We start from the raw sequence: 144,179 nt of genomic DNA, 5'->3' as shown, positions 1-144,179 counted from the left end.
ACATACATATACATACATGCATGGAGGAGGTAATAATTAAAAATACATTACATTAATAATAATAAAAATTAAATTAGTCATTAAAATACCCCGAAATAATAATACAATTTAAAAAAGGACTGTCAGGAGGAAAAGGATAAACTACGGTTGAGCCAGGCCAGACAGTTGAAAGAGGTGGGTCTTGAGCTTTACACGGAAGGAGCGGAGATCGGAAGTAATCCTGATATCAAGGGGGAGGTCATTCCACAGGGCTGGGCCCATCACAGAGAAGGCCCTGCTCCTGGGTGTCGCCCCCCGACACTGTTTAGCGGACGGCACCCGGAGAAGTCCCTCCCTGTGTGAGCGGATTGGTCGTAGGGATGTATGGGGCAGGATGCGATCCCGCAAGTAACTAGGTCCTGTGCCATGGAGCGCTTTAAAGATCATAATCAGAACCTTGAAACACACCCGGTAGACCACAGGAAGCCAGTGCAGCTCGCGCAGGAGAGGTGTTACATGGGAGTACCTAGTCCTCCCCATAATCACCCGCGCGGCCGCATTCTGGACCAACTGTAGTCTCCGTGTGCATCTCAAGGGAAGCCCCATGTAGAGAGCATTGCAGTAGTCCAGGCGAGACGTCACCAGCGCATGGGTGACTGTGCGCAAGGCATCCAGGTCCAATAAGGGGCGCAATTGGCACACCAGGCGAACCTGGTGGAACGCCCCCCTTGCCACGGCTGTTACATGGTCGTCCATGGACAGCCGGGCATCTAGGAGGACGCCCAAATTGTGCGCCCGTTCCATGGGGGCCAGTTGCTCGCCCCCGATGGCCAGAGATGGAAGCAACTGGTTGAACCGGGGGGCCGGAAGCCACAGCCACTCCGTCTTGGAGGGGTTGAGTTTGAGTCGGTTGTCATCCATCCAGATCCGTACGGCTTCCAAGCACCGGGACATCATTTCAACAGCCTCGTTGGGGTGGTTCAGGGTGGAGATGTATAGCTGCGTATCATCAGCATACAGATGATATCCCACCCCAAAGCCACGGATGATCTCGCCCAGCGGTTCCATGTATGTGTTGAACAGGAGTGGCGAGAGAACCGACCCCTGCGGCACCCCACAAGTGAGGGATCTCAGGGTCGATCTCTGCTCCCCTGCCAACACATGTTGCGTCCGGCCGGAGAGGTAGGAGCCGAACCACCGTAAAACGGTGCCCCTGACTCCCAACCCCCCCAGTCGGCGCAACAGGATACCATGGTCGATGGTATCGAAAGCCGCCGAGAGATCTAATAGGACCAGGATAGAGGAACAACCCCTATCTCTGGCCCTCCAGAGATCATCAACCAACGTGACCAAGGCCGTCTCCGTGCTGTACCTGGGCCGGAAGCCGGACTGGTGCGGGTCTAAATAATCATCTTCCTCCAGGTGACGTGGAAACTGTTGGGCTACCACACTCTCTACAACCTTCGCTAAAAAGGGAAGGTTGGAGACCGGACGATAATTAGCTAGCTCCGTTGGGTCCAGGGAAGGCTTCTTGAGTAGGGGTCTCACAACCGCCTCTTTCAAGGTGGCCGGCAGAGACCCCTTGCCCAACGAAGCGTTCACTAGGCCCAGGAGCCAGTCGCGTGTAACCTCCCAGGATGCCAGTACAAGCCAGGAGGGACACGGGTCCAATAAACACGTGGTAGGTCGCAGACGTCCACGTAACCTGTCCAAATCCTCGATGACAACCGAATCAAACTCCTCCCAGAATGGTCTCTCAAGACTCGCCTCGGGCGTCTCCACTGGACCACTGAAAGGGACCCATCCCATCCGGATTTGAGCGACTTTGTCCTGCAGATATTTCCCAAATTCCTCTGCTCTGCCCAATAGAGGGGCTTCCCGCGGCCTCTGAAACAGGAGGGAGCGGGTCACCCGGAACAGGGCAGCAGGGCAGTTATCTGCGGATGCAATGAGAGCGGCACAATGTTGACGTTTGGCCGCTCTTAATGCCACAAGGTACGTCCTTAAGTAGGTTCGTGCCTGTGCTCGGTCAAATTCGGAACGGGAGGATCTCCAACGACTCTCTAGGCGTCTCTTGTGGTGTTTCATCACCCTTAGCTCCTCGGTAAACCAGGGAGCCAGGGTGGTTCGTTGCCGCAGGAGAGGACGCAAAGGCGCCACTTGGTCTAGGGCCCCGGCAGTCGCACTATTCCATGCGGCTACCAGGTCCTCCACCCGAGGGCGGGTCAGGTCCACAGGAGGTGGCCCAAGCTTCGTCTGGAACTTATCTGGTTCCATCAGGTGCTTGGGGCGGAACCATCTAATGCCTTCCGGTTCCGCCTCCCCGCAGCGGGGGGTAGCACCAGGGAAGTCAAGTCGGAGAAGTGAGTGATCTGACCATGACAGGGGAGTGATAGTTAAATCCCCTATTCCCAGATCACTCGTCCACTGGCCAGAGACAAAAACAAGGTCCAACGTGTGGCCCCCTTCGTGGGTAGGGCCCTGAATTAATTGGGTCAGGTCCATGGCTGTCATGGAAGCCATGAACTCCCGAACCCCCTCAGACGCTTCTCCCATCGACGGCAGGTTGAAATCCCCCATCACTAAAAGTTTGGGGGTCTCAACCGCCACCGATGCGATCAGCTCCAGGAGTTCAGGCAGGGCCGCTGATGTATAGCGAGGAGCCAGGTATACTATCAGCAGGCCCAACTGCCTCCCTGGGCCCCATCTCACGACAAGGGACTCACACCCGGATGTCTGCGGCACAGTGAACTCTCTCGGCTCTAAGTCTTCCCGGATAATCACTGCTACCCCACCGCCCCTTCCCTGGGCCCGAGGCTGGTGAAATGCTCGATAACCTGGTGGGCACATTTCCACGAGGGGGAGACCTCCCTCGTGACCCAACCAGGTCTCAGTTATTCCTGCGAGGTCCGGCTCCCCCTCCAGAATTAGATCGCTGATGAGGGGGGCCTTATTAACAACGGACCTCGCATTGCATAACAACAGTCTCAGGCCCTGGGTCTGTAGATCCTGACCACCTAGTATGCGGGGGTTGGTACAAGTGACCGGGTATAACCAGCACCCCCGGTCTCCCAACCGACTACGAGTTCTTAATCTGTCCTCGCACCTGCCCCTCCCCACGACCGTTGATATCTGAGGGCCCTGTAATGGAATGCTGTCTTCCGTCTCCTCCCCCACTCCGCTCCCTCCTCTTTCGACCACACCTAATCGCCTGGCTCTACCATCACTCCTGACCTGGTCCATGCCCCCCCATCCCTGGAACCCCTTACAATTTTTAAAAAACAATTAGTTAAAAAACCCCTCAAAGAACGCTTCCTCCACCTCTCTGGGTTAATCAACCTGTCCTCGAGGTGGGCCCTTGAAAGGGCTGGAGGCCATAACTGCAAGAGGGGGGACTCTCGCAGCCGCAGTAGGTCTAGCCTCGAGTATAACATGTTAGAACAGGGCTAAAACACATCAAGTGGGAGCTGTCGATGTTAGTATGGGTTAGTGAAACCACAGTTTCCCACTAGGGGATAAATCCACATCCTAGATGGAACGGATGGAATAGTCCTAGCTGAGGGGATAGGCAGATGGATATAGTCCACATCTTGATGGAAATGATGGGCTGATGGAATAATAAGATAAGATAGGAAAAGATAGCCAACTGGTAAATAGAGAGGACTGGGAGGTAATGGGCGGTAGGGGCAGGTAGCCCAGGTAAATGAGTGGTAAATGTGTGTGGGGGGGTTGTGATAGGCATGGCAGGGGTATAAAGTCAAACCTTCTGCCTAGGTCGCTGATGATCCTGCGGCCGCTGATGTTCCTATGGCCTGCAGCCTCTCTGTGGCCCTCCTGCTGATCTTTTCAATTCCCTCCGGCGCCTCGGGCCTTGCTCTCCTTCCCTTCCTCCTTCCGATGCCTCGGGCCTCGCTCGGGCCTCTCTCTCCTTCCCGCGGCCCCCCCGCTTGTCTGGGCTCACAGCTGATCGCTGTTCGAGCCGCTCGGTTCTTATGAGTCGCCGCCATCCTGTCATGAAACTTCCCGTCCTTCCAGTGCAGACCAACTCCGTCTTCCAGCCCCCCTCCATTCAGGGCCTTCACCGCCTCGCCGCTCCATACCGCTCCGTTCAAAAAACGCCAGTCACCACGCCAGCCAGCCAGCGCACTATCCACCTTCTGCCCGGCTGCCAGACCGATCTAACGGGCCAGCCTGGGTCCCGGGCGAAAGCCAGTGTGGTCAGCAACAAAAATCCCAACCCTCGAGCTGGAAATGAGGGTCGGCAGCATCCCTGCCCGTCAGAAAGCCCATCGCAATAAGCGGAGCTCAGAGGCAGACCTCCATTCCTCCGGAAGCTCCTCCTCCTCATATATATGTATTTGGTTAGGGATTAGACTCCCAGTTGATCATTGACCCTTTGATTGACAATTAATGTCAAAGAATTTTGCAGAATAGTAATTATTAAGTACAGAACATACTAAATACACAATATGCCACTGAGATTGTATTTATGAAAGAATAGAAGAAAAATAATTCCTAGGGGATTTACTTACTTCAACACCATGGATTTACAGAATTCTATTTTTTTAGAAACAGAATTCTACTGAGATTTGAATGCAAGGTGCCAGAGCAATTAAGATGCCAACTTAATGCCTATCATTTTCTAAGAAAGCAGTAAATTTACTCAATGAGCAAGTAGGCAACATCTATTTGGCATAAGTCACAGATCTTCAGGATTTCCTATGTTCCTACCTGACCTTTAAAAACTAGGCATTTTCTGTGTTAATACATTTGTGTAAGGTTGAACAAAAGATTGGTTTTCTTTATTCTTTTTTCTATACAGTTCTAAACGCTGTTTTTATAGACAATATATTGTAGGGTAACCATGGCTTATGCTTCTTTATTAGAGTTAAATCCCATTTTTAAAATGGTGGAAGAAACAAAGCCATCAAAAAAACTAAAATGCTTAAGACCCATGTAATATTGAGATGTTTCTATGCCTTTTTCACAAAAGCTTTTTATAAGTATTATGAGTTTTCCTATGCCTATAAGGCCACTTTGGCAACTGTCAATGGACACACAGTAAAACTGAACAGTGCTTTTATTAATTAAATAGAGGGGGAAACTTACATTCTCCTAAGTGCTGGTATTTTTGAGCCATAGCAACAGCTGTACTTACCTAAACCATAATTCCAAAAGGATTAGGAAAGGGATTATTATTATTTTGGCCTTTAAGTAGATAGCAAGTTTCCAAATTTGCTTTTTCAAAAAGGAACCAGCAGATGAAAAGAAGAACACATAGTGACTAAATTAATTCATTAAATGCTTCCTATAGTACACTAATCAAAACTATCAAAATGTACTTTATATAAACTCATGCATGATGTTATTGACTCAACAGTACCAATATAGGATATTGTGTATTTTGTAACAATTCCTTCTCTTTCTCATTCTTTACAGTCTGATCAAAGTGAATAATATCAAAAGCTGGACAAATTATTTTGGTAATGAATCAAATTTTTCATAGGTAACTTTTCATATCTGTGGAAGTAAAAAAAACAAGAGGAGCCTCATCATCATTAACAACATGCTTCTTTTCCATGGCTTATCATACCATCTGCTTCAGATAGTTATCACATTCTGCCAAATAACAGGACCAGTCCTGTGACTCATGCAGCTTCTCCCAGGTTTTAAAACATAGCAAGGGTTGTAGATTGTTATGCACTGTTGAAAATAGATACTTTAGCAAATACTCTGCTAAATCCGTTTGGTTTTCCTCAGCAATGGAACAGTTATTACAACTAATATTTTCAATAAATCTTCCTTGTGTGTAAGCTATTTTCTTGAGAAGAAATTAAGTGGTTATTTTTCCACACAAATATTCAACATGAGTTGAAAAACAATGCAGCAGAAAGAAGTAATTATTGAAGGAATGAGAGGTAACCTTAAGTAGGTTAGAAAGCTACCATGATCTCAGTAGCTGGTTATCTTGGCTACCTACAAGCTCACCGAATTAGCAGAACCAGATGTGGGGAAAGAGGAAAGGTTATGTACAGACATGCGCATTATAGCCATGAACTCAAGTAGCCGGTTATCTTTGTGCCCATTATCTCCCTGAGCAGACACAGGCCGTATCAGGGAGTTATGTGAGATTCAAGCTTGGCTGGTGGAGCCTTCTGGATTCACAAGGGAAAAATGAGGGAGTAAACCAAAAACAATGCTGTTGCTACCCCTGCTTTGCTTTGTTTGTTAAAACTGTATAAAAGCCAAATAAAGTCTGTGAAAGGCAGACAGACATTTTTGACACCACTGCTTGACAGATTTCTGAAAACCTACATCTGGTGCCGAAACCCGGGAACCAAAGACACCCTTCGGGGGAGCAACAGCCAACATACTTACCTCTCATCTGGAACAGATCCCAAAGCGCGCTTCGTCTTACAAGATCTCTCAGAGGTAAGTATGGGTTGCAATTTGTCTCACCAGCAGCAAAAACATGTTCAAGAACTTAAATTCTTGTTACAGAAGTTAGGTGTTACCACACCTGAGGCAGAAATAAGGAAGCTAGTTGATGAGATAGGGAAACATTGTTTTTGGTATCCCGAACGGGGAACACTTTGTTTATGTGACTGGGAAAAAATAGGGCAAACTTTACATCTTGAACCCAGAGCCCCAGTAGAGATCTTACAACTATGATTTCAGTGCCGTCATGCAGTGGAAAAATTTGGCTCTAAAGTTTTGGCAGAATAACAATTGACTACCAAGCCTTCACCTGATTATGATCAAGTAAAAATTCTTCCCCCAAAATCATCTTTCATTGGTCTTTCAGCTTCTCACAGAGGGATTAATTCTTCTGCTTCTCCACGGTTAGAGGAACAATTAGCAAAAGAGGGGGGAAAGAAAGAAGATATGTTTTCTGTCTGTCCACCTAAATTGATTCCACAAGATCATGAAGTAATTGGCTTAAAGGATTGTTTTTCTTCTATCCTTCTTTGCCCCGCTTTTCAGGAAAAGTTTGACTGTACTGCTGGTCAGGAAAAGTCAATTTTCTCTGTGCCTGCTGCTTCCCTCCCCCCACCTTCCCCTCTTCAGGAAGCGTCTGTGCTGATTTATGGCAAGCCTCAGCAGTCCTTCTATAATATCAGGCAAAAGGCTACTGAACCGTATCCTGATTTTGTTAACAGATTGCAGGATGCTTTAAAACAACAAATACATAATTCTGAGGCTCAGATTGAGTTGTTAATGTTTTAGCAAAGGAGAATGCTACTTCCAAATGCCGGAGGGCAATTATTGGTCTTGGGAATGATCCTGATTTAGTAGATATAATTAAAGCATGTCAAGATATAGGAACATCTTGTGGAAGTAATTTGGAATGTCAAAATCCAAGGAGGGTTATGTCTGCAACCTCCCACAGCCTTTTCCATCAAGGGTCGAAGCTAAAAGCAAAATGTCCAAAGTTATTTCATTGGTTGATTTATCCATTTACTTAGTCCTTTTTTAATTCAGATTTATGTTGCAGAATTGAATCCTTTTCGTAAGCATTATCCATTGGCTTTGGTAAATCATTATATGGATGATATTTTAATTGGAGCCCCAAAGATACAACCTAATTGGCTTTCAGAAATAAAAATGATTTAAGTGTTTATGAATTGCAGATTGCTCCAGAAAAAGTATAACTTCATGAAATGTTACAATCTTTTTTGCTCCAGTTTTTCTTTGTTTAAATGTACACAAAAGTATTTTGCTAATTAATTTATGGCAGTTGTTGGGGACCTTTACTTGGGTTCGTCCGTAATTTTTTCTGCTGGTATATATATACTTAAAGTTCTTTATTTGATTTATTGACCAAAGGAAAACAGTCAGGTGATTTTATTGCAATGTTTTTTCTTTTTCGCAGCCCTTGCCACAGTTGAAAAGATTAATGAGATTTTGAGCATTCTGTTTGTGAATCGTATAAATTGTTAGTTAGCTCTGATGAAAGAAAGGTCCTTCTGGGTTCGGCTCCAAGTGGGGAAAAAGACACTGGAGACATGGAGGCTGCTTGGAAAGATGGTTTTAATGGTGGACAGGACCACATGGCTTGAGTCCTGAACAGAAAAGGTGATCACATGCTTCAATGTTGGTGGAGAAGAAGAGAAGGCTGATGGAGGGGCTTGCTAGGCTTTTTATAATCTGTTCAGTCCCACCTCTCCGTTTCCTGTTCCTGTGTAAGAAATGTATTCTGAGTGGTTGTCAGACTCACATGGGCCCATGCAGGGGCAACTCCCTAGGCTGAGTCCAGGTTTGGTTGAATTCTCAGATGCCATGTGGTCAGTTGAGTAAAAGGCAATATTATCCTCCCCTGTCATGGTCAGATCACTCATGTCTCCGGCTCGACTTCCCTACCGCTACCCCCCACTGCGAGGAGGCGGAACCAGCCTGTCCAAGCTGGTACCGCCCCAAGCACCTGATGGAACCGGATAGGTTCCAGACGGAGCTTGGGCCACTACCTGTAGCCCTGACCCGCGCTCGGTCGGAGGACTTAGTGGCCGCCTGGAATATGGCGGCGGCTGGGGCCTTGGACTGGGTTGCGCCTTTGCGACCTCTCCTGCGGCAGCGATCCACCCGAGCTCCTTGGTATACCGAGGAGCTGAGGGTGATGAAGCGCCATAGGAGACGTCTAGAGAGCAGGTGGAGATCCTCACGCTCCGAGTCTGATCGAACACAGGTAAGAGCCTATTTACGGACCTACCTTGTGGCATTGAGAGCGGCCAAACGTAGACATTGTGCCGCTCTTATTGCGTCCGCGGATAACCGCCCTGCCGCCCTGTTTTGGGTGACCCGCTCTCTCCTGTCACAGGAGACGCAGGGGGCACCCTTGCAGGGTAGAGCAGAGGAGTTTGGGGAATATCTGCAGGACAAAGTCGCTCAGATCCGGAGCGGATGGGCCCCCTCCAGTGGGCCGGACGAGCCATCAGCAGTGAGTCTTGTGAGACCATTCTGGGAGGAGTTTGACTCTGTTGCGCCCGAGGATTTGGACAGGTTGCGTGGACGGCTGCGACCCACCACATGTTCAATGGACCCGTGTCCCTCCTGGCTGGTACTGGCATCCTGGGAGGTGACACGAGGCTGGCTTCTGGGCCTGGTGAACGCCTCATTGGGTGAGGGATCCTTACCAACTGCCTTGAAAGAGGCGGTGGTGAGGCCCTTACTCAAGAGGCCTTCACTGGACCCAATGGAGCTGGCTAATTATCGTCCAGTCTCCAACCTTCCCTTTTTAGCGAAGGTTGTTGAGAATGTGGTGGCACAGGAATTTCCACAACACCTTGACGAATCCGAATATCTAGACCCACGCCAGTCCGGCTTCCGACCCGGGCACAGCACAGAGACAGCCTTGGTCGCGCTGGTTGATGATCTCTGGAGGGACAGAGATAGAGGTTGTTCCTCTATCCTGGTCCTATTAGACCTCTCAGCGGCTTTTGATACCATCGACCATGGTATCCTATTGCGCCGGCTGGAGCGGATGGGAGTCGGAGGCACCGTTTTACGGTGGTTCAGCTCCTACCTCTCCGACCGGTCGCAATGTGTGTTGACAGGGGGGCAGAGGTCGACCCTGGGGCCACTCACTTGCGGGGTGCCGCAGGGGTCAGTCCTGTCGCCCCTCCTGTTCAACGCATATGTGAAGCCACTGGGGGAGATCATCTGTGGTTTTGGGGTTGAATACCATCTGTATGCTGATGACACTCAGCTGTACGTTTCAACCCCAAACCACCCCAGCGAGGCTGTCGAAGTGATGTCCCGGTGTTTGGAAGCTGTCGGGGTCTGGATGGGGGACAACAGACTCAAACTCAACCCCTCCAAGACTGAGTGGCTGTGGCTACCGGCACCTCGGTTCAGTCAGCTGACTCCAATGCTGGCCATAGGGGCGAACAACTGCCCCCTGTGGAACGGGCGCGCAATTTGGGTGTCCTCCTAGATGCCCGGCTGTCAATGGACGACCATGTGGCAGCCGTGGCAAGGGGGGCGTTCCACCAGGTTCGCCTGGTGCACCAATTGCGCCCCCTTCTGGACCGGGATGCCCTACGCATGGTCACTCATGCACTGGTGACGTCTCGCCTGAACTACTGTAATGCTCTCTACATGGGGCTTCCCCTGGGACGCGCCCGAAGACTGCAGCTAGTCCAGAACGCAGCCGTGTGGACAGTCATGGGGAGTACCAGGTATTCCCACGTAACACCGCTCCTGCGCGAGCTGCACTGGCTACCTGTGGTCTTTTGGGTGCGTTTCAAGGTTTTGACCACCATCTTTAAAGCGCTCCATGGCATAGGGCCTAGCTACCTGCGGGATCGCATCCTCCCACACACATCCCTGCGGCCAATTCGCTCTCACAGGGAGGGGCTTCTCCTGGTGCCGTCCACTAGGCAATGCCAACGGGCGACACCAAGGAGTAGGGCCTTCTCTGTGATGGGCCCAACCCTCTGGAATGACCTCCCCCCCGACATTAGAACCACCACTGACTTCCGCTCCTTCCGACAGAAATTGAAGACACACCTGTTCCGACTGGCTGGCCTGGCATAATTTTAACGTCTACCTCCTGGCATACATATTTCTTACTGGTTTTTTAGGGGGATTGCTCTTTTAAACTTAATTTTATAGGTATTGGGGTTTTAAATGCTGTACATTTTAAATTATTTACTTAGCAGTACAGTTCTGTATATCTTTTTATCCTCCTCTTATTTATGTATTTATCCACTTAATATTTTAATTGTTTAAATTTTATAGTCAATTATGATGTATTTTGAGACTTCCGGTTCCGGCGGCTACGGCGACAGGCAAGCCTTTGCCTGCTCCCGCTCTCCCGGTGGGCTTCCCCCGCTTCTGGGGGGGCACAGGACGCCCCGGAGAGGTGTCCTGCCGAGGGAACGGCTCGCGGAGGGTCCTGGCGTCGGCGGCGGCTGGCGGGGGCTTCTCCGCTTCGTTCTAGGCACCGGGGAGCAGTCTCGGAGGGCGCCCGTGTGCGCGCGCCCCGCCCCATGCCGATCGGAGAACGTGCTATTGAACGAAGCAGCGGCAATGTGGTGAGAGGCTTCCCTTCTCCATTCCTTCTATCTTGAATTTATGGACTTTTCAGCATCCTTTTAAAAAAAAAAGTTAAACTTTCGGACTTTTGCTAGAGGTGCGGCTAGAGGGAGGGGGATTTCCCCCCCTCCCTTGGACAAGCGGCTTGAGAAGATTTTGCTTTCGCCCTCAGGGGAAGGAGGAGGGGGGAGAGCCAACTAATGATGCCTCACCCTCATAAAAGTGACTTTCATTGGACTTAGCTCCAGAATCTATGGGTGAACTGAGAACTTTCTGAACTTTTAAAACTTTATTATGCCTCTGAGCCCAAAGCTGGCAGGGCAAGATGGCACACTTCCGTTGTCTTCATGAACTGTGAAACCTGACTCCACCTTTAAAATTCAGGCTTCCGGTCTTTGTCTCCGAGTCACCCAGAGGAATCTCTTGTGGATTGTTTTTTTTCTGAACTCTTTGGGGAAAAAATTTTCATCTATTGCTAGACTGACTAAAGAAATCCCCATCTGTTTGGATCCTCTGCCTTCTGGATTCGCCTGCCTGCTCTACTTCTCCAGCTGCCCAGTCTCTATTTTGACTGATTTCCTTGCTTTAAAAACCATGTCTCCAAAAAGACCACCTCCTGGAAAGCCTGGATTTGCTACTTCTGCCCCAACATCTGCAACGTCTAGCCCAGCTACACAGTCAAAGATAACAGAACTGATGCAACCCAAGACTACAGAGATAGACTTTCAACAAATGCTTCAACAAATTCTACAGGGCCAGGAGGAAATTAAGAAACAGTTAAGGGAAATGAAAGATGAAATTAAACAGAACCAAGCCCAAATCTTTAAGAACTCACAGAGACTGGACCTTGTGGAGGGTGGGGTGGCGGAGGCGAGGGGGGGGTAGAGGCTTTACAGAAGGGGAACAAAGAACTTGACATCCAACAAATGAAAATAGAGTTTGAGAGAATGTCCTTTTATCTTAGATTTCAAAATGTAATAGAAGCAGATGGGGAAAACATAAGGGACATTATGACTAATATTTTAGCTGAATACATACATAAAGATAAACAGCAGATGGAATGGGAGATAGACCTAGCTTATAGAGTGAATTCAGCATATGCCAGAACACATAATGTACCCAGGGAGGTTCACATTAAATTCCTTAGGAAAACCACAAGAGATGAAATTCTGGGTGTGCAAAGGGGGCAAACATTGACATACTGTGACAGGGAGATAACCATTCTAAAGCAGATTCCCAAAAAAATTAGGGAAAAAAGGAAAAATTATTCGCAATTGGCGAATAAATTATACCAGAAGGGGGTGTGGTTTAGATGGTTGATGCCTGAAGGTATGCTGATATTCTGGGAGGAGACAAGAATCAGAATTAATACACCCATAGAGGCACAGGCCTTTATGGAAAAAAATAAAGCCAACCTAGAAAAAACAGAAGATACCACAACGGTCATGCAGGACACGGGAGGGGCCGGAGCTCTGCCAACGGGGGGTGAAGGGGCAACACCAAGAAAGCTCAGATCACAAAAATAAATAAGAAAATCACAATGTTACAAACAGACCGAAAGTAAAAATGAATTTATAACTAGACTATATATTATAATTATATAAATTGATTGAAAATTACTCTTTCTAGAATTAAGATGCTGACTTTTTATGATTATGTATTAAGATTTGATATTTTGATGTAATCTAGGAGTTTGGAGGGAGGGGGCGTCTGCCGCATTTGCAACTGCCAAAATTTGTAATTCCACTTACCCTTTTCCACATAAATGTTTTTAAAAAAACCAATAAAACTTTTTGAAAAAAAAAAAAAATTATGATGTATTTTGATATGGACTGTACACCGCCCCGAGTCCCTTTCGGGAGAGGGGGCGGTCTATAAGCGCTAAGAAATAAATAATAATAATAATAATCCTGCCTTAATCCCATTACTCTGGAGCTGAAGGGGAGAATTCTTTATTATGTAAAGTGGACTAGCTTGGCCCTCTTAATGGCCCATTGACAAAGTGGGGATGGGCAGGAAGCTGCAGGAATTTACTTTGTGTTTAAAATGTGTTTCTCCCTTTTTTCACATCCAGGGAAATATAATATTCTGCCTTATCAATATTTCCTAGGATATTTCATTTTTCTGGGAGAGGGCTGGGTGATAACTTCCTACAGCTCTTTTGATGTTTTTTAAACTGCCTACAAGAACGTTATCTGTATTAAAAGACAAAAAGATCCCTTTTAAAATGTTTTTTCTAGGCCGCTGCTGAATCCATGGCCTTGGGACGTAGAAATTGGACTGATTTAATTAATATTATTTTTCCTATTCCAAAATCTGATTTTCAATTTTATTTTCAGAATAATTTATTTCTTCAGTGTGCTTTAACTGACTACGTAGGCTGTATTTCATATAATTTGCCTAAAGATCTTTGGCTTGCGTGTTTAATGACTTTTCTTTTCCTATTCGTCTATTGCTTTCGTTTCTCTGCTTTCGCAAGACTGTTTTTTCAGATGGAGGGTGAACGAGAGGAGTGATTGCTTATAAGGACTCTCATGAAAGTTTCCTACCCTGCAATACAGTTGTTCCTGCAACATTTAAAATTGTTTGTTGCTATTTTAGCTTTTCACATCTTTTCTCAACAAGCTTTTAAACTACATTTCTGACTTTCATTATGTGTGTCAATTTATTTTTAATCTTCTAGGTGTTTACATCACATCCACGATGGATTCTAATCTTATGGCTTTGTTTTTAACTTTGCAGCAACTATTATAAGACTGAAAGTATTATATTTTGTTTCTCACATACACAGTCATTTGTTTTTTCCAGAACCTTTTTCTTAAAGCAACAGGTATGCAGCTCAGATGCAGCTGTTCATGTTTTAACTATGTTTTTTTCAGATTCATTTTTTTTTGGAAATTTTTTTATTGGTTTTTACAAATGTTTTAAGGAAAAGGGGTAAATAGGTATAAAATTTTTTGACAGCTACATCATGCGGAAGGTATTAATCCCCCCCCAAAATCTTACAACTTTTACAAAGAAAAAAAGGAAAACATCAACATTTGAATAAACATTGGCAGCTTTTGATTTTACATTAAATCATCAGGATATTCAATCATTTTTTGTATCACTTCCAACAATTACATTATAACAACAATTGCAATAATGTTTCAGCTCATTTTTGTGACCTGAGTCTTCTCAGTGTTGCATCCTCCCCCCTGTCTGCTGGCAGAGCCTCAGCCCCTCCTTCCTTCATATCTTGTTTCATTTTTTGATTACTTTTTTTTTCATCAGAATGTCAGAGGGCTGGCACAAACTTGCCAGATTCCACTTGACCAGGCCAAGCAGATTGTTTCATCTTGTCCCCAATGTTCTGGGGTACCCGCTCTGGGAACATGGAAGTTAATCCCCATGGTTTGGCCTCTAATCAACTATGGCAAATGGATGTCATCTATGTTCCCTCTCTGGCTCCCTAGAAGTAAATTCATTTATCTATTTTTATTTTTGGGTCATGTTTCAATGAGGAGTACAAGCTAATCATGTTATTTTTCATCCTTTTTCATCCTTTACTGCCTTGGGTAAATCCTTTTCTTAAAAAACCGATAATGGCCTATTTTTCATTGGCCTTTTTGCAATTTTGTACAAATTGGAACATTGTTCTAATTCATGGGCTTCTTTATAATTCCACAGGTCAAGGCATTGTGGAATATGCTAATTGGTCCTTTAAGGACAGTCTTCACAAACAGATAAAAGAGGAGGGATCTCAGGTACCTAACAATTTGGGGTACCCCAATTTGGCTAATTTGGTGTGGGTAACATAACAGGTTAAAAAGGTTTGCTTGCCTCCCCATCTAGGGGGACGAGGATATACTGTGCTTGCTTCTACAGGTTCTTGTTTGTTTGTTTTGTTTTGTTTTATTGGTTTTTTATGCCGCCCTTCTCCCAAAGGACTCAGGGTGGCGTACAGCATTAAAAAACACATATTACAAAAGTTAAATGGAAATTAGAAACAATCCAAAAAACAAACCCAATTAATATAACACTAACATTTTAAAAATTAGATAAAATTAACAGGCCAGGATGGCTTGCTGGAAAAGCCAACTTTTTAGGGTGCGTCGGAAGGACCGTGCGTCGGGGATTATGTGAAGCTCCAGGGGCAGCACATTCCAGAGGGAAGGCGCTCCCACAGAGAAGGCTCTCCCCCTGGGGGTCGCTAGCCGACACTGTCTGGCCGACGGCACCCTAACGACGCCAACTCTGTGAGATCGCACTGGACGGTGGGAGGCTACTGGTGGCAGTTGGTGGTCTTGCAGATACCCTGGGCCTAAGCCATGGAGTGCTTTAAAGGTCATAATTAGTACCTTGAATCGCACCTGGAAAACAACCGGCAAGCAGTGCAGGCCGCCAAAAAGGGGTGTAACATGGGAGCACCTAGGTACCCTCATGATAACCCGCGCGGCCACATTCTGGACCAGCTGAAGCCTCTGGGTGCTCTTCAAGGGCATCCCCATGTAGAGAGCATTTCAGTAGTCCAGGCAAGAAAGGACGAGGGCATGAGTGACTGTGCACAGAGCATCCCGATCCAGGAAGGGGCGCAACTGATGTACCAGGCGAACCTGGGAAAAGGCCCCCCTGGTCACGGCCATCAGGTGTTCTTCTAAACTAAGCTGCATGACCAGGAGGACTCCCAGATTGCAGGCCCTCTCTGAGGGGGCTACAATTTCTCCCCCTATCATCAAAGATGGAACAAGATGCACAAATTGGGATGAAGGAAACCACAGCCACTCAGTCTTGGAGAGATTGAGCTTGAGCCTATTCCTCCCCATCCAGATCTGCACAGCCTCCAGGCATTGGGACATTACATCGAGGGCATTGTTTGGGTGGTTTGGGGTAGAGATGAAAAGTTGCGTATCATCAGCATATTGATGATACCATACCCCAAAACCACGGATGATCTCGTCTAGAGGTTTCATATATATGTTGAACAGGAGAGATGAGAGAACCGACCTCTGGGGCACCCCACAAGTGATGGCCTCGGGGTCGATCCCTGCCCTCCAGTCAACACGAACTGCGACCGATCCGACAGGTAGGAGGAGAATCACCATAAAATGGTGCCCCTCCCACTCCCAACCCCCCGAGTCATCGCAGTAGGATACCATGGTCGATGGTATCGAAAGCCGACAAGAGGTCTAATAGGACCAGGACAGAGGAGCAGCCCCTGTCCCGGGCCCGCCAGAGATCATCGACCAACGTGACCAATGCCGTCTCCATGCTGTACCCGGGCCTGAAACCCGACTGAAACGGATCCAGGTAGACAGCTTCATGCAGGTACTGGGGAAGCTGACATACTACCACACTCTCGACAACCTTTGCTACAAAGCAAAGGTTGGAGACCGGACGATAGTTGGCTAAAGAAGCTGGGTCCAGGGAAGGATTCTTAAGGAAGGACCTCACCACCGCCTCTTTCAAGGTGGTGGGAAAGAACCCCTCTCTCAATGAAGCGTTGGTGATCGCCTGGAGCCAGCCTCATATCACCTCCCGGGAAGCTGAAACTAACCAAGAGGGACACGGGTCCAGCACACAAGTGGCAGCACTGAGTCTCCCCATAATCCTGTCCATGCCTTCGAGGGTCACAGCGTCAAACCCATCCCAGATTGTCTCCTCAAGATTCATCCCCATCGGCTCGCCTGAATCTACCCAGTCAGAGTCCAAGCCTCTCTGGATCTGAGCGATTTTATCCTGCAGATACTGAACAAATTCTTCAGCCCTACCCTGCAAGGGGTCTTCCCCAGTTCCTTGGTTAAGTAAGGAATGGCTCATCCTAAACAGGGTGGCTGGGCAGTTATCTGCGGACGCGATAAGAGTGGGAAAATGTTGCCGTTTTGCCACTTCCATCGCCACTAAGTAGGATTTAATATGAATTCTTACTAGTGTTCGATCAGATTCGGACCGGCTGGCCCTCCAGCCACTCTCTAGGGGTCTTTTCCAGCGTTTCATCTCCCGGAGCTCCTCGGTAAACTAGGGAGCCACCCGGGATCAGGTCAGAGGCCGCAAAGGCACAACGCGATCCAAGGCCCCAGCGGCCGCCCTATCCCAGGCTTCCACTAGGGCTTCGGTCGAGTTGTGAGCAAGGGATTCAGGAAAAGTCCCAAGCTTCATCAGGAACCTTTCAGGGTCCATCAGGCGCCTGAGGCGGAACCATCTAGTTAGTTCTGCCTCCCTGCGGCGAGGGGTAGCAGTATGGAAGTCAAGCCTGATGAGGAAATGATCAGACCATGACAAGGGTTGAATAGAAATATCCCCTAAATCTAGATCATTCATCCACTGCCCAGAGACAAAAATCAGGTCGAGCGTGTGTCCCCTATTATGGGTGGGGCCTTGAATTAACTGAGTTAGGTCCATAGACATCATGGAAGCCATGAACTCCTGAGCTGACTCGGATGTCTCGCCAATGGAAGGCAGATTGAAATCCCCCAGGATCATAAGCCTGGGGAAATCAACCGTCAATCCAGCTAACACATCCAACAGCTCCGACAGGGCTGATGAAACATAGCAGGGAGACAGGTATGTAACAAAAAGACCCACCTGAACTCCAAGGCCCCATTTCACAAAAAGGGACTCACACCAGCCTATCTGAGGCACAGTGACCTCCTGAGTCCAAGACTTTCCCTAATAACCCCCGCCGCCACCACCACCACCCGCCCCTGCCCTGGGCTCCCGGCTGGAAGCCTGGTGGGCATAGTTCACTAAGGGGAACACCCCCCTCATGGCCCAACCAGGTCTCCGTAATGCACGCCAGGTCCGCTCTACCCTCTTGTATGAGGTCGTAAATGAGGGGAGCCTTATGCACCATGGACCTGGCGTTAAACGATACCAGACGGAGACCAGGGTCCTGTAATCCCGAGCACCCGGGGGCGCAACAAGGGTGATGAGGGTCAGAATGCGCGATCGCTCTTAAACAGCGAATCCGCGTCCCCCAAACATAATTTGGCCCTTGGCCCCCACCATATCTGCCTCTCCCACAAACAGTAGAGATGTTGAACCCCCCCAATGGAATGACTTAATGTCTCCCCCGGAATCCCAGCCCTTCCCAGCACTCCCGACCCGCGCCCATTGTGGATTCTTTTGGATTCCAGTACATTGTGTTCGTCCAGCTAAGAATATTGTGGTACCAGTTCCCAAATCCAGTTTTAGAGATGACCAAGGTGGCTTTACAGATGGCACAGTGGCCAATACGATCTTGTTGGACCAGCTGTCCAGGGATGTGAAAAATCTGACCAAAGCGCAAGCAGTGCTGCAACAACAACACGTGGAACAAATGCTCGAGAACTTATGCGCTGCCATTTTTGCCAATTCCTTAGTCATCATTTGTTTATGTTTACTTGTTAATTGCTTCCCTTTATCGATAGCTGCTGTCATCTCACCCAAAAACTCATTTGAACAATGACTGAAGTAAAAATCTATGGGTGCAGCTAACATTGCACACACTGATATATCTTGCTTATCTGAATTGTATATGGAACATTTGCTTTCTATGTGTTTGGATCCTGTTTGAATCCTGTCTGCAGTAATTCAACACTTCACTGGTTTGATGAAAACTTTAACTATAAGAGTACATCTAGTTAGGGATTGATTGCCTATGATCTGCCCCCTGATGCAATTGCTTTGTATACACTGATAGTAGTAGTTCCTGAGAATACAATGTGTGCAAAAGAAGTTAATTGTACATCTTCAAGTAAAAAAACCTCACTGTTTTTGTATTAGTTCACCTGTTTTAAATGGTACAGCTTTGAGGAAATTTCCTTTCACTTTGCTTATGTTTGGCTCCCGCAAGGATGGTTTTTACATATGGTCAAGAAACTTTTACATTCCTGCTAACATTAGTGAAGCACAATGTTGCTTTAGCTAGTTAATTCCTGTGTTGCTTTCCAAACAGCAACTTCAGACAGCACTTGTGACTCTGAGATAGCTTTGCTTAATAAAGTAGAATATGTAGCATTTGCTATATTCATAGTGGGTGTGCCAGCGCTTGTTGCTTGTGCTTATTTTAATATTAATGCGGTTGTGTGTAATTTGGTAAAAACAATCAATGCTACTTCTCTAGCTATTTCAGCTATTAGCCATGAGCTACAAGCTTTGCGTAAAGCTATTTTTCAAAATTGTGCTGCTATCGATTATTAGCTTCTTCGCCAGCATATGGGTTCTGAAAGTTTTGATGGAATGTGTTGTTTTAATCTTTTAGATCAGTGGTTCCCAAAGTGGGCGGTACCCCCTCTGGGTGGTGGTGGGATGGCTTAGGGGTGCGATAAGAGGCAAGGGGTGTGGCAGGGGTGCGGTAAGAGGCAAGGGGGAAGCAGGGGGGTGCTAAGAGGCAAGGGGGGCAGCAGAGGAGTGCTGAAGGTAGCCTCCTCTAGCAAGCCATTCAGAACCAGTTCGCTCACTCACCCCCGCCCATCCGGAAGCTGCTCGATCACTCGCTCCCCCCGCCTGTCCGCACTATGCTAGCCCTGCCTACCGCTCACTGATTGGCTGGCTCACCAATCGCCCCGTCTGCCTCTAAGAGCCCTATCTAAACCAAGTTACCTTTTTTTCTGCTTGGCTTTTTATAGATAGGGCTCTTGGAGGCAGAAGGGACAATTGGTGAGCCAGCCAATCAGTGAGCGGTGGGCAGGGCTAGCATAGTGCAGATGGGCTGGGGGAGCGAGTGATCAAAGGGAGGCCACTTTGTCTCCCTTCACTCCCACTTTTTCTTGATGAGGTTGCTGCTGCTGCCGGGCGCTGCCGGACGGAGGTAGCCAGAGTGACGGGGAAGCCCGGGTGGGCGGACGAGCAAGCAAGGAACTGCCTGATCCTCCATCGCTCCGTCTGCACCCGGCAGCTGCAGCGACCTCATCAAGACAAATTGGAGGCAAAGGGGCCTCGGTGCCCTGCCTGATCCTCCTTCGCTCGCTCGCTATTTTGCCTGCATGGAATGCCTCAGCAGAAGCCCTTTGCTGACGGCCAGACCTCCCCTCCCCTTCCTGGGGCGACAGCCCATCCATGCTCACCATCCCAGTAGCACTGCAGCCGCTCGGCCTGTGAAGAGAGGGAGTGAGTGAGAGTGAATGTTGGGGGAGAGCAGCAGAAGGGGTAGGGGCTCCACATTCCCCCCACTGGAGCCTTCCTAGAGGAGGCGGGGCTGCGGAATGTGGCGTGGGGGTGCTGTCTGGAGTAGGACTAGATGACCTCTGGGGGTACCTCTGACTCTGGAGAGCAGAAGCAAGCAAACACACACACACACACACACACACACACACACACACACAGAGCAAAAGTGTCTGGTTTTGAATATAATCCTCCCTAGTGCTTGGGGAAAAAATAAGAGGAACATTTGGATATACATTTTGAATTAACTTGGGAAGAAAATGGCTAAAATCACTTTTAGCTGTGTTCTGCATTAAGGATTCATGCAGTAGCATTTCTTGTTGAATTAACAGAGTAATATTTACAACAGCCAGCTAAGATAGTTTTATCTGTCTTATAATGTGCGTGGGTAGAGGATTTAGGCATAAGTGCAATGTTTTCCTGTGATTATATAATAAATTCACAGCTTATACATTTGAATTAGATGTTTTTCAGTTCATGTTTAACCTATACTTGATATACTTGTATTCAATACATAAGGTGTTAATTATGTCAATGGAAGAGACAGGAAACTGCATTAGTGATATATATGTCAATGCGCTGATTTGTACTAAAAATGTTTAGCTTAAAGAAGTTATAAGGAATCACAAATATGAGTGTGGAAAATGTAATGTAGTTATGGATGACCCTTTGTATGAGTTGTATTGGGCAAAATAAAATATAATAATAATAATAATAATAATAATAATAATAATAATAATAATAATAATAATAATAATAATAATAATGATTCCCCAAAGAGGTAAAAGGCTACATTTTGCTAGAGTTATTCTTTGCTTCCAAACTGTTGAGGAAGGGGATTGGACTCCATTGTCTATATTTCCCTTTCCATCCCCATGGTTCTTTAGTGAAAATTATAACCCAAGAACATATAGATCTGTTAAAATGTTCCCATTCTCAATTTCCATATTGGGAATCCCTAGGTACCATGCAATAATCTCATCAAATAATTCAAGCAAATGTTGGTGACATTGAGCTGAAGCCAAAGTTCAAGAAATCGTACCAAGAGTTTTGGTTACAGAAAGAAATTTCTGATCGCTATCCTACACTATGGACAGTGGTTAAGAAGCTCCTTGTTGCATTTCCAACATCATATTTGGTGAAACGTGGCTTCAGTGTGGTCATCTAACTTCTCTCCAAACAAAGAAAATGACTCCAGATTACTGAATGCAGTGATTTAAGACTCCTGCTAAGTGTCTTAAAACCAGACATTGGGAAACTGGTATCACTTCATCAAGCCCATCCATCACATTAAGAATTTACTGAACAGTGAAGTAGTTACTAAATTTTACTAAGTTTACTAAGTTACTAAGGTTCTTGATAAATGACTATCAGACTTTGAAAACCTGGTATCACTGGATACCAGGTTCAACAATTTTGTTGAATTAAAATTAACTACAAAGGTTTTTAAATTGGATTTTGAATAAATATGCAATTAATTGTTACAGTTTTGAATTTTACTGTTACTATCTTTCTTCTGTCATGCAAACCGCCCAATCACATGATTCCCCCAGCCACGCCCACCAAGCCATGCCCACAGAACCGGTCATAAAAAAATTTGAATTCCACCACTGGATGGGGGGCACTGAGGATCAGTTTGTAGCACAAAGGGGGCAGTGGACTGAAAAAGTTTGGGAACCACTGTTTTAGATGAATCCAGAACTATCCAGCATCAGCTCAATACTTTACATAATTTGGCCTCTGATTTGAAAATTGATACCTTAGGAACTTGGTGGGAAGGTTTTTGGGCTTGGTTACCCACAGGTCTGTTGGGAAATGTTCTAAGTTATTTAGTCATCATTTGTGCTATTTTGATTGGTGGGTGCTGTTTTATTCAGTGTCTTCCCTCCCTTTGCAAAACATATGTATTACAGCTTTTTGCCCTAAACCCTCTCCTGCATTGACTCAGGGTCAAGTATATATGCCCTGTATAAACAATTGCACGGATGTTCCTTTTTTGATTATGTTTCTTTTACTAGCCCCTCCTACGATGCCTTGTCAAACAAAACAAAAAAGCATGAGATGAAGGAATGAGTAAGGAATAAATAAAGACATGCGTAGAAAGCTACCATGATCTCAGTAGCTGGTTATCTTGGCTACCTACAAGCTCATCTAATTAGCAGAACCAGATGTGGGAAAAGAGGAAAGGTTATGTACAGACATGTGCACTACAGCCATGAACTCAAGTAGCCGGTTATCTTTGTGCCCATCATCTCCCTGAGCAGAGACAGGCCGTATCAGGGAGTTATGTGAGATTCAACCTTGGCTGGTGGAGCCTTCTGGATTCACAAGGGAAAAATGAGGGAGTAAACCAAAAACAATGCTGTTGCTACCCCTGCTTGGCTTTGCTTGTTAAAACTGTATAAAAGCCAAATAAAGTCTGCGAAAGGCAGACAGACATTTTTGACACCACTGCTTGACGGATTTCTGAAAACCTACAAATTATCACTAACAGTGGTACTTCTTTATAAACAATAACACAAACATTTGCTTAGAGACCATTGAGCTCATAATTAATCTTCTCTCTTTTTCACATCTGCTGTTCAGGGAGAGATATTTAATCAACAAGTTCTCCAGATAGTTATTTATTTATTGATTGCTTCTCATTTCATTTGATAAAGAATGAACAAATAAATGAATTATTTTTTAAAATACTATTTTCTCTACAGAAAACAAAGGAAATATTTATGTTGATTTAAAAAGTGTTTAGGTGAGATTCAGATTTTCCCCCTAAGTATATGACTTAATGAAATGTTATATACAAAAATCATTTATTCATATAACATAGAAATTAAAAATAGTGCATAGGATGCTTAATCTGCAAGATGCATGAATGCACATCAATCTTTATTTATTAGCCCTTGGGCCTCATCAAAGTACTAAGTTCCAGAGACAAAAACTACAGTTTAAAATGAGATTGAAATAAACCATAATTTAAAATGCAAATGGAATAAAATACAATTTAAAATATAAACAGAATAGTGTGCAATAATTTAAATTACAAATTAAACATGCTTAAAATTATATTACGTCACCCTATGTCTACCCTGTCAAGTGGTCTTTCCTACAATCTACCGCGTTCTGCTGCACCAACTTTGTCCTTGTTTCCATAAACTTTACAGTAAATGTGGCAATCCATTTCACCAACTGCAAATTAGTATCTAACAAACAATTGCAAAAAGCACGGAGTACTGGTATAAAAGATCCTACCCAACTGGTGTTCCCTCAAATCTGAGTACAGGGGGCAATCAAAAATTATGTGGGATATTGTTTCGACTTTCCCTGTCCCACATAAACAAACTCTTTCACTTGCGGGAATCCCCTTATACCTGCCCCAAAGGATGTTTTGTTTGAAGTTGGTCCAATCTCGATTCTGCTTCCGGTTGTTGAGAGCGACAGACTTGTTTGTCCGCCCTGCGCTCTCTTGGTGGGCTCCCCTCGGCTGGGGGGGCACAGGGTGCCTTGAAGGGGCGCCCTGCCTTATGGGCTGCTCGCTGGGGGTCCCCTGGATCGGCGGCGGCCGCAAGGGGGCTCCTGGCATTGCCCCAGGAGCCGAGAAGCGAAAGGGGGTGCGCGACTGAGCTTTCATGCTCCAGCGTGCTTTCGTGTCGAGGCAGCTGGATGATCTTGACAATTTGAAGGCTACAGCTGCAGTGCGGTGAGATGGGAATCCTCCCCGATTCTCCCTTTGATATTGAAATGAAAGATTGACAGCTTTCTAAAAGACTTTCAATCCCCTCCTGGGAAGTGTGATTGGAGGGAGGGGGACTCCCCCCCCTCAGAAAAGCGGCTTTGGACTTATCTCCTCTCTCAGAGGAGGGAGAGAGAGTTTCAAAAGGAATCACACTCGTTATAAGCAAGCAAATGAATGTTTTATTGCAATTGTGAAAGAAAAGTGAATGATCTGACTTCTTTAAAAACTTTGAAAACTTTTGGCTTGTTGCTTTCTGATCCCCGGTGTTGGCGAAGCAAGATGGCACACTTCCGTTGTCTTTATGCTCTTTGAAATTTGACTCCGCCTATGAAAATTGCTGGCATTTTACTTTTGCCTCCGTGACTCTCAGAAATATATCTTGCTACATAGTATCTTGGACTTGAATAACTGATTTATTTGACTGGATTTGAATTATAGAAAAGGTCTCTATTCCTGTCTGGACTGCCTGCCTCATGGTCTCTCTTGGTTGTGCCCTTCCACAGTCGCCATCTCGTTGTATGGACATAGACACCTCTGAGTTCTTTTTTTTTTTTTATAATGGCTCCGAAGAGACCACCACCTGGGAAACCAGGCTTTGCTGGTTCTGCTCCAACATCTTCAACATCCAGTCCAATCGGACAACAGTCATTAACATCGCTTCTACAACCTAAAGCCCCTGAGGAGGAATCAACCCATCAGCTGCTTCAAAAGATCTTAAAGGGGCAGGATGAACTGAATAGCCAATTGAGAGAAATGAATGAACAGCTCAGAGAGAATCAAAACCAAACAGCACAAAACAGAGACTGGAAGTTCTGGAGGAGGGGACGGCTGAGATGAGGGTGGAGGTGAGGGGGGGTCCAGAGAGGAAATTTAGAAATTGAGAACCACATGATAAAAATGGAATTTGAAAGGATGCCTTTTTTCCTTAGATTTCAAAACGTAATTGAGACTGACAATGAAGACTTGAGGGAGATCATGACAAAAATGTTAGCTGAATATATTAAAAAAGACAAACAGCAGTTAGGATGGGATATTGACCTGGTTTATAGAGTTAATTCAGCTTATGCTAGAACACACAATGTTCCAAGAGAGGTTCACATCAAATTTCTTAGAAAGGCTACAAGAGATGAGATTCTGGGGGCACAAAGGGGGCAAACGTTAAAATACAAGGACAGAGAGATAGCCATCCTGAAACAAATCCCGAAGAAAGCAAGAGATAAAAGAAAAAAATATGCACTATTAGCAAAAAAATTATTTGATAAAGGATTCTGGTTCCGGTGGCTTCTGCCAGAAGGTATGCTGATATTCTGGGAGGGCAGTAGAGTTAGAATTAATACAACTATAGAGGCGGAGGCCTTCATGGAAAAAAACAAAGCCCTCCTAGATAAAGCGGATGACACCACACAAGATATGGGAGGTGCCGAGGCTTTGCTGGCAAGAGGGGGGGGGGAGGAGGCAACAATGAGAAAACTCAGATCACAGAAGTTAGAAAAATAGTGCAATTGCTGATATAAGGAATCTTTTTGTTTGACACAAAATAAATGATTGAAACTATTGAAAGATACAATGTAAAATAAGCTGTCAAAATCTAGTTAAGCAATAACATCTTGTTTACCATTATGTAAAAGTTATGAGAATTGGGGGGAACACCATTTCCTGCATGATGTAGCTGTCAAAATTTGTAACCATACCCATCACCCTTTTCCTTAAAATTTTGTAAAACTAATAAAAAAATTTTTTTTCAAAAAAAAAAAGTTGGTCCAATCTCAATTTGGAAAAAAAATCTCCTTATGACAGGAGATAAAGGCGAAGTTAAATATTTTTCTATTTTAAAAATGTGTTTATTTACTGATAGCCAGGGGCAAACTTTTGCTGCTGTCACTTGTGCAATGTCTGATTGTGCACTTATGTCCATAAATCTCTGTGCAATCCAAGATCTGATCTGCCTAAGATCGTACTGCTGCCAGTTTAAAGAATTACTAAAGCTTGATACCTGCTTCAAAATTCTTGATAACCAATTATTTTTATTACTTGAGCTATAGCACTCCATTAGTGCTATCTTTACTAACCTCCCTTCCTCCATCTCGATTATTCTTAGCCAGAAATAAACAGTCTTCAACATGGCCCTTGTGCCAATTGCATGTATTCCCAATTCTGCCCTCACTACGCATGCTGGGGTTTCAGGGGACACAGCCAAGATTCTCCTCAATAACTTATTTTGAGTGACTTCCAACCCAGGCAACTTAACTAACCCCCGTATTTCTGCCCCATAGGTAAATGTTGTGGCCCAGTGTTGGAGCTGCCACCAGACTCTGACAGCGAGGGTCCCTATGAGTCGGCTCTGGAGGATGTGGAGGACCCTGGATAGGGTTCCGACTCCGAACAGGGATCAGAGAGGCTGGTTGGCCACTAGGAGGTGCCTGAGGCATGGAGCAGTGGTGAAAGCCAAAGGGAGTGTATTCCTGACATCATGCCTTGGAGCAGTGGGGAGGAGACAAGGGAGTGGTTTCTGGATGCCCTGCAACGGAGAGCTGATAGATGTAGAGAACAGCTACGCATTTACAAGAGATGATTGGATTCAGGTGATCGTAATCAGGCTCAAGGCTATTTAAGGAAGGACTTTCTGAAAGTTGTTTTGCAGGAATCAACTTATCATTAGAATTGGAGACACTCTCAAATCTGTATCATACCTTGGCAGGCTGGATTGCTGCCCAGGTGTTATCTGGACTTCGGCAGGCTGGATTGCTGCCAAGGTTTAAGCTGTATGCAAATAAAACATCTTGCAGAGATCTTGTTTCGGAGTGCTTTGGTATACGAGAAGGGGGGTCAGAACAGGTAAGTATTAGTTCAATTTTCACCTGAAAGACCTTTAACACTGGGGTTAATGAAGATGGAGTTTTCTCTAAGATAAGTTTATTTAATTGGACCATTTGAGCCAGAGCCTTCTGAGCTCCGGCTTTTACATGTTTATTCCATTTACCATTTGTCTAGAATACTATCCCTAAGTAGGTAAATGACTGAACTTGTTCTATTCTTCTGCCATTTAAAATCCATCTCCTCATCTTTTGTTGCCTGCTAAATTTCATTACCTTTGATTTCTCTACCTTAATTATCAAGCGATTCTTGGATTGGATTGGATTTATTCGATTTATATGCCGCCCTTCTCCCAAGGACTCAGGGCGGCATACAGCATTAAAAAACACATAGTAAAAAAGTTAAAAGGAAATTAGAAACAGTCCAAAAAACAAACACAATTTATATAACACTCATATTTTAAAAATTAAATAAAATTAACAGGCCAGGCCGGCTTGCTGGAAAAGCCAACTTTTTAGGGTGCGTCGGAAGGACCGGAGGTCAGGGATTATGCGAAGCTCCGCGGGCAGCTCATTCCAGAGGGAAGGCGCTCCCACAGAGAAGGCTCTCCCCCTGGGGGTCACCAGCCGACACTGTCTGGCCGATGGTACCCTGAGGACGCCAACTCTGTGGGATCATACTGGACGGTGGGAGGCTATTGGTGGCAATAGGTGGTCTCGCAGGTACCCTGGGCCTAAGCCATGGAGCGCTTTAAAGGTCATAATTAATATCTTGAATCGCACCCGGAAGATAACCGGTAACCAGTGCAGGCCGCCTAAAAGGGGTGTAACATGGGACCACCTAGGTACCTCCATGATAACCCGCGCGGCCGCATTCTGGACCAGCTGAAGCCTCCGGGTGCTCTTCAAGGGCAGCCCCATGTAGGGAGCGTTACAGTAGTCCAGGCGAGAAAGGACGAGGGCATGAGTGACTGTGCACAGAGCATCCCGATCCAGGAAGGGGTGCAACTGACATACCAGGCGAACCTGGTAAAAGGCCCCCCTGGTCACGGCCGTCAGATGTTCTTCTAAACTAAGCCGCGTATCCAGGACTCCCAGATTGCGAGCCTTCTCTGAGGGGGCTAAAATTTCTCCCATCATCAAAGATGGAACAAGATGCACAAATCGGGATGACGGAAACCACAGCCACTAAGTCTTGGAGGGATTGAGCTTGAGCCTGTTCCTCCCCATCCAGATCCGCACAGCCTCCAGGCATCGTGACATCATGTTGAGGGCATCGTTTGGGTGGTTTGGAGTAGAGATGAAAAGTTGGGTATCATCAGCATATTGATGATACCATACCCCAAAACCATGGATGATCTCGCGCAGCAGTTTCATATATATGTTGAACAGTAGGGGTGAGAGAACCGACCCCTGGGGCACCCCACAAGTGACACGCCTGGGGGTCGATCTCTGCCCTCCAGTCAACACAAACTGTGCCCGATTCGATAGGTAGGAGGAGAACCACCGTAAAACGGTGCCCCCCACTCCCAACCCCCCGAGTCGTCGCAGTAGGATACCATGGTTGATGGTATCAAAAGCTACCAAGAGGTCTAATAGGACTAGGACAGAGGAGCAGCCCCTGTCCCAGGCCCGCCAGAGATCATCGACCAACATGACCAATGCCGTCTCCGTGCTGTACCCGGGCCTGAAACCCGACTGAAACGGATCCAGGTAGACAGCTTCATCCAGGTACTGGGGAAGCTGACGTGCTACCACACTCTCGACAGCCTTCGCTACAAAGCGATGGTTGGAGACCGGATGGTAGTTGGCTAAAGAAGCTGGGTCCAGGGAAGGATTCTTAAGGAGGGGCCTTACCACCGCCTCCTTCAAGGCGGTGGGAAAGAACCCCTCTCTCAATGAAGCGTTGGTAATCGCCTGGAGCCAGCCTCGTGTCACCTCCCGGGAAGCCGAAACTAACCACGAGGGACACGGGTCCAGCACACAAGTGGCAGCACTGAGTCTCCCCATAATCCTGTCCATGCCCTCGGGGGTCACAGGGTCAAACTCATCCCAGATTGTCTCCTCAAGATTCATCACCGTCGGCTCGCCCAAATCAGAGTCCAAGCCTGTCCGGATCTGAGCGATTTTATCCTGCAGATACTGAACAAATTCTTCAGCCCTACCCTGCAAGGGGTCTTCCCCAGTTCCTTGGTTAAGTAAGGAGTGGGTCACCCTAAACAGGGCGGCTGGGCGGTTATCTGCGGACGCGATAAGAGCGGGAAAATGTGGCACACATTTGCACAGATGGCACAGTGACCTCCTGAGGTCTGAGACTTTCCCTAATAACCACCGCCACCACCCCCGCCCCTGCCCTGGGCTCTTGGCTGGTGAAACGCCCGGAAGCCTGGTGGGCATAGTTCGCTAAGGGGAACACCCCCCCCCCATGGCCCTCATGGCCTCATGGCCCCCCTCATGGCCCATGTCTCCATAATGCATGCCAGGTCCGCTCTACCCTCTTGTATGAGGTTGTAAATGAGGGGAGCCTTATGTACCATAGACCTGGTGTTAAGCGACACCAGCCGGAGACCAGGGTCCTGTAATCCCGGGCACCCGGGGGTGCGAGAAGGGCAATGAGGGTCGGAACGGGCGATCGCTCTTAAACAGCAAACCCGCGTCCTCCGAACATCATTTGGCCCTCGGCCCCCACCATATCTGCCTCTCCCACAAACAGTAGAGATGGTGAACCCCCCCAAAGGAATGGCTTAATTTCTCCCCCGGAATCCCAACCCTTCCTAGCGCTCCCAACCCGCGCCCATTAGTTAGCGCTGGCCTGTGCCCTGGCAGACTCCCCCCCCAAGCCTGTCTGAGCCATCCAAATCAACCCACCCCTCCCCCCCTTAAAATTTGGTTTAAAAGCCCCTGTAAAAAATCCTTAAGAAGCCTCTTCTTCGCATGCCACCTCTCGGGATCCCAAGATCCGTCATTAAGGAAGCGTCTTGATAGGCCAGAAGGCCATCCCCGGGAAAGGGGGAGTTCCCGGAGGGAATAAAGTTCTGTCGCAGTATAGCATAGAGGAGAGTGTGGCATCAACCAAACGGGATGACATCATGGGGAGATGGAATGAGGAGATGACATGTCCACCGGGGGGGGGGGGGCAGCTGGCAGTGTTCAAGGGGGTAGCAGGAAGGTTATGTCCATCATAAAAATTGTCGGTGTTGGGGACAATATGTAAGGGTAACGGCCAGCTGTCCAAAATCGCAGCAGATGCTAGCTTGCGAGGTAGTAAAGCGGCCAGTGATGGTGGCAATGAGGACAGCGGCGGCATCGGCAGCTGCTCCAACTCCAACAGCTAAGCTCCGCCCACGCCAGCCGCACTCACATTCATCGCCAGGGCCGCATTCCGTTGACCCAGTCTATAATATCACAGGAGGGGGGGCAAATGGCACAGTACGGTGGCCCAGGCAACGGCAGTAATACCAGGGGGGGCACAATGAAGGACCCCCCACTCCAGCCATGCCCACACCTACGTTCCCTCTAAGGTGCGCGGCTGCGCGGCCGCACAGGTGGCAAGAAAACACCGCGCAGCAGTTTTCAACTGCCGGGCAGTGATTTCTATTGCCACAGGCTCCGGAAGCTGGGGAGGTCCTTTGCAGGCAGCTAGAACGGGCCACCTGCAAAGGACTTCCCCAGACTTGCTTTGAGGAGCACGGGGCGACTGAGACTAGTTGTGAAGCCACAAAGCCCCCACCGCCACCGGAAGAACTGCTGCCACCTCCTCCTCCTCCTCTAACAGGCAGCACTGCCAGATTTGCCGCCCGGCGCTGCGGCTGAGATGAAGCCGCCAAAGCTCCAGCCGGCATCTCCGCGGGTGGCAGCGGCGCCTCCCCTCTGCTCGGAGCACCTGAGCTCAGCGCTGGGTTACCGCTGCCCCCTCCTCCTCCGCCGCCGTGCTTTTGAAGAGCCATGAGGCTGCGGGAGACAGTAGGAAGGCGGGGGGGGAGCAGGGGGGAAAAAGCCTCATGGCTCCTCAAAAGCACAGAGGAGGAGGAGCGGGCACGGGTAACCCAGCGCTGAGCTCAGGAGCAAATCTGGTGGTGCTGTTGGAGGCGAGGGAGGTAGCAGCTCGTCGGCATCTTCAGTAGCAGCCCTGCCCACAATGAAGAAAGCAAAGATGGAGCAGATCCACGCAGATGACGTCGCTGCAACATGACTGGAGGAGGAATTCTGGGAGTTGAAGTTCACAAGTCTTAAAGCTGTCAGGTTTGAAGACCTCTGCGTTTTTTTTCTAGGGGTGGAAGGGTCTTGTAACTTGACAGCTTTAAGACTTCCATGCTTCAAATGCCAGAGTTCCTGAGCCAACAGGACTGGAGGAGGAATTCTGGGAGTTGAAGTCCACAAGTCTTAAAGGTGTCAGATTTGAAGACCCCTGGGGTTTTTTTCCTTAAAGGATTAGGGGTGCAAGGATCTTGTAACTTGACAGGTTTAAGACTTGCACACTTCAATGCCAGAGTTCCTGAGCCAACATGACTGGAGGAGGAATTCTGGGAGTTGAAGTCCACAAGTCTTAAAGCTGTCAGGTTTGAAGACCCCTGGGTTTTTTTTCCTAAAGGGTTAGGGGTGCAAGAGTCTTGTAACTTGACAGCTTTAAGAGTTGCATGCTTCAAATGCCAGAGTTTCTGAGCCAACATTTTGGTTGCTAAGCAGGAGCATTGTTAAGTGATACTGATATTATATAACACTTTTAATTAAGCCGGTACCTTGAAGAAACATAACTTTGAGTTTCAAATCATACTGATTTCGTTGTTGTCTTAGGTGACATCTGTGAAAAAAATTCAGGTGCTCAGGCATGAAAATGTGCCGCTCAAACACTATACTTTTCTGCTCACATCGAAAAAAAATTAGAGGGAACATTGGCCCACGCCAGCTCCCGAAGCCATCTTCCGCTGGCATTAGTATCCATGCCAGCTGCCTCAGCCACTCCCCGCTGATCTAATTTATCATGTTCACAAGCAAGGGGGGGGGGAGCAACCGGGATAACACCACGGCGTGGGGAGTGGCAGCTGTAGAGACCTGACCGGGTGTCCCGCTGCCACCGCTGACCATACCCACGCCGGCTGCAGAGACCCCAGGCCGGGCGTCCCGCCGAGCGTCCCGCCGCAGCTGCTGACCACACCCACGCCGGCAGCCGACCGACACTCTCCATTGTCCTTTCACCGCCCCATTTCATTCACGATGTTCCAGCTATAAGGCAGGACATCGCAGCTCAAGGGTATCCCCCGAGGTCCCAGGAAGTATAATCTAATCCTGACCTTCCTGGATGGCATTTAAATTTTTTTAAATTCTGGGGTATTTTAATTGGTTTTAATTATCAGTTAGTTTATGGTTACTGTACAGACTGTGTGCTTAAGTTGTTTTGTCTGGGGTTTTGTGTTTTGCTTTGTTGTCTATTATATATTTATTGTCTGTACACCGCCCCGAGTCCCTTCGGGGAGAGGGGGCGGTTTATAAATTTACTAAACTGAAACTGAAGTTCTCATAGCTGGACCTGGAACCAACGATGGAATAGGGTACCCCTGCAAGCCCCAAGAAGGACAATCATCTCCCCGAAGCTCTCCTCAAACGCGACAGGACACCATCTTGGGCATGCATAGTTTTACTTGTTCTTTATGCAATAAGCTGCCAATGTCCTGATTGACCTTCGTAGCCCCACCTGTGAGGCCGACATCAAAATTATATCATCAGCATATAACAAGCAATTTACTGTCTTGTTCCTATGCCCATGAAGTGATATGTCTTCCAAACATTTTGGCAAGACGTTCAAGTATAAATTGAAAAGTGTTGGAGCTAAAGTGCAACATTGTCTTACACCCTTATTTATTGGGATTGCATTTGTTACCGATCCTGTCCTGCTCACTCGAACTCTAACCTGGGTTTCCATGTATAACAATCTAATTAAATATAGCAATTTCTTTTCTATTCCCATGGCCTCTAATTTATCCCATAATATTTGTCTATTAATTGTATCGAAGGCAGCCTTAGGTCTATAAATGCCACATACATCTCGACTTGCTCAGGTAGTGGGTGAGCACTAGTGGTGGGTTGCAGGTGGTATGCCCCGTATGGGTCGGACCTGCTCGGAGCACCGGATAGCGTTCCGATACAGTGCTCCAGAGTGGCTCACCTGCCCACCCGAGCTCCTTACCTGTCTTTTAAGGCTTCCATGCTTCCATGCATGGCACGTACAGCGCCTGAGTGACACTCAGTGAAGCAGCTGAAGCGTCACGGAGACTCCCGGAGGCACTAAGATGCAAGCGTGCGCTGTGCATGTTTGCTGCGCGTGTCGATGTGGACGCCACCGGGCCCGTTCCAACTGTACTGGTTGGAACAGGATCTGGAACCCACCACTGGTGAGCATGTGCACACACGCTCCATTTGCATGAGCAATGGGTGCACATTCTCACCGCGCATGCAAATGGAGCAGTATGTGCACACTTGACGGTCGCTCACATAGAACCATTCCCTCTTCCGCCTGCACTGGTCTGTAAAGTCAGAAAGGTTGAGGAACTTTGATTTAGGGGACACATGTAGCCATGTTCTTCTGCCAACCAAGCAATTCAAAAGCATGTAAATGTGAGTAGATAAATAGGTACTACTTTGGTGGGAATGTAATAGCATTCTATGTGCCTCGGCATATAGTCATGCTGGCCACATGACCATGGAAGTGTTTTCAGACAACACTGGCTCCCTTGAAACAGAGATGGGGACTGCTCCCTAGAGTCAACCACAACTGGGGAAACTTTTATCATTACCTTTATAGCCATGTTAGAGCACCTAAATAAACTAAAGGGAAGATGGAGACAAACTTTCCATAACCACAGAAATTAAAACTAGAATTGGGTTGATAGTACTTAGATTTTATTTAACTACTGTATACGGAAAAACATCTTACAATAATTGTAAAATAGTCAAACAGCCAAACTGTAGTTATGCATTCTTGATCTCTGGAAGTTTTAAAGAAGATGGACAGCCATCTGTTATGGACAATTTAAATGGTTTCATTGAACATTAAAGAGGTCTGGATTAGTTACTTCTTGCTTCAAATTCTACAGTTTAATGATTTAATGAAATTTAGCCTGCAAAATCTACATATCAGTCTCTACTTAAATTATATTCAAAGATAATTTCTCATTAGATATACTTATATAAATATTTTTCTTTGAATACCTGTATAAATATATATACTCCAATACCTAATGTTTACTTGGAAGCTGAAGTGTCAGTCCTGAAGCCATTTTGGGAGCATCTTCAGGGCTGCCAAAGCCAGGCCTATTGAAGCTGTGGGAACATGAGGGGGGAGATGGAGATAGTTGGGGGGATGTGTAGCCAAAATAACGTTCTTTCCCATGGGAGCAAGGATGCTCTACCAGGTGTTGGAGGGGTGTGGACAAGAGCCAACTGGAGCTGGGACTGCAACCTGATTGGGTCATATGATGGACTTGTGACCTGGGGGCAAGAACTTGGGGTTTTGATTTGGGTGGAGAAAACTCTGGGTTCTTCAGTCGGGTTTTCACCAGCTGTGCCAATATGTCATTCCTAATAAATTCATACTTTGAGGAAACTCTAGGCCTCAGAGTTTTGATTGCTTTGGGTCTGTTATTTGGAATCATGACACATTTGTAATATTTTCTTTCATAGGCAGAATCCACCTAATGTCTGACCTGCCCCAGTCTGATACCTTAAGGAAGAAAAACCCTCAACTCCATTTCATTGAAGTGAAAAGTACATTTACTAAGAGATGCTGGTTGTAGTAAATTCAACCAGAATCTGAGTTTCCCCTGCATCGATACAAAACTATTTCCTTCATTCTCATCCCTCCACCATGACCAGTCCAAACCCAGCAAATGTGATGCCACTGAGATGTTTTGGGAATCCTGAGGTGTTTGGGCTGGTAAATTTCCACACTCAGGGCAAACAGCCATAAAGATACCTGTCATGAACTGGTTCCATGTTGCTCTACTTTTCCTCAGCTGCCATTCCCCCTCCCAAATTCCCACACAGCATGCATAAAGTTTGACCATTTGTCCCCTCATGCCTCCCGCACAGTCCTTTGGTGGCAGGTGCCATGGTTTCAGTATAGATCAGTATGTCATCTAGATAAGCCAACACCACCTTGTATAAGTGCTCATGCAGCAGCTCATTTATCAGCTGCATGAATTCAGAAGGATCCCCTTGCAGTCCAAAACTCTGAACAGGATTGGAGCAGCCACCCTGGGTCAGGCTGACTGGATGAACCCCCATTTTAACTTTTTGTCTACAAATGGCTGTAACTCCTGCAGTTCCCTAGGAGTCATTGAATATAGCTTGGGCTTAGGCAGTTTGGCTCCCAGCATGATTTCTATAGAGCAGTCAGTTGGCTGGTGGGGTGGAAGCTCATCTTGAAGGCTAGAAATAATCAGCAAGAGTGTTATTGAAATGATGAAAGAAGGCCCAAGATTTAAACTAGAGGATTCCATACAGCTGTTAGACTCAGAACTTCTTCATATGTGCAGCTTATAATTCTCTGCAGTAATTCCAGATGTCTACCATTTCTTTGATTGATTGGGAATGTGGACTATTGCAAGAGCAACAAAGATGATTAGGGGACTGGAGACCAAAGCATATGAAGAACGGTTGCAGGAACTGGGTATGTCTAGCTTAAGAGAAAGAAGGACTAGGGGAAACATGATAGCAGTGTTCCAATATCTCAGGGGTTGCCACAAAGAAGAGGGAGTCAAACTATTCTCCAAGGCAACTGAGGGTAGAACAAGAAGCAATGGATGGAAACTAATCAAGGAGAGAAGCAACTTAGAACCGAGGAGAAATTTCCTGACAGTTAGAACAATTAATCAGTGGAACAGCTTGCCTCCAGAAGTTGTGAATGCCCCAACACTGGAAGTCATTAAGAAGATGTTGGATAGCCATTTGTCTGAAATGGTACAGCGTTTCCTGCCTAGGCAGGGGGTTGGACTAGAAGACCTCCAAGGTCCCTTCCAACTCTGCTATTGTATTGTATCTGCTGTGACAGCTAGCCCAGTGACACAGAGAACATTGGATAACATGGCATTCCAAGAGAAAATTAATACTATGCAACAAGCGTTTAAAAAGATGATACAAGTGTTACATGAAGACTTGAAAGAAAAGATAGGCAATCTGGGCGAGAGAATGGGGAAAGTGGAAGAGGAGCTAAAAGATGTTAAAGGGATGATGGAAAAAAGTGAACAAAGAATACAAAAGGTGGAAGAAAAGGCAGAGTCAACAGAGAAAAGAGTGGAATAGTTAGATTTTAGAATAAAGGCAACAGGTAGAAATAAGGAAACACAGGAAAAAACAATTATTGCATTAGAAATGGATAGAGCAGATTATTATCTTAGATTTCAAAATATAGAAGAGAAAGGGGAAAACTTAGCTGAGATAATGGCAGAGTGGTTAGCGGAAGCAATGGAAGAACCTAGAGAAAAGATTTTAAGTGAGATTGATGAAATATTTAGAGTACACACCAGATATGCAATGAGAAATAATTTACCCAGGGAGGTACATGTAAGATTTACCAAGAAAGCAATAAGAACAGAGATTCTGCAAGAGATTCTTCAAGAGAATAAGAAATAATCCAATAAAATACAAAGGGAGAGAAAGAATTTGAATAAAGAGTATCAATTCTTGACAAAATGCCTGATTAAAAAAGGAGTGGACTTTGGATGGTTAATACCGGAAGGAATATTGGTGAACTGGCAGGAACAAAGACATAGACTGGATTCAGTAGAGAAAGCGCAATTGCTCTATGACCAATACTTGGGATTGCAAGAGGAGGAGAGCTCGAGGGAGGTAAGAGAGATTAGAAATCAAGAGGAATCTATGGAAGATAAACAAACAAGAGAAACGCTAAAAGAACAAGAGGAAACAGCAATAATAGATTGGGCAAGAGCAAAGGAGGCTAAAGATCAAAGAGATCCAAGAATGACCAGGTCAGCAAAACCTATTAAATAAACCATGGAAGAAGAAATAAAAGTCATATCGATAAATATAAATGGATTAAATTCGGCAATAAAAAGAAAAAGAACATTTTCTATATTGGACAAACTAAAAATAGACAAAATATGTCTATAAGAAGTGCACATTCGAAAACAACACAAAAAATTGTTGGAACATTCAAAATTGGGAGAATTACATACTGCGTTGTCACACAATAGTAAAAGAGGCTTAGCATTATATATCAAAAACACAATAGAATCTAAACAAATTTTTGCTGCTGATGAAGGAAGGATCTGAATGGTGGAAGTAATATTGAACAATAAACAAATCCTTTTGGTGGCAATATATGCACCAAATAACAAGCAGGAAAACTTTTATTAACACAGCCCTTTTGTCCTGGAGGCTGAGGTAAATCTTGAGGCCACACTTCCGTACCTCCTCTGACCTCCCAGATTAACCGAGGGTTGTAGCAGAGAACCTGGAAAGGAAGGGACAGATAACACACACACATCCTTCCTGCCTGGTCCCTGACTGACCGCTGAAGTAACTCAGGCCCCTAGCACAGGGCACCCTAACGGGGGGGAGGTGACTACGCCCACGCAGTGGTGGGTTTCTGCCGGTTCGCACCGGATCGGGCGAACCGGTTGGTCAATGAACCCGGAAGTAAGTTCCTGCTCTGTCACTCGCTCGCTCGCCCCCGCCCGTCCAGAAGCCGCTCCATTGCTCAGTCCCCCCGCCCATCTGCACTATCCTAGCCCCGCCCACCGCTCACTGATTGGCTACCTCACCAATTGCCTTGCCCGCCTCTAAGAACCCTATCTAAACTCGCTTACCTTTTTTCTTCTTTGGCGCTCTATTGCTGCCTACCGACTCTGAGAAGGTAAGTAAGCTGCAACTAAGCATGGGGGGGGGGCCCCTGCAATGTAAGCGAGTCCGGTGACCTTTTGCGGCCTTGCAAGGATCCCGGACTCGCTTATAGCGCAGGGCTGCAAGGCCGCCAGAAAGCGCGGGGGTGGGGGAGGCGGCGGGAGCTTATGCAGCGCAGCCGGCCCAAGTTCGGGGACCTTTCAAGGCCTTGGCGTTTTTTGCATCGGGGCGTGCTGCAAGAGAGAGGGAGTAAAGACCTTTTCCGGATTATTGGTGTTGGAGGTGCGGGCCCGTGCTCACTAAAGCAAGTCCGGGGAAGTCCTTTGCGCCAGTTGGAAAAGGTCTTCACTCCCCCCCCCCATTGCAGCATGCCCCGATGCAAAAAATGGTGAGATCGGTGCACTTGGGGCTGCTGCTGTGATGTCCAGGGAGGCTAAACCAAGCCGCACGCCTCTCCCAGCCACTTTCATAGCTTCCCGGAGTGCCAAGAACCTTCGTGCTCTTCTCCGCGCTCTCCTTGGCTCCTTGCGACGGCAATAAATGTCCAGAAGCGGTGGGGGCCGGCTACCCTAGCCCCAAAAGCCAATTCTGGACATCTATTGCAGTTGTGAGGAGCCGAGGAGAGCGCGGAGAAGAGCGCAAAGGTTAGAGTTACTGAGCAACGTGTGTGTGTGTGTGTGTGAGGCTGGAGTTACGCCCTCCTGCCCCTTCCCTCCTGGGGGTCGAAGTACCTCAAAGGGACAGGCAGGCTGCCACAGCTCCACTGAGAAGACATTTCCGAGAAGAGAAACTTCTCCGGTTGCGCCCGAGCTGGTGGAGCGCCGGCAACTGCTGGCCCGTCGCCAGGGAGTCAGTGAGGTGAACTGCGTGGTTGCTCAGATCACATGGGCACAGCCCGACCGGAAAAGTTTCTCTTCTCAGAAATGTCTTCTCAGTGAAGCTCCTGAAAGGGACAGGCAGGCTGCTACAGCACCACTGAGAAGACATTTCTGAGAAGAGAAACTTCTCCGGTCGGGCTGTGCCCGTGTAATTCGAGCAACCACGCGGTTCACCTGTCTCCCTGGTGACGGGCCGGCGCTTGCCGGCGCTCCACCAGCTCAGTGGAGCTGTGGCAGCCTGCCTATCCCTTTGAGGTACTTTGACCCCCAGGAGGGAGGGGGGCATAACTCCAGCCTCACACACAGTCACAAGTTGCCCACTAACCCTAACCTAGGTAACATCATCAGTGCTAGAAGGGAAGGGGGGGGGAGGAGGAGAAGGGACAAAAAGGAGAAAGGGAGAAAGGTGAGGTGGGAGATAGTGGGATCCTTGCTGCTTTCTGAGCTTGGTGGTTTTCTTACAGACATTTCATTACCAAACTAGGTAACATCATTAGTGCTAGAAGGGAGTGGGGTGGGGGGAAGGAGGAGAAGGGACAAAAAGGAGAAAGGGAGAAAGGTGAGGTGGGGGATAGTGGGATCCTTGCTGCTTTCTGAGCTTGGTGGTTTTCTTACAGATATTTCATTACCATCATCAGTGCTAGAAGGGAGTGGGGTTGTGGGGAAAGGAGGAGGAGGAGAAGTCGAAGGACAAAAAGGAAAAAGATAAGGAGGGAGAGGACTGTGGGGTCCTTTGGTGTTCTCTGAACTTGGTGGTTTTCTTGCCGGTATTACCGAAACCAGGTATTATCATCATCATCAATGCTAGAAAAAGTGGGATATATTGAGAGGAGGAAGAGGAGTGGGTGGTGGGTGGGAGGGAGACGACAGCGGGGTCCTTGGTGTTCCCTGAACTTGGTGGTTTTTAATTATTTTTAGGGAATTTTTATTTATTTATTGTTTATAGAATGTTTATTACAAGAAATGTTATTCCTTTTTGCAAATATTTTATTTGTGATGCAATATGTTGCTTTTAAGTGTACAGGTTGGTGCATGGTTGATGTGTCTCAAGGTGGCTGCTTTTCTATGGGCAGGCCAGGTTGGTGCAAGGCAGCTTTGCTAGATTTTGTGTGTTTCTGTGTGATACCTGGTTGTTTAGGTAATTGTGAGGTGGTTGCTGGTTCTGTGAGCTTCCTGGCACTGTCCTTTATAATTTCCCACAATGCCTTGATGGTTTTTATTCCAGTGGCTTTGTCTTTCCTGTTCTTAGGGTTAGGGAAAAAAACTGGTTTCTGCGGTCTTTTGGGGGGGAATTGTTATTTTTTGGTGTTTTCCTGGCACTGTCATAGTTTGTGTGTGTGGGCGTGCAATGCCCCGCAGTTATCTACACATTAATAATGATCAAGTACTAATAATATTTCCTTATACATTTTAGTGACCTTTCCTTTCATAATTGGTGTTTTCTTTTATACTTTTAGATTTCTAATTGCTGTTTCTGTTAGTTAGCAATTGGTAAAACAAATTCCACGTGAAAAAGTATTTGAAGCCTTCTTGATTTTAATTGTCAATTTATTCATTCTTGCACATTCTAATATTTATTCATTTTCATATCTTTGTTTTTTCCACTGTTGTGTAAACACAATTCCAACAGCTGTTAACATGTGTAAAATTAAATATGTATTTATTCCCTTTGAAATACAAGTAGTAAGTAGTAAGTTACTTACCTTCTGTAAGCAGCTCTTTTATTGTTTTGTGTACTTATTTTAATCTTATTTAAGTAGTAAGTGCACAAAATAATAAATTTCCTTTTTTATATCTTCTTTTTGTAGATCATCCATTGGGGCAAAAAATTCAGTGACATCGTCTTGGCCACTCCCATCCGGTCACATGACTGCAAAGCCATCCCACCCGGTCACATGGCCGGCAAGCTACTCACACCCGGTCACATGGCCTTCAAGCCACTCCTACCCGGTCACATGGCCGGCAAGCCATTCCCACCCGGTCACATGGCTGGCAAGCCACTCCCACAAAAGAGGCCACACCCACAGAGTAGGTTCCAAAAAATTTTGAAACCCACCACTGCGCCCACGCCATCTTCGAGACATGCAATTCAGGTAAGACCAACTGACAGTCTCCGAAGAGGGGCGTGGGAGGAGTCACGAATGGGACATACCAAAGCTAGATGTCCATGGGAGGGATCCTGGGCCTGAGCCCCACGAGAGTGTAGGACTCCCTTAAGAACCCTCTCCTGAAGGCCGCCTAGGCTAAGCATCTAGCCGGTAGTGCCTGATGAAAAGCGAGGGGGAGGAACAGGTGGCAGCCCTGCAAATCTCCTCGATAGGAGCCTGGGTGGCCCAGGCTGCTGAGATGGCAGCACGTCTGGTGGAGTGCGCGGTGATGCCCTCAGGAACCTGGAGTCCTCGTGCCTCGTAAGCCTTGGAGATGGCAAATCTGATTCACCTGCTGATGGAGGCTGGGGAGACCTTGGCTCCCCGGGTGGACGTCTGAAAGGAGACGAAGAGGGCCTCTGAGCACCTGAAGGGTGCCGTGCGCTTCAGGTAGATGCACAAGGCTCTTCTGACATCTAGGTGATGCCAAGATCTCTCTCTATCCCTGGAAGGCTGCAGACAGAAGTCCGCCAGAACTATGTCTAGATTTCTGTGGAAGGGAAAGTTGACTTTGGGCATGAACGCGGGGTCCAGTCTGAGGACGACCCGGTTATCTAGAAATGAGCAGAGGTCCCTTCTGCTGGAGAGAGCGTTAAGCTCTGATACTCTCCTGGCCGACGTGATGGCAACCAGGAAGACTACCTTGAGGGTCAGGAATTGGAGGGAAACCTCTCTCAAGGACTCGAAGGGCGCCTCGTTCAGTGCCTGGAGGACCGTGGGTAGGTCTCAGGTCAGGAATCGATGGACCATAGGGGGCTTCAGCTTCGCCGCCCCCTTGAGGAAACGCTTTAGGACAGGGTGTTGGGATAAAGGCGGGGCGTCCCCCCCCCCCAGGACCGTGGAAAGGGCAGAGACCTGTCTCCTCAGAGTGCTTGGGGCAGACCCTTTTCTAGACCTTCCTGCAGAAAGTCCAGAACCTGGGGTACGGATGCCGCGGCTTGGACGATGTATCTCACTCGGCACCAATCCGCGAAGGCGACCCAGGAGGCATTGTAAATGCAAGTTGTAGACTGTCTCCTGGACAGGTCCTAATGACCTTCACGGAGAATTGGGCCCCTCTTAATTGCTCCCGCTCAATCGCCAGACTGTCACATGGAGCCACTCTGGGTCTGGATGCTCCAGAGACCCCTGGAGCAGGGTCACCTCCCCTTGCGGGATCCTCTAATGGGGGGCTGAGGACAGATCCACCAGGTCTGCTAGCCAGGGGTGGCATGATCAGAAGGGGGCCACTAGGACCATCTCTGCTCTCTCTGTCACTAACCAGGACCCCAGGAATGAGGGGAAGGGGGGGAAGGCGTAGAGGAGACCGGGCAGCCAACCGTAGCGAAGTGCATCCGTGTCCATGGCGCCTCTGGATGGGAACCTCGATATGAAGCTTGGCAGCTGGGCATTCGCTGGAGTTGTGAAGAGGTCCACTGTTGGATGGCCGAACCTCTTGCAGATCTGTTGGAAGACAGTGGGATGGAGTTGCCACTCTCCGTTGTCGACTGTCTCCCTGCTGAGCCAGTCCGCCTGTTGGTTCTCTATCCGTAGATGTGAGATATGTTCTGATCGATCGGATGTTCCTTTCCGCCCAGTTCCCCAGCCGGAGGGGCTCGTTGCGTAGGGCCTTGGAATGGGTGCCTCCCTGCTTGTTCACGTGGGCCTTGGCTGCCACGTTGTCAGTCAAGACCAGGACGTGATGGTCCGTCACTGCAGTCTTGAAATGGTGCAGAGCTAGGTGGATGGCTCTGAGTTCCAGCCAGTTGATGTTGTTGTGCAGGTCTGTTGGAGTCCAGCGGCCCTGAGCTATCTGGGATTCCAGGTATGCTCCCCAGCCGAACAGGCTTGCGTCTGTTGTGAGGACCACCCTCACTGGCTCCCTGAATAGTGATCCCTTTTCCAGAGCTGGAGTCATCCACCAACAGAGTGAGAGGTGCACCTGGGGTGTCACAAGTACCTTGAAGTTAGCGTCGCTCGTCCTGGCTCTCTGGTACGGAAGCAGGAACCACTGGAGTTCTCTGGCATGAAGGAGAGCCCAGGGCACGATCCTTATGCAAGAGATGAACTTCCCGAGCAGCCTGGAAAGAAGAACTACAGGAACAGAGCGTGACTTACGGATCTCCTGCACCAGCTGAACAATGCTGTCCCTATGTTCCCAGGAGAGGGAGACCTCTCCAGACACCAAATCTATGATGGCCCCTAAGTACTGGAGCCTGGTAGAGGGGACTAGGTGGCTTTTCTCGAGGTTGATTGAGAACCCCAGGGACCTTAAGGTGTCGATGGTAAGTCCCAGGTCCTGTTCAGCCCCCGCTGGGGACCTGGCTAAGACAAGAATATCGTCAAGGTAACAATGAAGCCAGACCAGGAAGGAGCGAGGATGACCCACGGCCGCAGCCAGAACCTTGGTAAAGGTCCTGGGAGCTGAAGCCAGCCCAAAGGGAAGGGCCCTACACTGGAAGTGGATGCCCTCATGGGAAAACTTGAGGAACCTTCGATGCTCAGGGGCGATCCTGATGTGTAGGTAGGCCTCTGTGAGAGGCCAGGAAGTCCCCCTGTCGGATACACTCTAGGATGGATTTAAGAGAGGCCATCTTAAACCTACGGTAGACCACCCTGGAGTTGAGTAGCTTGAAATCCAAAATGGCTCTCCACCCCCGAGCTCTTGGGAACCAGGAACAGGTTAGAATAAAACCCAGAACCCTTCTCCCCCTCTGGAAACCTTTCTACTGCCCTGATGTCCATCAGGTGCTTGATGGCCTTGCCCAGTAGGGCCCACTTGGCTGGGTCTGAAGAGGAGGTGAAGGTTCGGAATCTATTTGGGGGTTGCGAGTGGAACTCCAGCTGAAGCCCGAGCCTAACAGTCTGGAGGACTTACTCGTCCGAGGTGACGCGATCCCAGGCATCCACGAATAAGGAGAGGTGGCCGCCGATGGGGTGATCCAGGGCCGGATCACTTGAACCTGCGGAATGGACGGCCGGCCCTCCTCGAAAGGGCTGCTTGCCCAGCTGCTGGCCTCTGAATCTGTCCCTGGGGAACTATCTATCCCCATGTCTGGGGAACCTGGAAGCCGTGTACCTCTGATTCTGGAAGTCCGAGTCCAGTGGGCGATAGGACGCTCTCCTGGGGTAAGGGGCCTGTCGGTGCTCTGGTCGCCTGGTTGTGGCCGGGAAGACCTTATGTTTATTCCTGTCTTCCACAAGAATGGGATCCAACGAAGAACCGAACAGCTTGTCCCCGGTATAGTCTGCTCCAGCCAGGGGCCAGTTCGCGTGGGATTCTGCCTGCCAATGACGCAGCCACAGCAGGTGCCCAGATGCTATAGAGGAGGATAAAGCTCTTGAGGCATACTTTACCATATCCAACGTGGCGTCCGCCGAAACTGGGTGGCTGCTAGCACCTTGGAGATGTCCTGCAACAGCAGCACCTCTGTGGCCGGGGTCCTGTCTCTTAGCTGCTCTAGCCATAGGACTGTGGACCTGTTAAAAAAGGAGGCGGTCGCCTCCGCCCTAATAGCCCAGGTTATAGCCTGAAAGGACTTATGCATTACCATCTCCGCTCTCTTGTCCTTTGCTTTGAGACAGTTAAAGATGTCTCCAGTCACCATCGCGGAAGATGAAGCCAAGCTAGCGAGTGTCTACTGGAGGTACCTGCAGAGCTTGGGCGAAGGTAGCGTTGAGATTATAAAATCTACGTTCGTTACCCCCTGGGTTAGGGAAGGAACCCGGCTTAACCCACTGAGATTTAAGGATCTCTAAAAGCATGTCTGGAGTAGGGATCTCTTTCTTCTCCACCTGGGGCCTGTGGAACGGCCCCTTCTTGTTCCCCCTGCTTGTGCCAGGGGTGGTAGCCGATGGACTGGGCTCTGGGGGAGTGTCCAGGTCTGCGGTGGCTCTGGCTTTACGAAGGAGCTAAACAAGGAGGGAGGGAACAGCCCGGTAATCTTGGGCGCCTCAGGGGCCTGGGCGTCCTCATCCTCCGAAAACCCCATCTCCTTCAACTTCCCTTCCTCTAGCTCCGAGGCCTCGCTGGCAGTGGTAGGGGAGGGTGACCTGGATTCTCTGGGGGCAGAAGATCTGGCTCGATCCTGGTGACTCCTGGGATGATCGCGGGACGACCTACTTCAGGAGCCCTGGGACTGGTGTTTCATACCAGAAGCTATCCCTTGAGCTATGGCCCTGGCTAAAACCTGCTGGAAGCTTGCAGGCAGCTCTGGGAGGGAAGGGTGTAGCTCTGGGGGTTGTAAATCCTCCCTTGGGTCAGGAGATTGAGGGGCCAATTGGCGTCTGGCGGAGCTGGGTGCCCTGCGCCCAAAGGGGTCTCTCCGCATCTCCGATGAATGGGCAGGCAAGAGGGGGGGGCGATAGGGAGTTAAGCCCTCTGCCTGAATCCTTGGGAGAACCTGGGGATCCAGGCCTGGCCTCCTCCAGCGCAGGGAGTTTGCGGGGGGAACGGGATCTGGAGGGAGAAGGGCTAATGGTGGCCCTGAATCTTCTCCTAGAGGCCCTGGTTACCAGCACCTCCTTACTAGAGGTTTCCTTTTTAGCGGGCCTGGGGTGCCCTTTCTTGGCAGAGGACCTCCCTCTGGTGACTGGGGGGACTCCCTTGGAAGTCCCCTCGCCCGGATCCAAATCCCCTGGAGATCTAGGCCTGGCACCCCTGCTCCTCGTTGCCTCCGCCATCTTACTCACGGTTACGCTGTCCACCACCTCCTCCTTCCTGCCAGCTTCGGTTTTGGTGCGCTCTGCCTCTTTAAGGCTCCGCGCTTCCGCTCCCAGCCGCCGATCCGCGGCTCAAATGCTGGCCCACCGCCGAACTCTGGGCCCTCCCCTGAGAGCCGGCAGAGTTTTAGGCCCTTGAAGCCTCTTCCGGCTTCGGCAATGGCTTTTGAGCGCTCCCCGCGTCTGTAGGAGGCACGCCAACCATGCGCTCACTCACGTGCTCTAAGATGGTGACGAAGATGGTGACGAAGGAAGATGACGACCGCCGACCTGCAGCCCGATCTCTCCTCTTCGCCTCAGAACGCTGCAGCGATCTTCGGCCTCTCCTTTCAGCGCTGGGTCCTCGGCTGACTGCGCGAGGCTCACGGCGAGGTGAGTCCCCCCCCGCTTACGGGACCATCCGGCCGCCCGGGGACTGCACTAGTAAAGCGGCAAGGCTTTCTAGCCAGCAGCAGTAGAGCATGGTTGAGGAGGGGTGATTCAATCCAAGAGAATTTTGAGAAGGAAAAACAAAAAAACCTAGAAAAAAACTTAGAAACAAACCTAGAAACAAACCTAAGTCTACAAAGTGAGGGAGAGTCAGGAAAAACATTCCTTCTGGGCCGGAGACTGAGGTTAATCTGGGAGGTCAGAGGAGGTACGGAGGTGTGGCCTCAAGATTTACCTCAGCCTCCAGGGCAAAGGGGCTGTGTTAATACCCATTTGTGACTCCTCCCACGCCCCTCTTCGGAGACTAATAAAAGTTTGAGTATGAGACTATATGTATGATTGGTGATTTCAATGCAATAACAGATGCAGATCTGGACTATAAAACCACAAAGAAAAATAAGAAACCTAGGAAAACCCTTCCAAAAGGTGTTTTTTTTTTACAATGGTTGAGGAATTAAGCCTTCAAGATGCTTGGAGAGGAAGATATTTGAAGGAAAACAGATACACATTTTACTCAGATAGACATATGTCATGGTCCAGAATAGATATGTGGATGGCAACAGATATATTAGCAAATATCCAAGATATAAACATCGAAGCAAATATAAGGGCTGACCATAACCCAATTACAATGGTTTGGAAGAGACAGAAGACCAAGATGGACATTAAATCAAACAATATTTAATGAAAAAGAGTTTCAACAACATATGGAAACAGAATTGACCTTTTTCTTCTTGGCTATTTTACCAGAGAAATATAGTAAAGAGAATGTATACTTGATTATTTATGTAATAACTGCAACTAGAATTGTATTTGCATAAAACTGGAAGACGGAAAAAATCCCTTCAAAGGGAGAGGTAATCAAAAAAATATTAGACTGTGTGAAAATGAATAGATTAACATTGGCAATTAAGGGGAAGGAAGAATTGGAGTATTACAATATTTGGGGGAGTTTTTATCACTGGATAGAAAATAAATATAGACAAAAAGAGATATAAAAGTAAACAAACTGGGAAGAGAAGTAGATTTATAGGGGAGAAGCTGAATTGAAATGTAAAGGAAATGTAAAGGAAAGTGGAGAGATAAAATTATATTACAAATGATAGTAAATGTTAAATATGATGACACAAAACTGTACTCAGATGATATACTGTTTGATTAATGATGTATGATTTGTTTAAATAAAAAAAATGTATTAAAAAAAGAAAAGGTGGTGAAGGGGGCAGAAAGGGCGAGGCCATGGTGGGTGAGACCGTGGTGGAGTGAGCCATGGTGTGAGTGGCCAGTTCAACATCATTCATGTTGCGATGTTGTGAGACGCCTGTGGCAGCCTAGGCGGGTCTGGGGGCGGGGGACACAATGACTTTCCTTCCTTTCTTCCTTTCCCCTTTTCTTCTTTTTTCTCCCTCTTCCGTCTCCTTTCTTTCTTCTTACTTCCCCTCTTTCCTTTTTTCCTTCCTTGCTCTCTTCTCCTCTTTCCTTCTTTTTCTTTCTCTTTCCCTTTCTCCTTTCCTGTTGCTTCTTGGATGCTCAAATGTAAAAGGGAAAACATTTCTATTGCCTCCTTGCCTTGTGATCAAATGCCACTTCTGCTAGTAGTTTGTAGCCACTTAAAAGACTGAAAACAAACCAGGCTGTTTATCCCATGCTTGCATTTAGTGGGGGCATCCACAGACAACACTACAGCAAAACTATCAAAATGGTGGTTGTGATAGTTTGATCAAACCTCCTCTGCTTTTTATGTGCAACTGTTTTAGCGTTTATGAACAGAGATGAGTTAGTTGCTTTTCTATAAATACATAATCCTTAAAAGGGCTCTCCTGTAGGAACCCTGTATGATCTAATTCAGAGGTCCCCAACCTTTTTGGCACCAGACTGGTTTCATGGAAGACAATTTTTCCATGGATTGGTGTGTGTGTGAGAGGTGGGGGGGAGGGAGGGAGAGAGAGAGACACACACACACACACACAGAGACAGAGAGAGCAGAGAGAGAGAGAGAGAGACAGACTGAGACAAGTGGGAAGTTTGGGAAAGATGCACAGACAGAAGTGGTAAATTAAATAGTGGGTGGGCTACACATGGAATAAAATAAGTGTGGGATTGTGACATAAGGCCTGCCAACAGGTGATTTCAAAATAAACACAGAGAAGACTTCACTAGAAAGGGCTTTCTTTTGCTTCAAGGGAAAATCAGAATAAAGACATGGATAAGCCTTCACAGGAAAAGTCTTTTCTCTTCTGCTCTGGAAAAAAAATAGAAGACACAGAGAAATCTTGAGTGGAAGAGGCTCTTTGCTTCTGCTCAAGAAGAAACACCCAAAGACCCGGAGAAGCAGAAAGAGGGTGAATAACCACCACCTGCACTTTTCAATGGTTCAGCAGTGTTTCCTTTCCAGATTAGACCTGTGACTTTCTACTTGAAAGAAAGTGGGAGGGAAGATGGGGAAGAAGAGACAATTCTAAGCCTACCAAGTCTGTTTACATTGTCTATTTTGCTTCGATAAAGAAGAGTAGTGCAGCTACTGTGCTCTGCAATTCTTTGAAGTGATATTACGAAAAGCTACTGTGCTCAAGTCTTTTATTGAAGCAAAATGATCCTTCAAATATATGTACAGTACCATAGTTAAACATTTTCCAGAAATCAAATGTAGAATTTCTAGTTAGGTTTACTGATCTTGTTCAGCTAAATTTCCTATTTGCTCATAAAAATTCTATGCTGCCTCTCCTGCTTTCAGTTAATAAATCACAATTTCATTTTCTCTTTCTGAAATCTTTAGGAAGTGAGTTTTTTAAAGGTCAAAGCTGACAGAATGCGGGGAAATACATATTATTTTGTGGCCATAGCAATGTTTCTCTGGCTTAACATTATGTTCTTTGGCAGGCATAATAGGGATATGAATCTATTCCAATACAGTGGGCATAATTCAAAAATAGGATCACACTATTAAAGAATATGTTACGTTAACTCCTACCAAGAAGGTTTTACAACTACAATCAAACCAGAATATTTTAGTCACTTCCCTAGCTATTCAACTCTTTAGGAACTTCAGGATAATTGAGCCTGATTAAGAAAAATAGATGGTTCCTATGCTCATTTGCAAATATATTACTATTCTCAAGTTTAATTAATTCACATCAGTAAGCCTCATACATTTCAATTTATTTTATAGGTTCAGAATCAGGTGGTGAAGTAAAATATAAAATACAATTTTAGAAAAATACATGCTGAAAATGGGAAACACTGAGCTAAAAAACATACAAAACTATCTGCTAGAAGAGCTGAGTCTCATCTGTCAATCCTATACTTCTGTAATGGAATTCAAAAGTTTATATGGTGCTTTGCCCCAGTAAATTCTAGGCAACAGTTGTGGAATTTGGAAGCATGAACAGACAGGCAAGGTAAAACCAAAAACAATTAATCACATAATCTTAGACAAAAAAAATAGTTCTTAGTTAAAAGAATGTCTTAAAGAAAAATTATACAGAAAAAAGACAGTATCTTACATGCTTCCTGTTTCTGGAACCTGTCTTCTCTTCAGAGGAACCACAAATTATTTTCTTCTGAATTGGATGACATGATTACCTTCTTAGGATCTTGTTACTGAGGTTGTTCTTTGAAGATTTTTATATTTTTGTTATATATAACACATACGCATACAGTATATATTATTCTAATAAAGTACTTTTATTGCTTACATTTTATTATCAACTCTCAGAAAAAATATGGTAGACAGTGTCATTTTTTTTAGCATATCTAGCTTGAATTTTGCTGGGAAATAGAAATTAATTGGATAGTTGACTAATGAGAAAATAGAAAATATGCAGTTACTTTGAAAATGAAAGTCTAAGGCAGGGTTTCTCAACCTGGACAATTTTTAAGATTTGTAGATTTCCAGAATTAGCCAGTCAACTAAGGCATAAATAAAAAGATTTTAAACAAACAGGGATCCCTATAGAGGGTCCATTAAATAATGTTTCTGATTATACAAAGCGTTTTATTGAAGAGTAACCGATAACTTAGCATTGCCTGGGTATTTATTTATAGGGGGGAAATGTCCGGACCAGGGGTAAAATGCTACTGGTTCGGGCCTGTTTGCCCGAACCGTTAGTAAAAAATACTATTGGTTCGGGTGAACTGGTAGTTCCAATCAGCTGTGAGAAAATCAGCTGTGCCGCACTATTTATATTAGCTAGAAAGTAGGAAATCCTGCTTTCTAGAGAATCTAAATTGTGCAGCACAGCTGTTCCCCCCCTCGCTGTTCTACTTACCTTTGCAGACTCAGAAAAGGCTCCTTAATGCCTGCAGTGTGCATGCGCATTAAGTGCGCGTTTGGTGCACATGCATGCCTGAAGCCAACCAGTAGCAAAGCGAACAACTACAGAGCATTTCACCCCTGGTCTGGACCAAACATAATTTCTAATGTTGGATTTTCCCCCTTACCAGAGGGAGCCCCCTTGTGGAGTACCGTGAAGCCATTACAATGGCAACTCCACTGCATTGTACAGTAGAAGTGAATACTGCAGTACGGCACAGGATATATATATCCTGTATATATATATATACATACACACTTGTGTTACAACCCCTGGTATGCCCAAATATGGGAGGAAGCTCACTACTCCCTCTTTCTGTCCTTCGGCTCATTACAGAAGACCATGCATGCAGAAAACCATATTTTTATTTTTAATGTTGCCTTTTTTTAATATTTGTGTTGTATGGTCTTCTGTAATGAGCCGAAGGACAGAAAGAGGGAGCAGTGAGCTTCCTCCCATATTTGGGCATACCAGGGGTTGTAACACAAGTACATACCTATTTCCCTGGCTCAACTGATAAGGAGGAGAGCCTGTGGCTTAGTGGCTAAGACTCCTGCCTAATATATAATACAGCTCAGGTTCAAATCCCAGTAAGGGTATGGCTAGCTGATGAGAGCTAATTAGCTTGAAATAGATCTATACTAGTCTCCCTTTATTTATTTATCAGTACAAATACAACACAAATACATACATACATACATACATACATACATACATGTGTGTGTGTGTTGTATTTGTGCTGATAAATAAATAAAGGGAGACTAGTATAGATCTATTTCAAGCTATTTAGCTCTCATCAGCTAGCCATACCCTTACTTGGGAATCGAACCAGGGCTAATTGCCACTAAGCCACAGGCTCTCTTCCTTATCAGCTAGGCCAGGGAAATAGGTATGTATTTGTGTTACAACCCCTGGTATGCCCAAATATGGGGATGTGTGTGTGTGTGTGTGTGTGTGTGTGTGTGTGTGTTCGTAGATTTTCACGGGTGTAGGTATGCTGGTTTTGTTGTATTCAGGTCTTTTCCCGTGTAAGATTGAGATTGTCTTGGCAATGTTTCAGCAATATCTCACTTGCCATCTTCAGGCTGTTGCTGGGGGGGGGGGGCGGTTAGGCTTCTGTCGTTTTTCTAGTCTTATATCTTATGTGACCTAACATTCCTACACAACTGCCGAGACAAAAGCCTGATCCCCACATGCTTCCAACTAAAATTCCATTCACAAACCTCAGCCACCGAAAAGATCCTGAAAAGAACTGAATTAGCCCTAATCAGAAACGAACTCCACAGGAAAAGATTCCTACTAGACCAAACCAACCGGGACTTGCTCACTCTTCACCTCAAACTCAGCAACAAAATCCACCCAGCACTATGGGACAAATCCAAACAACTAGCCCTCTGGAGAGCAGAAACAGAAACCTCCTATAAGACAGAGAAACACTCCAACAAACTCTACAGACTAGAAAAACGACAGAAGCCTAACCCCCCCCCCCCACAGCAACTCATGAAACAAACAGTACACAACATATCAGACAGAACCCTCACCACAGCTGAAACCAATGTCCTTTCCAGAGGATTCAACTTTGCAGTCGCCCCTAAATGCATCCCCACTGAAGACATCATATGCGGAGTTGAAGCTACACTCATCAAAATCAACCCAGATGAAGCCAATAAAATCAGACTTGCAGTCAGCAACGTCCTTTGCTCCAGTAATCCACCCAGAAGCAACTTACAGCAACAAGAAGAAATAGCACTCACCAACCTGAGAAAAGACAACAACATAATCATTCTCCCAGCAGACAAAGGAAATGCCACAGTGGTGATGAACACATCTGTCTACCAAGCCAAACTATCCAACCTACTCCAAGACCCTGCTTACAAACCTATAAACGCAGACCACACCACCAACCTGGAAAAAAACCACCAAATCCAAAATAAAAGCCTCTGCCATCAGTGAAGAGATCCAGCAAAGAATCATCCCCAGAGAGAAATCTTCCAGATGCCCCAAGCTCTATGGCCTCCCCAAGATACACAAAGAAGGAATACCACTCAGACCCATAGTCAGCTCCATAGGCTCACCTCTACAGAATCTTGCCAAATTCCTCGCCAAACAACTCCAACCCTACGCAGAATCCATCACCTCACACGTACAAAACTCACTCCACTTCATAGAAACAATAAAGAAACAAAACCTACAACCCAGCGACCTACTCGTGAGTTTCGATGTCATATCCCTCTTCACCCAAGTGCCTATAAAAGAAGCCTTGACAGCTATCCAGAACAAACACAACCCCCCTAAACACATCCTGGACCTGACCAACCACTGCCTAACCAACACATACTTCATCCATAATGGACAAAGATACAAACAGATAGAAGGAGCACCCATGGGATCACCCCTCTCACCCGGCATTGCAAACTTATACATGGAACATTTTGAAACCAACGCCTTAGACAAATCTGAACACAAGCCCAAACTCTGGCTTAGATATGTTGATGACACTTTCGTGATTTGGCCACACGGGAAAGAAAAACTGGACAACTTCCTCACACATCTCAACAGCCTACACCCCAAAATACAATTCACCAAGGAAATAGAAGCAAACAACCAACTTCCCTTTCTGGATGTCCTAATCTACAAAAAACCCAATGGCTCCCTAGGACATACCATCTACCAGAAAAAAAACACACACCAACCGCTACTTAAATGCACAATCCCATCACCACCCTGCACAGATCAACTCTGTAGCCAAGACCCTCATCTCCAGAACCAAACGCCTAGCCGACAAAGACCACCTGAAAACTGAATTACACAAACTCACAAATGTATTAATCTCCAACGGATTCCAAAGAAAAACAATCACCAACCTAATCCAAAAGGAGACTCCCCCCAAAAACCAAGACACAGAACAGGACAATGGCATCGCCCTCCTCCCTTACATCAAAGGCACCACAGATAAAATCAACAAAATTCTCCACAAGCACAATATCAAGACAGCCTTCACCACTGACCAAAAAATAGCCAACATCTTAAGAAACCCCAAAGACAAAATCCAGCTAGAAAACCAAGGAGTCTACGAAATACCATGCAAAATCTGCCCGGCAACATATATAGGACAAACAAACAGGAGAATAAATGCACGCATCACAGAACACAAGAACACAGTAAGAAAAAAAGAAAAAACTTCCTCCCTTTTCCAGCACCTTAAAGCTACAGGACATGAAATCAATTTTGAAGGAGCCAGGTTAATCTCCAAAACAGAACACCTCAACAAGAGAATAATTATGGAAGCAATCGAAATAGAGAAACACCCCCACAACATGAATAAACGTGATGATACCTCCCGCCTACCAAACATCTGGAAACCAGCCCTAGTCAACAAACGAACACCACCCACCACCCAGGCCGTTACAATACAAAACAACAATGCACACACAGCCAGCACCAATCAGCACCAATCTACCAATCATGATACAACCACACAACCAATCATTCCACTTACTGAAACAAAGCTAGCACCCCATCCCCTCCCACCAAGATTTACAGAAAGACGGCAGCTCCATTCGCATTTTAAGCCTAAGACAACAGCCTGAAGATGGCAAGTGAGATCTTGTGAGATCTTGCTGAAACGTTGCCATATGTATTTGTGTTACAACCCCTGGTATGCCCAAATATGGGAGGAAGCTCACTACTCCCTCTTTCTGTCCTTCGGCTCATTACAGAAAACCATTTTTAATTTTGCCTTTTTAATGTTGCCTTTTTATATTTGTGTTGTATTTGTGCTGATAAATAAATAAAGGGAGACTAGTATAGATCCATTTCAAGCTATTTAGCTATTTATATATATATATAAACAAACAAACAAACATAGGTATTATATGGTATAATTGTATGTTGTTACAAATTGCTTAATTTCCTGAGTATTGTGATAGGAATGAATGAATGAATGAATGAATGAATGAATGAATGAATGAATGGTAATTGAAATTTTTAAAAGTAAGCTCTATAAAAATTTCCGTGTTATTTTTCTTATGTTACAGGTAGCAGCAGCAGCAACTTTCTGTAAAGTTAACACTGAGTAACATCAGAACATGTAGAAAGTCTAAGCCGTCATTTTACTGTATCTAAAACAATTGATTTAGAAAATTCTGAGTTTCCTAAACTATTTAATTAAACATCATTCTGCCTATCCCACAACCTGAGAACAAAACTCCTGTAATTTTTTTAAAAAAGGATTTTGTGCACTTGAATCATTCCTATAAGGAATATGAATATTTCAGGAATGGATATACACATAGATGTTATTAATAATCATAAGTACTAACTCCCCAAACATCAGCTGGTTCTGGGAAGTAATGCTTTCTTGTGCATGTATGGAGAGGGAAGGGATTTTTCCTGGTGCCTTTAAAGATGTGCTGGTATGCATTTAAAGAAAACTTCCATGAATGCAGCCCTTTTAAGGAATACTGTTGAGAAATAGTGTGGTTTCAGTGGAGAGCATTGGCTGCTTTTTATTTTTAGTCTTGCGTGACTTGGCCCAGGTCCTTCTAGGACTTTTCTAGCTAAACTCATTCTATCCCGCACATTCATCCAGCTGGAGAGGTCATCTCAACCGAATATAAGAAAGGTTGACTATATCATCCATCCATATCCAGTCAAATTCTTACAATCTAGACAACTGTCCAAAAAATGGGGCTGAAATACATTGGACTTTTCCACATAAAAAGGATTATTAATCCAGTGACTATAGAACTTGAGCCAGTTACCCAGTGACTATAGAATTTTGCCAAAAACGCTCAGACGCTTACACCCAGTATTTCATTGCAGCCTACTGAAACCAGAGGTTACATCTTCCCTATGTCCTGAGTCACACACAACCACCTCTCGGCCCCATTATGATTGAGGGAGAGCAACACTTTGAAGTCAAATACATTTTGGACTCCCATACGCATCGGGGAGGGGAATCCAGTACTTGGTAACCTGGAAAGCCTTCCCACTCTCAGAGATTGAATGGGTTGATATTATTAAACATATGAAAGCTTCCAGAGTGCTTTAAAAATTCCATGAACAGTACCCAGATAAACCTTACTGAATATCTGCTAATTAGAAAATTTCTGTTTCCCTCCTTGCCCCTTTTTTCTTTACAGGACCAATGTCTCTGACAAGGGGGGCAGAATGTCAGGTCTGCCAGATTCAGCTTGGCATGTCACAGGCATCCTGTCATCAAAGACTAGAAGGAAGGCGGGAAGATAGATGGGCAATAATGCTGTGGTGTACCTGAAGGGAAATAGGGATGGGGGAATGACAAGTGATAAAAATCAGGCAAGCTTGGAACCAGTTTGTATGCAAAGCCAGGCACCCTGAGAAAAAATGTGGATTATCCCAAAACATCTCAGCATTCTCAAAACTCTTTGGCAAGTTCCGGTTGGCTGAAGATGAACTGGGGATGAGGGGAAACCTTTCTTATCTTTTGTGTGGGAAACCCAGATCTAACCTGACTTTATTGCAATCAACATTTTTTTAGTAAAAGAACCTTTCGCTTCAACCAAATGGAGTCTTCCTTTCCTAAGGGATCAGATTGGAACAGGTCTGACAGGGAGACTGTGAGTTTTAATCATGCCTTAGCATGAAAAACAGCTGGATGACTTTGGGTCAGTCACTCTCTTTCATGCCAACTTACTCCCCAGGGTTGTTGTTGTAGAGAAAGGGCTGTTGTTGTGTAGGAACAGGATTGTTGTTGTGAAGGAGGAAGAAGGAATATTAGGTATGTTCGATATGTTTGATATCTTGAGGTATACAAAGATGGGATAAATAATGAAGAAATATGCCTGAAAGGATTATTCAATGGGTCACAAGTTGGTTTACTATATAGACATCACATTTAGCTATAGCGTTTAAAAAGTAATTCCCTCTATTGTAACTCATCCTATCATGGCACTCAGAAGTAAAATCTTATTCCTTGTTTAAAGAATATACACCTAAAGCATTACAATCAAGTATAGATAGTGATTCTGTCTCCAAAGAAGAAGCTGACATAGTCAAAATCATAATTAGTGAAATTTTAACAGCAAGCAAATGTTCTTAAAAGATATCAAGACTAAATAATAAAAATAAGAGAAACATTACATGTCAGTTTTTTAAAAGTGATTTTTCACTTGTCTAAGCTTGAAATTCTGCCAAGAAATACTGGAAGTATTGCAAATAATAAAAAAAGATTGAAATAAGGTAACATTTGTGAATTTATTTATACGAATAAAAATATATAATTTTTAACACACAACTAATAATGGAATTTGATAAATATTGTAGCAACTATCAATCTTGTTTCTACAGAATGTTCAAAATGAAAAAAATAAATAAGATTCAAGCAAAACATGGTGAATCAACTCATAACAAAAAAGCTGAATGAACTTGAAATTCTCTGACATAATCATCTATATGGAACTGTCCTTCCAAAGCAGTATATAATCTGCAGTATTTATATAGAGATATAAAAAGTATTTAAATTAAATGCTGTATTTTATCTTGAGTTGTTTAATAGGAGAATCTTCCAAATGAGATTGTTCCAAATGATCAAATAAACAACGTACAGCTATAATGAAAGAGAAATTCGGTATTACATTATGTTTAAATTAAAAATAGATTTAACATTTAGTAAATGATATCGTCCTTCAATTTATATATTTTTAAAGACAATATATAAGTTGCAAAGAGTCTGAATTAAGAGTCATATTAAACTTGGAATGAACTGTAATATTTCCATAAACTTGACGTTATGAACAATACAATCCACTTTTATACAGATATAATTGTACAAAAAAGAGGCAGAAGATGGCTTGGCCATTCTTCGTTTTTGGTTCTTTGGGTCTTTATTATCTTCCAATTTAAACAGAAAGAAAAGATACTCAAAGAATCTAGAGAAGAATTTCACAGACCCAACAAATCTTTTTATAGTTTGTTCTGAAAAAAATACTTTCAAATATTTTCAGGAACAGAAAGGTTTCTGTGGAAAAATATTATAATACAGGTTTTTAATATATCTGGAATAGTGACATACTGGCCATATTTATACTAATCTCTAAACTATAAAGCCAGTTGATTTTAATAATGACCCAGTAATGTGTTTTACTTACTTTTTTTCTCTGACTCTGACATAAACATAACTGCCATATCAAATCTTTTGGATTCTGATAATTTGTGCAGAATTTCAAGGATAAGTAAAGGCTCTTCTTTCCTTGTAAGATAAGACATTAATTCATACCTTTCATTATTTTTATTCATGGCATTAAAAAAAGCACAACATTGATTAATATGAAAAATGCATATATGAAAATAATACATAGAGCTGCATACTCTAAAAGTAGCTATATATCAAATATATAATCGTTGCTAAACTGAAAATAAAGCCACGCCCTGAAAACCAAATGAACCTTCTGTACTTTTCTGTTAGCTGATGGATTTCCCAAATTGCAATTGTTTAAATGACAGAATGTCCTGATTTTGCCTTCAAACCGCAAATATGGCATTCTGTTGTATTTGTAACTACTATCTGGTTCAAGTAGTCACTAAACAACACTAAATAAATTAAAATTTCCTCTTAAAAAGTAACCACCCCTCTCCCAAAGATACTGGTAAAAGTTCAAGAAGAATTATTTTCTTGGTTTAAATTTTTGGCATCATGTATTAAAAAGAGATTTAGGTTTGGCTGGTCTTGGTAAATTATTATTAATCAAGGTCATAGGGTGTATCTGCTGAATTTTCCAATATTTCCAATATGCACAGAGAATTTGATGAAAGACCTTTACAACATCTTTCAAGAGGTAGTCACTGATCCCTTCCAGAACAATATTTGGGTAGAATTTTGTGCTTTCTATAAATTCAGAATATTCTAAAACGTAGCACAAAAATATTGAAATGAGTTGCTGCTTCTTCCTTAGCTATAAGTCTGGGAAAAAAGAATTCTTTCATTTTTTAATTTAACATTTTATTCAGAAGCTCAGAGTATTTCTCGAATACAATTTTGTCAGATATGTATGAAAATTGCCATGGCAACTGTACTTATGGATCACCTCTGAATTTCTATTCAAAAATGGTAAGTAACACTGAAATGTTTCAACTTGAGAACTACTTTTGGTGTTCTTACCCCTGGTTTTTAAAACATCTTAAATTATATAATAATTTATTGTACCTGCTTCTTATCCAAATATGGATAATATGAATTTTAATATTAACATATTATCAGTATCAGATTGAACAAATTTGTCTAAAGAAATATGCAGCAGAAAATGTTAAAACTGGTAATCGAGCTAAAGGCACAATCCAATCAAAATACAATAGTAAATTAATCTGAGAAAATAGCTTTAAACTTACTTAGTATGAAAATCCTGTAGAATTTTCAAGATTTGACAAAAAACCTCTGGATCCAATGATTTTTGGAAGAGGTTAGGATAAAGGGAAGGATCTATTTGCTTTGGAAGAACAAAAGAAAAACAGACTAATAATAGGAATATATATAAATCAGACCCCATATTTACTATTAATAGATTTCATATTCTTACATAAAGCTTATTAAAATAAAATTCAAACATAATTTATTGCAACAATTAATATTCAAATTATAGCACGTTACTATTAATTACCTTGGGAGCTTCTCAGTTTCTCAATAAGGTTAATACTGGCAATCACCTTTCACAGTAAAACATAACGAATACCTTTGAATGTTGAATGTTATCCCCACCTCACTCCTACAATTAGCAGACAAAAATGCTGACCATTTTCTGAAGCATATTTCATAGTTCACATGGTGGTGAAATAAAGATCTGTCCATAAACTGGATATGTGATACCTGGGTTCAAATTCATACTCAATGTAAAGGAATTAATTTTAATCTTGAAGAAAATACCAAAAGTCATTGAAGATGGACTTGAAGAAAAGATTAGTCCATAAATTGAAAAAAATAAATAAATTCAAAATAACCTTTATTTTCTTTAGTGTAAGATAGAACAGAAAAAAATTTGGATAGGCTTTCAAGATTCTATTACAGCCAAGTTACTTGAAGAAAAAGTTAAAGTTAACTAAACTAAAGTTTAGTTAAAGCTGAAATATTCAGCTTTATTTTTTGCTTGCCCTCAGCCTGAATTCATTAACAAATGAAGCTTGCTTTGAATATACAGTACATGTATGAAACTTAATTATCTCTTAGATCCATTGAAGTAATTTTAATACAGACCACCCAGCCAAGCAGAAGAAATAGATGAACTCTTTGCTAATCAATTAACAAATGTATGAAGGAAACATACCACAGCAGCATGTGGGAGACTTTAACTACTCTGATATCAACTGGGAGATGAACAGATTCCTAACCAACTTTGTGATCTAAAAGGTAGAGGAAGGAACTAGAGGAAAAACTATACCGGACCTAATTCTTACTAGTACAGAACAAATGATAGAGGGAGTTGAAGTTGCCAGAAATTTGGGCGAGTGATCACATCATACTGGAATTCAATTAAATGCAAATACAAGCAATAGAAAATAATCCAACCATTGTCTTAAACTTTAAAAAAACTGATTTTCACAAACTCAGAGAGAGCCTAAGCAAAACGTCATGGATAAAAATCCTAAAGGGGAAAACAACTCAAGCAGCGTGGGAAACACTGAAATATATGTTCATTAAAGCCAAAGAAATCCAAGAAGAAACCAGCATTGTTGCACAAAGATCTCTCTGATAAACAGAAAGACAAAAAAAGTTAAGTACAAAAAACTGGAAAGAGGAAATAAGGCAGAATATCAGCAGGCAGTCCGAATCTGAAAAGATGAAGTTAGGAAAGCAAAGTCTCGGAATGAACCAAGACTTGCAACAAAAGTCAAAGATAATAATAAAAAAAATCTTTCAACATATAAATAACAAGGAAAAAAGTCAAGGAAACAGTCCATTAAAGAGAGAAGATGGCAAGGAAGTAACAGGCAGTAGAAAGAAAGCAGAGCTGCTTAACTCATTCTTTGCATCAGTCTTCACACAAAAAGAAACTATAGTCCACCTTACAAAAACATGACTGTAAAAGACAGACTAGAAATAAAAATTAAAATAAACAAGAAAATAGAGAACACCCATTTGATCTTAACGAATATAAATCACCAGGACCTGATGGATTACATCACAGAATTATGAAGGAGCTGGCAGATGTTATCTCAAAACCACTGTATTATATTTTTAAAAAATCTTGGAGCACCAGGAAACTACCAGAGGATTGGAAAAGAATTATTGATGTGGTTCCCATCTTCAAAAAAGAGGAAAAGACACAGGATACTACAGACCAACCTAACATCAATACCAAGAAACATACTGAGAAAAAATAACCAATAAACAGATATGTGAACATCTAAAAACAAATGAAGTTCTAACAACTAGCCAGCACAGGTTTTTAAAAAACAGATCATGCCTAAGCAATCTTATTTCATTTTTTGATAAAGTGATTAAATTAATAGACTAGCAAAATGCTGTGGACATAGTATATTTAGATTTCAGCAATGCATTTGACAAAGTAGACCACAAACTACTTCTTGGTAAACTAGAAAAATGTGGAATAGATAACATCACCACCAGATGGATTTGTAACTGTCTCACAAATTGTACTCAATGAGTAGTCCTTAATGGTACTACATCTATATGGAGGGAAGTAAGCAGCGGGGTATCACAACTTTCAGTCTTAGGCCCAGTACTCTTCAATAGCTTCATAAATGACTTAGATGAGGGAGTAGAAGGGGAACTCATCAAATTTGCAGGAGACACTAAGCTGGCAGGAATAGCCAGCACCCCAGAAGACAAGTTCAGGATGATCTTGACAAACTTGAACAATGGGCTCTATCCAAGAAAATGAAATTAATGTTGAGAAAAGCAAGGTTTTACACCTGGGCAGGAAAAACCAAAGGCACAAGTACAGAGTAGGCGAAACCTGGCTCAAAAACTGTAACTCTGAGAGGGAACGTGGAGTCCTTGTGGACGATCACTTAAACCTGAGTCTGCAGCAATGTATGGCAGCAGCCAAAAAAGCTAATACAATCCTTGTGTCAACTTGAGCCAAATGTCAACTTGTAAAGCATTACCATGACTATTGTCAAGTTGACATTGGAGGCAGAATTCCATGCATACCTTCGGCCAGAGTCAGATCTCATATTTCTACAGCCGGCGTGTGGAGTGCAAAATTCACAGCCTGCTGCAGCATCTTGTTGGTGGATATAATTTATGACACAGACTGAGGGGAGGGGAGACACAGGGGTAAAGTGCAAAGACCATTAACCGGATATCAGTTTCAGCTCCATAGAAGAACATGCCAAATGTTGATCCTAAAAATGAATGGATTTCTTCTGAACTTTGTCTCGAGGCTCGTAAATTAATTAGGTCATCCTTCGGAAACTTCACAGAGAGCTGAAAATGACTTTTAAAATCTATCAAGATTTCCGGGTTTTCTGAATCCCAGGTTCTCCAATCACTTCCCGATATTTGGGGTGCTTGGAGGGAAAATCAGGCAACCATGACAGAGGCAGATTATTGAAAGAAAGCCTGATTTCAGCTGGAGGAGTTTGGCCAGCCCCAGACGTCAAAGTTCTAGACATCCAAGCTGCGATGGCTTTCCCAGCGGCAGAAGCAAGAAAGGATGAGTACTGGTGGAAATTAGCCCCTAAGGCACTGTAGTTGAGTTCCCTTACCCCAATTCCCAGATAAAGGGAAGGGTCTCGAGCGAGCTGGCAAGGATGGCCTGGATGTGGGACTGGGCACAAGCAAGGCTCCCAAAGCCCCAGATGGAATCACTGGGGAGTGCAATAGAGCAACTGAGGGAGGATTTTAACTGGACCACCCTTCATGATAAGGGACCATCATGCCACCCAAAAGAGAGGGGAGGGACATCTGATCCTGTTGAAGGGAGGAGACGCAGACTGGAGCGCAGCCCCCCTCCTCCACCCAATAGAAGGAGAAGGAGCCCAAAACTGCAACCAGTGCCTCTCCCACGCAGCAGGCAGGCTGCCCGGGGTAGGCAACTCCTCCCTCTCTCCGAATTAGAGGTGAGGAAGATGGCCAGCCAAATCAGGCACAAGCATACAGAGGCCAACAAGAGGTTGGAGGAGTAGGGCTGAATGACCCGCCCCAATTCAGGGGGAAGTTTGACAGGGACTCAGACCAGCTAGCTCTATTCCTTGATTCAGCTGATATCCACCTAGAATGCTATGGGCACCTCTACCCATCCCCCAGAGCCATGGTGAATACCATCGCAGAGGGGCTAGAGGGAGAAGCAAGGGAATGGTTAGCAGCCCTCCACAAGAGGAGAGCCCCCCAACTGCAAGACATAGATGACTTCCTGCAACTGCTAGAGGCCAGATTTGAGGAGGCGTAGGAGGACCCATATGCGGAAGAGGAACTCAGCAATCTAAATCACAGGGGCCGCCCCATATATGAGCACATTCGTGAATTTAGGAAAGTCATTGGAAGGCTATCCCCTTTACCAGAGCGGCTGCTGATGCATTTTTTCAGAACAAGCCTGGACAAGCAAATTGCCCAGGTAACCGCATATCACGACATCCCAAATCGACTCTCTGAGTGGTTCCGAGTAGCAACAAAAGTCGGCAGTAGACTTCCGGGGGTGACGTCATATTGGGGCAGTTACAGGGGAAGACTCTCTGTCTCCCCTGTCTGATTTTTTGTGTCTGGAGGCTGCTAACAGCAAAGCTGAGCCTTGGTGAGGACAGCTTTAAAGAGGGGAAAACCCAGCGGTGACAGAGGAAAAGGTGATCCCTCGTTCCGTAGGGTGAAATCCCTGAAATCCGATACGGAAGAGACCAGTTGCCATGGCGCGGTCATGGCCTGGCCCGGAGATGTGACAGCCTGATTATCGGTGGAAGGAGTAAAAAGTGAGTAGCAGCTGATTTATCGGCGGACAGTGTTAAAGAATTTGATACTCCAAGACACTTCTCTAAGCTGGTGGAATTTACAACAGTGCAATAAAGAGAAAACAAAGGATGCCTGAACTGAACTGTAAGACGATGCAGAATTTGTAGAGAATGAAATGGATTGCAGTTACTGAGCGGTGTATTTTTGCTGACTTTGGAGCCTGGATCTACAGTGACACAAACTGAGAGTTTTGTGTGGGTGGCGAACAAAGTGTGAAAGAAGGAGAGAACAGTCCCTTTTCACATAGAAGAGAAAAAGGCAGAAGAAAGAAAGAGAAAGAAAGAGACAATGACTGTGCAATTTTGAATACAGAATTTTGAAAGCACAGGGAATAGAATTTGCAAGACACTAGAGAGATAGAGGAAAAAGAACTGTTGTATTCCCATCGTAGGATTTTGGATTGGACTCACTCATAACTAGCTCTATGTACCTCTGATATCTCTACATTATTTAGGGTATTGTAATACTGTTATATTTAATATTTTATAAAATATACATTTTATTTATTTATCCATATCCCACATATATTTAATGTAGATTTAAGCATATTTAAAACAAGATAGAATTTATAGCCACTTCTTTTACTACTGCATATTAGAAAATTTACCTACCTTTAAGTTAGGAATTGTTAATAAATAATAACCTTTAATTAATTTAATTAACTGCATATATCGATTTATATATTTATGAACTTTAGCAAACATACTATATAGCGAAAAGTATAATAGATTATTTAACAATTTTATATTATAAATATTTATCTATTTCTTTCCATTGCTCCCTCTTCCCCTTTAATGTGATTCAGTCTATAGCTTTTTATATAATTGTCTATAATTGTCCATAGAAAATTGATATCAAGGGTTGAATTTAATCAGTGACCTATATAATCTTATTATTGTTAAATATCAGATTTCTTTTTTTACTTTTTTTTTAAGAGAGGGAGAGATAGGAGTACTTAGGGAAAGACCTGGCGTGAAAATTGGAAACCTATGGTATTGTGAATAATTTTTTCAAAAAGCTAAAGATGGCAAACACATCCACAGCTACCAAAGCCTTAAAGAAAACACAGCCAGCAGTAGCCTCTCCAGCAGGACAAAAGTTAACAAAAGACCTGTCGAACAGTGAAAAACCAGGGTCTGTACCAACCCTACAAAGCCTATAAACCTCATTAAGCATGATCCAGGAATTTATGATAAAAACACAAGAGTCAATAACTAATAATCATGATTACATGAAAGATGATCTAGGGAAAGTGAAAGGCGATCTAGCGGAAGTGAAAGGCAATTTAGGGGAAGTAAAAGGTGATATAAAGAAGTTGGATGACAGAATGGGGAAAATACAGGAAACAATAGCTAAAAATGAGCAGAAGATAAAAATGATAGAAACTAGGACAGAACAAACTGAAAAGAAAGTGGAAGAAACACAAGAAAGACTGACAGCAGTTAACAGAGAGCTCGGGGAGGCAGTAGTCCACTTAGAATTAGAACGATCCTCTTTCTATTTAAGATTTCAGAACATAGTAGAGACAAAAGATGAGGATCTACCAAAACTCATTAGTGATCTTCTAGCTGACCAACTGCAAATGGACAAAAGTGAACTGAGGAACAATATTGATGAAATCTATAGAGTGCATACAAATTATGCACGAAGATACAAGTTTCCCCGTGAAATACACATAAGATTTGCAAAAAAAAAAAAACTGTCAGAGACGAAATTTACAAAAGAACAAGGGATGAACAGATTGTCCATAAAGGAAAAGAAGTCATAACCCTTAAACAAATACCAAAGAGAATCAGAGAGCAAAGAAGGAATTACAAATTCCTCTCTACACAACTGATAAAATATAAAATAATGTTTCACTGGTTGATACCGGAAGGCATGTTAATATCTTGGCAAGATAAGAAAATAAGGATTGACACCGTAGAGAAAGCCCGGGAATTCTATGAACACTATATAGAGGGTGAATCAGACAGCAGAGAGGAGTTGGAAACCCAAAGCCAAGAGGAGCAGCTGAAGGAGGAAAAAGGACTAGACCAAGATGTGAGAAAGAAGACCGATACAGCAGCCCAGGAAAGAGAAGGAGTGAGGACAAGAAACCAAAAGGAAACAAAACCAAGTAAAGGAACGAAGGCGAAAAACTAGTAACAGAATGGAGGAGGAAGTGAAATTAATATCAGCCAACATAAATGGATTAAATTCACCTATAAAAAGAAGACAAACAATTTCTAAGCTCCAAAAACAAAACATGGATATCACGTGCCTACAGGAAGTTCATATTATAAAAGGAAATGGCAATATCCTGGAATCTCCAAAATTAGGAAAACTACATCTGGCCCTGGCTGATACAAAGAAAAGAGGAATTGCAGTATATATGAAGGACTGGCTAAAACCTAAACAGGTATATGCAGATGAAGAGGGAAGAACATTATTAATCAAAATATTAATAAAACAAAGAAGAGTATTAATTGCAGTCATATATGCACCAAACACAAACCAGAAAGAATTAACTACATAAACGGATTGCAGAACTGGAACTGGATAACATATGTCTACTAGGGGACTTCAATGCAGTGGTAGATCCAAAGAAAGACTATAAAACAGATAATAAAAAAATATATGAAAGGAGAACTCTACCAAATACATTCTGTGAAATGGCCCAAGAATTAAATCTAAAAGATGTTTGGAGATAAATCAATCCACAGAAGAGCCAATACACATTCTTTGCAAACCCCCATAATTCATGATCCAGGATCGACATGGTATGGATGGATCCAGAAATGGAGAAAGATGTAGAAGAGGTAGAAATAACACCGAACATGTGGGCAGACCATAACCCATTAACAATCAAATGGAAAGGAGAAGCAAAAAGGAAAAAGAGATGGACCATGAAAGCAGGTTGTAAAAGAAAATAATTATGTACAGTATATGGAAAAAGAATTAGCTAAAAGAAAATTGGAATGAACAGACAACTATTCAAAACCTGTGGGATACTACTAAAGCTTATGTACGAGGCATTACAATAGCATATACAATAAGAATAAACAAAGATAAAAAGAAACGATATACAGAGCTTCAGGAGAAACTGGGGAAATTAGAATATAAACTTCAGAAAGTACCTCAAAACAAAGAAGCCAAAGAAGAAAAAGAAATAATTAAACATAGATTAAACTTAATTACACAAGAAGAAATGGCCCAGAAAATTAGATCTTGTAGGCAAAACTATTTTGAAAATGCCAATAAACCGGGAAGATGGCTAGCCTATAAACTAAAAAAAGAGAAAGAAAAGAAAATAATACAGCAACTAGAGGATGAAAAAGGGATGATACACCACCAAAAGGAGGAAAAAAAAATAGCAGTAAGATACTTCCAAGCATTGTACTGCCGAGAAAAAATAGAAGAGGAGGATATTAAAAGATATCTCCAGAGGAGAAATCTTCCAACCCTACCGGAAACAACAAAAGAAACATTAAATGAGAAAATAACTAGGCTAGAATTAAAAAGGGCAATCCAAAAACAAAAAAATAATAAAACGCCGGGCCCAGATGGAATTCCAGCAGAATTTTATAAAGGATTGCAAAAATCATTAGAGAACATATTAATAGAAATGTATAATGAAATATTAGAACGAGCTGTTGGAAGTTATCACCCAGCCCTCTCCCAGAAAAATGAAATATCCTAGGAAATATTGAAAAGGCAGAATATTTCTCTGGATGTGAAAAGAAACATGTTTCAAAAAGACAAGGTAACTCTCACTGCAGCTTCCTGCCCCCACCTTTTGTCCATGAGTCATTAAAGGCCAAGCTAGTCCACTTTACATAATAAAAGACTTCTCCCCTTCACCTCCATGGGGAAGGTAATAAAGGCATGGTAATATAACTGACCACATGGCATCTGAACTCAATCAAACCTGGACTCAGCCTAGAGAGTTGCCCCTGCATGGGCCCATGTGAGTCTGAAACCAATCAGAATACATTTCTTACACAGGAACAGGAAACAGAGAGGTGGGACCGAACAGATTATAAAAAGCCTTGCAAGCCCTTCTTCTTCTTCTCTTTTCTTCTTCATCACCCAACACCTGGAAGCATGTGATCACCTTTTTCCCCAGGACCTCCAGCCATGCGGTCCTGTCCTCCATTAAACCATCTTTGTAAGCAGCCTCCATGCCTCCAGTGTATTTTTCCCCACTTGGGGGCGAACCCAGAAGGACATTTCTTCCAATAGAGCTAAGACACCAAAATCCTGGATGGAGGCACTAATAACACTAATTTCCAAAGACAACGCTGAAAATGAAAAGATCCAAAATTATAGGCCAATCTTGCTGCTAAATGCTGATTATAAAATATTTATGACAATTATGGCAGAAAGAATTAAAAATATATTAAATGAAATCATACACCCAGACCAAAACGGATTTTTACCTAACAGACACATAAAAAACAATATACGAACAATAATGGACATATTAGAATACTACGAAATACATCCAGGAAAACAAGCAGCATTGATATTTATTGACGCACAAAAAGCATTTGATAATCTGAATTGGGATTTTCTTATAAATCAACTAGCAGTAATGAACTTCGGAGATAAATTCATCGGGATGATCAGAGCAATATATTCAAGTCAGAGGGCAAAAATAATACTAAACGGGGAAGCAACAGAAGACTTCAGTATAACCAAAGGGGTAAGACAGGGATGCCCGCTATCCCTGTTGTTATTTATCCTCTCACTAGAGACATTGATATCACAAATCAGGCAAAATAAGGACATAAAGGGACTGAAAATTAGAACACAGGAATATAAAGTGCAGGCCTTCGCAGACAATCTTGCATTTATCATAGAGGAACCCCTAGAAACTGGACTAAAACTATTACAGGATATAAACCAATTCGGTAAAGTAGCAGGGCTTAAAATAAATAAAGAAAAAACTAAAATATTAACTAAGAATTTAACCAAAAGACAAAATGAAGAACTGGAGGAGAAACTGGGAATTTCGAGGGCCAAGAAAATTAAATATTTGGGAATATGGCTATCGGCAAAATGTATTACAATAAAAGAAGATAATTACAACAAACTGCTACGACAGATACAAAAAGATTTGGACAATTGGACTAAACTACAGATATCACTAATTGGCAGAATCTCAACAATCAAAATGAATATACTATCCAAATTACTCTATCTTTTTCAAACAATACCAATTAAATTAGAGAAATTTTTTTTCGAACAAGTAAATAAAATGATATCCAAATTTATTTGGTCAGGGAAAAAACCGCGTATCAAATACAAACTTCTACAAGATAGTAGAAACAGAGGCGGTTTTGGACTGCCAGATTGGGAGCTATATTACCAGGCGGCAGCCCTAACATGGTTAAAAGATTGGATCCAATTAAAAAATAAAAGAATCCTTATCCTAGAAGGACACGATCTCCAATTAGGCTGGCATGGCTTCCTCTGGGAGAGAAAGACTAAATCCCACTCCTACTTTCAGAGACATATAATAAGGGATGCTTTGTTTAGGGTCTGGGAAAAAATAAAAAGAAAACACTACCTGAAAATCCCAAGCTGGTTATCAACCATGGAGGCAATGACATATCCATTTACTATAGACCTTAGAAAAATGATAAGATACGCAGACCTCTTAGATGAAAAAGAAGAACTAAAATCAGTACAAGATCTGAAAGCACAGGGAATAAATATGGAATGGTGGCCATACCTACAAATTAAAACAAGATTTTAAAAAGATCGGGAACAATACGGAATATTTGAGACACAAGTAGAATTAGATAAAATATTATTAGGAACGGGAGGAAAAACGATCACTAGATTATATAACTTTCTTTTAAAATATAAAATGGAGGAAGAGATGGTAAAGGAGACAATGATTAGCTGGGGAAGAAATTTTGGCCACAATATAGAGTTAGAAAAATGGGATAAACTGTGGGAAAGAAATTATAAATTTATGAAGGCAGCAGTTTACAAAGAAAATCTCTATAAAATGTTTTATAGATGGCATTTGCCTCCAGCGAGATTGGCCAAAATGTACCCAAATTTATCCCCTAATTGTTGGAGATGCAATCACAAGCCTGGAACATTCTATCACATGTGGTGGACGTGCCCCAACACAAAGAAGTACTGGTGCAAAATTTGAAAGTGGTTAGAAGAAATCACTGAGCGAAAAATAGAACTCAAACCAGAAGCATTCTTACTAGGACTACTGGATCAAAAAATGGACAAACAATCTCAATACATAACCATACATATACTCACAGCAGCCAGGATTGCCTTCGCACAAAATTGGAAAAAAACTAATACACCCTCAGACGAAACTACAATCAGGAAAATACTTGAGTGTGCAGAAATGGACAAAATGACAATAAAACTAAAAGAAAGAGAAGAATCGGACTTTTATAATGTTTGGAATAAAATATACAAGTGGCTTGAAATTAAAAGCCAAAACAGGAAATAGAGAATACAAATAGATGGAGATACCAATAATGAATATTACTATAAGGGTTTATACTATGCTTGTTACATCATAGGACAAGGCTATAGTAATAGGAAGGCAATGAAGAAGGGAGAATTATAAAAGTTAGGCAGGAAAGCCGATATTGAAAGCTGTAAAATTACTCTATATTGTTATGTATGTTCTGTGTTTTGTTTTATTGTGGCTTTCCCCCCCTTGTTGTGTCTTTTTTACTGTTTTTAAATATTAAAATATTCAATAAAAAATATTTTTTTAAAAAAAGTCAACAGTAGGCTGCGCGCCAATGACATGAGAAAGCAACCTGGGAAAATGTCAAAAAAGCGCTGGCTAAAGCGGCACGAACCTGTAAGAAACAGGCAGATAAACATTCCAGGTGGGAAAGTTTACTTCTCCACAAAATATTTGAGATTAAAACTCCCTAGCAAGAAACAGGGGCCAAAGTTTATGGGACCATTACCCATAGTAAAGATCATCAACCCAGTCACGGTGCAATTGAAACTGCCTCGATTGTTGGGAAGATACACCCGGCGTTCCATAGTACCCTCTTAAAACCCGTGATCAGATCCACTCTGGCCCTAGTACCCTGGGCCCTGTGGTCATAGGGGGCCAAACCCATTATCAGGTTCAATGAGTACTTGATTTGAGGTGGCACAGGAGACAACTCCAATACTTAATCAAGTGAAAGGGCTACCCCTTATCAGAGGCATCTTGGGTAAAAAGTAGGAATATCCAGGCTGATCACCTTATAGCAAAATTCCATGCAGAAAATCCAGGTAAGCCTGGGGGAGGAACGAAGTGAGGGGAGCCGAATATCAACTTGTAAAGCGTTATCATGACTATTATCAAGTTAACATTGGAGGGAGAATTCCATGCATACCTTCGGCCAGAGTTGGATCACATATTTCTACAGCTGGCCTGTGGGGTGCAAAATTCACAACCGGCTGCAGCACCTCGTTGGTGGATATGATTTATGACACAGACTGAGGGGAGGGGAGACACAGGGGTAAAGTGCAAAGACCATTAACCGGATATCAGTTTCAGCTCCACAGAAGAACATGCCAAAATGTTAATCCTAATAAATGACTGGATTTCTTTTGAACTTTGTCTCAAGGCTCATAAATTGATTAGGTCATCTTTTGGAAACTTCACACCTTGGTTGTATAAAGAGGCATAGAATCAAAATCACATGAAGTATTAGTACCACTTTATAAAGCCTTAACAAGACCACCTGGAATACTTCATCTAGTTTTGGTCACCACATTACAAAAAAAATGTTGAGACTTTGGAAAAAGTGCAAAAAAGAGCAACCAAAATGATTAAAGGATTGACACTAAAACATGACGAATGGTTGCAGAATTTGGGTTTGGCTAGTCTAGAGAAAAGAAGGACTGGGGGGGACTTCCGGTGGCACCGTAGGAGTTGAAGGAAGTTCCTTTGGGAACGCCAGCGCCGTGATCGAGTTAAGCTGCTAGAACAGCGTAAATCAGCTGTCTAGCGGCTTGAAAACTCTCCCCTCGGGAAAAGAGGGGGAGGTAAGTAGCCGGGCAAGGGTAGAGCTCCCCTAGACCCCCAGGAGCAAAGGGAAACTTAAAAGGAAGGATAGTATTTGTTAAGTGCCTGTTAACGTTGTTAAAAGATCCAAGAGCTCAAGTTTAAAGAAAACAGCATTGGTTTATTAACAAGCTATAAAATTTAACAAATCTGGGGATTAGGTGGACTTTTTGGACTTAATAATTTGGCTGTTGAAAAGTGTGATTTGAATATTTGGAAATGGCTTCAAAACAAACAAAATTAAGTGTTTCTAAGAGCGTTGGAAGTTCCCCAGCCCAGACACATAAATCGCAGTCTTTCTTACCCCCAGCAGATACACAAACTTTGACACTTGAAGCCCTCCAAAGCGCTTTAAAGGAACAAGCCGCTGTTTTGGAAGGAAAGATTACAACTGCTTTTAAAGATGTGTCTGATGAAATGTCTGAAATTAAGGATTTAATCCAAACCCGCAACCAACAGATAAGAGAGGATATAGTGGATGCATTTAAGGGCTTATTTGGTTATGTAACATCACTGGAGGATAGGGTGGAAGAAATTAACCAGTCTAATGTCAATTTGGAGAATAAAGTTGATAAGGCACAAAGTAAGATCGATAAGTCAGAGGCAGAGGTTACAATGATACAATATAGAGCGATGGAATTTGCTTTGAGAATAAGAGGCCTGAAAGAAAATAACCAAGAAAACTTGAGATTTTTGCAGAAGCTTTTGCTCAATTAATTGGCGAACCAAAGGTAGAATATGATTGGCAGATGGATAAATTTTACCGTGTTAATTCATGGATTGCCAGACAGAGACAACTACCAAGAGATATTGTAATCTATTTTGTCACCAGGAAAACAAGAAATGGAATATTACAAGCGACTTATAAAAACAAGCTACAAGTGGCAGGTCAGGAGGTGGCAGTATTGAAGGAAATTCCCCCTAAAATGTTGAGATCTAGAAAGGACTATGAATTCCTAGTGGATAAACTTAGAAACCGCCAGATACAGTACAGATGGGAGGTTCCGGGCGGACTGGTGGTGAATTATTTAGGTGAAAGATATCGTCTTAATTCAGTTTGGAAGGCAAGAGATTTTTACAGTAATGTACTAAAAGCTGGATACCTACCATCTCCAGGACTCAGAAGAAGAAAAGAAGCAGGGGAGGCTAGACAGGAAGATACCCAGGTACAAGCGGGTGCTGCTCAAGCTTTGGAATTACCCGAGGAGACAGAAGGAGTTATGGAACAAAGACAAACCCGAGCGGCAACTAAACGTAAAGAACAAGAATTAAAGATGCAATAAGCTCAGATAACAATCCAAGAAGCTACAAATACAAATACAGAAGCTGTGGGGGGAGCCAGGCCTAAGAAGAAATTCCAGCAGGATTTCCAGGTGGTTCTTAAGAAGCTTCAGGGGGCTGAAGATGACAATTAAATTCCTAACCTGGAATGTTAATGGTTTAAACTTACCACAAAAAAGGAAAAAAATATTTCACCATCTGAAACAATTTAAAAATGGTGTAATTTGTTTGCAAGAAACGCATATTAGAACAAATGGCCAGAAATATCTGATGAATGCAAGATTGGGAATGCACTTTGTGACATCTGCTCCCGAGAAGAAAAATGGCAAAGTTATATACTTAAGGAAAGACTTAAAGGCTGAATTAATTGAAGCAGATCCTGAAGGAAGATATATCGCAATTGAATTATTAATAGAAGGAAAGAAAATACTTTTAATGGGAGTATATGCTCCCAATCAACAAGAAGAAAATTTTTACAAGTTGCTCCATAATAAATTAATACAATGGGATTATAGATCGTGTATATTACTGAGTGACTGGAATGGAGTATTGGATACTATGAAAGACAAGAAGGGACTTTCGCAAAATATTCAAATACGAGCAAAATTCCCTAAATCTTTCTTTGACATGATGGAGGATATGGAACTGACGGATATTTGACAAGAACGGAATGTTAAAGAACAAGACTTTACATTTTTTTCTGATAGGCACCAATCTTTCTCTAGAATTGACTTTATATTAATTACTAATGATTTTCTTTCCAGGGTGAAGAAGACGAAGATATGTCCGAGAACCCTAACAGATCACAACCCGGTGTGGATGGAACTGGAATATGGAGAGGGATCTAGGAGGTCTTGGAGGTTAAATGGAAATTTATTTAGATATGAGGGAAATGTCACAGAATGTAAAAAACTACTGAAAGAATATTTTGCTTTTAACATGCATAAGGGAGTATCCATGGAAATGGTTTGGGATGCAAGTAAAGCATATATGAGAGGTGTTTTAATAAACTTGAATAACCTATATAGACGTAGACAGAAGGAAAAATGAAGGGAATGTTCTATAGATGGTATTTAGATCCCAAAAAGTTAGCTTGTATGTATCTGAATTTACAATCTAAATGTTGGAGATGTGATTGTGTTGATGCTACGTATTATCATGTATGGTGGACTTGTAAAAAAGTTAAAGCATTTTGGATAAAAATATGGTGGATTATTCAAAATATTCTTAAAAAGAGGATAAAGTTCATTCCCCAGCTGTTCCAGGTATAATTACAGATTGTACAGCTATAGAGACTAATTTGATTTTGAACTTAATAACGGCAGCAAGATTGTTGGTGGCGCAGTACTGGAAGAAGGAAGAACTGCCTAGTATTCAAGAATGGACGTTAAAAGTAGTAAACTTAGCAGACATGGCCAAAATCTCAGCATATTTGTAGGGTTATTCAGATGAGAAATACAAGCGAGAATGGAGAAGATGGATTGACTACATTCAAAATAAATATCGGACTAAGAAATTCCAATTAGCTTATGAATGAACAAGGAATGTTACAATTTATCTAAAGCTAGTTTAATAAAAGGGGAGTTAAAGTACAAGAGGAGGTAGGATGCTATAGTTAGTTAGCTTATGTTAGTGTATGATTGTTAAATGTTTATACCCTGTATTTTGCTCTGGGAGTTTGAGGGGAGGGAGGGTTAGAGGAGGAGTAGGGTTGGGGTGGAGGGAGGGAAGGGGAAATATTTGTAAAAACTATTAAATTTTTAATAAATAAAAAAAGGACTGGGGGGACATGATAGCAGTACTCCAGAATATGAGAGGCTGCCACAAAGAGGAAGAGGTCAATTTATTATTGAAAGCACCAGAGGGCAGGACAAGAAACAATGGGTGAAAACTTACCAAGGCGAAAAGCAATCTGGAATTAAAGAGAAATTTCCTAATAGTGAGGACAAACAATCAGTGGAACAGTTTGCTGTCAGAAGTTGTAAGTGCTTCATCACCGGACGTTTTTAAAAAGAGATTGGACAGCCACTTGTCTAAAATGGTACAGGATTTCATGCTTAAACAGGGGACTGGATTTTCAAGGTCCATTCCAGCTCTATTCTGATTTTGATTCTAAAATTTTCAAGTTTCAGTTTCAAATGTGAACATAGCAGCTTTGTAGGTTGATGAAATCAAATTAAATGAGGTATTATTGTCAGCCCTGAAAACCCCCAGAAAAACTATCTCCAAAACAAGTCCGCTGGGCGCAGTACTTCAGAAGATTTAAATTCGAACTGAGGTATATCCCTGCAGGAAAGAACCTGCTAGCAGATGGCTTGTCAAGAAAGCCACAGTTTGACAGTTGGAGGGAAAGACCATTGGCTTACCTGAACAGTCGTTCTCTGGGCGCTGCGGGAGAGTCCAAGCATGGGTTAACACAGTCTAATTGCCCTAGGACTGAGTGAGTTTTTTGTTGACCACGCCTCATTTTGCCTCTGCAATTCAGTTTAAAAACGAAGAAATCGCCATACAGGACGGCCGTTCCTCAGTTCACGTAAGATCAACCTTGATCAATCAACAGACCCCGGGTGGGGTTGGACTCTCCCGCAGCGCCCAGAGAACGACCATTCAGGTAAGCCAACGGTCTTTCTCCTGTGCGCTGCTTGGAGAGTCCAAGCATGGGACATACCCAAGCTGTTGTGTCCCAGGGCGGGTAGAGTCCAGAGTGTCCGTAGCCTCAGCAACCTTTTGTAAAATCCGTCTTCTGAAAGAGGCTCCAGCAGAGGCAAAGGTGTCAATCTTGTAATTTTTAATAAATGTCATGGGTGACGACGACATGGCTGCTCTGCAAATGTCAATAATAGACGCCTGGGTCGCCCAAGCAGCTGAAGCAGCTGCACTCCTCGTTGAATGCGCAGTCACTCCTCGCGGCATAACTTTGCCCTGATGCTCGTAGGCAAGTTTGATGGAGGCCCGCAGCCAGAGCCCAATCGTATGGGACGATGTCTTGCGGCCCAGCGACCCAGGGTGGAATGAAATGAACAATGACTCGGAGCGCCAAAAATCCTTGGTTCTTTTGACGTAGATACGGACTGCCCTCCTTACGTCCAACTTATGCCAGGCCTTTTCCTTTGGATGAACAGGTTTAGGACAAAAGTTGGGAAGGATCACTTCCTGGGATTTGTGAAAATGAGAGTTGATTTTTGGAATAAAGGCGGGATCCAGCCTCAGTATGACCCTATCAGGATGTATAATGCATAGATCTTGCCTGACTGAAAGAGCAGCCAGCTCTGAAATCTGACGCGCCGAGGTGATAGCGACTAGGAAGGCAGTCTTAAGTGTCAGGTGATGGAGGCTAGCCTGCCTCAAGGGCTCGAAGGGCGCCCCTGTTAGAGCCCTTAGGACGAACCTGAGGGTAGATATTCACCGCGCCCCTCAGGAAGCTCTTAATCTGTGGATGTTGGCTCATGGATCTAGAAACGCTACAGGTAAGGACGGTTGACAGGGCCGCGACCTGACGCCGGAGCGTGTTGGGCGCGAGCCCCCTGTCCAGACCTTCCTGGAGAAGGTCAAGTATTTGTGGAACGGAAGCAGAAATGTCCTTTATACCGTTCTTCTGACACCAGTCAGAGAAGGGAGTCCATGTGGCTTCGTATATCCTAGCAGTGGAAGGTCTCCTGGATGCTTGTATAGTTCGAATGACCTTGTCAGAAATTTTCTGTTTCCTCAGGAGGTCCCCCTCAAGTGCCAGACGGCTAGTTGCAGCTACTGGGGGTCTGGATGAGAGATGGCCCCTTGGCTGAGGGAGATTTGCTCCTGAGGAATTCTCCATGGTTTCTGGATGGAGAGGCTGACAAGGTCTGCGTACCAGGACCGTCTGGGCCAGTGAGGCGCTACCAGTATTATCTCCGCCTCTTCTGCCACCGCCCCGAGTCCCTTCTGGGAGAGGGTGCGGTTTATAAATTAAATAAAAGTTAAAGTTAAAGCTTGGCCACCACTTGTGGGATGAGAGGAAGAGGAAGAAACGCATATAGAAGTCCTGAGGGCCATCTGCACCTCAGCGCATCCGTCCCCTCCACCAGAGGGGAGTGGTATCGTGAAAAGAAACGGGGCAGATGTGTGTTGGAGTGAGTGGCAAAGAGGTCTACTTGCGGTTTGCCAAATCTCCTCACGATCTGCTTGAACAGGTCCGGGTGCAGCCGCCATTCGGAATGGTCGATCGTCTGCCGACTCAGCCAATCCGCTTTCTGGTTGTTGATCCCTGAGATGTGGTCCGCTCTGATGGACGCAAGATGGCATTCCGCCCACCTTCCCAGGGACTCCGCCTCCACCATGAGACTCTTGGAGTGCCGCCTTGCCTGTTTAGGTGGGCCTTTGTTGCCACGTTGTCTGTTAGTAACAGTACATGATGGCCCACAATCCGGGATGCAAACCGGCACAAGGCAAGACGTGCCGCTCTCAGTTCCAGCCAGTTTATGCTCTGCGCAGCTTGGCTCTGGCTCCACTTGCCCTGTGCGAGCTGGCCCTGGCAGTGTGCCTCCCATCCTTGTAGGCTGGCATCTGTTGTCACCACGGTTCTTTCGGGGTCTTTGAATAGGCACCCCTTCTGTACTGCCGTGGTCCGCCACCAAGGTAGCGAGCGGATCACCTTTGGCGGTAACTGAACACGGCGTGATGAGTTGCTGACCTTCGCCCTCTGCATTGGCAGGAGGAACCACTGCAGCTCCCTGGCATGGAGACGTACCCAGGGAACTACCTCCAGGCATGAGATCATGATCCCCAGAAGTTGGGAGAGCTTGGCAATTGCCAATGACCTGGACAGGCGGCATTGACGCACTCTGTGTCGAAGATTTTTTAACCTGTCTGGCGACAGGAACACCTGACAAGAGGTGGAGTCTATTATGGTGCCGAGATGTTGAATGCGGGCGGATGGTTCGAGGTGGCTCTTCTTCCGGTTCACCGAGAAGCCGTGGCGCTGTAGAGCCCTTATGGTCACCTGAACGTCCCGTCGGGCCTGGTCGCGACTGGAGGAATGGATGATGATGTCGTCTAGGTAGCATTCCAGACGAATCGGCCGGGTACGGAGATGGGCCGCCACCACTGCCAAGATCTTTGTGAAGGTCCTGGGTGCGGACAAGAGGCCGAAGGGCAGGGCGCTGTACTGATAGTGCCTCCCGTCGTAGTGGAACCTCAGAAACCGTCTGTGAGCTGCATGGATGGGAATGTCCAGGTAGGCCTCCTTCAAGTCTATGGAGGTGACCAGATCCCCCTGCCTTATGCATTCTAGGATGGAGTGGAGAGATTGCATCTTGAATCGCTTGTAGGCCAGATGCTGGTTCAAGCGCTTCAGATCCAAGATGGCTCTCCACCCCCCTGAGGCCTTTGGAACCAAGAAAAGAATGGAGTAAAATCCCTGCTTCTCCTGATCCTTTGGCACTGGCTCTATGGCCCTTATTTGATACAGATGGAGGATCTCCTTCTGCATGAGGTCTCTTTTTAGGGGGTTCTTGGGAGTCAGACAATGAATGAATGTCCTTTGGGGAAAGGATAGGAAGTCTAGGACTAGTTCCCTCCTGATCGTGTTGAGGACCCACGAGTCTGATGTGATCTCCTCCCACCTGTCGGCATATAACTGAAGCCGACCCCCTATGGGAGGAACCCTTTGATGGTCACTTTCCTCGCCGGAAGTGGCAGGAATTTGCACCGCCACGATAGGGCTTCCGAAAGGAATTTTGCTGTTGTTGCCTCCCTCATGACCCGTAGGAGCCTCTATCCTGGCCCTATCTGTCGCCTGGGAGTAGGATCTCTGATAGTTAGAGGAACTGGACGCCTGAGGAGGTCTCTTGTGCCCTAAAGGATTGCTTCCGAAAGGAACCTGAGCCCTTGCGTTCGTTTTTCTTGAGAGTGGCTGGGAAGACCTTCCGTTTGTCCTTTGTCTCGATGACAAACTTGTCCAGGGCCTCCCCAAAGAGCTGCCCCCCTCTGAAGGGGGCGGAAGCGAGCTTCCTCTTCGCCTTCATGTCTGCCTGCCAATGGCGGAACCACAGGAGGCGACGAGAGGTGACATTGGATGCCAGAGCCCTGGACGTGAATTTAGCCGCGTTCAAAGAGGTATCCGCTGAATATTCAACTGTGGTAATTATTTTGTTGATGTCATGCTTCCACCGAGATCCCCCAGAAGGGGGTTTGGATCTCAGTTGACGCAGTCAAAGGAGGGACGCCCTAGTGAAAAAAGAGGCAGAGGTGGATGCCCTGATGGCCCAGGCCGCCGCCTGGTGTGTTTTGTGACATGCCTTCTCGCATCTCTTGTCTTCGGCTTTGAGATCTTCTAGGAGATCGGCAGGTAAGTTCGAATTAGAGGTCAAGGAGACAACCGCTGCGTCCACCTCTGGCAATTTTAGCGCCTCCTCCATCTTACTTTCTACGGCATAGAGAGACTTATCTCCACCGCTGGGGTAAGTAAGGGTACCCGGCTGAACCCACTGTCTTTGGACTACGTCCATGAATAAATCTGGCACTGGCACTAAATCTAGGGTAGGCGCTGGTTCATTAAACAGGCCCTCCTTATGGTCCTTAGTTGAAACTAGAGAGGTGACCGCAGTCTTGGGAGAGGAACCCAAGTCAGTGCCGCCTTAGCCTTATGAAGTATAGATTTGAATAGAGAGGGTTTGAATAACCCTGTGAAGGCTGGCTTATCAGGAGGAAGATCCTCATCTTCCGATCTCAAAGTCATCAATTTCTCCTTCTTCCCAGACCGACTCCTCAGTAGCCACTGAGGTGCCTGGAGAGGGAGGAGACTGATTCTTGGCTTGCGCCAAGGTAGGCCTAGACTTTGGAGTGCCAGCAGGTCGGGCCTCCTTCTGCTTGATGCCCTCGGCTATGCCCTGGGAAATGGCCTGAGCAATCACTTCTTTCATTTCAACTGACAGGGCTGGGCCCTTGTTTTCCCTGGGGCGGGCTGATGAAGGAGCAGGGCGCTTCCTGTTCCCCCTGGCATAGGTACTCTGTTCCTCTGGAATGATATCCTGGAAAGGTACCAGCTCCTCCCTGATGGACGAGCTAGGAGAATCAGGGTAACCCCAGGATGCGTCAGGGGAAGAATCTCTTGAAATTTCCCCCCCAGACAGGGGAGACCTGTCCCCTCGGGGGGAGTCAGATTCCCGCTCTCCTCTCTGGTCTGATGTAGGCTCAGGCAATGCCTCGGGAGACCTATCACTCCTATGGGGCTGTGAGGTCTTTTGCCTGCGAGGCCCTTCCTTGCTTTTATCAGTGTCCCCAGAGGGCCCAGGGGATGCCCTCCCTGAGGTGGCCTTGCCTCCCTTTCCTCCGTTGGGGGGGGGGGATCAAGCCTGCTCCGCTTGCAGGAAGGCCCTGCCTGCACTTCTTGTGTCCCCAAACTTTTGTCTGCCATACTGGCCAGCCGGTCGCAGTAGGAACAGACAGGTGAGTCAGATGCAAGGTGAGACGGTGCAAGGGCGTGAGCCAGCCGGCCAGAAGAACGCCCTGCGATCCGCAAATGAGGGGAAGGACGCCGGAGGGCAGAACCTTCTTTTCCCTTGATGGCCACCTCCCGGGCTGAGCTGTCTCCCGATTTGGGCCTCGCTGGCTTTCCGGACAAGACTCACGCACAGACGGCTTTGCTGCTGCTGCTGAGGACTCAATCTGCCTTCTCCTCGTGGCTCCGACGTTCTAAATGTTGCTCGGCGCTTCAAAATGGCTGTCGCTGCGCGCACAGTTTTCCCCCGTGCAAAACGGCCGGGCTTGCAGCAAAAAGTGCGTGAAGCCTGCCAAAATGGCCGCCACTGTTGCCGGGCAGGATAAACGGCCGCTTTTGCCGCCCGAGACCTCAACGGGCCCTCCAAAGCGATCCAGACGAAACCGACGGGGATAAATACCGCCGGGAAGCCCCGCGCTCGCCAGCAGCCGCCGGACAAGCAATTCACCCCGCGCGTTGCATACTCGCATTCAGCAGGCGATGGGCGTCCGGCAGAACCTCTCAGGCAGCGCTTTGTTAAAGGAGTAGTGTAACGTTGTCAGTTCTGGTTGATAAATCTTTTTCTTCTGTGTTTGCTGTGGGGAGTCCAGTTTAACTGCTCTAAGACTGAGGAGCTCCCCAGCCACAGTCCAAACGGGCGGACTGAGTTTTTAAACTGAATTGCAGAGGCAAAGGGATGCGTGGTCAACAAAAAACTCACTCAGTCCTAGGGCAGTTAGACTGTGTTAACCCATGCTTAGACTCTCCAAGCAGCGCACAGGAGAAGAGGTGATTCACACCATCATTCCTCCTAAATAACTAGCAGCACAAGTCAGCACCAGAGGCCAGAACAAACAGCCAAGTGATCCCAACCAGGACAAACTGACAGCCACACTCACCGACTACAAAGACGTCTTAATGATGAGAGATGGACTTGCCTGAAAAGGATCTACAATATACGTTCCTGCCAGCTTACGGCTAGAAGTGTTACAGAGCAGTCATGATGCGAAGTTAGGAGGCTATTTTGGATTCCTAAAGACTCTCCACCTCGCCAGGCGTCAATTCTGGTGGCCAAAGATGAGGGCAGAAGTGGAGGACTATGTAAAGAGTTGTGCCACGTGCGCAGCGATGAAAATAAGACTGGGCAAGCCCACAGGGCTACTGCAACAGGTAGCCAACCCCAGCCGACCTTGGGAAGAGATTGCAATGGATTTCATCGTTGAGCTCCCAGAAAGTGGTGTGAACACAGTAATTTGGACAGTCATTTATTTGTTTTCCCAGCAAGCCCACTTTATCACTTGCTCAGGGTTACCGTCAGTTAAGAAGCTAGCAAAGATGTTTGTCAAGCACATCTATCGCATGCATGATGTACCCCAGAGAATCATCTCTGACTGAGGAGTCCAGTTTACCACCAAGTTCTGGAGGGAGTTCCTGAGGTCCATTGGGTCTACGCAAGGACTTAGCTCAGCTTTCCATCTGAGCACAAGCAGGGCAGCAGAATGTAAGAACGTAATGGTCGAACAATAAATCCGTTGTTATGTGGATTACCAATAGGACAACTGGTCTCATTTGTCAAAGAAACGTACAACAATGCTTTCCACAGTAGCACTGGATTAACTCCTTTCCAAGTTACCAGCGGCATGGAATTTGTTCCCATGCCTGAGCTGCCCAGAGAGCCTCCCTCCTCAATGTCTTTGACTGAATGGATGGACTCTCTCAAAAAGGGGTGGTAAAATACCAAAAAAGCCCTGGCAGACACAGCGGAAGAATATAAGAAACAAGCAGACAAGTACTGCTTGCTTCAACCCCCCTTGCATCTGGGGGATAAAGTTTTTCTATCGACCAAATAAATACGGTTGAGGATGCCTAGCAAGAAATTAGAATCGAAATTTTTAGGTTACTTCCCAGTAGTCAAAATAATTAACCCAGTTACAGTTCAGCTCAGCCTGCCTAGAATTCTAGGGAAGATACACCCTGTTTTCCATTGTAACTTGCTGAAACCTGTGATTGGGTCTACTTTGTAGTAATGCAAGGAGAAACACATTATGAAGTGGGAAAAAAATTAGACTCTATAGAGAGGTCAATTACAATATTTGTCAGAAGCTACGTGGGTAAAAAGTTGGAATGTGAAAGCTGACAGATTAGTGAAGCAGTTTCATGAAAAATTTCCAGATAAGCCAAAAGCTCCCCCCGGGGGTGGGGGTGTGGAAGAGGTTGTTAGTTAATGTTAACCCTCTGCATTATTCTCTTTACAGGACACTTGTGTCTTTTGAAGGGAAGCTGCCTATCAGATCTGGAAGCCATCTTTTCCTGTTTGGATTTCAGGCCTGCCACTTTCTACTGTGGAAAATGGGAGGGGAGATTATACAGAGTTGGGTGATATGCAGCCATAACAACATTCTTTCTCAGAAAGTCAAGATCGCTTTTGTTCCTGAACCTGGATGGATGTGGATAGGAGGAATCTGTCTTCGTGGCAATGAAGGATTGGACCATGTGATAGACTTGTGGGTGTTGGGGCAGGGGTCTTGAACTTTCAACTGTGTGGGAAAACCTGGAAGCTTTCAGATTTGGGTTTTCCCAGTTGTGCCAACATGACATTTTTAATAAAGTGGAACTTTGAGGAAACACAAGCCTTTCTTTCGTTGGGTGTGTTTTTTGGAACCCTGTCACTGTAACTATCTCTGCCGCCTCTGAGCTAAAATTTGGCATTTACTTACTGGTATAATAAACTTACTCTGTTATAAATCATTCAATATGAAACATTCTACTTTCTAAAAGTAGAATCCCAGTAATTTTGTAATTCAAGAATACAAAAATATAAGATAAAATAGAATATGTATTTTTTTCAAAGAAAGATGCCAGTATACTTGCACTATTGAGCTATATTTAATAATACCATTTTCTGAACCCCTTCAAGTCAAGACTTCTGCAAACTGCTCTGACAAATCCCTACAGCTTTCTTGGCAAAATTTCAGAAGTGATTTGCCATTCCTTATTTCCTGTGGCTGAGAGAGTGTGACTGGCCCAAGGTCATCCAGCTGGCTTTGTTGCTAAGACAGGATTAGTCTCTGTTTCTAGTTGATGCCTTAACCACCAAACCAAACTGGTTTTCGAAATCACATTTGTTAAATGCCAAAAATTTGGAAGAAACTAGTGACCACAGAAAGAATGAGTCATCTTACCTTCAAATATGTATACAATTGATCAGGGTAACTTTTTAATTTTCGGAAATCTGATTCAAGTTGGAAAGAATTCATAGGGACTGGAGGCACAGAAAATTCCGACACAGAAGAAATAATGTAGTTTTTTGTCTTAGCTTGCTTTTTTAAAGCACAAGGCTGAAGTGATGGTTTTTCTTTCACAGTATTTGTGGTAACAGATCTAAAAATATTAAGGCAGAGAATTTTTGTTTGGTTAAATATTTTGCCTTAGGAAATATATACAATTACCTGTTTAGAGTACATGGTACCATGTCAACAGTAGCATTAGAACCTCTGAAAGAATGAAAACATTAAATTGTCATTTGTGTAGCAAATTATGCAAATTTTCATATGTAATTAAGCTTAACAAATGCAAAATGCAGTTGACTCAGCCTTCCAGCCTTCCCAGATTATTGGGGGCAATAGGCTGACTCTGTAAACCGCTTTATTGAAGGCTGTAAAAGCACTGTGAAGCTTAGAGGGCTGTAAAAGCACTGTGAAGCGGTATATAAGTCTAAGTGCTAAAGTGTAAGTGCTAAGTGTAAATAAGCAGTTGAACCGCTGAACTAGATTCTTAAACTGATGTTTAATTTTAAAGGGTTACAAAAAGTAGTGAGAAAATCACAATATGCTTTTGGCACAAATTCATGCATAGGATATTTCTTTTAGAAAGCCTTTCAACACAAAAAAATGATAATGTTCTGTTTTAAAAAATATAAGCCTACTCGGTCAACAAAGCATCACCAATTTCTTCTATTTTCAGCAGCTTTGCTTTGGGAGTCCCAGATGAAGAGAAATCTTCATTTTGATTCTTAATAGATATTAGTTCCTGTGTTTCACTTGGGTTATCAAAAACAGATTGAATAGGCTCAGATTCTCTGGTGGGCATCAAATGTGCACTTAGCACATCATTATTGATTTCCTCAATGTTTATTCTTCTTAAAGGTTTCTAAATAAACAAAAACAACCGAGCAATGAATTAACATAGAAACACACATTTACATATAATGAGCAACATTTCTAAAGAATAACTATATCTTAATGAAAACACAGAATATTTTGTCTGTCTCTTCCACAGAAATAATCTAAGGGAAATGTTGCATCCTATCTATCAATCTTATCACAAAGGTAGAAAGAAGAAAATAACTGAAATTTCACTCCTTTAAATATTAATACTTTTTGTGCCTGATTTTTCAGTGACTTGAATATAATATTAAAATGAAAGTTTATCATTATTTGAATGTGAAAAGGGAGAATGAGATAAAGAATAGCAGGAGAGAATAAACTAGAATTCCACATTTTTGTGTTGACCAATTCCTGAATTGAGGGATGCTTGATGCACTCTGAGCTTGGTTATGTTCTGTTTCAGCTGTTTCATTTTGGGTAATTAAATGTCTGCAAGAAAACAACCAAGCTCAGAGAGCACCAAGGACCCCTCATTTCAACCCTGACAAATATTCTTTATAAATTCCTGACTTATCAACATGTGAAGACTAGCAACTATGGTTTTAAAATCAGCTACAACCCATTTGCTTTGTTCCTGACAGCCAAGTGTAACCTGTTACCAACAATACCCAATATACTGAGTCCAAGAACTTGATATTGGTATTTTTACTGTGGACTTTATGACTTAATACTGTGGTGCATTTTTAATTTTTCTTTTCACTTTCTACACATTTGTGTAATATCTTACCTGATGAAGAGCTTCTAGGTAATTCAAAAATGTTCATGCTTTTTTGAGTAACTTTGTTTAGTTCTAATAAATGTTTTGCCCACCTATGGATTTTAATGATCCCATCCTCATTTCAAACTCAAGAGAATTATAACTGATTATAACTGGCCAGGATTTGCAATTAACTTAAATAAATTCTGGGTTAGATTCAATAGCGTGCTTTGAACTGGATAAGTGAAATTGAATCCTGGATAATTTATTCAGTTTTATTATCAATTCTGTTGTTATCTACTAAACCCACTATTCCCTCATTATTATATAGAAGTATTTGATTACTGGTAAATGCATAAGAGAGACAGGATTAGAGTCAGAAACGAGTAACTTCAACTATTATGCCAAATTGCTTAGCCTTACAGAAATACTACACAAAAAACCATCCTCACTAAAATTTATCCTTTCTTGCATCCTTCATTAATACTTAAGCCCACCTCCCGCCTTTTAACGTCACATTTTGAACTATTTTTGTCCTGTTTAAAATATTTATATTTGAACAAATAAACCAATACTACTTACAGCTGATCTCAGATGCAAAGGTTTATCAATGGGTTTTACCAGATTTTGTATTTCTGATTCATTCTGTGGTAGTCCAAAATATTCAGTGTCTGACAAAAAACCTTTTGCGATTAACTCCTTAAAGGAAAGATTAGTCAAATAAATACCCATGGAAATCTAAAGAGGTTAATACCCACAAAATATCCAGATTAAAAGCAATTAATTGCTGTTGCAAGATGGTATTAAAATACACAAGCATAAACACACATACATTTTTAAGCTTTGCTATTTCATTCATTGCTTGCTTATTTCCAGGTTCCAGCTTCAGGACACTTTTGAAATCTAGGAAAGGCAAATCATAATAATAATTTAGGCTTTCAATACATTTTTATGAAAGATACAAGTAAGCGTGTTTCTTCCAATATACATATTTATTTACAATGGTACAGTTACATCTATAAAGGGTAAGCACTTGGCAGTTTCACTAACTTCAAAAGGACTTCCAAAACATTTCTCTGATTAAAACCTATAGGATTTTGGTAATAGTAACATTATCTGTTCTTTAATTCTTAAGTTACTAAAAATCAACTAGAAAAATTTTGGTTCATAAAAGCTAAAATATTATGCTACTATACATCACAGCATTTTGAATTTCTGAAAGCTATTGTTGGATTGGAGCTACTTCCTTCAGAGTTGGATAGAAAAAAGGACAACATTAAACAGGCACACAATCGTACCTTGCATAGCTTCTTTTAGTTTTCCAAGGGCAGCTCTAGCTGTACCTCTTCTGGCAAATGCTTTAGAATATGAAGAATCAAATAACACAGCTCGAGTGCAATCTTCCTCTGCTTCTTCATATCTTATTGACAAAGAGTTATTTGTTTTTAAAAATACTTATTATAGCATAATTTAATACAGTTCTGGGCTCTTAAGGCATATAGTAATTCTCACCTATTCCAATGAAGGTTTTCATATTTTATGTGAGGTATGAAAAAGGAATATATACTAGAATGCATGTAAAATCACCTCAACAAATTAATGTTTTTATTATTTAGAAACAAAAATCTTGTAGAAACTAGAATGATAAGATACTCTATTTAAAGCTAACAGCAATAATTCCTTGCAGGATCTTGCTTGGATCCCAAGAATCTCAATTTTCACTAACTGTACTTTGTGAATATTAATAAAAAATAAAGGTGAAAGGCAAATAAATATATAACTCTGACTGAATTAACTCCACTAAGAAAATGTAAATTTGATGAGTTATATACAGCTAAAATACATGTGAGAAATATTAGTCTAGAACTACTAATGTAAGACATTCTACTAATAAAGAATATTTGTAGCTCAGGGTTGAAATGGGGGGTCCTTGTTGCTCTGAACATAGTTGTTTTCTTGCAGACATTTCATTACCCTAACTAGGTAACATCATCAGTGCTAGGAAGGAGTGCTATTTGATGTCAGTTTATATTCTGGTGACTTGCCTGTCTGTGTAGGTGAGGGTGGTCTTAGAGATTCTTTGGTTGGACTGTTTGGCAGTTTCTTGACTGGGGTACTGCTTACTTGATTGTTGGTCTGAAGTTAACCTTGAAGTTATTCTATGCTGATCTGAATGCCGATTACTGGTAGAGAAGTGCTAGAGTCTTTTTTTCTCTTTTGGGCTTTTGTATAGACTATAGATGTTAATGTTTATGTGTCTAATGATGGCTGATTGTCAGAGAAAATCAACTGGAAAAATGTGACAATCTTAGACCAGGTCAAGTTCAAAAATGCCAGGGAATTTCTAGAAGCCTGGCAGTCTGACAAATCTCCTTACTAGCACTGATGATGTTACCTAATTAGGGTAATGACTTTAACTTTAACTTAACTTTTATTTAATTTATAGACCGCACCCTCTCCCAGAAGGGACTCAGGGCGGTGTACAGTCATATTAAAAACACAATAAATATACATCAATATAAATATAAAAATAGATATAGATGTGGCTGGAGGAGGTAACATATAATTTACTGTACAATAATAGTTAAAGTTCAAATTTAAAATTTAAAAATGCATTAAAAACTACCCCTAAAAAACTATCCCAGAATAAAATGTTTGCCAGGAGGTATAAAATGGGACTATAAATGGGCCAGGCCAGCTAATTGGAACAGGTGGGTCTTAAGTTTCTGTCGGAAGGAGCGGAGGTCGGTAGTGGTTCTGATATCGGGGGGGAGGTCATTCCAGAGGGTTGGGCCCATCACAGAGAAGGCTCTACTCCTGGGCGCCGCCCGTTGGCATTGCTTAGTGGACGGCACCCGGAGGAATCCCTCCCTGTGGGAGCGAATTGGTCGCAGGGATGTATGAGGTAGGATGCGATCCTGCAGGTAACTAGGTAACTAGAAACATCTGCAAGAAAAAAAGCAAGCTCAGAGAGCTCCAAGGACTCCTCGTAAGCCATTACCAATGTCCAATAAAATGAACAGTTGGTTTAATAAAAATCATTATGCATTTTAAAGTGAATTTTATAAAAATGGTAAATTCACACAACTCACTTTTGAACTTTTAGGTAGGCCATAGCTCTATTGGCTGGAAGAAGTGCATTGGTGCCATCTGCTGCTATTCCACGTGTGTAACATTCTATTGCTAGTTCATATTTACCTTCTTTGAAATATCTGTTACCCTATCATATTTGGAAAAAGAAATAATGTGGTAATCTAAATATATGCATTCATGTACTGAAAATAACACATTTCTCAATAATTTTATTTGCAAGAGTAGAGCAGGAAGAGTTGACCATGGGAAAATTTTTTAAACAGCTATATAGAATTCTGTATGCTTGGTATCAGGCAGTACGCAACATAATGTCTCCAGCTGTTTTGGACTACACTGCCTTATACCACAATTAGCATTACTGTTGAAATTATAAGTTTAACTGAGATGTCATAAGCCAATTTGTAAGCAATGTGTCATCTGAAATTACTGATATGTAAAGCAAGCACAGAAAAAAAAACAGTTTATCAATACTGGGCTAACGTAGTCATCAATTATGAGAATGTAATCCATGAATAGTATGGTCATTCTGTCACTGGCCAAGAAATGATTCGTTAGACCAAAAACATTCCAATTTAAATATATGAAAAATATTCTTGCATTGCTGCTTACCAAATCTTTTTCTGCCATAGCTTTTTGCTTTAACTGTTCCTCCTCCAATTGTTTCAGTTCATCTTCTGCAATTTCCACTTTCCTAAAAGTATCTGTTTCTTCAGCCTGACAGTTTTCTTTTGACAAGAGAGACTAATATAAAAACATAAACAATATTTCAAATATTTAGCTACACAAAATCATGGTCATTGGCAAATTGATTGATGTTCTTCACCTGTTCAATTTTCCAAAGTTCATTCTTCGCTTCAAAGTTGTTTGGATCTAATTCCAAAACCTTTTCATAATCTGTATGAAGAAATAAAGGTAGAGTTTTCAAAAACTATGATTTTATAAGCAATTCTTTAAAGAAAGAAAAATATAAGGTTCTGCTATAAAATGACATGGTTTATGGACGCTTTGCAAAAACTGTGAGCTAGATAAAGTAGATCATTCCTGAAATACACACTATTTGCCTAGAGCAGTGGTGGGCAACCTTTTTTTTCAACTGAGCCAAATCTCGCCAAAACCACGATTGAAATTTACTTTGAGAGCCACATTTTTAAAACCGAAAATACATAGGATGGTACACTGTTTTTAGTTTCAATAAGTTTTTATTGAGAATATTCTGCATGCAAGTATCCACATAGGTCGGGAGGATACAAATAACACAACTAATAAAACAAAAACTTTAGAACAATATTATTTATCGATAACGTTAAATTCCATAAAATTTGCCTTACAATGTAGAGAAAATTACATCCTGACATTGACTGACAAAGTCACAACCACTAATGTGAACACTGGCCTTGCATTTCCTTGGATAGTTTGAGTAAGTCAGGTTTGTATGTTGTTGTTTTTAATTTCATCTCTCTCTCCCACTTTCTTTCTTTTTCTTTCTCTCTCTCCCTCCCTCCCCCATCTCTGTCACTCTGTGTGTGTGTGTGTCTGTCTGTCTCTCACTCACTCTGTGTGTGTGTGTGTCTGTCTCTGTCTCTCCCTCTGTCTCTCTCCCCTCCCTTCCTCTCTCTCTGTCACTCTGTGTATGTGGGTGTGTCTGTCTCTCACTCATTCACTTAATCACTCACTCTGTGTGTGTCTCTCTGTCTATCTTTCTCTCCCTCCCTCCCCCTCTCTGTCTCTCTCTGTCTGTGTGTGTGTGTGTGTGTGTCTGTCAGTCTCTCTCTGATTCCCTCCCTCACTCCCTCTCTCTGTTCCTCTCTCTGTCTGTCTTTCTCACTCACACACACACACACACACACACACACACTGTGGTCACCTTGTTGAGTGTTCCAATCACATTTGAAACACTCAACAACTGGCCTGCATTTATGGTATTTTGCAGCATTCTGCAGTCATAGGACCAAAATTGGTTGTCACTCGCCTGGGCTTTTGCAGAAGCTTCCCTCCGAAGCCCGAGAGGAGGGAGGGGAGCGGGCACCCGGCACACAGAAGAGCCGCATTAAAGGGTGTAAAGAGCCGCATGTGGCTCCCGAGCCGCGGGTTGCCCACCACTGGCCTAGAGTATTATAGTTATATTCTACAATATTAAAAACTTGCATGTACTTGTTTTCATTTCATTTCATTTTGATTGAACATAGCCACAGTTCATTTTATGTTATCCATTTATTAACATAACTTATTGTCTACCTAAAGATGGGATAAAACTGTAAAAAATAACTTGTATATAGAAATCTTAAGATCTTCTACAAATGTCAAATAAATCATTTTATGCTAGTATTTAATTTTTTTAAACCAGATATTTCCCATATCATCTCCTACAAAGGTCAGATAAAGCATATTATGTTCAGTGTTTAAAATTTTTAAATCACAGATATTTCCCATAATAACACAAGAAAAACTCTTAAGCAACCTGTAAGAATAATTGGCCAAATTCTTCTATGCTGAGACTGGAGAAACAGCAGTGTATGGAAAGTAATAGTGAACTTCTGAAAAATATACTATATAAATCAAAGGTTTTGCATAACATAACAAAAAAGGAATGCATTATACAATACATGGCATGTACCTTCTTTGGCACCCTTAAACTTTCCCAAGACAAAACGAGCTGCCCCTCTTCTGTTATAAGCCTTTACGTAATTTTTGTTTAAGGCAAGGGCTAAATTGCAATCAGATTCAGCCACAGAAAACCTGAAATGATATTGTATGGCTATTAAAATAGTTATTCATTGAAAACATTAATAAAAGGAAAAGCCCAGATATAGATTCTGACGTACTATTTATGTGTTACATTTCTTTCAGTAGTTCAATAAGATATCTTCCTCTAATTTTTCCAAATACCGAGGGCTGAGAAATCTCGTACAAAGTTATCTAGCAAGTTACCATAGGGAAGAATTTGGACCTGGGCCTTTTAGATCCATCATCTAACTATTTCATCATATTATTTCTCAAAGCCATCTATGAACAATTGGAGCAAAGCGTAAAAAAGCTTCCATTCTTAACTTCATAAGCTATCAAGTCTGTTGAAGACACAGTCTACTACTGAACATTGGAAGGACTGTGGGGGGAAAATTCTCACATTGGCAGTCCAATTTTGAGGAGGAGAACACCAGCCAACCACGGTTATGGTACTGGTGTTTCAATTTAGTTTGTAATCAATTCCTTTAATAATGAACTAGGTTATAGACACAATTTGAAATAAAACAAGGTTCCTAAGTAATTAAAGAGAAAACAGGATGCTTACATGAACCCTTAGACTAAATTTGTAACATAATATCTAAGTGTGTCCAGGAAAAATACCCTGCTAGGAAACACCCCCCCCCCCCGGTAAATATTAACCCTTTTTAAGGTTCTAAAAATATTAATTTAGAATCAGTGACTCTATGGCTCTATAAAGGCTAATTTCCCTACAGTCTAGCTCTGGCCATATTCTTTACTACTATGTATATCTAAGCAAATTTGGTGAATTTCACGTGGTCTGTATTTATGGTTAACAAATTTAAACTTCCCTGAAGTTTACAAATTGGAATTACAAATTGGAAATAGTGATATTCTAGGCAGGCTGTAATGCTGGGACAAGTGAAAGTAAAGAAAGATGACCAGCAGCAAGATGAATGGACTCAATTGGCTTGAAGCGCTGTCTGTGGCCCATAGATAAACTGTAGTTTCAATTTATTACTACTTTTCATTTCAATCTCATGCTGATCATTACATAACCTGTGGAATACTAAATCTCAAAGTTAGTTTGAAAAATACTTTACCAAAAAGCAATGCCAGTTACAGAAGTGACACTATTCTTATGAATAATATTTCAGTGTATAAGTAGTCATCAACTTATGACAACAACTGGGACCAGAATTCTGGTTCTAAGCCATTGCCATTGTAAGTTAAGGCCCAACTTTTTTGAACATTTTTATGGCAATTGTTAAGCAAACCTTGTAGTTCTAAATCTGAATCCATTTTCCCAAATGAGCATATATTTTTTTTGCCATTTAATGACATCCTAAATTGAGGACTACTTGTAATACACTAAAGATTGTAAAGTATTTAAAAAGATCCATTAACAGACAAAATTAACACAGGATTAGCAAAAGATCCTTGTTTTTCAAAACCTAAATAGCATGGGGAAAAACCTAGAAAATAGCAGAAAACAAAGAAGTTGTCTGAAATTTGGTTCCCTTCTTTTATCTAGCACTGTTCCAAGTAACAATGTCACAAAAGTAACCACGAATGAAGAATGCTTTCCTAGAGTTAACTCTCCAGATTTTGTCTGTTTGATAGAAAGGTTTTCTTGCCCAGCACGCACATTAAATGACAACAAAAAGCAAGCACAAATTGTTCAAAATTTATTCAATAATTAAATGCATTGGGCCTATCGTTATCACTTGGTCTTCCTCTGTGTGAATTGTTTTATTACTAAAATGAGAGTTTTAAAATGCATTTTCCTGAGCATCGTTAAGGTGAAATTTGATGTGCAATAAAAATGAATTAGAAATGAGGTAATTCTTCTTGAAGCACATATTTTTTTAAATGTATTAGTTTTTTGTTTTCTTTGCTTGTAGTACATTTTGCAATCTTCAGATAGCTTTATTTTGCACTGCCCTCCAACAGGAAAAAAATAGTGCTGTTTTTTGTTATAATATTTGTGTATGTATGAGTGTATTATTTTCTTTTGACCCCCGAAATAAACTCTTGGCCTTATTTTTGGGGAGGTCTTATTATTTTTGAGGTGCAGGTGGTGTTGCAATATTTCCAGGGAGGGCTTATTTTCAGGGGAGGGCTTATTTTAGCGCATGAGCTCAAAAGCTCATTTGGGCTTATTATCCATATATATAATTATAAGGTTAAAACTAGCAAGAATTTTTTTTGGCCAGGTAATGATGTGGTAAATGTATCCCAATAAAATATATATATATATATATATATATATATATATATATATATATATATATATATATATATATATATATATATATATATATATATATATATATATATTCAATATCCTCTGCAATTAATTATATTTGAACTGAAATATGATGGAAGTAAACAAACTCTTACTTCTTTAAACGAAAAAAGGCAGATGCCCTATTTGTAGGCAATGCTGGATTGTAAGGATCTGCATTCATTCCTTTTGTGTAGCATTCTATTGCAGCATCATAGTTTCCTTGTTTAAAATAAGTATTGCCCTGTTAAAACAAATGTGATAAACACTAAGATGAATATAGTACAAACCTTTGTTCTCTTTTTCTCATGTCTTTGAAACAATACTTGCCCAGTTTTAGAAACCAACAAAATTATTTTCAAGTGCTAGATAAATGAAATCCTTAAATTTGATATAACAGGAGAGTCCAACTCAAACACAATATTCTGGGCTTTTCAAAAATTTTCTGTTAATAAATGCTATATTTCCCATATCATCTTAGCCATTCAAATGGCAATTTGTACTTATAAATCTAATTTTATGACATTTCATCTGAACCTCTTTAAGAATTATTAACTTCAGTTAGTAGTATCCAAATAGTGTAAATTGAATGACTGAATAAAAAACCAAACAATCTTTTATAAAAGAGAGAATAACACTCCAAAAATTGGTCTATTACTTTCTCACTGTAGCCTAACTCTTGGGATTGTTTTAGAGATAAAATAAAGAGGACTAGATAACAAAATTGAAAAAAGACAGAACGCCAATCTATTTCACAATCTATCAACTCCCAATTCTTACTTTTTTAAACATTAAGATACATAAGAATTCATATTAGTTTTTAGGCTTTATTCTAGCACAGACATGTCAAACACAAGGCCCGCAGGCCAGATCCGGCCCACGAAGTGGTTAGATCTGGTCATTGGGGAACTTGGAAACAGCGATGGACCAGCCTGCAGTGCCTTGGCCCAGCCCAGGTTGACTGGGCGCTGATCTACAATCCGGTGGCGTCCATCCAGGCCACAATGTGGTCAGCCTTATATCTGTGAGGCTGTCCTAGAGCTAGTGAGGAGCCACTCCTGCCCTTCCCCCTGGGCACACACACAGGAGGCAGCAAACGCACAGGGCACACACACAGGAGGCAGCAAACGCACAGGGCCTGGCATTCCTGGGGACCATCTTGTCCCGCAAGCTGACTGCGTTCGGAGCGCTTCTCTTTCACCCAGGATGCCTGCACTCGCGTCCTGTGTGCACAATCAGGGGGCAGGGCAGAGACATTGGGGAAGCTCCTTGCTGGCTCCAGGGTGGCCGTACAGGTCAGATTTAAGGCTGATCACATATTGGCCCGGATGGACACCACAAGCCTCCATACCCTGCTCACCGGCTTGGCCTCCCAACCTGCGAAGCGTCCCTTTTGCTGGGACTGCCCCTGCCACTGTGTGGGAAAGTCACAGCTCCCCCAATCTCTCCCCCTGCACAGGAAGGAAGGAAAAAAAGAAGGGAGGGAGGGTGATGGCAATGCACAGATTCAATCTTTCACAGCTATATGTATCAGAATATGCAGGCAGATTAGTCAGCTGAGTGCAGCAAGGAGGAAGGAGTGGGTGACAGGTATGAGGGGCTTGTCTTTAACCTGGGTGTCTGCAATCTGTGGCTCCGGAGCCATATACGGCTCTTTGGGCCCTCTGCTGTGGCTCCCTGTTGGGTGATTCCCACCACTGGCTGGCCCCGCCCCTCGCCTTTCTCTCCCAGTCACTCCTTGCCTGGCCTGAGAAGGTGAGGGCAACAGCGGGGTATGGAGAAGCAGCCAGTGCCTCACTCTTACTGGAGCTTCTTCCGGCCCTTGTTGGTGCTGGGCGTGCCTGTCCCTTGGAGAGACACGAAACCTGCTCTCCACACCAAGATATTGGTGTGACCCAGCTGCAACCGATGCCAGCTTTGTTAACACGAGGTCTGGCAGGGTAGGAATGGGATTCAAGTGGGGTATGATGGAAAGGGAGACAAGACGCGCAGCACCCAGCCTTGACTTTAAAACTTGCATGGGGGACTTTTGTCACCCGAAGGACGCTTTTCAATGAAAGCTGGCAGCGGCACCACTCCACTGGAGGAGTAAAGCTCAGGGCAACAGGAAAAGGTGGCTGGCCCCACTGAATCTCACATGCCCACCCTGGGGATCAGGCTCTGAGAAAGCCAGAGCCTCCTCACCAATGACGCTCATCCATCAGCCGGTCTCCACCCTCTCTGTATCTGTGTGTGTGTGTGTGTGTGTGTGTGTGTGTGTGTGTGTGTATCTCTGTATCTCTCTCTATCTGTATCTCTGCATCTCTCTCTGTCTCTTCTCTGTCTCTTGGAAAGCCGAAGCTGGGACAACCCGGCGAGCTCTCTTTGGGGATGTTTGCTATTCTTTTTTTCTTCTTGGGAACTTTTTGGAAATCCGGGCTGGCTGAGGAACCAACGTGAGCCACTGCGGAGGCTTCCTTTTGGGCGGCCCTCCTGCTCCTTCTCCTCTCGTAACCACAGCTGGAGAGAGAGAGAAGGGGGGGATAGTAGAGAGAGACACAGAGAGACATAGAGAGACACAGAGATACAGAGAGGGGGAGATAGAAGGGGAGAGAGACAGAAAGAAACAGTGAGACACAGAGAGAAGGGGGAGAAAAGGAGGAGAGAGTCAGAGAGGGGGGGAGAAAGACAGAGATACAGAGAGGGGGAGAGAGACAGATAGAGGGAGAGAGGGGGGAGAAAGGGAGAGGGAGAGAGAGAGAAGTCAAAAGCAGGAGACTATGAGTTCAAGTCCCACCTTAGCCATGAAAGCCAGGTAAGTGACTTTGGGCCGGTCATTCTCTTTCTACCCAATCCACCTCACATGGTTGTGGAAAAATAGAAGGAGTATGCCTTGAATTATTTGTACAAATAATAAAGGCATAATATAAAGAAAAAAATTCTTCTCAACTAGAGTTTGAGAATACAAGTTTTTATATAGGTTAATTTATCCTGTTCCTTAGTGAGGCATTAGAAGAAAAAATGTGGGTCTACTAAAACATGACAAATAACCTTTTCTTTCTCAGTAAGAGCTTTTTCTGTATCAATGCGAATTCCATCTTCCTCAGAATCTGACACTGAGTCATGAGTGGTATCTTCCTTATCAAATTCTTCAAGTATCTTATCCTGAAAAGACAAATGCAAATCTTACGAAGGCAAAACAAATTTAAAGAATGAGTATATAATGCAGCAAGGAAGCAATCTGAGTAAATATATGATAAATAAAGAGAACCCTGCAGATATATAAAGTCTATAAAGTCCCTTGATAGTGGGAAGGGCAGCATATAAATTTAATAATAATACCGGTACTATATAGAAATATTTTTATCGATGGCAGAATCATAGCCTTTCCAACTATTCCATCAAACTCCTATCTAATAAAGGAAATAAATTTCTTCATAATTTCTAGAAGCATAATCATCTTCTTCCTACGTCTGGCATTTTTTTTACATTAAAAGTGTAAGTGTGTGTGTGTGTGTGTGTGTGTGTGTGTGTAATATTATTATATTTATATAGTGTCTTTTCATGAAAGCATTAAGGTTATGTGCAACAGATAAATAAAATCAACCCCTAAACTTTAAAGTGTTTAGGCATTACAACAAATTTAATGCATGCTACACAATATTGTCAACTGTTGTGGCCCAGCAGGAGCCGTTGGAGTTGCCACCAGACTCCGACAGCGAGGGTCCCTCTGAGTCGGCTCAGGAGGATGTGGAGGACCCTGGACAGGGTTCCAACTCTGAGCAGGGCGCAGAGAGGCTGGTTGGCCACCAGGAGGCGCCTGAGGCATGGAGCAGTGGTGAAAGCCAAAGGAAGGGGGCTCCTGATGTCATGCCTTGGAGCAGTGGGGAGGAGTCACAGGACAGTGAGTCAGACATCAGCAGTGAGCTATTAGATGCTCGTTACTGGTGTGCTACCGGTAAGGAGCAATTGAGCAGGAGGTAATTGCTCTCAGCTGCTGATCATTAGACTCCTCTCCAGACTATAAAGGGACTGCTTGTGGACACACCCTTTGCAGGAATCAACTGATCATTGGAGTTGGAGAAGCTCAGATCTGTGTCGTACTTTGGCAGGCTGGATTGCTGCCAAAGGGTTTACCTGGATTGCTGCCCAGAGTGCTATCTTGACCTTTGCAGGCTGGATTGCTGCCAAGGTTGAACCTGTATGTCAATAAACATCTGGAAGAGACTTTGTGTCGGAGTGACTTGGTATACCAGAGCGAGGGGGGGTCAGAACAGTCAACTATACTTTTTTTTTAATAAAATAAGCATTTTTAAAAAATTTGGATACCAGTTTTAATAAAGTACTACAACACAAGACTGGTATCTTTAGTACTGTTACCAACATTATTTACAACCTAAAAACTAGTAATGTATAGTTGTGTATATAAATGTCACAAAATCTTGCCTAGCATTTTGATAAACATATTTAATAAAAATATTCTCATACCACATCCAGCTTTGCCCAAGCCTCATAATCATAAGATTTTATCTTGTTCTTTTTGTTTTCCTCACTTGTTTGTTTTGAGACTATTTTAACTTTGCTCTTCTTTTTTTTGTAAGCTTCATTCCGAATTGGGGGTAAATCCTAATAACAGAAAATATAGCAGTATAATTTCAGAAAACTTTTGACAATTAATATATGACATCCATTTATAAAACAGGAATGCAGCAGTGTAAAATCAATGTTAGCTTTTTTCTAAAAGACAAGGATCCAAAACATTAACCACTAGAAAGTGGTTGTCCAAGGGGAAAACCATAAAATCTTCCAAACATCTCAACAGAAAATCTGAAACCAATGATTTAATACAAAATAGTAGAACTTGAATAAACTGGCATAGCATCAAGATCACATGTAGTATTAAGGTAAATGTTCCCCTCACACATATGTGCTAGTTGTTCCCGACTCTAGGGGGCAATGCTCATCTCCGTTTCAAAGCTGAAGAGCCAGCGCTGTCCAAAGATGTCTCCGTGGTCATGTGGCCGCCATGACTAATTCAATTCCCTGTAATTTTAACTCCTGATTTGTTTTAAGTTTTCCTTGCCTATCCAATGACTCCTTATATGTCACTATTGTGTTCAAATCTATTACACTGGAGTAGATAATTGCTTCCAAGGTTGATATCCATTTTGGAATTTTTGTGTAAAAGTTACCTCTTACCAGATGTCTCTGGAAATATTTATGGACTTGACTCTTTCCCTCCCAGATAAAAGTATGCCAGCCCAGCTGTAAATCATGGCCCTCTATTGTCAGTATTCTTACTTTTGGAGTACTATCCATTCTTTGAGCCATGTTACCACTGCTGCCTGGTAGTAAAGCTCCCAATCTGGGAGGCCAAATCCTCCTTTGATTCTAGAGTCCTGTAGTAATTTTAATTTTATCCTAGCTTTTCCCCCCAGCCAAATAAATGTTAAAATCATTTTATTTAGTTCCACAAAGAAGTTTTTCCCTAATTTTACTGGTACAGTTTGGAATAGAAATAATTTTTTTGGTAGGATATTCATTTTTATGGTTGCAATTCTTCCAATTAATGAGAATTGTAATTTAGCCCAATTTTCCAAGTCCTTTTGTATTTGTTGTAGTAATTTTGAATAATTGTCTTCTTTTATAGAACATTTAGCCGTTAGCCAGATTCCAAGCTATTTTACCTTTTTAACTATTTGCATTTCCAATACTCTCTTTAATTCCTCGTTTTGCCTTTGTGTAAGATTTTTAGTAATTATCTGTGTTTTATTTTTATTTATTTTTAAGCCTGCAACTTTACCGAATTCCTCTACTTCTTGAATTAATATTTTCCCTGTTTCAGGGGGGTCTTCTATTATAAAAACCATATCATTCGCGAATGACTGTGTTTTGGATTCTTTCTTTAAAATTTTTAACCCTTTTATTTCTTCTTTTTCCCTAATCCATTTTAGTAAAACCTCCAATGAGAGGATAAATAGAAGAGGAGATAGTGGGCATCCTTGTCTGACCACTTTATTTATAGTGACTTTTTCTGTTAGATCTCCATTCACCATTATTTTAGCTGTCCGGTTTGAATATATTGCCTTAATCATTCTAATAATTTTTTCTTCAAATTTCATAATACAGTGGGGCAAAAAAGTATTTAGTCAACCACCAATTGTGCAAGTTCTCCCACTTAAAAAGATGAGAGAGGCCTGTAATTGGCATCATAGGTAGACCTCAACTGTGAGAGACAAAATGTAAAAAAAAAAGACCAATCACATTGGCTGATTTGGAAATAATTTATTTGCAAATTATGCTGGAAAATAAGTATTTGGTCAGTATCAAAAGTTCATCTCAATATTTCGTTATATATCCTTTGTTGGCAATGACAGAGGTCAAACGTTTTCTGTAAGTCTTCACAAGGTTGGCACACACTGTTGCTGGTATGTTGGCCCATTCCTCCATGCAGATCTCCTCTAAAGCAGTGATGTTTTGGGGCTGTCGCTGGGCAACACGGACTTTCAACTCCCTCCAAAGGTTTTCTATGGGGTTGAGATCTGGAGACTGGCTAGGCCACTCCAGGACCTTCTTACGAAGCCACTCCTTCATTGCCCGGGCAGTATGTTTGGAATCATTGTCATGTTAAAAGACCCAGCCACGTTTCATCTTCAATGCCCTTGCTGATGGAAGGAGGTTTGCACTCAAAATCTCACAATACATGGCCCCATTCATTCTGTCCTGTACATGGATCAGTCGTCCTAGTCCCTTTGCAGAAAAACAGCCCCAAAGCATGATGTTGCCACCCCCGTGCTTCACAGTAGGTATGGTGTTCTTTGGATGCAACTCAGCATTCTCTCTCCTCCAAACACGACGAGTTGTGTTTCTACCAAACAGTTCTATTTTGGTTTCATCTGACCATATGACATTCTCCCAATCCTCTTCTGGATCATTCAAATGCTCTCTAGCAAACTTCAGATGGGCCCGGACATGGACTGACTTAAGCAGGGGGACACGTCTGGCACTGCAGGATCTGAGTCCCTGGCGGCGTAGTGTGTTACTGATGGTAGCCTTTGTTACGTTGGTCCCAGCTCTCTGCAGGTCATTCACTAGGTCCCCCCGTGTGATCCTGGGATTTTTGCTCACCGTTCTTGGGATCATTTTGAGCCCACGGGGTGAGATCTTGCGTGGAGCCCCAGATCGAGGGAGATTATCAGTGGTCTTGTATGTCTTCCATTTTCTAATTATTGCTCCCACAATTGATTTGTTCACACCAAGCTGCTTGCCTATTGCAGGTTCAGTCTTCCCACCCTGGTGCAGGTCTACAATTTTGTTTCTGGTGTCCTTTGACAGCTCTTTGGTCTTCACCATAGTGGAGTTTGGAGTGTGACTGTTTGAGGTTGTGGACAGGTGTCTTTTATACTGATGACAAGTTCGAACGGGTGCCATTGATACAGGTAATGAGTGCAGGACAGAGGAGCCTCCTAAAGAAGAAGGTACAGGTCTGTGAGAGCCAGAAATCTTGCTTGTTTGTAGGTGACCAAATACTTATTTTCCACCATAATTTGCAAATAAATTATTTCCAAATCAGCCAATGTGATTGTTTGGTCTTTTTTTTTACATTTTGTCTCTCACAGTTGAGGTCTACCTATGATGCCAATTACAGGCCTCTCTCATCTTTTTAAGTGGGAGAACTTGCACAATTGGTGGTTGACTAAATACTTTTTTGCCCCACTGTAGCTAATTGTGTAATAAGAAACTGCCAATTTAAATTATCAAAAGCTTTTTGCGCGTCTACCAATACTAATGCTAATTGTTTCTCTGGAGGTGCTTCATAGTATTCTAATACATTCATTATAATTCTTGTATTATTTCTTAATTGTCTTTTGGGTAGGAATCTGTTTTGATCCGAATGAATATTTTATTTAATATTTTTTTAAGTCTTTCCACAATAATCGTCATAAATATTTTATAGTCAACATTTAGTAGTGAGATTGGCCTATAGTTTTGGATCAATTGATTGTCTGTTTCTTCTTTTGGAATTAAGGTTATAAATGCCTCAGTCCATGAACTTGGCATTTTTGCTTGTTCTAATACTTCATTGTACCATTCTAACATGATTTCCTCAAAAGTTTCTTGAAATTTTTTATATATCTCTGCAGGAATCCCATCTGGTCCTGGTGATTTATTGTTTTTGTTTTTGTTTATTGCCTCCTTCATCTTGCCTCCTCTGAAATACTTGGTAGATTTCTCTCTTGCAAATAATTTTGGAGTTCTTTTTCTAAGATGTTTTCCTGACTGAAAAAAGTGAATGAATCTCCTGTAGGCAGATAATATCCATATTCTGACTTTTGAGTCTTGTTAATGTTTGTTTTTGCTTGGCCGTTGATACCATTGATATTCAAGGATATCATCTTTATTTCCTCTTCCATCTTATTTGTATGTTGGTTTTGGTCCTTTCCTTGTTCTTGTCCTGGCTCCTTCTCTCTCCTGTCGTTCTGTTTCCTTTCGGTCCCTTATATCCTGCTCCGTAAGTTTTTCCTCTGACGTCTGTTCTTCCTGACTCTTATTTTTTGCTTCCTCTATGCTATCTTATTCGTCTTCTCCTATAATATAGTGATCATAAAACTCCTGTGCCTTTTCCAGCAAGTCAATACGGATTTTTTTTCCTTCCAGCTTATTAGCATCACCTCAGAGATAAGCCATGTAAACATCACTCTGTATTTGAGCAGTTGGGTCCATAGGAAATGGTAGTTTCTTCTCTGTTCCCTTAGCCATTTTGGTATCTGCTTTAGTGTTATGATTTCTTTTTCCTTATAGACCAGAGGCTCTTCTCTTGTTTTGCTGTAGACTTAGTCTCTTATCTTTTTTTCTTGTAAATCTTACATGTATCTCTTTTGGAAGTTTGTGTTTGCGTGCATAATTTGTGTAGACCCTATATACTTCGTCCAAGTCATTTTCCACTTCCTGCTTGCTTTTTTGCAGACGTTCAGCCAGGAGTTCAGCCATTAACTTTGGAAGATCTTCCTCCTTAGTTTCCACTATATTTTGGAATCTAAGATAAAACACTGATCTCTCTAAACTTATAATGGCATCTTCCATTTCTTTGTTTACCACCATCATTTTACTTTCTGTTTTATCTAATTTCTTTTCCGTTTGTTTCATTCTAGCTTCCACTATTTTTATTTTTTGTTTATTTTGTGTTATCTTTTCCTGCATTGTATCAATTTTATCATCTAATTTGCGTATCTCCTTTCACCTCCCCCATATCACTCTTAAGTTCTTCAAGACTTTTTGTCATTACCTCCTGCATCTTCATCGTCTACTGAATTGATATTAGGGTTGATTGCACGTTCTGTAGATTTATAGTGGCGCCTGATGTCTCACCTCCTAGCATGCTTTCCACTGAATGTGGTCCTGATGGGGATGCTATCGTCGTGGTTGTCCCTCCCCCCAATTTTGGTAACTGTGCTGGTTGCACTCGTCATTTTTATATTTTTTAAAAAGTTTTTCCACAGTACCATATATCCCCGTTTTTTCCCCTTTATCTATCTTTTTTTGTCTCCATCTCACTTCCTCAAAATCCTTCTACCTACTTCACTAACTATTATTGGTGACCACAATATAGAACACCCTATATTATAATACAATCAATACCCTATTTATACAATTGATCAATACAATTAATAATCTAATAATAATCTAATGATGGTCTAACTATTTATGAGTTATGACTACTCATAAACCGTGATACTAAGCTTAATATAATTGTTATTTAATTATAAGGAATATAAAAGTTATAGATATTGCATTTACTATGAGTAATTCTTATAATACTTATATCGCAGGTTTAATATCTTAAGTCTACTTCTAAAAATATAAATATATGTAATGTTTTTTTAACTTATTAAATTGATTGCATTATAAAAATATCAATGATATATAAATATACTATATAAATATATATAAATATACTATATAGGTCTATATAAGTTTGCTTTCACATACACATATGTCCACTGGATATCATCTATAAGTATCTATGAGAATATATATGTCAGAAAGTATAAAATAGAAAGGTCTTTAAGGTATTCTATATAAAGTTCCAAGTCTAGTTTTAAACTAACAGCTATACAGTAAATAATACAATACAATGTAATACAATAGTAGAATTGGAAGGGACCTTGGAGGTCTTCTAGTCCAACCCCCTGCCTAGGCAGGAAACCCTATACCATTTCAGACAAATGGCTATCCAACATCTTCTTAAAGACTTCCAGTGTTGGGGCATTCACAACTTCTGGAGGCAAGCTGTTCCACTGATTAATTGTTCTAATTGTCAGGAAGTTTCTCCTCAGTTCTAAGTTGCTTCTCTCCTTGATTAGTTTCCACCCATTGCTTCTTGTTCCACCCTCAGGTGCCTTAGAAAACAGTTTGACTCCCTCTTCTTTGTGGCAACCCCTGAGATATTGGAATACTGCTATCATGTATCCCCTAGTCCTTCTTTCTATTAAACTAGACATACCCAGTTCCTGCAACCGTTCTTCATATGTTTTGGTCTCCAGTCCCCTAATCATCTTTGTTGCTCTTCTCTGCACTCTTTCTAGAGTCTTCACATCTTTTCTACATCGTGGTGACCAAAACTGAATGCAGTATTCCAAGTGTGGCCTTACCAAGGCATTACATAGTGCATTAACACTTCACGTGATCTTGATTCTATCCCTCTGTTGATGCAGCTATATCTAATATATATACAGGATTTTATATAATTGTATCAGGTTACTTAGATTGCACAGATTACCAGACACTTAGAAAGTTCTTTTTCCTTGTTGTTATTGTTGCATCAGCTTCTCCTCCCTTAATGTCAAGGCCTTCTATCTATTTAGCACAGTCATTATCACAGTTCTCTCACTTCCCCTGCCAGATTAAATCTCCACTGTCTTCTTCCCAGGCAGAAGCTTCTTATAGTTGGTTCTTTCCTTTTCTGCAATCCGCAATGTTTAGTCCCAGTCTAATCACAATCTCAGCTCGGGTTCCTTCTGCCTATGGTAATTCTCCAGCAAGCTCAAGCCGGCAGTACATTTCCTCCATTCCTTCTCTGAATGTTAACTCTGTCTTCTCAAGGCTCTGCTCCCACTGCTAAAGTGCCACCTTTTTCCCCCGCCTTGGAGACTCATTCACCCTCCAAGCTATAGGTTCACACTTCCTGAGAGTCACACCAGTACTTCATTCCAACTCCTCGAATTCCACCAATACTTCAGCTGTTTCCCTCTTCTCGCTTCCTTCTCCATTTAAACGGCTGTCACACCTCCGGATCTGGCCATAAAGGCCAGCCTCTCCGGTGACGGATTTGAGTGGTTTCTCCTACTATAACAGGGGATTGCACCTCTCCCTGTTTTCCTCTGAGCTTCCCCTCTCTGTCGCTGGTCCCTGAGACCCAGAGCTGCCTTTGCAAGCCTCCTGGCACGGAAAATTGAGCAGAAAGAACAGAGCCATGTTCTTCTGCTCCGTGCCGGCGTGACTCCATCCCGGAAGTCCCATCACTGGATATTTTTAAGAAGAGTCTAGACCAGTGATGGCGAACCTTTTTTGGCTCGCGTGCCACAAGTGGGGGGAGCGCAGGGGGGTCGAGTGCGGGCGTGCCGCACCCATAATGCAATGCGCGACCCCCCAGTGCGCATGCACGCAAAATGCGCGACCCCCCCATTTTTACATGTTTTTTTTCCCCTCCCCAGGCTCCAGGGGCTTTATAGGAGCCTGGGGAGGGCGAAGAGCCTCCCCCGACCCCCCGGAGGCCCTCCGGAGGTTTCAGGGACTGTCCAGAGGCTTCCCTGAAGCCTTCGGAGTGCTTAAAACCACCCTCCAAGAGGGTCGTTTTAAGCGCTCCGAAGGCATCAGGGAAGCCTCGGACGGTCCCTGAAGCCTTCGGAGCGCTTAAAACCACCCTCCGAGCAAACCGGAAGTGACTTCCGGATTGCTCGGAGGGTCGTTTTAAGCGCTCCGAAGGCATCAGGGAAGCCTCGGACGGTCCCTGAAGCCTTCGGAGCGCTTAAAACCACCCTCCGAGCAAACCGGAGCTCGGAGGGTGGTTTTAAGCGTTCCGAAGGCTTCAGGGACGGCCCCTGAAGCCTCCGGGGGGCGGGGGGGCTCTTTTCGCCCTCCCCAGGCTCCTATAAAGCCTCTGGAGCCTGGGGAAGGCGAAAAATAGCTTTTAAAAAGGTGAACTCAGCTGGCCAGCGCGCGCATGCGCACTGGCCAGCTAACAGGGCAGCGCCTCGCGTGCCCTGACAAATGGCTCTGCGTGTCACTTGTGGCACGCGTGCCATAGGTTCGCCATCACGGGTCTAGACAGTCACTTATCTGAAATATTATAGGTTCTCGTGCTTGAGAAGAAGACCTCCAAGATCTCTTCCAGCTCATTCATTTTAATTCTAACTAACAGGGTGTGGGAACACACACACCCCTTGGAAGAATGAAATATTTGGGGGGATATTAAAAAGGCAGAATAGAATATTTCCCCTAAAGGAGAAATGGAAAAAAAATCTTAAGGGAAGAAGAAACCAGCTGGTTTCCCTGCCCCAAGCAGAAATTGAAGAGACCAGCTTATAGAAATGCAGATTTGGTAATCAATTCAGAAAGACTGGGTCAGGCAGAAACTTCAGATAAGCAACACAATAATTTGCATTTCTCCATTTTCCTATAGAGCCAGCCATGACCTCTAAATGACCCCACAGGAATTCAGAAGGTATAAAACCCACCCACTCTAAACTCCATTTTGTCAGCTGTCCCAGAATCACACGCAGTTGGTGGTTCTGCTTCATCAATAAGGGGAACCTTTCCAATTAGCCTCTATTTTATTCCCAGCTTGGAACTGCACCTGGATATTTTTTTCCAACAAGGGCAATTCCACTTCGAGTTGAACACTGACAATCTGTCCTAACATAAAAGGTTTTGCTTCTCACATGATTTTAACAGTGACAGATTGAAACAGTTTACACTAGCTAAAGGACTCACCTAAGATGTGGAGACAAACGTTTGAATTTAAGATATCCCATTCCACCCTCCCAAATATTGTTTGATTTTCTTCACTGTAGAACAATGAGGAAGAATTGTAGCAATTTCTAAAGCATTTAAAAAGGAATACATTTTTATTTTATGATATTCTACTTAGACCTATAGCAAGAAAGTCCATCTGTCCATTACTCCTAGGTCTCTGGCACAGAAGCAATATAATTGAACCCTAAGTTAACTATATAGGTGATTTATTTGTAGTTCTATTTGTAATTAGATGATCTAGTTAGCAGACTGTATTTCAATGTGTCTTTATTCATTTCATTATCAAATCACCAATCTTACTTTTTCGGCAGTGCCACTCTGATGCCTTAGATCATGATCTTTTTCTTTAATATCCTTCTCCCATGATTCCAAATCTTTCACAAAATCTTGAAGTTCCTCAGCATTTTGTCGTATTTGCAACTGTAACTCAATTGCTTTATTTGGTGAACTCATCTGATGAAAGAATGCATTGAAAAACAGAAAGGTCTGTAAGAATCACAAACAAATTTTACCTTAAAGAAAAAGAAAAATAAACATCTTTTTTGGCATAGAATTATGCAAATCACATGTACTTACTGTGGAAAAATCAGCTTACCAGTGATTATTACAATACTAGGTGTAAAATAACACAAGCAAACTGAAATCATCCAGGTTCAAAGCCTCTTTGAAGGACAGCTGCCACATTGCATTTCCCTTTTGGATAAATAAAATCTGCTCTAAGCGAACACCTTAGCATCTTATGAAGAACCCTGGTACTAGAAAGTGATGTCCTGCCAACCAGCTGGGCTTAGTCAAAGTTCTGCAAAGTTCCTCTGACAACTGTCCTACCACAGCTAATCAGATTTCCAGTTCACCTGAAAATAAATCAGCCACTAAGGCAGTGATAGCGAACCTTTTTGGCTCGCGTGCCATAAGTCGGGGGAGCGCAGGGGGGTAGTGTGCGGGTGTGCCGCACCCATAATGCAATGCGCGACCCCCCCAGTGCGCATGGACACACTACAGGCGCGACCCCTCATTTTTTGCATGCTTTTTTTGCCCTCCCCAGGCTCCAGAGGCTTTATAGGAGCCTGGGGAGGGCGAAAACAGCCTCCCCCCCTACCCCCACCCTGGAAGCCCTCCGCAGGCTTGAAGTACCTTCAGGACACTTCCCTGAAGCCTCCGGAGCAGTCAAAACGACCCTCCGAGCAAACCGGAAGTCCGTTCCCGAACTTCCGGTTTGCCCATAGGGCCGTTTTTTTGCGCTCCGAAGGCTTCAGGGAAGCTCATGAAGCCTCCGGAGGGCCTTGGGGGGGGGAGGCTCTTTTCGCCCTCCCCAGGCTCCTATACTTTACTTTACTTTACTTTTACTTTATTCATATTTATAGACCGCCCCCTCTCCCAAAAGGGACTCGGGGCGGTGTACTATAAACGCTCTGGAGCCTTGGTGTAGTATTCTAACAGTGACGTCAGGCTTTCCCTGCCTGACTGCCGGCAACAGCCAAGCCGCGTCTGATTGGACAAGACACGGCTTGGCTAAACGCGGGCACTTCCTATCCTCTGATTGGTTGCCCTGCTTGACAGCTCCATATAAATAGCTGTCAAGCAGGGAAAGCTTGAATTCTCTCCTGTATTGCTTGTTGAAGACCTGTTGCAATTAAACCTGTTAAATTACCTCAGCGGTGTCAGCCTCTTGCTTGCTCGCCTATTTAATACTGGCGACGAGGGTGGGATACAGCGGCCGCTGACCCACCACGCTGACCACCGTGACAGGCGAGTCTAACAATTTACCGCGATTCTCTGAGGCAGCAGATTCGATTGTGGCGCTGGGATGGCTTCGATGCCTCCGTTCGCACCGTTCAGGGCTGCCAGAGAATCCTGGGATGCCTTCCTCAAGAGATTCGAGTGTTTTCTGATAGCCAATGGAAACAGGAACATCCCAGCGGACGAGAAGTGTAGCTCTTTTTTGAGTTGCTGTGGACCAGCAATGTTTAATGCCGCCGGAGCCCTGGCGGCCCCTCAGCCGGTCCATTCCCTTGATTGGGACACGCTGACTCGCAAGTTACAGTACCACTATGCGCCAACCCCGTCGTGGATCGCTCGGCGCTATGCCTTCTGGCGGTGCGTACAGAAGCCGGAGGAATCCATAAGTCAATTCCTCCAGGCTCTCCGCACCTCCGCCATGCAGTGTGAGTTCACCAACATTGACTCAGCGTTGGTGGAACAATTTGTCTGTGGGGTCAAGGACATCCGCCTCAGGCGGCGCCTACTGGCCCGAGCTGAGGTGACCCTCCAGGAGGCGATTGCCGAGGCCAGAGCAGTTGAACTCTCAGAAAAGTCCATGGTGGAGATGTTCCAGCTGCAGCCTCCACCGCCTCCCATCAGCACCTGCCTGGTGGACGAATTAGTTCCCCTGCCCGAGGATCCGGAGGAAGGGGACATGGTCGTCCGCCTGGCTCCTGTTTCGCAGCGTCGGACTCCTCAGCGCCCCCGCCAAAGCGCCAACCCCTGCCTAGGCTGCAGTGGCAGCCACGACCGAGCTGCCTGCCCATTCAAAGCAGCCGTCTGCCGCCGCTGCCTCAATAAAGGGCACTTAGCCCAAGTCTGCCGAGCCTCCCTGCCTCTGCCTCAGCGCTCCGGTGACTTCGGGCCGGCATCCTCCAACGCGCCGCCGCGACCAGCCGCCCAGAAAGCACACCAGCAGCAACGGCCCCGAGATGGCTGCTACGCCATTGAAGCGGACTTCCGGCCACCCCTGCAGAGTCGACCTACCACGTGTCTGCAGGTGCAGGACGGATCAAGGCCTCCCTCCTGATTGAGGGCTCCCCCTGCATAATGGAGGTTGACTCGGGCTCGTCCCGGTCCCTCCTCTCCTGGGCAGAATTCTCCCGCCTCTGCCCAGGCATCCTTAAGAACCAACTATCCGCCCCGGACATTGCATTGAGAGACTACCAGGGGACTCTTATTCCCACCCTGGCTTGTCATACTGTGCGGGTGGAATATGGGGAGTTTTCTGGGGCCTTCCTGTCCTAGTCGTGGAAAAACCCCTACCGGCCCTATTGGGCCTTGATTGGTTCCCAGCCCTGGGGCTGTCAGTTCACGGGGTGCGCCATGTCAATGCCACGCCTCCAGACGTGGCTGACGTATTAGCAGCTTACGCTGACGTCTTTGACGGGCAATTGGGTGCTTACAAGGGCACCCCCATCTCCCTCAACCTAGATCCCCAGGTTGCCCCTATTAGGCTAAAGGCCTGCAGGGTGCCTTTCACCTTGAGGGCCAAGGTTGATGCCGAGCTTGACAAGCTTTTAGCGCAGGGCGTTTTGGAGCCTGTCGACTATTCCCGATGGGAGACCCCAATTGTGGTCCCTGAGGTAATTAAACCTGTTAAATTACCTCAGCGGTGTCAGCCTCTTGCTTGCTCGCCTATTTAATACTGGGGAGGGCAAAAAATGGCTTTAAAAAAGGGTGAACTCAGCTGGCCAGCGCAGCGCCTGGCATGCCCTGACAAATGGCTCTGCGTGCCACTTGTGGCCCGCATGCCATAGGTTTGCCATCACTGCACTAAGGGAATCAAACCAGAAGCACGAATTCTGCCCATGCAAGCGCTCTTGAACTTTTAAAAAAACTGATATAGAACAACTAATCTACTTTTTAATTTTTTACTCAAATGAGAAATAATTAGAGCAAATCATGGGTGCAACTTACTTTTATATACAAGTCAGATTGATATAAGCATGCCTTATTTCTGTATATATTCATATTTTGTAGCCTCATAAAGCCCATCATTTTGGCGGGACTTTCTTTTGTTTAAAGGGCATGTTAAAAAAAAAGAGAGATCTATGTATGGTGGGTATAAAGGGACGCGGGGGAGAGGGAGCGAACGAAGTGGGGAAGCAACCCTGATGCATTGCGGTACTCCCACAATGCAAAAGAATTCTCCTGGGTGCGGCCTGTGAATGCTAATGTCACACTCCAAAAAGAAGGAAGGAGTCAATTTCTCCAACTGCGCCGGAAAGGAAAACAAGGCTCCATGTTCCCGGTTTTTCATAAGCACCCAAGAAACAAGCCATTAACCCAACCTCAATGAACTTTCTTTACTTTTTCCCCCCAGTCCTGCCTGGCAACAGTAGCGGGGCGGCCCCAACCTCTGCAACTGCAAACTCCTCTTTCTTCTGCTCGCCGAAGACCGTCTCGCTCTCGTTTCACACAACACCCAGTGTGCCAAGCGAAGGGAGGTGCGTCGCCGTGAAAGCCGCTCTAGGAGAAAACACTTCCAACTTCTATAGTCCAAGTTAGGTAGAAAGAGAAAACGAGAAAGAGCGTCGACAGCTCCCCTCGTCCACTCCCTCGTTTACTTCTCCCTACACAGAATGCGCATGATTGGCGCGCTTCCACTACCCCGCTTCATAGATACAGAATCTAGAAAGTTGCCGAGGCAAGAGAATTACAATTTATTCGCCTATACATGGTTTGGAAAAGAGGCATAAAGGAAGAGCTCTATGGACCCCAACTTACTTTAGCTTACCTACGATGAATCGCCCCAGACAGGCAGTAGGAAACACGCATGGCAAACCTCTATGGTTTCAGCGGAAGATGGCCTTTGCCTGGATTCGAGGGACGGTTACGGTGGCCTGGGAGGCCATGTGAACAGACGTCTCCGTTTGCTCCGTTGCCCGTACTTGTATGAACGATGACATCTGAACAGACTTCGCAACCGGAGAGTCGCGGCTGTGGCGAAGAGCAGGAGGAGGACTTCGGCTACAGTCGGTTTCCCGAGCGAACTCTTGGCCAGGGGAAGAAGCCCGCGTTGAAGGGAAAAATAATATCCACCTTGTTTGGTTCCCAGCATAGGTGTCAGTCGATGCTGAAGGTTGCCTTAGAGGGTAAGTCCTCCCTCTGCTCCCTGTTCGTGAGAAGGTATTTTTCTAATGAGAAAGGGTGATGTACCGACTTCTGCCTCAAAAAAATAGCTCTAGGTATTTAGTTTGTGCTCTCCTCAAACAAATGAGCCTTAACATATTTCCTTAAAGTTTACTGCGTGGTAAATTGTAATTCTGACCTTGAAAATATATTGTCCCATCTAAAGTAACTCCAGTATAGTTACCCACCAAAATGCTATGAAACGATATCTGTACAGTTATAGAAATATGTATACACCTACACACACTTTCTCATTGAAGAATTCTTCAAAAGGCAAAATGGGGGCAGAAAAAAATGGGAAAATGTGGAAAGATCCAAAATTTTAGAGTATGTAATTCAACCATGAGATCTGAAGAGTTCAAAAATGGAAGTTGATAACTTAATGCAGAATTGTAGTATGTGGTGTTGATATTATTTATTATACTTGTATAATAATATTTGTATTTGATATTTCCAGATTGTAAATCTTTCCAAAGTGACTTAGAAGGTTAAACCTACCAACTAACAACAAAGAGAATGCTTGTTCCTCTCCAACTGTGGTCATTGTTAATGCAGAGGAGATCTGGCCCAGGAGAGAGCAAAAATAAAATATCATTGGAGTATTTATTTTAATAAACTTGGAGAATAATTTTGCTCTTATATCAAGTGTCATCTGAATCAAACTGTACTACTACTATTATTATTATGTGTTTAATCTTTGGTGAGATTCACAGCCTTTGGGGCTGGTTGGTAGCCTAACAGCTCGAGTCCTAACCAAGGACCCTAGGAACTGTTAACGTAAGGTCGGAGGATATAAGTTGTTCCAAGTAGGGTGGTTTTTTGTAGAGACAGAATGTTCAAGTCAGGCAAATTTAGAATTTTCAAATAGCGAGGTAGCCCTTTAGGTATTGCTCCAAGGGATCCAATTACAATCGGGACAACACTCAATTTCATTTTCCAAAGTCGCTCAACCTCAATTTGCAAGTCCCTGTATTTTGTGATTTTTTTCTTGCTGTTTATCTTCAATTCATGCATCACCAGGTATTGCAATGTCAATGAACCATACTTTTTTTCTTTTCAACTATTGTTATGTCAGGTGTGTTGTAGGCCAAGTGCCTTTCAGTCTGGATTCTGAAGTCCCGCAAGATTTTGCCTTTCTCATTCTCTAAAACCTTCTCAACCTGATGGTCCCAGTGGTTTTTGCTGTACTCAAATCCAAACTTTTGGCACAATGAATAATCTTAGCAACCCGGTCATGGCATTGTAGGTATTCAGTTTGTGAAATTTTGCTGCACCTGCTGATCAAGTGGTTGAATGTCTCATCTTTCTCACAGAGGCGACATTTGCTGTTGGTGGTAACGTTGAATTTTTGCCTTCATGCAGTTTGTGGCTAAGGCTTGTTCTTGAGCTGCCAAAATAAAGCCTTCTGTTTCTTTTTTCAGTACTCCTGATCTTAACCAGTTCCAAGTTAGTTTTTGGTCAGCTTTGCCTTCAATACTTTTCAAGTATTGGCCATGCATAGCTTTGCTTTTCCAATTTTCAGCTCGCTTCTCAATTACTTCTTTCTTATATTCAGCTTTTAACTTAGTTGTCTTCAAAAGACCTCCTTCATTTACTTCTTATTCATTGGTTCTTCACTTTTCTGGATGTAATCATTCAAGCTGTGTCTTTCTTCTACCACAGTCTGCTTTACTTGTAGGAGTCCTCAACCACCCTCTGCTCTTGGTAGATACAATCGGTCAACATCACTTTTAGGGTGCAAAGCATGATTCATTGTCATAAGCTTCCTTGTTTTTCTGTCCAAATTGTCCAACTCCATCTGGGGCCAGTCAATTATTCCTGCAGAGTATCAAATTACAGGTATAGCTCAGGTATTTATGGCTTTTATGATGTTTCCTCCACTCAGTTGGGACTTTAATATCTTGCGAATTCGTTGAACGTACTTGGCTGAGGTTAATTCCTTGACTTTTTTATGCATTAAGTCAGAGGTCGCTAAAATCCCCAAGTACTTGTAGCCTTCTTCTGGTTTTACTGCCTTTATCATGTCTTCATTCTCAAGTCGTATTCCATCATCTTCCAGGACCTTGCCTGCCTTGGTTGCCATTGTTGCACATTTGTCAATTCCAAACTGCATACCAATGTCTTGGCTAAATTCTTTTGTGCTTTCAATTAATACATTCAGTTCAGCTTTTGTTTTACCAAACAGCTTCAAATCATCCATGTACACCAAGTGTGAAATTTTCAGTCCTTTCTTTGCTGCTGCTGCTATATTATTATTATTATTATTATTATTATTATTATTATTATTATTATTATTATTATTATTATTATTATTATTATTATTATTATTATTATTATATACAGAATTGTATCACAGCGGCCAGTTGTTTTGCCGGATTTGGCATTGATTACTAGTCGGGCCTAGGACGTCGTAACGTATTTTCGTAATATGTGTGCGGATCCAAGCAGTGCGGCCTTTTGCATTTGACTGCATGGTGATTTTGTCAATTTTTAACTGTTTTAAATGTAATTCCAGTGCTTTTGGAATAGCGCCCAGTGTGCCGATTACCACTGGAATTACCACTGCTGGTTTGTGCCATAATCGTTGGATTTCGATTTTTAAGTCCTGGTATTTTGCGATTTTTTCATATTCCTTCTTGGCGACCCTGCTATCACCTGGTATTGCGATGTCTATGATTGTAACCTTATTTTTCTCAACCAGTGTGATGTCTAGTGTATTATGCGCCAGTATTTTATCCGTTTGCGAAAATCCCACAAGTTCTTGACCATCTGACCCTCGACGACTTTTTCAGGCTTATGTTCCCACCAGTTTGTTGCTGTTTTAATATTATAATTTTTGCACAAATTCCAGTGGATCATTTGTGCTACTGAATTGTGCCGCAATTTATAATCAGCCTGCGCGATTTTTTTACAGCAGCTGAGTTTGTGGTCAACAGTTTCATCAACTTCTTTGCAGAGTCTGCATTTGGCATCATCAGAGGATTTTTCGATTTTGGCCTTAATGGCATTTGTGTGGATAGCTTGTTCTTGCGCAGCCAGGATTAGTGACTCTGTTTCTTTCTTTAATGTACCTGCTGTTAACCATAACCAAGTTTTTTCACTGTCCACTTTATCTTTTATGTTTTCCAGAAATTGGCCATGCAATGCTTTGTTCTTGACCATTATTATTATTATTGTTGTTATTGTTATTGATAGATTGATTAGCCTATAGCAAGAGTGTCAAACTCAGGGTCTGTGTGCCATCTTGGAAACTGTAAGGGTCTAGCCTGTGTCACTTCAGCCAGGCCCACGCCATCCCAGTGTGCTTGCGCATGCACACGCCCAGTTCTCCATCGCCATGTGCAGGGCAAGTAAAGTAGTCTGTGGAACTACGGTAAAAACAGTAAAAAAAATTGTTCAGACCTTCCAACTTCTCATGAAAAAAAAAATCTGGCAAGGTTGGAATGTCTGAACTATTTTTTTACCATAGTCCCACAGACTACTTTAGTTGCCCTGCATGTGGTGACAGAGAAAAATGCTGGAAAACAGGTTAGTAAAAGGGTTGTGACTGCCCTGGAGGGGGGGGGGGTTAGGGTTCGGTCTGCTGAAGGGCCCTCAGGTAAGGCGGGGCAGGTGGAGCCACTCAGCACCCCATGCCTTGCTTCATCCTTCACCCCTCCCACCACTTCACTTCGTTCTTCGTCACTTGTTGCTCGCTGCCATAACCTAGCAGGAGACTGAGCAACGCACGGTTGCGGCGGCCACATAGTAAGGCGGTGGGGAACAAAGCAAGGTGGGGGGCATGGAGCTTCCCCCCACACCTGCACCGGCTTACCTTACCGCCCTGCCAGCCAAGCACTGAAGCGCCACAACTGCCGCCACAGCAAGGAGAGAAAGAGGGAGGAAGGGGGCTCTCCAAACTCTGTGTATGTGTATGATAGAGAGAGAGAGAGCAATCTCTGCTTCAGTTGGGGCATTGAAGCTGCTGGTGGCAGTTACCACTACCTAAGCAGCCATGATTTCCCTCTCCCCAACCAGCCAGCTCCGCCTGACCTGCTCATTGCTTGGTTAGTCGGCTGGCGCAAAGCCTTAGCACTCTTCTCATTGTTGTTCCTGCTCAAGCAGCGCTGGGCTCCGCATGACAGGATCATTCCTGCCCCAGCACAGCAAACTCCGGCGGGCTGGACGTGGGTGTGAAGGACCTGCCCCCGCAGTGCCTCCTCACTCAGTTGAAGGCTTTGTAAACAGTAAGGCTGGCATATACAAGCGAGCAGCGCACCATGGATGGTGTTGGTTCCTGTGCCCGGCCGATTTCGATTCCACTGCCGGCCTTACTGTTTGAAGGCTGAACAAAGCCTTAAACTGAGTGAGGAGGCACTGTGGGGACGGGTTCTTCATACCTGCGTCCAGCGGGGATGGACCACCTTTTTATCTTTGACCAATTTTTTTTATTTATTTTTTTATAATAATAATAATAAATATTTATTTCTTAGCCGCACCCTCTCCCGAAGGACTCGGGGCGGCGTACAATGAAACATATGAAATAAATATGGACAAAACAAACATATAACAAAGACATATACCGAGACATACACAAGGAGGAGGTCGGCTGATAAATAAAACAATTAAAATACAATATTTAAAAACCCCTAGATAATTAAATATAATTAAAATACCCAGTAAAAGCCCGTCAGGAGCGATATGGTTAGATCAAAGTTGAGCCAGGCCAGCTGCTTGGAATAGGTGGCCATTGGACAGGTCCCTCACATATGATAGTAGGATCCCGGTACTTGTTTACATTTCCAACATTCTGGTGACATATTTGGGAACATTTTTGCTGAAATATTTTGTAAAGGTTTTCTTTGTATGCTGTTGACATCGTTAATATGTATTTAGATATGTGGCCACCAGTCCTAGTCAATTCTCTGATTTTTTAGTTCCTGTTTTGATTTTAGTTCCCTTGTTCATTTAGTATATCTTTGTACCTTACAATTTTATCCAGATCTAAAACATTAGGGTATATTAGCATTTCCATCGTGGATAGCCAGATCGGTATTTTCATATAGTGATTCTGTTTGATTTTTTCCCATATTGACAACAGAGCATTTCTAATATATTGCCTTTGGAAGTATCTATGTGGTTTACTTTTCCTGTACCATGCAAATGCATGCCACCCCAATTCTAAATCATGCCCTTCTATCGTCAATATTCTTTTGTTCTTCAAATTTATCCCTCCTTCACTCATGTGAGTACTGAAGCCTGGTAATAGAACTCCCACTCCGGTAGCCCAAACCCTCCCTTGTTTTTGGTATCTTGTAGCATTTTCAGTTTGATTCTTGGTTTTTTGCCTTACCAGATGAACTTTAGCACCTCTATTTAAATCCTCAAAAAACTTTTTTTCTAACTTTATTGGAATTGCTTGAAATAAGAATAGCAATTTTGGTAGAATATTCATTTTTGTTACGGCTATCCTTCCGACCAACGACAGTTGTAGATTTTTCCATTTGTCCAGATCTGTCTTTATTTGCTGTATTAATTTAGTATAGTTGTCTTCTTTAATGGATGCTGTTAGCCAAATTCTCAAGTATTTAACTTTTTAAATTATCTGCATGTCCATCTTTTCTGTCAGTTCGATTTTCTGTTTGTAAGGTTTTCTGTTAGTATCTTGATCTTTTCCTTATTTATTTTAAGTCCTGCCACCACACCAAACTGTTCTATCTTTATTAATTTGGGTCCTGTTTCTAGGGGTTCATCCAAAATAAATACTAGGTTGTCAGCAAATACTTCTCCCTTATATTGTTCTTTTTTTTTTGTCTTCAAACCTTTTATTTCTGGGTCTTGTCTGATCTGTCTAAGTAAGACTTCTAGAGTTAGTATAAATAAAAGAGGGGATAATGGACATCCTTGTGTTGTACCCTTGTTTATGTTAATTTTTTCTGTTATTTCTCAATTTACTATCACTTTCTTCATTTGATTGGAGTATATTGCTTGGATTATCTTTACAAAGTTGTCACCAAAGTTCATGCTTTTCAATTGTAGTGTCATAAACTGCCAGTTCATGTTATCAAAGGCTTTTTGTGCATCCAGAAAGATAAATGCTAGCTGTTTTTTGGAGTGGACTTCGTAGTATTCCAATGCGTTCATAATAATCCTCATGTAATTTTTGAATTGTCTTTTAGGTAGAAAGCCATTCTGATCGGGACGTATGAATTCATTTAAAAATCTTTTTAGTCTTTCTGAAATTATAGAGGTGAATATTTTATAATCTATGTTTAGTAATGATATTAGTCTGTAGCTTTTATCTGTTGAGGGTTTGTGTCTTCCTTTGGTATTAATGTAATGTATGCTTCTGTCCAGGTTTGGGGGAGTTTGGTCTTTGATAACGCTTCATTGTAGACCTCCAGCAATAAGGGTCTAGTTGCCTCTTGTAAACTTTTATAATGTTCTGCAGGAAGCTCATCTGGTCCAGGTGTTTTGTTATTTTTTTGTCTTTTAATTGCTTCTATGTAATGGCTCCTCTCCTAACTTAAGAAAGTGAAGACTCTTGAAATGGATTATTTCAAAAGGAACCTTTAATTAAGAAGAATGGAAACCATTAGAGGCAAAGCAATATCTGAATCCCCTTAGGCAATGCAGGTAGAATTAAAGCAGTAATGATCCCTCCCATGTAAATTCTAACCAATACACAAGTGTGAAGATGTTTCCTTTATCAATTACCCTGAGAGCTGAATATTCCCATGGCTATCTTCTGTTAGGCATTAAAGTAAAACACCCCACACAGCCATCATAAACATTCCCCAAAAGGTGGTGGGATCTCCGGCCTTTCGGCGCCAGGAAACCAGTTGTAAAATATCAGTTGTCACAGGCATTTCCAATAAATTGACTCCAAGGCCCCCCTCCTCCCAATTGAATGGCAGTATCTCTTTATAGGGATCTGGCATGCTTCCATTATTTCCATTGTCGTTCTTTCATTTAACATTATTCTCACTGTGTCCGATATTTTAGTTAAACCAGCCTTTTCCAGATATTGTTTAGTTGCATCTTCTGACATTTTTTCTTGACTGTACAGTTTCCTGAAGAATTCCTGAAGAAAATTTTCTTTTTATCTTCATTCTGCTGATGAAGAATCCCCTTTTCGTCTAGCAATTGATGTATCATTTTCTTCTCTTTTTCTTTTTTCAATTTGTACGCTAACCTGGCTTATTTGCATGTTCAAAAAAAATTGTTTTGCCATTTTAATTTTTTGTGCCATTTCATCTTGCACTATTAAGTTCAATTTATGTTTTATTACATCACTTTTTTTTTTTGCGGGTCCTTCTACAGTTCTATCTCTAGTCTTTTAAGCTCGTCTTGTAATATGTTTTGCTGTTGTTTCTTTTTCTTGTTCTTGCTATATGTGTTATCGCTAATCCTTGCATGTATGCTTTTGCCATATCCCAGACATTTCGCAGTGATGTTTCTTCTTTTCTGTCTTCTTTAAAGAAAAATTCCATTTTGTTTTCTTTCATTTGTGTGAATTCCTTGTTTTTTAGGATAGTTTAATTCATTGTCCATCTCGGTTTCTGCTTTTGTCCCTTCTATGTAACTTTTATGAGATTGTGATCTGCCCATATGTTTGTTGCTATATCTACCTCTTGGACATCTCTTCTCATTCCTGACATAATCCACACCATGTCTATTCTCAATCTATCACGATTGATGTCTATTTGAGTAGAATGTGTATTGTATTGATTTGCCTTTGGGTTTTGCTCTGTCCATACATCCTGCAAGCCTATTTCTTGTGTCATTTCAGAAAAGGCTTTTGGAAATGTTCTTTTTTTTAAATTTATTTTGCTGTTTCTGTAATCTTTTTTAACGTCCACAATTGCATTGAAGTCCCCTATTATACATATATTTTCATAGTCCCTTTCGGTTAACTTTTTTTGAAGTCTTTTGTAAAACTCTTCCTGCTTATTATTTCGAGTGTATATTGCAATCAGGAACCTTTGTTTCTGGTTTATTAATACCTTCATCATTAGTATTCCCCCTTCTTCATCTGCATATACTTGTTTAGTTTTTAATGATTCTCTGACATACAGTGCTACCCCTCTTTTGATGTGCTAGTGATAAGTACAATTTCCAATTTTGAGGTATTCCAATAGGGTGCTGTGTTGCTTTTTAATATGCACTTCTTGAGAACAAATTATATCCAATATTAGTCTTTCTAGTTTTGTGAAAGTTTTTTTTTCTTTTTGTGGGGGAGTTCAATCCATTTATGTTGACAGATAGCATCTTTACTTCCTCATCCATTTTTTTACTTATATATAGGTCTTACCCTTCTAGTTGTTCTTAGCTCTCTCTGTCCTTAGACTTTCTCGTTCTGCCTGCTCATTTTCTACCCTCACTCTTTCTTCTTGCTCTAAAACTTTTTCTTCAACTTGCAGTTCATCTTGACTTTTACTTTCTATCTCCTCTCTGTTTTCCTGCTTTTCGCTTGCAGTAAAATGGTGCTCAAAAAAATTCATGTGCTTTATCTAAGGTATCTACCCTGAATTTTTTGTCTTGCCAGGAAGCCAGAATTCCTTCTGGTATCAATCATCTGCACATCAGATTATATTTGATCAGTTGTGCTGTCAAGAATTGATATTGTCTCCATTGCTCTCTAACTCTTCTAGGTATCAGCTTTAAAGTCAGAATTTCTCATCCTTTATACTTCATAGGTTCATCTCTCATTCTTTTGTATACTTCATCTCTCAGTGTCTTCTTGGTAAACCTAACGTGCACTGCTTTTGGTAATTTATGTCTTCTTGCATAGTTCATATGAATTAGATGGGCTTGATGCAGCTGATGATGTTGCTGATGAGGGTGTAGATGAGGCTTTCTTTCCTATCTTTGATATGTTTGATGTACTTCTCATCTCTAATAATCAAAAGGTGGTTCTCCAAAATAACAGACACAGTTACACAGTGAAGTTACACATTGAAGATTATTTCCCATACCCCCTGTTGTACCTCCTTAAATTCTTTAGTATTATTTATTATTATTATTATTATTATTATTATTATTATTATTATTATTATTATTCTCAAATAAAATTAACCCACAATCTCAAGAATATCTCTATCTACAAAGTTAATAATAATTCATAAATATTAATAATTAATACTTCTGACAGCTCTATTAATTACTCATAAATCTTAAGGATAAGTGCTTCCTCAGTTTTTTCTTCCTTCAGCAGTCAAATTTGATTTTACCAGTAGTATCTCTTACAGTCAATCATTTTTGTGTTTTGATTATGGTATCTCTTACAGTCAATCATTTTTGTGTTTTGATTATGGTATCTATAAATGGCTTCTGGATGTATGATGTTTCATAAGTTTAATGATATTGTAAACACTTTCTGTGGTAATTTAAAGATGAACTCTGCAGGTTTTTTTTTTCTGAACAACAGATTTGTTCAGAAATGAGTTATTATGCCAATATTTATTCTAGGTCCACAAGCTAAACTGCTACTTGAAGCTATGAAGAATTCTGGCTGGTGAGATAATTTATGTCCAAATATTATTATATAAATGTTCTGTATTGTATTTGTTATATGTGTGACTCTTCAATTGTTTTAGTGCTGTTACCAATACTCGACACATTTCATGTGAAAATTGTGATAAACACGTTGGTGGAGGATTTGATTCTTCAGTATCACAGGTAAACTACTTTTTTTTTCTGCCTAATGTTTGCACCTTTTTATGCTCTGCTTACAAAATAACTTTAAAAAATAGTTATGTAGTCAGTGTTAAATAGCAGAGTTTAGAATTTTTGTCAATCTCAATATTTTAAATATATTGCTATTAAACCAGAGGTGGTATTAAGCTGGTTCATACCGGTTCGTGCGAACCGTTAGGGGAAATTTGGCCTGGGTCGCTGAACCTGTAGCAACCTCTGGTTGTCCCCCCGTCTAGTCGCCACTCGCTCGCCCTGCTCACTCACCGCTCGCCCCACCCACCCGATGCTCGCGCACCCCACTCAACACTCAGTCACCCACTCGCCCCACCCATTCACTCCTCACTTCTACTGTGTGGATCCTTGCTTGGCTCTGCTCTGGAGCTTGTTTGCCTGAAGCGCTGCACCTCAACTGAGTGGCCCTGAGCTGCCTGCCAGGTAAGCCTGTGAGTCACAGCCTAGCTAGCTGCCCCTTCCACCCCCACCATCCCAGCCTTCCTCCCCTACTCCCTTCCCCATGTCCCGTGGCCCTGCCATGCTTTCCTGCCTTTCACATGGCCTTCCTGGTGGTCCCTGTGACCAGGCCTGCTTGCGAAGACCTCCCCTACTCCCTTCCCCATGGCTGGCCCTGACATGCTTGCCTGCCTTCCACGTGACTTTCCTGGTGTCCCCATGGCCAGCTTGCAAAGGCAGGCAAGCGGGCCTGGCCACAGGGACCGTCGGAAAGGTCACATAGAAGGCAGGCAAGCATGTTGGGGCTGTCCAGCCACGGGGAAGGAAGCTAGCAGCCTACTCCCTTCCCTGCGGCCCTGCCATGCTTGCCTGCCTTCCACACAGCCTTCCCGGCGGTTCCCCATGCTTGCTTGCCTTTCAAGGTTGGGTCACGCATCCAGCCCGTGAAGGGAGATGCTCCACTTCTGGGCCAGGCCGACCGGATGGTGGGCGGGCGGCCTTTGCAGGAGATGCAGCTGCTGTGCTGGGGCCGAGAGGGGGAGGCGACAGCGTTCCGAGGGATATCTGTCCGCTGTCCTGGAGCATGGCTGCCACTGCTCACTTTCTTCCTTCTGCTGCTGCCTCTGGGGCTGAGACTGCTGTTCTGCTGCAGTGTGTGTGCAGCAGCCCAGGGACATCCGCCCGCCCTCCTGGAGCACCGCTGCCACTGCCACTTGCTTTCTTCCTTCTTTCGCTGCCACTGGGTCCAAGACTGCTACTCCGCTGTGGTGTGCATGGGCAGCCCCAGTACATACTCTCGCCCTCCCAGAGCACTGCCGCCGCCGCTGCTGCTCTGGAGCTCGCCAGATCAGTTCATCCAAGCCATGCTTTGCTCCCTGGGAAGGACTCCGTCATGAAGAGTATATGCCCAGACCAGGTGTCTGTGTATGTGAGAGACAGAGAGAGTCTGTGTGTGTGAGAGAGAGTGTGTGTGTATGAGAGAGAGTGAGTGAGTGAGAGAGAGAGATGGAGATGTGGCTTCTTGGGAGTGCATTTTGGAGAAGTATCAAGAGAAATGCTAAAAGCGCAATCAGTTTGGGATTAAATTCCAAATGAAATTGGATCTTCAGGGTAAGGAGACATGAAGAACTTTCAACTGCAGGTTTCTGAAAATCTTATTAAAATGAATGGCTAGAAGCAGTTCTTTAACCCTTAACTATTTAGCTCAGGAATAACAGAGTTGAAAGGGACTTTGGAGGTCTTCTAGTCCAATCCCTGCTCAGGCAGGAAAACTGAGGATGCCAAAATCTGAGTAGAGGTCCTGGGAAAGGTGTCAGAATAACAGAATAACACTTAGAAGGGACCCTGGGTGGGTGGGTGAGGGGAATCCTATACTATTTCAGAGAAATGGCCCATCCAGTTTTTTCCTAAAAACTTCCAGTGATAGAGCACCCAAAACTTCTGGAGACAAGCAGTTCCACTGGTTAATTGTTCTCACTATCAGGAAGTTTCTCCTCAGGTTGCTTCTCTCTTTGTTCAGTTTCCATCCATTGCTTCTTGTTTTGCCTTCTGGTGCTTTGGAAAATACATTGCCCCCCCTCTTTCTGGCAGCCCCTTAAAAGCCTATTGCCTATCACACTCTTGGGCAAAGCATGCGAGCCATTTCCTCCTTTCAGTGGTCCATGGAAGTACATCTACTTTCATAGTATGTAGACAATTAAGTCGAAAAAAGAGGAACAACATTTTTACAGAATTATAGATACATTGAGGCTGGGTGTGACAAAGAATGGCTGGGAGGGGAAGGGCCCTTGACATGAGGGACATTGAGTTGGCCATGCCCACTCAGTCACATGACCACCAAGCCACGCCCACCAAGCAAGCCATGCCCACAGAACCAGTAGTAAAACATTTTGAATCCTACCTATATTAAACCAGTGGTGAAATTCAAAATTTTTCCCTGCTGGTTCTGTGGGTGTGACTTGGTGACTGAGTGGGTGTGACCAACTCGACATCACTCATGCCCATGCCCACTCAGTCACATGGATCGTCCCACCAAGCCATGCCCACAGAACCTGGTAGGAATTTTTTTTCATTTCTATTCCACCTATTTTCTGCCTAAGCCTGGCCTAATCTGTTAAAGGAATCCCTCTCTCCCTTCACCACGCGAAGCATACTTACCTTCTTGCCACGGCTGGCTGCAAGGAAAGGCAACCAGGGCTGAACTGTCACCACTGGGCTCCCTGCCAGCCCTTATCTCGCCCCCCTTGTCATAAGATGCTTGCAGTAGCAGCCTCTTTTTCGGTGTGACTGGACGCATCTTGTGCCGAAAAAGAGATGGCCACTGAGCAGGCTTCTTCAGTGAAAATTACCAGAGCAGCTTCACTTCTTGAACACACTGCCCTGTTCAATGTGCCGGTCACACACATGGACCCTGTTGCCTGCTGTGCTGCTCCGTTCAGACTTGCCCAGACGAGTCCCTCCGGTGCAGCGGCAGCAGGCAACAGTGTGCACGTGTGCAGCTAGCGCATGGAATAGGTTGGCGGTGCAGCATGTTCAAGAAGCAGAGTGGCTCCAGTAATTTTCACTGCAAGAAGCCTGCCCAAGCGCCATCCCTTTTTCGGCACAAGAAGCATCCAGCTGCACCAAAAAGAAAAAAGGCGGCGGCGGCTGCAAGCATCTCCCGACAAGGGGGGCAAGATGCAGGCTGGCAGGGAGCCCAGCGGCGACAGCTCAGCCCTGGCTTGCCTTCCCTGGCATACAGCTGCGGGAGGGACACGTCATGTGGCGAAGGGAGAACAGGTGGGTGGGAGCTCCAGAGCAAGGCCAAAGCCCGGGAAATGGCACATTCTATGACCCGGTTGAGGCGGGCGGTGAGCAGGCGCCCTCTGGGGCAAGGCCAGAGCCCAGGAATGGTACATTCCCTGACCTAGTCAAAGCAGGAGCCGGCTCTGGGGCTCGGAGTGGCGTGTCTCTGGGCCCTGGGCCGAACTCAAGGCAAAAAATGAGTGGGGGGCATGCATTCTTTACCTTTGGTGAGCTGAATGGGCAAGGTGATTAGCTGGGCTGCATGGTGAAGGCAACAAAAATAGGACAGGGAAGGGTGGGTGGAGCGAGCAGCTGGAAGGGGTGAGTGAGTGGCCAGAAGGGGCAAGCGAGCGGCCGGAATGGGTGAGCGATTGGCCGGAAGGGGTGAGAGACGACTGGGCGGGTATGGGCGGAGCAACCAGGGGTGATTTTTACTGGTTTGGCAAACCGATTTAAATCATCCCTACCGGTTTGCCTGAACCAGTCCGAACAAGTTGAATTTCATCCATGTATTAAACCCTCTACTTTTTTTTTCTATTGGATTAAAATACTAAATACATTTTTTTCCTCAGTTTTTTGTAAGCTAGCTTCATTATATTGAAATAGATGGTGCTATTTCTGGATAACTATAGCAGGAAATCAAATAAATTAGGAACATCCCCAGAGCTCAACAACAAAGCAACTATTTTTCACTAATGGTCAAAGCAATTTGGCTGTAAAAATGGAATTCATGGCGGATTGGACTTAGATCTCTTGTGGGCACAAAGGGACTCAAAACTGATAATACATCAGGCTCAGCCTGGTGATTTCCTCCTGATATTGTAATGTTATCAGCTGATTTTTAATTTTAGTTTGTATTTTAATATGTATATTTAGTCTCTGGGAGGTTCCTCATGCCCATAAAAGGAAAGAGAGGGGGAAACCATATAAATAGGTCCCTCAAGTTCTCTGGCATCTAATGAATGGTTGAACAATGATGTGTATAAAACAGTATGTAACAGTATGCTGTGAAAGCTCTAAAAATAAAATGCATTCTTAAAATGTTGGGTTAACTTTGTTTGCAGATTGTACTTTGCCAAAACAACATACATAGTCAATCTCAAATGAACAGAGTGGTTGCACATGAACTTATCCATGCATTTGATCACTGCCGTGCTCATGTGGATTGGTTTAACAATATAAAGCATTTAGCCTGTTCAGAGGTAAGTTGAAAAACTTAATTTTATAAATATATTTTAATAAGGTTATCAGAAACACACATAGCATAAACCTCATATCAACAGTTTCACTTACAGTAAAGTCTTATGCTTATTTACTCAGAAAGTAAATCCTGATGTTTTAAGTGAAACATATTTCTGAATGAATTAGTAGAATTAAGTGATCCTACTATCATATTTTATGTTTCTTTGCTTAATTCCTGTTGTGAATATCAGTCTGTTTTGTAGATAGGTATAAAAACATTCATAAATTGTAGGTATCCCAGTCTGTACCCACAAGTGAGACATGGTTATTGTCCATTTGCCCATGGAGACTTTCCAGTCCCTCCCTCTAGTCTGGAGAAAGAGAACTTAACAACAACGTTAGTTACATTACTTTGCAATGTAATGTATAGATTGTAACGTTATTCAAACATTTTATTTTTGGTACCTTTTGATTATTGACAGAAAAATAGTACGTGGATCTTGTGAGGACCGTATGTCTCTTGTATGCTGGGATTCAGGAAGAGGATAATAAGGGAAACACACCCTGGAAATTAGATAATAGCAGTAGAACTACCAAGCTGCTACTCTAAAGCAGGAGATAAGAGAGCCAGGTCTAAATACCCAGGGAACTTCTGGGAAAGATTGTTTGCAGCAAATTTTTAGTCTATATATGTGTGAGTATGCGTTTGTGTCTATGTACTCTTATAGCAGATCCAGGACTTTGTAAAGAGGGTGGGATAGAGAGTGTTAAGAGAGGAATACAGTAATGTGCATAGTTTTTAAATGAGTAGTGTGTTCTTATCTTCAGTGGATATAGCAACATATTCACTTGTCTATTCCCTCCGTCCTCTTTCATCTAGAGCAGCCTAGAAATGTCACAGGGGAAATAGCTTGTGAAACTGCAGCATGTTTTGCATTTTTCAAACAATGATTTAAGCCGTTGTTTGACCACAGCAGTGTATTCCTCTAACTCTCACTGCAAGCAAGCGTTTAAAAGCAAACACATAAAACAATCTATAATATCTCCACAAAGTTATTTAAATTACCGTATTTTTTGGAGTATAAGATGCACCTTTTTTCCTCTAAAAAGAGGCTGAAAATCTGAGTGCTTCTTATACACCGAATACAGCATTTTTTGCCTCCTGAAGCCCCGCCCCTTCACCAAAATGGCCGTGCATAGCCTTAAAGAGGCTTTCAGAGAGCTCCTGGGGGCTAGAGAGAGCAGAAATGAGCGAAAAACTGGCCGTTTTTGCCCCCTTCCCCCAGCAACACACTATAAGCCTCCATTAGGCTATGCATACAATTTTGTTTGACAAAAAACGGGCCCATTTTTGTGAAAAAGAGCCATTTTTGGGAGGTTTGCAGAGTGCAAAAACTTTTTTTTTTCTCATTTGGAAAGCTCTTTAACTGATTGATGAGAATTACATTGATCAAGTGCTGTGCCAGCAGAAACACCTACCTACCTACTATATTTCTCTCTCTCTCTATCCCTCTACCTACTTATCAACACACACACTCTCCCTACCTACCTACCTACTGTATTTCTCTCTCTCTATTTCTTGTATAGCTTCAAAACTCAGAAAGAATAGATTAGGTACTGCCACCTACTGAGATAATCAGAGTTTACTGACAGATAGATGCCCATCAGATCTTAAGAGGTACTATTTAAGCTAGTTTGGGTAGTATTATTTAGAGGTTGAAGAAAATAAAGTCATTGCTGAATCAGAATATCAACTCCTATCATCTCCATGGATATGTTCATCTAGTTTATTGGCAGTAGTATGGGAATAGTTTGGTACAGTTTTGGGATGCTTCTTATAAACACATTTTGCCTAGCCTACAGCCTTGGAGTTTTCCTGGTCTATCCCAACCAAGTATTAATAAAATCTTCTCTTCTTTAGTTTTCTGCCATCAGCCAAGTTCAGCTAGGGTTCATGTCTTATTTGAGGTAGTTTCTTCTGTAATTTGAGACTTAGCTACTACCTAGCTCAGTATTTCTCAACTGGGGAATTCTTGGCATTGAAGTCCACACATCTTCAAGTTGCTGAGGTTGAAAACTACTGCCCTGGTTGAATGAGTAAGGTCATGTTCTATATTTCTAAAATGAGATCAAGGTGATAGTCTTCCAGCAATTATGTTTTAATAGCATCCCTGGAGAATGGCTATATGAACAACCAAGATAATTCACTTATTCTTAACCATTTGATTGTTGAAGCTCTTTTTAGCAATTACACAACAAATTGGAAATGAAGGACAGTTTTGCAGCCATTTAGACAAAAGCTTTAAAATTGGGTACTATGCTAACTTTTCTGTAAATATTCTACTCAATTGTGCACCTTTTATAGATTCGGGCATCTAATCTCAGTGGAGATTGTTCTCTCATAAATGAGATGATGAGATTTAGGTTTGGGCTGAAGCAGCATCAGCAGGTAAGTTAATAATAATCTGTAAAATAAGAGATTTCGGTTGATGTCTTTATTTGAGGTAGTTTCTTCTGTAATTTGAGACTTAGCAAACTTCAACAATTTATTACGAAGGAATGTAGTGTCAATAGACACGAAAAGGATAAGATCAGGTTTTTTTCTCATTCATTATGCTGTGTGTGTGTATGCATGTACGTGAAGGGGGGGGGGGTTAAAAAATGCCTCCATTTCCATAATTTTAACCAAAATAGGGATGTTAAAATAGGAACAGAAAAATAATCCTAAAAATAAGTTGTTTTATTACCTGGATTTATTTCCCCATAAAATCACATTCTCTGAATACATTTCTCAGTAATGAACAAGCTTCTTAAAGAATGAAAGAACTTCACATTTTGGTCTTCCATCAGGTCATCACATTGGGATAAGATAGTGAATTTGCCTTCACAATTGTGTCTAGGGTGACTTATGTGATGTGAAGCTTAGCATTGTCTCGTTGAGTCCAAAGTTCCTTCTTATGCTTTCATATTTCGCTCAACTGTTTTTTTGAAGTGGTAAAGGTAGTTGAAGTGGAAAGGATTATCAAGGCCTGGTTGAAGAGACAAAATGTGAAGCACTTTTATGACAGCATTTAGTGAAGCATTTAATAAAGCAGTGAATGATGGTGATTATATAGAGATGTAAATACAATAATACAGTTAAAAGATAGCTTTCAATGATTTTGGGTTTTATTTATTAAAATATTCCTGTTTAACATTATGAAAGTGAGAGCAATACTTTTCATGCATCCTTTATTTTAAAGAAGAGAGATTAAGGATGAGAAATCTACTGTTTATTGGCCAGATCAATTATTTCATAATTTAGCCAATCTTGGATTATATTTTTCAGTGTTGATATGTACATTCCAAATTATGGAACATTATTTTTATGGTTCGAAAGACTAAGATTACTTGTCCCAAAGGTGCTTTTTCAAGAGGCAATTGGACTTCCTGTTTTTTCTTTGAAGACTTTTCGCTTCTCATGCAAGAAGCAAAACATCTTCAAAGAAAAACCAGAAAGTACAGTTGTCTCTCGAAAAAGCACTTTTGGGACAACCATGACCTGAATGACTAAGAATCTCCATAGACACTTAAGATTACTTGTTTATTTTATTGGATAAAATAATTGTTCATTGCTGTTTGGTAGTAATCTATAATTCAGGACTACTTTATACAGGCCTTGGATGCCCCACAACATTTATGAGATAATAAATATATTAAATTATTTCTGGCTATTCCTTTGAAACTTACTGTTATTCTTGAAATCATATAATCAGGTAATCTAGATATCTGTATTTCAAGTAATGGAAGTCCTAGATATAATGAAAGATTGAATTTATTCATTGGTCTAAAATTGCAGCAAAAGCATTACAATACTTATGGTTTTTTTTAAATGACACAGCTGATAAAGTATCCTCATGAATTATTTATTATTAACTGTTGAATTGTACACTATGATATCTTCCAAGTGATACAGTGGGGCAAAAAAGTATTTAGTCAGCCACCAATTGTGCAAGTTCTCCCACTTAAAAAGATGAGAGAGGCCTGTAATTGGCATCATAGGTAGACCTCAACTATGAGAGACAAAATGTTTTTTAAAAAACCAATCAATCACATTGCCTGATTTGGAAAGAATTTATTTGCAAATTATGGTGGAAAATAAGTATTTGGTCACCTAAAAAAAGCAAGATTTCTGGCTCTCACAGACCTGTACCTTCTTCTTTAAGAGGCTCCTCTGTCCTGCACTCATTACCTGTATCAATGGCACTTGTTTTAACTTGTTATCAGTATAAAAGACACCTGTCCACAACCTCAAACAGTCACACTCCAAACTCCACTATGGTGAAGACTAAAGAGCTGTCGAAGAACACCAGAAATGAAATTGTAGACTTGCACCAGGCTGGGAAGACTGAATCTGCAATAGGCAAGCAGCTTGGTGTGAACAAATCAACTGTGGGAGCAATAATTAGAAAATGGAAGACATACAAGACCACTGATAATCTCCCTCAATCTGGGGCTCCACGCAAGATCTCACCCCGTGGGGTCAAAATGATCACAAGAACAGTGAGCAAAAATCCCAGGACCACACGGGGGGACCTAGTGAATGTCCTGCAGAGAGCTGGGACCAACGTAACAAAGGCTACCATCAGTAACACACTACGCCACCAGGGACTCAGATCCTGCAGTGCCAGACGTGTCCCCTTGCTTAAGCCAGTACATGTCCAGGCCTGTCTGAAGTTTGCTAGAGAGCATTTGGATGATCCAGAAGAGGATTGGGAGAATGTCATATGGTCAGATGAAACCAAAATAGAACTGTTTAGTAGAAACACAACTCGCCGTGTTTGGAGGAGAGAGAATGCTGAGTTGCATCCAAAGAACACCATGCCTACTGTGAAGCATGGGGGTGGCAACGTCATACTTTGGGGCTGTTTCTCTGCAAAGGGACCAGGACGACTGATCCGTGTACAGGACAGAATGAATGGGACCATGTATCATGAGATTTTGAGTGCAAACCACCTTCCATCAGCAAGAGCATTGAAGATTAAACGTGGCTGGGTCTTTCAACATGACAATGATCCCAAACATACTGCCCGGGCAACGAAGGAGTGGCTTTGTAAGAAGCATTTCAAGGTCCTGGAGTGGCCTAGCCAGTTTTCAGATCTCAACCCCATAGAAAACCTTTGGAGGGAGTTGAAAGTCCATGTTGCCCAGCGACAGCCCCAAAACATCACTGCTCTAGAGGAGATCTGCGTGGAGGAATGGGCCAACATACCAGCAACAGTGTGTGCCAACCTTGTGAAGACTTACAGGAAATGTTTGACCTCTGTCATTGCCAACAAAGGATATATAACAAAGTATTGAGATGAACTTTTGATATTGACCAAATACTTATTTTCCAGCATAATTTGCAAATAAATTATTTCCAAATCAGCCAATGTGATTGTTTGGTTTTTTTTTTTTACATTTTGTCTCTCATAGTTGAGGTCTACCTATGATGCCAATTACAGGCCTCTCTCATCTTTTTAAGTGGGAGAACTTGCACAATTGGTGGCTGACTAAATACTTTTTTGCCCCACTGTACATTTAATGTGGGAAAAAAGATTTTTGGGTTAGATAGCAATACATTGGAAGATATCCATAGAACTTATAATTATTATCTATTTATTTAGATAATAGTTATATTACCTAATATTATATAAATCTAATTGTTTGTTTAATGAAAGCTTTAGTTGATTAGATGTACCTTGGCCTTTTTCATCACCTGTTTCAGACTTGTGTAAAGATGAAAGCTGTTCGCTCCATGTTGGCTGTTAGAAATATCACTAAAGAGACGGCAGAGAAAGCAGTAGATGAAGTCTTTGAATCCTGCTTCAATGATCATGAGCCATTTGACAGAGTACCTCACAGCAAATTGGATGCAAAATATGCATACAGAGGTTTTCAAAACCGTCACCGTTACTATCAAAATTTATAAATGAAAACTGTATCCAGACTATCTACCACATTAGAAGATAATTGAAGTCCCTGAAGAGACTATATCCAATTTGTTAAATTTCCATTCTGTGTTTCATTTGCCCAATTGAGTTATTATATATTTTTTTCAACAAACAAAATTGATGTTTCTGAACATAGGCATCAAGGGAGGACAAATTGTGAAAGTAGCATCTCACTGCAAGATCAGTAACTTTTATTTATTTGCTTTTGCATTGTGGGGAATAAAAGGGAAGAAGCTTGTCACAGAATTGAGCTTTGTTCACTTTGGCTTTCAGATGTCTATGTATCTTTTAATTAGTTTTGCAATTTTTTTCATCCTTGTTTGAATAAAGATCATATTTAATTGTATGTACTTTATTCCAAGTGGTTGGACAGTGTGATTTTGTCATTTAGCATATCATCAAACTCAGAGCTGTGTAGTAAGTCAATATATAAACAAGCACTTAAACCAAATTATAACATTCTTGTTTTGTAGCACATTCAGAACTCATGTCAAATAGAGTGTGCCATGACTAGTGCCATGAATTCTTATTCATTGCTGCCCTAGTTTGATTGATGTTTCACTCAAACATCAATGTAAGATTTATTTGATTTTTTTTAAAACACTGATCTCTTTGTCCAAATTGAAGCAACATCCCAAACTGAATTGTAGCCAATCTGAACCCTCCAATAATATTTTTATTTTTCACTAGAATTGGATAAAAATTTCAGGAACTTTAGGACACCACAAACAAATTAATAATAATAATAATAATAATTTTATTTGATTAGCCGCAACCCTCTCCCGAAGGACTCGGGGCGGCGTACAATCAAAACAGATAAAATACAGATAAAGACAAACATATATACATAAAGAACAAAGACATGTGCATGGAGGAGGTAGACTCATAAGTGAAAGACAATTAAAAAACACAATTTAAAATCCCATTAAATAAAATTACTGAATTAAAAAACCCATCAGGAGCGTTATGAAGTTATGATTGAGCCAGGCCGGCTATTTGGAATAGGTGGGTCTTGAGCTTTATACGGAAGGAGCGGAGGTCAGTAGTGGTCCTAATATCCGGGGGGAGGTCATTCCACAGGGCTGGGCCCGCCACAGAGAAGGCTCTGCTCCTAGGCGCCGCCCCATGGCACTGTCTGGTGGACGGCACCTGGAGAAGTCCCTCTCTGTGCGAGCGGATGGGTCGTAGGGATGTATGGGGCAGAATACGATCCCGCAGGTAACTAGGTCCTGAGCCATGGAGCGCTTTAAAGATCGTAATCAAGACCTTGAAACGCACCCCATAGACCACAGGAAGCCAGTGCAGCTCGCGCAGGAGAGGTGTCACATGGGAGTACTTAGTACTCCCCATAATCACCCGCGCGGCCGCATTCTGGACCAACTGCAGTCTCCGAGTGCATTTCAAGGGAAGCCCCATGTAGAGAGCGTTACAGTAGTCCAGGCGAGACGTCACCAGCGCATGGGTGACTGTGCGTAGGGCGTCCCGGTCCAATAGGGGGCGCAATTGGCGCACCAGGCGAACCTGGTGGAACGCCCCCCTGGCCACGGCTGTCACATGGTCATCCATGGACAGCCTGGCATCCAGGAGGACACCCAAATTGCGCGCCCGCTCCATGGGGGCGAGTTGAATGCCCCCAATGGCCAGAGATGGAATTAACTGGTTGAACCGGGGGGCCGGATTGGAGAAGCCAAAGACTGGTGAATGGGTTTTAAATAATAGTCCTTTAATTAAAAAAAGAACTTTAAGTCAGAAAATATACTCATTAAATTCAGTGATTTCTCCATCCTTTTTTCTATGAATTGTTTGGGGGAGGGGTAGTTTTTTCTTTGTTTGGTTTGTGGACAAATTGGAATTGCTTCATTTCTCTTTCAGCAAATTGTTCTGATCTATTCTGGATTTCAGATTCACACCAAGTTTTATCCATTCCTGCATCTATATGTGTGCATGCTCATATTAAAATAATTCTTTATTCCAGTGAATAATTATGTACTAAAGAAGTGTTCAAATCTATATGCCTGAGAGACATTAATTTTTGCATTAAAAATCCAAGAACTTGTTAAGTTAGACTGGCTTCTGCCTTTTGAAAATTCAGCACCTGTCTTTGAAATGGGATATTACAGTGGCTTCCCCCCCCCCCAAAAAAAAAAAACCCAGCAAGAAGAATTTGAAAAGTAAAAATAGCTAACATACAACTATACCAAAACCACTATTAAAACCCTCAAGCACAAAAGCATTATCATGATCAGGATATAAATACAATCAATACATCCAGTTTAGTATACTGTATTTTTCAGAGTATAACACGCATCTTCTTCCTCCCTCAAAGAGGATATAGACAATTGTAGGTGAGAAAGGACAATAAATGCCAATGAAAGTTTTCTACTGTAGAACATGTTAATAAAATAGAAAGAAACAAGAAAATAAGATGCATTTTAAAGAGCAGAGATATCACAATGAAACGTATGGCTAAGACAACAATATTCAAACATAATCTAAAAGAGGCAAATGTGATTAAAGGATGGTGAAAGACCATATGATCAAAAAAATGGATCACAGAAACATTTCTAGAGAAAAAAATACGTTCAGACTCCATTAGATAGTGAGGTATAATAGATCATAACATCAGATAAGAAACCATGAAAATATGGTTATAGACAGTTGTGGGTTCCTCCCGGCATTACTACTGGTTTGCTGAGCACATGCTTGCAGGAAAAAAGAGTCAGCAACAAAACCTTCTGTGCTATCTAAACATTTCTATCTATCAGGCTAATTCCTCCCCACCTGTATATTATACCTTCCCAGTGATAATATGCTATGGTGATCATAGCCAGAAGCCAGCTCTGACAATCTGTAACTTGCATGTGTTCCTTTTGTACAATGTTTTAAACAATGTATATAATTTATGAATTCTTAACATAGGCTAAAGGACAGAAGACCCCCCACCTTTCAGCTACGTATCAATTCCCAGCATGGTAAAGTTTTTGAAGATGATTGTAACATTTTATCTGCTTTTTTTTTCTCCAGCAACCACAATTTAATTGGATTGGTGTGGGTTTGTGTGTGTTTAAAAAAAGACATATATATTGCAAGGCAATTTATTCTGCATCTTAACACATGATGTTACAGAAAACATAGTTTTTAAAGTAAGAATGCCAGAATGCTAAAAAGTAAATGTCCTATGTCCTAATCAGACCAAATATTTATATATCTTCCAATAATAATAATAATAATAATAATAATAATAATAATAATAATAATAATAAATAAATAAATAAAAATAATAAAAGTTGAAAGCTGAATACAAGAAAGAAATAATTGAGAAGCGAGCTATGCATGGCCAATACTTGAAAAGTATTGAAGACAAACTGACCAAAAGCTAACGTGGAACTGGTTAAGATCAGGAGTACTGGGAAAAAAATCAGAAGGCTTTATTTTGGCAGCTCAAGAACAAGCCTTAGCCACAAATTATATAAAGGCAAAAATTCAGCATATTACCACCAATAGCAAATGTTGCCTCTGTAATGAGAAGGATGAGACAGTCAACCATTTGATCAGTGGGTGCAGCAAAATTTCACAAACTGAATACTTACAATGCCATGACTGAGTTGCTAAGATCATTCACTGGAAATTGTGCCAGACGTTTGGATTTGAGTACAGCAAAAACCATTGGAAACATCAGGTTGAGAAGGTTCTAGAGAATGAAAAAGTCAAGATCTTGTGAGATTTCAGAATTCAGACTGACAGGAACTTGACCTACAACACACCTGACATAACAATAGTTGAGAAGAAAAAAAGTTTAGTTCATTAACATTGCAATACCTGGTGATGCGTGAATTGAAGATAAGCAGCAAGAAAAAATCACGAAGTACCAGGACTTGCAAATTGAAGTTGAGCGACTGTGGAAAATGAAATTGAGTTTTGTCCCGATTGTAATTGGATCCCTTGGAGCAATACCTAAAGGGCTACCTTACTATTTAGAAATTATAAATTAATCGGACATGAATATTCTGACTCTACAAAAAACCACCCTACTTGGAACAGCTTATATCCTCCAACGTTACCTTAACAGTTCCTAGGTCCTTGGTTAGGACTCGAGCTGTTGAGCTACCAACCAGCCCCAAAGACTGAATCTCACCAAAGATTAACCTAATAATAATGATGATGATAATGATGATAATACTAATAATAATAATAATAATAATAATAATAATAATAATAATAATAATAATATTGATAATAATAATAATAATAATAATAATAATAATAATAATAATAATAATAATAATAATAATAATAATATATGATTTGAAACTCTATGGTAAGTCAGAAATAGAAATCCAATCACTGACAAACACAGTCCGAGTATTCAGCACCAATATTTCAATGCAGTTTGGCATGGAAAAATGCGCCACTGTGTCCATAAAAAGGGGCAAAATCACTGCGTGTGAGGGAATTGAAATGCCCAATGGCCAACTAATTAAATGCAATGAAAATAAGCCTACAAATACTTAGGCATTCTGCAATTGGATAACATCAAACATGGAGAAATAAAAACTATTGTCAGGAGAGAGTACACCAACAGAGTTAGGAAAATTTTGAAATCTAAGTTAAATGGTGGAAATACAATCAAGGCCATAAATACTTGGGCAATACCAGTTATAAGATACACAGCTGGTAGTTGAAGAAGAAAAACATGCACTGACTGATTATTTAAAAGAAAGTCAAGAACAAAAATCTACTGAAGGCCCAACAGACAAAACAAGAATACAGAAAAGATGTGATAAAATCAAGAATGGAGAGTTGGCAGAACAAAGCATTGCATGGTCAATTTCTGGAAAAAATAAAAGATAAAGTGGACAGTGAAAAAACTTGGTTATGGTTAACAACAGGTACATTAAAAAAAGAAACAGAGTCACTAATCCTGGCTGCGCAAGAACAAGCTATCCAAACAGATGCCATTAAGGCCAAAATTGAAAAATCCTCTGATGATGCCAAATGCAGACTCTGCAAAGAAGTTGATGAAACTGTTGACCACAAACTCAGCTGCTGTAAAAAAATCGCGCAGGCTGATTATAAATTGCGGCACAATTCAGTAGCACAAATGATCCACTGGAATTTGTGCCAAAATTATAATATTAAAACAACAACAAACTGGTGGGAACATAAGCCTGAAAAAGTCACCGAAAAAGTCACCGAAAATCAGATGGTCAGATTTAAATTCCAGTCCTGTCAGTAACTGCATTTGAATTGGGGCAAAGGCATTTACTATATTGTGTCTTGTCTGACTAACAGTACAGGAGTTTTGATTCAAAGCAGTATCTTCAGGAAAAATTTCTATAACAAGTTCTAGCTCAGCATGTAAGTATCACGGTTTTCAAAATGAAATATCCAAATGTGTCTTCCTTCTTATCCATCTTTAAGCAGTAGGTATTACAACATGTGAAACTCATTAATCACCACAATCATCTGAGCAAACAGCATTTTTATATACTGTTTCTTCATCTGAAATTCCTGTCACAGCTGAGCATATAAATGATGATACCTGGGGATCAGTCCTAAAACTTCCTAACTGAAAAATTATCCCTGGTATCAATTAAACTTGTTCGGCAGCTCAGACAGTTGAAGCTTTAAGTTTTAAAATTGGAAATTAAAAAACATTAAGTATAGAAATGTTCCCAGTATGTTGTTGAAGGTGCCTAAAATTCAACAGCTCAATTCTTGAGCAGGCAAGCTAAAAATCAACCATTGGGATAACTGATTCTGTATGCAGAAGGAGAGATCATGTTGCTTTGAGTTCTCTTCTTTGGCTCCAAAACCATGATTTGTGCCCCAGGGCTATCCAACATCACTACATAAAATTATTCACAAAAGTTTTATGGTTCAAACGGTAAATCCAATTACTTGCAAAATGTTGACCAAAATGAATCAGTTGAGGAAGCCTGATCTTTTAGATTGATGAAAATACAAATTTAAGGATGTCAAGCTGTGACATGCAGTGTCATGCAGATAAAGTGACATGCAGTGTCATGTAGATAAACAGTATTGCCAATAGCAACGCCATCCTTCATAAATCCATGGCTTGCCAGTCCTAACTATCTCACTGATTAAAGAGGCTACTTGCTAGTAAATGAATGTTTTATGTATAATGCATTACCCCACAGAATTAAATCATGACCAATTTAAACATAGAAGAGAACATTTATAATGATCTTTAAAGGATACTTAAAGACAATTGGTCTTAACAAAGCATACAAAATCATTTACTAAAATAAGCAAATCTGTCAGTTTGGACAGGAGAATGATTCCAATTAACATAAAACTGGGCTTTTAGTAGACTTTTGGGTTTAATTGTATTAAAGTTGTTCCTGAATCAAAAGATATGCTTGCACAGTTGGTCTTAAAATATCTGTTCACTATAGCTATTTCCTTTGACTGTAGAAAGAAAAAATAATCTATAAATCTTTTGCTTTGATCCTTTTTTTCTTTAAAGTCGTGAGAAAAACTAAAACTGATAAGGGGTAACACATTTCACTTCTATGGGCTCTAGCTCATGGCTGCATTAATGTGCCTTCCTGGGTTGCCAGAATAGTATACCAGCATAAATGCATTGCTTTGACGGCTAGTTACAAGGTTTGCAACTGGTGCTTTAATATGGGACAAGGAAAATGATGAATTTCCCTAATGCGGGGGAGCAGACAAGTTTTGATAGATGGCTAAATAAATAGGTATTAGTCATCTATCAAAATCTGATCTATGGGATGAAGGTTCCTGGTAACCAACTGATGGGTATTCTGCAATGATCATCAAACCACTGCCCACCCAGCTGCCTGTGGCTTTGTTATTTTAAAACATTGATTTAATGTGGTTCCAAAATGCAAGTCAACTTGTGCTTAAAAGCAGTTCAGTAAAGGCCTGACAAGCTTTGGGGGCTTTGTGGTGAGCAGGTTTATCTCACATTTTAGCATATTCCCACTTCAGTGCCTGCCAATTTCCTTCTGGCCAAATTACAGGTCTGGCAAAGAGATGTCAGTCCTTGCAAGGGAGGCAGGAGAAGAACTGAATAAGTTTGCTACCCAAACCAGAACAGTCTGGAAAGCTCTGCGAAGATTTCTCTCATCTTACTTACAGTATTGAGAGATTCTTTGCAATTGTACCTTCAAAGTCTTATTTTATAGCATTTCCATTCTTCTCGTGCATTTTTTTCCTTCAGAGTTTCAAGCCTTTGAATCTGATCTACCTTCCCTTGGAGATCATAAAAATCCACTCTTTAAATCTAGTATATAGATATGAGTCTTACTGTGGAGGAAGGGAAGGCATTGCCTTAATTTGTTTCCTTGTCTTTTAACTTCAATATTTAGTCACTGAAATCTCACACAATTCACAATAAGAATTAAAACTATATTTGAAATTATATGTTAATATTTTATAACACTTTCATGTAGTCAGGATTATTCTTTAGTGAAAAGTCATTGTGAGGTTATGGTAGTATAGAGACCCTCTCCTCCCCAAAGGAAATCAGATGGGAAGAAAGTCACCCCAAGAAATGGAAAAAATTCCCACAAAATAGAAATCAAGCTGCATTCTCTCACTGACTAAGAAAGTAGGCCAAAGTGGATTTTCGCAACAAGTCAAATATCCATGAATGAGATACTTTGTATCCATTCACATAAGCAGAGGGCTTATTGAGAGTGGATACAAAGTATCTGGAACAGTTCCATTCAAGAGGAGAAAGCATCGCCAGCTATAGTCTATTCATAAACAGAACATTGCCGACTGAAGGTTTCTCAAGAAGCCAAAGACTAAATAGATTAAAACATAAACAATAACTCTTAAATCTATATTCCCCCACCTAACCTGAAGGGCAGAACATGATCCCTAATCATAATAGGAACCAACTCACCACAATTAGAATAGTAAAAGACATGCATTCAATTCTATGCTACAATGGACCCAGTTATCTCAAGCTCAAAGTCCCAGAACCACATAAAAATCCATCCACTCATCAGATCCTTTTGTCAGCTGTCCAATATCTGAATGCTGTCACTTCATTTCTGAATAAACTGAATCTCCTTTCAAGCAGCTGGCTTCAATCTCTTTATTTCTATTAAGGCAACATTTGTGTCGCACATTTCCTGGCTGGAAGGATAAGCCCGGAATTCAACTTCCAACAATTTTGGTGACCACGAAGGGACTTCCAGCTAACTAGCTGATGGACCAAGACCAGGTGAGTCTTCCTAGCTGACAACATGTTTCTTTGTCTTTGGGTAGGCTCCCCAGACCCTGCCTGATTGGATAAAGGTAGTAAAGGGAATTGTGGGATTTTGAATCCAACGGCTGCTGAAAAGGAGGTAAGAACCACTAATTTGTTAAAAATTTCCAAGACCCAGAGAGAGTGAGGGAAGAATGTATGTGTGTATGAAAAAAGGAGTTCTTCCTCAACCACAGCTATACTTTCCTGCCTCCATGCCTTTCCTAATCACACCCAGACCTGTTGCTAGTCCCACCGGACCATGACCAAAGGGCTCTGGAAAGCAAGGGGGTTTGGTTGGAGCACAAGACCTTCTATGGGTGAAAGATAGGGACTGAGTGGAAGGGACACTGATAAAGAGAGTGAGAACCCTCTCACTAACCCTGGGAGGTCAGCTGTGAATCATGGGGCAGAGTCCTGATCAAAAAGGAGGGGTCTGTACTCTGAGAAATTTTGGCTAACAGAGTCCTCTCGGGCCATTTGTCTGAAAAACCAAAAGCAGCAGACCTCAGGCTGAAAGTTACTGTCACCTCATGGTGAGGAAAAATCCACAGATTGTGGGAGACCCAAGAAAGGAATTTGGAGTCTCATCGTGGGTAGTAGGAAGAGAAATCCCAAAATATGGGGAGCTCAGAATTGAGGATTCCATCAAGATCTCCATTAGAGTGATTGATGGAAGCCTGGGAGTGGGAGAAATTGCCCATCCAGTCAGGAATGAAAAACTGCAAATTATGTGAAAAGTGGACTCTGCTCAGTGACGAAGCCAGGGAGCAAATTGGCCTAAAGATGGTACTTTTGATTGTAAAGTCCTAAAAACATTGAGGTCTAAAACGAAGTCCTCACACCTATCATATTGGTACTGCTGGGTGGGAACTGTCAAATCTAAAAAGTCTCAAGGCTGGGAACAATGAGGAGTCCCATTTGATACAGCACACCCTCAAAAACAAGCCTGAAGCTAAATTCTCAAATCTAGAAAGTCTCAAGGCTGGGAACCATGAGGAGTCCCATTTGATACAGATAACACATCATCAAAAACAAGCTTGAAGCTAAAGTTATGCCTCCCTGCTGCAAAAGCCCACCCTTGGGTGAAGTAGGGGCCAGCTTGAATATGTCCTTACCCACACCCCTTTCTCTCCCTCTGATTTGGTGATCTGGAAGAAGAATCCACCTTCCTTCCAATTGGATTCCCAAACTATTATCAAAACTCTCCAGTCCATTATTGAGAGTCACAATCCCTCCTAGGGAGATATGATCCAACTGTTTCATATTTTTCTAATGAAGGATGAGATCTTAAATTAATTATTTGAGAAATCTGAAGAAATTGTAAAACAGCCAGATGTTAACACACTGGGACAGGTAACCCCAGTGAGAGTTGCTTGGCCCCTAAGCCTCCTTGATTGGGATTACAATACAGTTACCCATTGTGATGAATATGGCAGGGCAACAGCTGCTAAACTGACTGAGTTTCAGCACAGTGCAGAGGGAAAGCGAGATGCCAAATGCCTTCTGGATCCACCTCCTAGAGGTGAGGGCTGATTTTGCCAACTTAGATGTGAATAACTCTAAGGATCAGTAGATCCTTGCCTCAGCATTCATTGACCAGTTGGCCAATGACATCTGGGACCATTTCCACCAAAGTGTATCTAACTGGTCCAGTTTGGAGATATCAGAACTGCGTAAAATAATAAATTTTGTATTTGATCAAAGGGAAAAACTAAGGGAGGAAAAGAAAAAGAAAAAGGAAGCAGAAAAAGAAAGAGAAAGGGATAGGAAAAGAAGAACAGAGAGAATGGAAGATTTAAAAATGCTTGCAGCCATACAACATGACAGGAGGCATCCGAACCCACCTCCATCAGATAATCAGTCGAGATGCCCCTGATACAAAAAAATGAGGGAATTGAGAACAAGATGCTTCAGGTGAGGGAGGAAAGGACATCTAAAGAGGGCCTTCAGGGAAAATTTTCCAGCACCTAGGAGTTATTTCCTCCCTTGGAGAGCTTCATTTCCCAAGGAATCCACCACCTCAAATGGGAGAGAGAACTCCAGCTTCCTCATCACATACAATTGGAATATGGCTTAGGTACCTTATGACTCAGCTTTAGCCAGCAGACTTCAGGTCCCCCTTCACTAACCTCTCCATTACCCTAAGGAATGGTCAAGAAGGCAAGCCTCTTCTTTTCCTCACGATAGGGGAAAAAACATATGACTGACTGGTGGATACAAGAGTTACCTCGTCATTAATCACAGAGCCCCTGGTTAGAGGGTCAGTAGTGCCAGGAGCCAGGGTAAAATGATGTCATAAAATTCACCAATTATATTCAGGTTGAGATGGGATCTTTCTCCCTGAACCATTCTTTCACCATTTGCTCCCAGTCCTCCCTAGGCAGGGATCTCTTATGCAAGCTTGGGGTCACTATCAAGTGCTTCCCTGATGGGCTCATCTTAGACATCCTGGCCAAACATATCCATTGCACAACCATTCCAGCCCCCTCAAATTAACTACGCCCCGACCTACAGGACATGTCCTCTTCACTATGAGGTGGGATTCTACTGAGGTGGGCTTCTTTAAGGGAGCCACACTGGTCAAGGTACAGTTCAAAGCAGGACTACCACCCTGCATCTCCCAATATGGAATCATGGCTGAGGCAATTAAACCAATTAGAAAATTAATCAAGGTATACATGTAAAGGGTCCTTCAAAAGACCACCTCCCCCTGTAACACTCTGATCTTCCCAATCCCAAAGCCCTGGATTAACTCAGAAAGCAACCCTATTTTTTGTTTTGTGCATGATTTGACGCTCGTAAACACATACTGTAATACCTGGGGCCCCAATGGTACCAGTGATGGGATTCATTTTTTTTTACTACCAGTTCTGTGGCCGTGGATTTTATAGGATACTATAAAATCTCCATTCCCACCCCACTCCAGGGGAAGGTTACTGCAAAATCCCCATTTCCTCCTGATCAGCTGGGACTTGGGAGGCAGATAATAGATGGGGGCAGGACCAGTCAGAGATGGTATTTACTGGTTATCCAAACTACTCAAAATTTCCACTACCATTTCTCAGAACTGGTCAGAACCTGCTGAATACCACCTCTGAATGGTACAAACCCAGCACCATCATCACTAGAATACCAGCTTCAGCAACCATTTTCATAGTAATAGATATATGCTCAGTGTTCGTTAGCCTTCAGGTAGACCAGCTTCTTAATACCTGTTTACTTTCACATGGGAAGACCAGTAATACACCTGGACTCACCTTCCCCAGGAGTATAGAGTCATCTACCCTGTTTGCCCAGATCCTAAGAGCTGACCTGTCATCCATCCTTCTGCCATGAAAATCAATCTTGGTCCAGTATGTGAACAATCTGTTATTAGCCTCAAAGACAGAGGATGATTGCAGAACTTACTGGCAGAAAAGGGACACAAAGCATCACCATTAGATCATTGGTTAAGGATATTTTATCAACCTGCCTCATAAGTGTAGCCACGCACCCACAGGCCATCGAAAATTTTACCAGACTCAGTGATTTCCACTTAATGGCTGCTTATTTCTGCTGCTAGTTTTCTGGCTGGAAGGACAAGCCTGGAATTCAATTTCCAACAGTAGCCAGCACTATCAAATTTAATAACTAATAATACAAACAAATAAGTAAAATAATTAGAAAGGCAAGAAAAAATTGAAATTTTGCTTTGAGAAAACAAATTATTGTTTATATAGCATCTTGGGTTTGATTCTTCGATTTTTTTCTGAAATACTATTCTACTAATCCCTCCTATTCCCATGGTATTATAGTTGGTCATGAAGTCTGATCATGTTATGAGAAATGTTTTGTACAACCTAATGCATCCAGCATTGCTATATTTGTTACCACATTCCCATATTGTCAAATTGCTTATGCCTGAATCAACCAAGGAAAAAGTTGGAGATTTAAAGGGCAGGCTTACAGTCAATTGCATCACTGAGGGGAGAAGCAACATATGTTGTATTAATATATTCTTACATTAAGAAACAAAACTATTCTCCATAATTTATTTTACATTTCTATGAATCATTGATGAACATATAGTATCTTCCATTCATTTTTCATTTGGAATTCCAATAGCCTTGAACGAGTCTGGAATAGACTTCTAGCTACCAATGGGGGGGAAATATGTTTTGTCTCAATTATTAAGCTATCCACTGCAGGACATTCATATAACACCACAATTATGATATGATTTCTGATTATGTGAGAACACAGTAAGAGAAGGAATAAATATACATTATGAAATCACATTTTCTTACCTATTGTATCGTATTTCCTTCAATATTTGTATTTGTATTTAGAATTCTTCAGTTCTGCTCCAATAAATCTCCCAAGAAATTATAAATAGGATGATCTCTTAATATTTTGCTAAAACAATTGCATTTGGAGATTCATTCTCCAGAAGATTCATTAGCTGAGTGTTTCTTTCCAATTGGCAATGTATTTTGGACCATCTATTGGTGGTACAGGAAGACAATGGATGATAAATGAGTACTTCCCCTTGTGGCTGAAAAAAGGCTAAATAAAATGTGGTTGGTTGATCCTTCTATCACTAGCAGCTGATTCACAACCATCACATCAAATATTTATCTAGCTCTGAGCTATAAATAATTACAAGCTTATTTTGCTAGATTTTAAGCAAACACTGATTAATGAATTTTTACTAATTATTAGGGGGCATTGAAAAATATATCCATGCATCTCATCTACTAGTGAAAATCTCAGTTGGCAAAAACATATTCAGTTGCTGCAAGGAAGTTCTTCAAAGATGTCAATGAGAAGTAATTACCATGATGTCTCTGACTGATTAAAATGCCTCATATTTAAGATTTCAGTCTGCCATAGTTTATTTCTATGGAAATAGGCTGCATTTTTTCAAATGACATCAGGGGTGGGTTTCAACCGGTATGGATCAGTATGGCCATACCGGATGGTGAAATTTAGTGTGCCTTCCCATACCCATTGGTCAGGAGGCCCCATAACGGAACTTATGGGGCCTCCCCTCGTTCGCTCTTTCACTTGCCCTGCCCAGCCACACCATGTTGCTGAAAAGTTCTCAGAAGAAAACCAGAAGAGGAAAGAACTTGTGAGTGGCTGGGTGGGGGGAGGATGTTGGGAAAGAAGGAAGAGACAGAGGGGCATACGAGTGTGTATGTGTGCACAGGCTGTGCACAGGCTGTGGGTTTTAAAAACGTATGAGTGAATCCAGGAAGAGGGAAGAGGCAGAGGGGCTGGAAGATACCATAAGAACACACAC

The 144,179-nt window shown here is 42.7% G+C and overlaps 2 protein-coding genes across 5 annotated transcripts; one reads left to right on the top strand and one right to left on the bottom strand.

The window, feature by feature from the left end:
* Positions 1–55,782: 55,782 nt before the first annotated feature.
* RPAP3 (RNA polymerase II associated protein 3) lies at positions 55,783–109,992 on the bottom strand. 3 transcript variants are annotated; one of them, XM_081958596.1, is made up of 17 exons: positions 109,773–109,992; positions 105,980–106,132; positions 97,133–97,270; positions 95,696–95,809; positions 92,782–92,909; positions 90,290–90,411; positions 88,499–88,569; positions 88,285–88,416; positions 87,675–87,802; positions 85,881–86,002; positions 85,415–85,485; positions 85,165–85,281; positions 83,645–83,868; positions 82,902–83,100; positions 58,375–58,472; positions 57,138–57,238; positions 55,783–56,596 (listed from the first exon to the last, which is right to left on the bottom strand). In XM_081958596.1, the coding sequence occupies exons 2-17, from the start codon at positions 106,130–106,132 to the stop codon at positions 56,511–56,513; spliced, it is 2,004 nt and encodes a 667-aa protein (XP_081814722.1). In that variant the 5' UTR covers positions 109,773–109,992; the 3' UTR covers positions 55,783–56,510. The 3 variants fall into 3 exon arrangements, with proteins under 3 accessions (XP_081814722.1, XP_081814721.1, XP_081814720.1); XM_081958595.1 differs by having other exon boundaries at positions 105,980–106,165; positions 109,801–109,992; XM_081958594.1 differs by having other exon boundaries at positions 55,784–56,596; positions 109,801–109,992.
* A 49-nt stretch (positions 109,993–110,041) lies between these two features.
* On the top strand, positions 110,042–130,999 carry ATP23 (ATP23 metallopeptidase and ATP synthase assembly factor homolog). 2 transcript variants are annotated; one of them, XM_081958597.1, is made up of 6 exons: positions 110,042–110,538; positions 120,026–120,071; positions 120,154–120,235; positions 124,552–124,689; positions 127,035–127,118; positions 130,419–130,999. In XM_081958597.1, the coding sequence occupies exons 1-6, from the start codon at positions 110,346–110,348 to the stop codon at positions 130,620–130,622; spliced, it is 747 nt and encodes a 248-aa protein (XP_081814723.1). In that variant the 5' UTR covers positions 110,042–110,345; the 3' UTR covers positions 130,623–130,999. The 2 variants fall into 2 exon arrangements, with proteins under 2 accessions (XP_081814723.1, XP_081814724.1); XM_081958598.1 differs by lacking the exon at positions 120,026–120,071 and having other exon boundaries at positions 110,402–110,538.
* The last annotated feature ends 13,180 nt before the right edge of the window (positions 131,000–144,179 follow it).

This window comes from Natrix helvetica (assembly GCF_964273705.1).
Source record: "Natrix helvetica genome assembly, chromosome: 6".
Lineage (NCBI taxonomy): Eukaryota > Metazoa > Chordata > Lepidosauria > Squamata > Natricidae > Natrix > Natrix helvetica.
Note: the sequence above shows the minus strand (reverse complement) of the source record. Positions and strands in the feature narration are given on the sequence as shown.

Bases quoted from the DNA above. Each gene is read 5' to 3' on its own strand.
- ATP23 (XM_081958597.1), top strand. From the start codon at position 110,346: ATGACATCTGAACAGACTTCGCAACCGGAGAGTCGCGGCTGTGGCGAA. The intron at 120,236-124,551 runs GTAAACTACTTT...CTTTGTTTGCAG, and splicing joins TTGATTCTTCAGTATCACAG to ATTGTACTTTGCCAAAACAA. The intron at 124,690-127,034 runs GTAAGTTGAAAA...CACCTTTTATAG, and splicing joins AGCATTTAGCCTGTTCAGAG to ATTCGGGCATCTAATCTCAG.
- RPAP3 (XM_081958596.1), bottom strand. From the start codon at position 106,132: ATGAGTTCACCAAATAAAGCAATTGAGTTACAGTTGCAAATACGACAA. The intron at 86,003-87,674 runs GTGAGTTGTGTG...TTTGTCAATAAG, and splicing joins GCCTACCTAAAAGTTCAAAA to ATATGAAGAAGCAGAGGAAG. The intron at 85,486-85,880 runs GTACGATTGTGT...TGCCTTTCCTAG, and splicing joins ACTAAAAGAAGCTATGCAAG to ATTTCAAAAGTGTCCTGAAG.